The sequence below is a fragment of the Haemorhous mexicanus genome, chromosome 12, assembly GCF_027477595.1.
Source record: "Haemorhous mexicanus isolate bHaeMex1 chromosome 12, bHaeMex1.pri, whole genome shotgun sequence".
In the NCBI taxonomy this organism is placed as follows: domain Eukaryota; kingdom Metazoa; phylum Chordata; class Aves; order Passeriformes; family Fringillidae; genus Haemorhous; species Haemorhous mexicanus.
The window spans coordinates 11,520,738-11,664,916 of NC_082352.1; the positions used below are offsets into that span (position 1 = coordinate 11,520,738).

A 144,179-nucleotide genomic window follows, 5' to 3' on the forward strand; every position below is an offset into this window, starting at 1 on the left:
CTAGGCCTGCCTTAATAATTATTCTGAGGAAAGGTTTTGCTGAAGGAAGGAAAAGAGATTTCTCTAGTGAAAGAGCACTGGAGTAATTTGGTGATATTGTAGCTCAGTTTTGTGACTGTCATTTTCAGGTGCTATTGAACCAAGCCCTTCTACCCTTTGTTTTGGGATTCTTGGTTTTTTGTTTTGTTTTGGGACTCTTATGTTTTGTTCTGTTTTCTGGCGGGGTTTGGGCTATTTGTTGTTTTTATTTTAATTTCTTTTACAGTTTAGGCTTATCTCTTGCTCCTTATCCTGAAGGGAGATGTTTACTATAAATTAGCAATGATATCACAGAATGGGATGGAGGCTGAATGGACACATAAGATTTAAGAAAGCAAATACATGATAGAATTAATGAAGATGTTCCCTCCTGATGCTCTTCCTGTTGTGATACCCCCTTCACCCCACCATAGCCCTTCTATTGTCCACCTCCTCCTTCCTGCCCACTGTTCCTGCCCTTGCTGGGTAAGGCTTTGTTCCTGGAGAAGCACTTAAAGGATAAATCCTGAAGCCTTTGTGCTGCTTTTTATTGTTTTTTTATTTTTTCCCCCTTGCAGACATTGATTTTACCAAGAACATACTCAGCTCTCAGCACTTAATGCAATCAACATGAAAATAGTGTGGTACCACTTCTGAGGGTACCTTTCTTGTTTTGTCTCCTGTTACAAAAGACCATTTAAAGTGAATGATACAGCTGAAATCTGCTGCTTAACTCCTTGTGAAAATGTTCTCTTATTTTTCATCCTTAAATACTGAATTTAAAGTCACCTTTTAAGAGGCCTTTCTCCTGTCATGATGAAACAAAAAAACAGTGAGCTAAATATACTCCTGCTATGTCTTTCTAATGACAATTAAAAGTTACACAAAATGCATGCCTTATTTTAATTTTAAGGGTCATCAAATAAACCAATTGACCAACATAACTGAGAGAGCCAATCTTGAGACTGAAAATTCTGACCCACAAGATCCCGATTCCTAATTCTCCTCTGTGGTTAAATCTAAAGCTCTTAGCTAAAAAACAGCATGCATGCCTCAAAACCCCAACAGAGATACTGTCCAAGACACCAGAAACCTCAGTTGGAGCCACAATGTAAATCACAGTTTCTGACTTCTGCCTCCATTACTTTCTTGTACACCATTTTTTAAACACCATCACATTCACCAGGATATAATTTATTTATTAAGTAGATGAGTAAATTCTATACATCCCATGCTACACTGGATGTTTTTCTCATTTCTTACTTTTCCACTATAGAGAAACACTTCTGGAGTAAACTTAGCTCTGTGATGAGTTCCCCCCTATAACTTCAGCTGTATTTCAGTCTCTTATGCCTTCACTGAAATCCCCTGCTGACATGCAGATACAAAGGGAAGAGAAATATTCAGGCATGGCTTTTATAAAGGATTAAATTCTGCTGGATATGACACTGAAGGTGAAGTTTTCAAAAGATAAACTTTCCCACAGGACTGAAGGACATAATTCTAAAAATGCTTTCTTCAAATGGCAGTTTATTACCAATGGCTTTATGCAAACAGTTGCTCTGGAGCTTATTTTTGTGACACATCAGAACTAAAGCAAGCCTATAAAATCCAGAATGTTCTTTTCTATTGCTCTTTAATATTCACACTGAATAGATTTTACTTTTTTTTAAATTTTAGACCAGTGAGGTTATCTGATGAGTTGATTCCTGATATCTCACTCCAGAGCCATCTTCCTTTAACCTGCAGGGCAGGGCTTTGAGGATGCACTGGATATGTGACTCTGCAGCTCTGTGCTGAGCTACCAAAGTAAATGAGGAAAGCCAGTCTGAACCCTGCTTTCAGAGTCCAGTAAAATTAACCTAGGGTTTAATCAATTGAGTGTGTTATTTAAAGGGAGGTGTGAGCTGCTATCCTCAGGTTTAGGTCTTGTGGGTGCTACTTTAATGCACAAAAAGATCTCATCCACGGAAAAGGGTGAATTAACTAGAAATAAAATTCACTGAAATAAATTAATATGCATCACCGCTCCTTGTGTCACATTTTAGCACCAGAAAATACAGCCATGGGCCAGAAGTTAAAAACCTAGAGAAACTATAAATATAAGACACTTTGAATTCAAAATCCAGTTAATTAAATGCAAATATCAGAAGTTTTCAGGAAAAGCCAATTCTTGTAACTACAATGGCAAATCAATTCTAATTCCTACAAACCTCTTTTTGACTATTTCTACACCATGTTACTTTCCCCTGGTCCTTATACAAATAAGCCCCTGAAGACCCTTATTATTATTTGATCAGAATAATTAAAAATAAATAGAATTTACATGTGTTGAAGTTACTTTTAAAGGCAGATTTTTCCAGTACAATAATATGGACCTCAACACAGTAACTGAGCTCCCAAAATATTTAGCAGTGGTTGTTTTTAAGACCCATCTGAATTTCATGGACAGGTTTTATCATGTGTGATTTCCATTCCATTTTCTTCATCTCTGTTATAGCATAAAATTTCATCAACTGTAAATGTCAGATCTTTTCTTTATTATTTGCTAATGTCATAAAAAGCTGAATTGTTTGCTTTGTTAAAGGGCTTACTGAGCATTGACTTTTCTTTATTTGTATTTTACTACCAAAAATGTTTTAAAAAATAAAATAATAATAAAAAAATCCCATCTGAAATGGAATTTAAATAACAGAGCAAGGTTTGCCATTATCATAAGTGTATAAAGTGCTTTGTGAGTAATAAAATGGATCATGGATTCTGGATAATTCAAACTGAAATGTTATGTTCAGTATCAAGATTAGATTACATTAATGTGGTTCATTTTAAATGGTTTAAAGGCCATCAGATGCATGTGAAAAGAATCTGTATCATAACTTAGAATAAATAGACTGAGACATTTGTTTATAATGTCAGTGCTAAACAAATCTATTACTACATTTCTGCATGTAACATTATGTTTCCACTTTTATTAAACAGGCAGAGGATGAAGATAAATTATAGCTTTAATTATAAACATTACCTTTGCATATTTATTAATTTAAAATGAAACAATGTTCACTAACCTCAGATTATTTATATTTTCTAATATTTTAATTAACTTTGGTTTATTTATATAACTTTGCTGCTGGTCATACATAGCCACTTAACTTGTGTTAGCTAATTTATCACACTACATATTATCCAGGAAATCATACAATACTGTCATGGTTAGCTTTGCTGTAAGATGCACAGAGGAAAAGGAAGAGTTAAGGACTGATGGGAACCCCCATTTAAGCTCACTCTTAGATATAAACTCCAGTCTTGCCTTTTTTTTTTTTTTTTAATTACACCCATCTAAACAAGATTCAAAGAAAACTCTGCTTATCCTGAAATGATTCCATTTGACACTATGCCCTTGATTCAACATTGCTAGCATTCATTCTTAAAGAGATTTGGGGAGGAAAAAAAGTCCTTGAAGGACTCCATGTTTATTATAGCTCAATAATGAGCAGATAATGGGCAAAAAGGAGGAATTAAGGTCATAATGCAGCCTGAAAATTTTCTTTGCCTGGTTGAAGTATTTCAGAGGAAGAGAAACTGCTGAAGTTTCAAATCCCTGGATGAGTTTCAAATCCTTCCAACTTCCAGCAAGAAAATAGGAAAACAAGCTTAACAGTGAAATTCTTACTGCTGCTTTACAATGAATGTCTTTAGAACATCCAGTCAGCATAACTTAGCTAAAGTCAAAATAGGACTCAGATGACTTCCCCAGCAGCTCTGTCAGGCCCACCTGCAGAAACCCCATGGCAGGAGGGATGGGCAGGGTGGGTTTTGCCTGGTTCTGATCCCAGTGACCTGATTAAGGCTGTTACACAGCTTTTCTCTTAGGACAGATGTTTATGTATGGCTGGGGAAGTGGCCAAGTGATGAAGACATCCCCACAGAAATTCTTTTGAAATTCATGTTAAATACTATTAAATATTGGCTTGTTCTTATATGGGTTCTCTTTGTCCCAGATATCTGGGAGAAAATTTCTTTAATGTGGATTCCAGTTTAAATATTGGTTTTAAATATTTAGAATTTATCATATTTTTTGTAATTAAAATTCTATAAAATAAAATTTATCAATGCATTTGCTATCTTTAATATAAAAATCTCTGCATCAGAAATTTCCTTAAATTAAAGTAAATAACATATTTTTATTGTATTCCTGTCTCCAAAGACAGAGTTGCCTTAGTAACCACAAGTCAGAGACACTAAAGAGAACCAGCTAAAGAGGCCTTAGAGTGGAATGAAATACTAACACATTTTTAATATTAAATAGAAAGCTTGAATTAAGTTTTAGAAAGGCTTCAAAGTCTGTGATGCTTATCTTTTGTATGCTGCAGCATCACATATCCTGAAAAAATTAGGAACCTTAGTATGTTCCATTTTCTACATGTTACCCTGCCAAATGTTACCTGCAAAATGCTGAGTGTGACTGGAATCAGCACCAATCCTGTAGGGATGTAGCCAAATTCAAAGAGAGGCTATGGGTGTCCTCCTCCTCCTGCCATCCAGGTGCATCATCAGCACAACAGTGGGGTTCAGGGCTCTGGTCAAGGCCTGTCCCATCTGAAAGGAAATAAAGAGAAGTCCACCTCAATCCCTTTTAATAGTGGAGAAGCAGAAAAAAATTGAATGAGGTCGGCCAGGGGGAAGGGAGAAGGGGCTTGAATTATTTCTAAGGTTTCTATTTCTAAAGAGTTGGACTTTGTGGACACTTCCCCAAAAATTTCAGTTCTCCAGTCATAATCTAACTAATTGAGCATAAAGCCAAGATTCTCCTTCTACTTTAAGAAATTAAGTTGTTTTTTTTTTTTTTTAACTCTGACCCCCCAAAAAGGGGGTTATGCTTTTTTAATTGTTGTCTTAATTACAAGTAAATGAGCCCAAATGTTATTTTTCTGTTTGCACCCAAAGCCAAAATTATACCTCAGTCTTTATCTAGGACCATCTAAACTTCTGTGTCCTTAAAAAATATGCACCATACTGAGTTACAGTCCTAGCAATGACAAAAAATAACCTTATTAATTATAAACCACTCCTTTTCCAAAAGCTTATCGCTAATCCAATCTAAGAGCAGTTGAAACTTTTTAGGGAGATCACATGTTAATTTCAGATAATCATCACTAAAACTGTCTAATTATTCCAATTCATTATGGTGACTGAAACCTCCTTTGTCAGCTCTTTTGACCTCTATAGTTTTATTATTCTTTAAATCATTTATAGCATGTCTCTTACCATAGCTGAAATTGTAATTAACCTTAGCAATATCATCAAACATTTTATCAAGTTCTTCATCCAAAACTTTGGGAAAGGTTAAGAGTAGTAGGCAGAACTAAAAATAGAATGTCCTCAATGGTGGACCTTGTTCATCCAAGTTTGTTGTGAAACAATCATGTAAACCCAAGGTTACATATGAACAATGAAGTAAGAATCATCACTCTTCCTTTAAGAGAATATTGTCTTAGTTCCAGCATGAGACGACAGTATTTTTAATGATATCCAATTAAACTCAATAAACCAATTAGCATTAACTCTCAGGGTAATTACATCTCTGGGCTTGACAAAGATCATACTTCAACCAACATGCTAGCAGAGCTTAGAGACTGAATAAATGTGTGGTTTACCTCACAAGGTCATCTCCCTGATGTTATTATCCCTGACAAAGGAGTCAGCACTGCGAGAGCAGAGCAAGATGGCAAATGTGCACACTTGGCTGGTCAGGCTCTTGCCCAATTTTCTTGATAGGCAAGAAACATCTCCTGGAAAAGCTTAGCAAAACTCTGCACCATTCCAGCCCTTCTTAACAAAAATGGAGGAGAAAAGCAATCTAGCCATGCAGAAATTAAAATAGGAAGTGCCAAGATAATGCAATTTTACTTTGTATATGCTGGAAAGGCTGGCAGAGCAGAAACAAAAGCTATCCATGCGTGGTGTACCTGGGGAGAGGCTGCAACTGAGAGACTCTTGTATCTGCCTTAGAAATGGGGAGTTTTTCAACTCTCAGGCTGCATTTACCAGTAATTCTATTCCTGTGCCAATGACTTACAGGAGAGGAAAAGACCAAAACCTTTTGTGCTAATTCAAAAACAAATTCTGCCAAGTTTATGACACCATCTTAAAATACCTCAGAAAATGTCTGAAGATTGAACAGCTATCAACTTCACCGAGCTTAGCTCCAGTTTCAAGGAAAAAAATTTTCTTTAGATTTTTTTTAGCACTGATTTTGCAGAATCATTCTCCTACCAATCAAATGTGCAAAATGTTATTAGGAAAAGACAAGGAAAAAAGAATGATCTTATTTTGATCCATTTTCTGGGGTGGATGGAAACTCCACAAGAATGATTTATTACACAGCTCTATACCAGTTCCTGCTGGTGTTCACAGATGTCTTAAAATGCAAAATTGAAAAAGGTGATAGACATTTATTACTGCAATGTATACAATAAATTTATTTCTGATTTGAAATTAAACTGATCCCAAATTTAGTTGTATTTTCTTAACTACTTCACCTTTCTCTAATACTTTCACTTGTTCACATCAAGAAACCTTAGGAAAAGCATTTGAGAAAAGATAATACCAAATCTGCTCTGACACATTTAATATTATGCCACATTTGACAGCTGGAAAAGAATCCTATTTCCAGCATGAATTTTTTCATTGAATCTTAACCACAAGATTTGACTTTAAAAGATGTTAAAAGTGACCTTTGAACTTCTGTGGCCATGGCTTTATATTTGTGAAAACAGAAGAGATGGAGCAGTGCTTGTGCTTCTGAACCCCCCAACCTCCAGGGCTAAGTCCTGCTCTGAAATGCATCAAGCACCAATTCCAAAGGCTGTTGCCACTCCCCTGACTCCAGTGAGAGCCTTCCCAGTGGCACAGCCTTCTGATGAGGAAAGGGGAGAGTCACTGCTGCACCTAAGTGCCTTCCACCCAGGTCTCCTGCTGTCATAAATAAATCCAGCTGTCACAAATAAATGCAAGACGCACAGGGGCTTTGTTATGTAGGTGGGGGGACTTGCAGGACTCACTCAGGCCAGACTGTCCAAAGCTTTGGGGTTGGTATGCAACATGGGGGAGCAACATTTGCATGGCTGAGACTCCAACAAACTTCTTTTTCAATTTCACAGCACATATCAGAGATGTTGCTCCACGGATGCTGTGTATATAAACTTACTAAATCACCAATTTAATCAGGCCTGCCACAGTACCTTAGCTATCATTTAATTGAATGTGATTTATATCTTGCAGATTTAATAGCTATGTGATTTACCCACTTAACCAAAAAAAGACAAATATTAACAGATGTTCTACTGTGAACTCAAATTAAATATGATGGGTTTATTTCTCTGGACTTTTTATTGTACTAAATAAAGCTCACAAGCTGAATCTGTAGAGGAAAAAAAATGTTCCTAATTATACCATTCTAGTTTCTATCAAGAAAAATCAAAACATCATTGCTGATACAGCTAAAAAGATCTCATTAAGTCCTGCTCATCCTTAGCACCAGGTCTTTTTCTAGTAGCAGGTGATCCTTTATCTCTCCCTTTTCCCTTCAGGTTAACTGCGTTTAACATTTGTCCAAAAGACTGCAACACATCTTGTGACATTTCATAAGCTTTATAAATTCCATTTTTCCGTTTTACTTGTTTCCTCTGGTAGTTTTGGAGCAGTTTATCTCTCCCACAGAGCAGAGGTCCTGACCTGACACGGACCTTTGACCGCCGCAGCGCTAACACAAGAGCTCACTTATCAGATCCGAGTGCCTGGGAAACCCAAAGACAGCTGGCACTTACTGAGACTGGGAGCTTAGTAAAATTAATGATGTTGCACTGAAATGCACAAGGTAAATATTTTGATATGTTAGAAGAGCAGATATTCCCATAAACCTCATCCATATGGACAGCGCACAAGGAGGGCTGAGCCGGAAAGGGAGAAGCAACGTTCAGTGCCAAAAAGTGGCTGCTTCCTCTCCAAAACAAGTGTGACTTTTTCCTCCCAGATTTCTGTTTTCTGTAATTGAGCTTTAAAGTAAAAGGGAGGTCAGTCTATTCATCCTTGGCCTCATGGAAAATTATTGAAAGTCAGATATGTGGAAAGTACCATGACCTCTTTGCATACCCCACGAAGGGGCAGCCGGGGGAAATTTGTAACTCAATTTGTCATAAAACGTATGAAAAACACTTCAGTTATTTAAAATGTTTGAGGAATAATATATCTAAAATGAAACTTTGGTATGAAATGCTAAGCAGAGGCAGAAGTTATTTTACCTAGAAGACCAATTTGTTCATTTTCAAGAAAATTAGGAAGTGGCTGCATTTCTTGCATAGAAAAAAAAAAACCACCAACTTTCAGCAATTTAGAATTTAAGTTCTTATAAAACCCAGGAATACACAGCATGAATGTTTGGAAATTCCCTCAATTTTCACCGCTGGAGAAAAAAACCCCACAAACTAGAATACCCACAGAAAAAAAGAAAATCCATTTTAATTATAGCTCTATACAAGTTTGCTATTGCTACCACAGTGATCATGTTTGCTAAAATGCTTTCTGTCTATCTAAAGGAAATTCCTGGATAACTGCAACTTTGAGAAATTTAAGAGTGAATGTACGAAGCAAAGTGACACAGAGTCCCCAGGCAGGTGCAAAGGACTTCAAAAACCAGGCCTTTATTTCAAAAACCAGGCCTTTCTGAGCAGATAGCCACTTACCAATTTACAGAGTTTTAAGGCACAACAAGCCCAAGCCAACCAACCACCACACACAAATGTAAACTGGGATATTAATATTACTGGTGGTGTTAAGATTCCAAAGATTTCAATATGTTTTTAACAACATGATTTTTTTTACTACCAAGAGGGTCACATTTAGCAGGATCACTTTTCATTTACAAACAAGTTGTGATGTACCTTAGTGAGAAATTTCTTTTTTCCTGAGCACGGGGAACAGATCAGGCCCTGATATTAACAGGAAGCCTCCTGGCTTCATTAAACATAGTGGCAGCCTTGCCATGGGCTTCAGTAAAAATAAATACATAATCAAACTTTCAGTTCAGTGTTTATGTGTCCATTCTACTTTTCTTGTTAATAAGGCATGCTCTAGCTTGCTCTATGAAGTTCATATTCTTTCACAAATAAATACTTCTTTGGCACTATAGTGTGGAAATGGACTAATCACAGTTTAGAAAATCAATTATGGGAGCATAAATAAGAGAGCTTCTCTTCCCCCCCGCCCTTATTCCATCTTCAAGTTTGACTTGGATTGGAGTGAGATTGCTGGTAGAGCTGCACAGTTTACAAGCTGTCCCCAAAATCCTGAATGATGTGTCTCTTGCTGAGCCCATGCCCCACAGGATCCACCAAGCAGACATCACACTAATCCAGTATTGAACTATTCAAGCATGTGGGAGTTCTAGCTGTCAAGTACTGTAAGAATCATGTGCAAGAAACTCAGCTTCTTCTCTCTTTTTCTTGCCCATTTCATATATGTAACTACATTTATCAATGTGTTGTGTGTTCATCTCACCACTCACCTATTTTGATTTCTTGCTTTGAAGAAGCCACTATAATCAATCTCAACCAATCTAAACAAACCAATGAGTCTCATATGTTCACTTTAGAAAGAGCCTTTATGAAGAAAAGGCTTTTACAACTCAGGCACAGATGAATGCAGGGGGAGGCAGCTGAAATGGGACAACTCTCAGAGTGGTCACAGACTTCCACTGAGCCCTGAACAACAACTAAGCCTCTTTTCCCCTGAGCCTGCAAACATGCTCAATATGACATCAGAAAACTGGACAGTTTTAAAATCAAGAATTTATGCAAACCATTCAGGCCCTGATTTCCCACCCTGCCCAAGTTTAAGGACTGGGGAGGATAGGTGCCCATCTCATGCAGTGGGACCACCAGGCTGTGTCTGGCTCTCTCTGAGCTCCAGTGCTTGCAAACAAACCAGCATCATTCAGTTCCAATACAGGGCTGGGCATGGCTTTAAGGGTATACACAAAATTCTGAGAAACTCCTCAGAAAAGCCTTGACACAGATTTACTCCTGGGTGACACAGTGTAATCGACCCAGCACTTCTGAGAAAGATTTTCAAGAAGGAAGAAAAAAGCCTTGAGCTTTTGGCCACGCTCAGTGTGGAGATGCACTGTTGTGCACTGCCCAAAAAAAGGTTAAGGAAAGTAGATCAAGAAAGCAGACAGTTCCTAGAGTTATGGGACTCCATGAATGGAAAAATCCCAGCTTGAGCTCTCTGTAGAAAAGTGGGCAATATCTATTTCAGGAAAATGTTTTTATCATTTATTATGTCATAAGCAAAAGAGTAAAATAAACTGTTTATTATCATGTATAAAATGCTTCTGACCAGCCAACTGAAAAACTAATTTCATTTTCTCATTACACAGCCTCAGGCATCCTTTAGCGTCAATTTTTATTACAGACAAAGAAGGGAAATTAAAATGATCAGTTACAGCAGAAGAAAAAATATTTGTTTCAGAGTTTTAAAAAGTAAGACTAATAAGCACTGAACCTGCTACTCATTCTTGGTAATTACCATTCTTTTTGCAAGAAATGGAAGGGAAGTCCTAGGGATCTGTATTCTAATGCCCCAGAAGGAACTCTCCTGTGTGGAAGCATTAAGGTTTCCAAGAAAATTTGAAATAGTAAAACCAGGAGTCTCTGCAGAGACTGCCAGGTCTCATTGCACTGGAATAGGAAAGTTAGTTATAGACATTCTCCCTAAAGGAGAATTAGAGGCATTTTCTTGCTTCTAGGAGGAATTTATTGCTCTCCTTTGGGTACGATTAAGGCTCTCCACCAGCACAGTCACATGCCTCCACATCTCTTCTACTTCTGAACTGCACCAGATTGCAGCACTCCTATGGACGTGCCAAACACAACAACCACACAGCCACAAGGGAGGCTGCTCAAAGCCCCTCTTCTGCCCCCACCCCAGCTGGGTCATCTCAGCCCTTTTCCTCCACAAAGGGATCAGAGCAGTGCCAGACTGAAAGTGGGACCCATGGGGGTCTCTGAGAGACACAGGAGGATAAATAAATATCTAAATAAATATGCAGGTGCCAGTGTCCCAGTAACTAATTTTGGGCTGTGGCTTTTCACCAGGTGTGCAGCCTTTTTGGAGATAAATGTCTAGGAAATTGAGAAGCAGCAAGACTGAAACACCTGACATAAGTATCTACCATTTTGCAATTTTTTTTTTCTTTTAGTTAGTTTGGTTTTTTTTTTATTTGAAAGATTCAAACAGTGCTATTAAGCTCATCAGCACACAGAGCATGTAGCAGAAGATTTAATCATCTGGAGCCTGCAAGACCTTTCCAGTGCTTCAGCTACTGGGGGCTGGCAGCAGGGAGGACCTTCACAGGTATAGCATCAACTGTGCAGTGACACCCAGAGTGATGTGCTTCTTACAAGGATCTTCTGCCATAAACTCTACCAAATCAGCATGCTTCAGCAAGACAATAACACAGTAGGCCACTCCATAAGCAAAGAGAATGTCACATCTTTTTGGGTAGTAATTTCATAGGCATTTACAAGCTACTGACAGATATAGGAATTCAGGCTATTCATCTTCCTGAGACAGCTTTAGGAGCCACCGTGTTTCCTTCCCTTCCTTTTTTCCAATTTTCTTTTTTTCCAAAATCCTGGACTTCACCATGAATGATCAGTTCCAAATGATGACAGAATGTTACCTTCAATGACTATAAGTGACTATGAGGGAAGTATATTTATAAATATATGATGTGTGCTATGAATGTGGCCAGCTCTGTCACTTCCTGGATACAACTACAGGGAGTAGATCTTTACCCATCCACAAAAATCAATTTAGTGACCTCTAAACTCTGCTAAAATGGTAATTGTTAGGGGTCATCTACTTACAAAGAATCCTCCAGGACAGTCCTCCCTGGGATCAAGGTGAGAAAAATTGCTCTGGGCAATTCAGGCCTGATCCTCTGTTCTCAGATCGTGATGGAATTACTCTGATTTATTCAGTAATTAGCCCAGTTACTACCAGTTCATAATGCACTTTGCACAAGCCTGTTTGCAATGTCATTCGTGGGACAAAAGTGTCCTCATGTAGGTCTGAACCATAGACAGGTGTTTTTCTCTTTTGTTTCCAGAAGCTTTCATAAATATTTTAGGCCAGGGCTTGAATGATCACCAATGGAAACTAACTTACCATCTCCTTTCCAAATGTTGATTTAGGACTGCATGGTACATCAGTTATAATATGACTAAGCCCACCTAAATTATTCTTTTACTTAACTTTACATATTATCTGTAGGTGTTTCTGTCAGGCTAACACTGTCACTGTGGCAAGCTCCCTTCACTTTAAAGTTCTTCTGGCTTTTACTAGGCAAAATTAATGTTATTATTAAGCTGTTGAATCCTAATGCAATTCACCTTAAAAACAGGCAGCTGCAAACAGTGCATATAAGGATGAGGAGCAAAGCTTGCTCTTACTGCACTCTCAGGAACCCACTAGCTAATGGCACCACAATAGGGTTTGCTTGGGTCTGTAAAGCAATCTAGGCAATCTAGGACATAAAACTAATATAAAATTGGATTAAGGGTATAAGAGGTGCTAAAATAACATTTCCAGAAAGCAAGACAGTTAAACCAGAATGCACTCACTATGCAGAGGTAAATACAGAATGTGAATATTCTCAGGAGGATAAGGAGGCTTTATATCACAGATAATTAAATGCAGGCTCTTTACTATTATATCTGTTGTATTCAAGAGAGCAGTAGGTTATAGGGCAATAGACTGAAATTAGATTTTAGCAGAACATGTGTCCTGACCTTTCTTTAAAGCAGATCTATTTACTTTATAATGCAGTTCATCTTGTAGGTACTGATGTACTCATAGCCAGTGTAAAGGTTAAGACATATGCGACTCTTAAACCTTCTTGCTTCTAACTCTGACATAATTCTCTTTGTTTATATTGTGCAAAGAGATATTTTAAATAGCCAGCATGGAAAATAATCTTTCTTTGTGGCTATGTTAATTTTGGCTATTGCAACATTTACACATCCAGTGGAGCAAATGCATTTCTGAATTGCAAATCTAATGGGCCTGATCTTTCCAGTGTAAATCAGAGCAGCTCTGCTGAAGTCAATGAAATTTCACTGATTTATATCTAGGTACCTAACTTGGAGCTTAAATGGATTAAAGCCAGATCTACATGATTGTAAGCGATAAGATCCTGGCCTTGTGTATTTTGATACATTCTGGGCCAGATTGTGAACCCCTTATGTCAGTGGCACAACTTGCATGAGAAATGCCCATCGATGTGGCTGTGGGCTGCACAATCTGGCTCTGTATTACACAGATGTAAACTAGTTACCAAGAGAAAGTTATTAAGTGACTGTGATGATCTCATAAATAAACATGTCATGACACTTAAGTAGCTTTAATAGTATCAGAACCACAAGAAATATGAACAGTCCTATGTTACAGATGTCCTGTGTTGTAGTGCTTAAACAAAACTGATGAGAGTTGATTCAACTATATCATGCCATGAATCTGGATATCATTTGATTTGCAGAGAAAAAACAGCATAAAACAGGACAGTGTCACACTATACAATGCAAATAGGAGGTTTCTCCCATTGCTCTTACTCCTCTTACTATTCTTGTCTATTTATCTCCAAAAATCTTGTTTCCTTCACAGATGATTTTATTTTTCCTCTTGATCTTATCTGCCTCAATGTAATTCATCTTTCTAGCAAGACCTTCACATTTTGAGCACTACTTTTTCCTTTTTTGCATTAGGTAAAATTCTCTATTAATTCTGCTATTAATTTAACATCAAGTCATATAACAGACACTATAAGTGCGTGTGCATGCATATTTCACTGACATGAATACACATATATTAACAAATCCTGATTCTATGTATATCACATTGACAAATCCACAAGAAACATGTTCATAAATTTAAGCAGTGACAGCCTCCAAAGTCATCAGAGGTACACCCCAAAATGCATGGCCACCTGTGGAGCCACTACAATGTCTTAGCAGGAGAAGGCTTTGGGATAGGATGTTCTGCATCCACTCAGGCCCTGTGCAGGCACAGTGCCATAACACATCCCTTACTCAGCAGAAGGTGACAGCTTGTTGAATCAGCTCATTTTCTATGTCTGTAGCTGCTAACCACTAAACACTGCATAACACTCCCATCCAAATGTGTGGGTCTCTCTAGTAGCAGCATGAACAATAAATACAAAAGAAATGGAGCTAAAGAGCAATTTTCTTTCAGAAAAGTAGCATTCATTTTAGGGAAGTTTCCACTGAACCTACTCTGTTTGACCATTTGGGTAATGATCAAAATTTGCAGCATGCAGGGATACTACTTGAACCTTCCATTGGTTGGGAGAGGAAAGCACAGGACAGCACCTCAGCAACTTCTCAAACATTGCTGCAAGCAAAGCGAAAGACTTCTACAAAATAAGCATTTAGAAACAAAAGAGCAACTATCAGATTGGCTTACAGGGCCTCCTGGAGATGCTGTGCACTTCAAACTCATCCTACCCAAAGCTGTTTGTCCTGGACCAGGAATCAGCCACTTCCCAAGTACTCAGCTCAGAGCACATTCACCAGCACTGGCACCTCATGGGGTTGGAAATAAACTCCCAAGGAGCATTCTGCTTGTCTCAACAATTACTCTGAAAAATCTGTTTCCATTTAAGTCAAAGGACATTCCAAACAAAGCTAAAGTAACTGGAACAAACAAAATAAAAAAGCAGAGGTGTAATATGTTGTATATCTACACAGCAACACAAAACTTTACCTTAATCTTTTTTAGAAATATAAACAATTACGTCTTAGAGAAATATTTAGCTTTAAAAAAAATTCCTTATCTTAGTTTTTGTACCTAATATTGTCATTTCCCTCATTCATAGTATGGAATGCATACGAATTACAGATTCTAGTCTTTTAAACCAAAGTAAAAAGCAATAAGCAGTAAAACTAGGAGGTTTCAAGGGGAGAATGTGGACCAATAGCTCTGCTCTGACATAATATGATAAATATCGATTCACTGGGCTGTTAGGCCTTTCTACTGGATTATCCCAAGTCAGTTTTTATTACTGTGTGCAGAGACACACAGAGCTGTGCCACAGGGCTCCCACAGTTAGCAAAGAGCAGCAGCACTGTGCAGTCCCAGCCTGGTGAGCACTGGAGCCTCCTGCACAACCTGCCCCCTCCCAGCAGAGCTGGGGATTGCCACTGAAGGCTTATGGCAAGACCAGAACATTCTCCTCCTAGAAAACGCAAGCCCATCTAGCACCTGAGATCCTGTAATTATCAGGGACTGAGCCCTACATGCAGGCACACAGAGAAAAGGGCCAGGGAAGGGTCTTTGGCAGGAATATTTGCTCACTGCACATTTTTTTCTAACCAGGGGAAGTAAAAGATGATTTTAAAAGATGACCCAGGGTGCGAGTTGCATTACTGCCTGCTCAGCTCAGTGGGTAACTGGGCTCTCAGCAGTTCCTCTGATAGTCCCATCTTTGTCACACTTTCCTCATTTTATGGCTACTCAAGTGAAGAAGTGTGCCTTGCTAATGCCCTTCAAGAAAGAGGAAAACAATTCCAGGTTTCTATGGAAGAGCCAGACTTCAGAGAAAGCTCTTAAATATTTTGATGGAGCAGTGCCTTTTACCAGCAACACAACCAGGATAAAAGTTTCTGATGGTTAATAAATACAGCAGCAGAACCATTATCACCCCTGCCACAGAAATGGAAATTTGGAGGTTTGAAACTGTTAATGTTTCTTTTGATACCACCAAGCACTGAAGAGAGGGGCTCTAACAGCAACACACAGGGCTTTCCTGCAGCATCTTCTCTGGGTACCTAGAGACACCAAGGCTCCTGGCATGACCTTAAACTCTGCCCCTGCCACAGACAACAGGAGGTAAAACAGCAGAGAAAGAAACTCCATCTCTTCCCTCAGAACAAAGCTTTACTGCAAGAGGGATGATCTGTCCTGGAGTGAGAGCACAGCTCTGAGAGGAGCCAGCCCGTGCCACGGCTGCTCCATGAGTGCCTTGCAGGAGTGAGAAGCAGCAGTAGCAGCACAGATGGCACAGGGTGCTCTCTGCTTCCCCACGCTGCTGCTGCTGTGCAGGCACCAGGGAGATTGTCCTGGGAGCACCCAGGAGCACAGCCTGCCCGGGGAAAGCTCTTGCAGCCCCTGGCACGGGCGCCTCTCCTTTCCCTCCTCTCTCCTTTCCTGACATTCCCCTGAAGTTTCTAAACTCACCCATTCTCCTTCCTCAGAGGAAGGCACACAAGGGCTGCATTGTGCACGGGGAGATAAGGGAAATGGTGAATCATGAAAAACAGTAATTAATGCTGAAATACCATATGTGGTGGTGTTTTTAAATGCATTGCATAAGATTAGTATTTTCTATTGATATCTTTTTCCAATAAAAGACTAGGCTTCCTCTTAAAGCTAAAATAAAAAGCAAACTCTGAAACAGCAGCAAAACCCACAAGCTTTATAATCATTCTCAGTAATGCAATTTTGAGTTCCACAAAAATTTACTTATTCTGGCAAACTCCAAAACTGAGGAGCTATTACCACTGGCATAAGGGATATCTGCACTGATTTTAATGTGAGCAAAATGGCTTCTGCAGTGTTCTAAGAGGAAAAGTAGATATATTGTGGAAGAAGCTTTACATAATAACCTTTTTGTAAAGCTTGGATGGCAAGATGATTCTGTAAGACACTGAAGTCACATGTCATTAATCAGAAATGACAGTCTTTATTCACGTATATTTGACTGAAACTGCATAATTTTAGCCTCCAATAGCCTTGAATAAATGACCTTAAGTATAGCACTTTTTCAAATTGACAGTGATTGATGATGGACCAAAAAATTATGAACACTGAAGAAGTAAACATGAAAAATAGACAAACCCCTTAGTATCACACAGATTTCTTGTTTGCACTTTTCCAATTCTTTCACTCATTTTTATCTCTATAACCTTGCTCATCATGCTTTAATCATTTTTATACTGCTGCATTTGTTACATTTTGCCTGCAGTGCCCCCACACTAAACCCTGAGCTCGCTGAAAGATTCATTCAGATAAATGGAATTGATTTCATATTTTCCCATTCATGAAAAGAGTCTTTAAAGTTAGAAACTCTTTATGCAGAATGAAACTAAAGAAACTGATTACTTCTAGGCAGCATTTATCTACATCTCTTGACAAAACTACAGAGCACTTATTCACGTGAGCAGCATTCCTTACACAATGAGAGGTTAACCAGCCTCAGCAGAGCTGCTGCAGCAGCCCTTTAGCTTCCAACTCCCTTTTACAAACAAAAACCACCTGACTGACCATGGGATAAATAATGTAAACAATGTTCTCTGAGTAATTAAAACCCCACCCTATTGATCCTTTTACAAACCACTTTATGCTCACACTAATTGATGAAACAGTAAAGAGAAACCAGAACCTAATTAAATTCACTGTGCACAAACTAGTCCAATCTGTAGCAGCATCCACTGCTGGAATTAATTAGTGACCCCACCTCAGACCCAGCGCTGTGCCTCAGCACCAGCTGATGTTCCCCACATGGAGAGGACACAGGGCTGAGCCTGGAATTAAGCACAGTTTTTGTACCTTCCCCAGAGGGTCTGCTTGTGTTGGAGCCTGAGTTTATGGCCTGACCTCTCTACTGGGGACAGCATGAACAGGAACACTGCAGCAGAGGGGGCTCACCCATTGCTGACAGGACTGCTCTGTCTCTCTGACCCACCAGGATGGGACCAGCTGGGAGATGGGAGAAGGACAAGTGCTGCCCTGCACCTATTCCCTCTGCAACCAGCCACTCAGCAAGACACGGCTTCTGATTTCAGATGGGCTGTAGATGGTTAGTCTACAAAACAGATTTCACAGTATGAGATTACTGGCTGAGCAAGAGGAAAGCCAGTGGCTTGCAAAATGTAAAAACATTTGGACGCATATTGTAATTCACCTCCTTACAAGAAACTTTAATATCTAAAGATTAAATTAGAAATAGGTGTGGCCCTATACCTTTCCCTCAGATCAAGTATTGGCCAAGTAGGAGCATCACCCAGAAGTCACCATAGCCCTGCTGTCTGTCACTGGGGCTGGTGGTTAGGCTGATCCATCACAGGGGGTTTCATCTCCCTCACAGTCCTCATGGCTGAGTGTGTGGCAGTGGTTTGTCGTCCTGGCAACTGAAACAGAGCTCTAGATGCTGCTTTTATCTGGTGCTGTACAACAACACAAATCCCTTCTGTCTATCAGGCTTAAATGAAAATTTTTGGGGTTTTGTTCAGTTTTCTGGGGGGTTTTTAAGTAAAAAAAATTCCTGGTTTTACTAAGAGCTGGCAGTCGTTGTGAAGGTAGAGATGAACTTTGAAACTTTCAATTGGTATTAATTCACTGTATGCCAAAGCTTTGAACTGATTCTGGGAGATTAAAATTCTGCAGTGTTTTATTAAGAGCACACTGATGCATGTGCTGCTAGACTGTATAAAATGAAAGGCTTTTATTAGCACTTTTCCCTAGCATGGGAGTGACTTTCATATTGGATTAATACAGCTAATATTGCCACTGCATTATCACTTTATGAAAATTCGCTAATGAGATTGGAAATTGCTTAATGAAAACATCCCAGTTCTTCCAAACACCTACCCTGCTGACCACCTGCTGGAAGCTGGACTGCAGGGCCACTGCAGAGGTGGGGAGCGAGCACCTGATGCCAGGAGAGGCAAACTTTGATTTTCTCACACCCTGCAGCACGTAATAACATGGCACATCAGGATCCCCTGAGTTCCACCCCGTCGGCCTCGCTCAGGGCTTCACGCAGTGTGACAGAAGGTGACACGGTGCAATCCAAGGCAGTGAGCTCTGAGGAGCCTCTTGCCTCATTAAAGCACTCGTGCAACAGGGCTGCCCTCACACCTCTCTCCAAACTGGGCTGGCCAGACCATGGTGCCACCGTGTGCCCCCAACAGCCATGGGCCACCAGAGCGTGGGGGGGACGTGCCCTGCCAACAGGTCCTGTATTGCAAAATAAAAATTAAAAAATAAACAAGCCAGAACCCACAGCAGCAAAAGTTGCTCCCTGCTGTTTTCTTGGAACAGTTTCCACTTGGGGGTCTGTTTTCAGTTTTAAGCTTGGCTTGTCCCTCTTTGCTATTCCTTGTCCAGAGAAGGCATAACAATGGCTTGGGCACTTGCAGGAGTAGCTGCACTCCTGCATTTGCAACAGGGAAGATCTTGGAGACACTTTCCAGTGCTCAGGTGTATTTTGGGACTAAAAAGTCATCCCTACAGATATGCAGCCCAGGTCCACAGATTTGCAACAGATCCATTAAAAAGGAACCCTTCTCACTTCTCACAGTAATTACTGAGGGCTATCTGACTCCTCTGGTAAGCAATAAAGCTCTATTTTCTCCCCTCATTTCTAGCTGTCACAGTTTTCTACCGGGCCATGAAGACAATGAGAAGGAAAGCTGGAAAAGGCTTGGTCATGATTCTGCACTCCCTGGCACATTTCTCAGCTGTGGAATTATGCAACAGAGGAATCTGTCCTGCGGTGTGTGCTTTTCTCCTGCCATGTGTCAGGGCTTGTATCACTGCATCCAGTGCCCAGTGAAACAAAAGGAGCCCTCACTGTAGGAGGCATTTGGGCTGCTGGTAGCAGAGTGAGGAGCTCTGTGCAGGCAGCAGTGCTGTGCTCCACGAAGTGCTGAGTGCCAGAGTTTATCTGGCAGGAATCTGGAGCACCTGAATTTCTCTTTTGGTTTCTGAGTCTTTTATTTTTTTATTGATTGATTTATTGATCTATTACTAGCTTTTCATCCAAGTGAAAAGCTTACAGGAAAGAGCCACTATGCAGTTTAAAAACAGATTAGTGAGCAGATGTTCATCTAATCCAAGAACCCACCAGGAATTTTTGTTTATTATTGGATTACATTTAGGCCACAAGAAAGATAAAGCTGCTACTGGAGTATGCATGAATAATGCAAATCAGGGCCATCCTACTGCAGGTTTTAATGGAGAAACCCCAATTTTAGACACATAACCACAATAATAATAGGCAACCCTGGAGTCAAGTAGCTCTACTTTAAACTCAGCTCCTGGTGCCACTCAGATTCTCACCAGCAGAGATTCACCAACACCCCAGAAACATCTGATTTCTGGCTGAGAGCCATTAGGACTTGTTTCCAAGATTATAGTCCAGACCATTTTAGATTTACTCATTAGTTTCTTTTCACACCTCCACAGGTTGGTATGATGTCACAGAACATGTTGGAAAAAAACACACCTTGATTTTAGCTCTGTGCCAGAGGCAGGTGGTTAATTGGTTATGTCATTAAGTAGCCAGTCCCCCGCACAAAAGGCATAAACAAAGTTACATGAATCAATGTTAATGAAATACTAAAACAAGCACTCCCAAACAGTCTACATGTATTGATCAGACATGGAAAACCACAGAACCAAGCAAAACCCCAGCCCCCTGAGCCAACTTCCAGCGTGGCAACTGAGGGACTCAGAGCTCCTTATTCTCATTTACACAAAGGTTTCTGAGGCGTCACTCTGGCAACAGAAAAATACCTCAAAGGGGATATAAATATTCAATCCTTAAGGTACATTTACATTGCTGGAGGGGTGTAAAATGGCCTTAGGGTAAAAGAGAATCAAGATAATAGATTTTAGGGGCAGAAGGGATCCCTGTGATTACTTAGTCTGACCATAGAGTTTTACTCAATAATTCATTTGAGTTGATGCCTTCTGGTAGCAGGAGTGCATCTCAGTACCACAGGTACTTCCTGCCCAGTGAGCCATGAGGAAATTTTGCAATGAATATGCCTAGGCTGCACAGTGCAGTGAAGTGCTCTCGTGGCATCCAGACATCCCATTTGTAAGAGCTGGGTCCCTCCTGTTTGGGCTAGAGCCCACCAGGCTGATAGTGCCATTTGGGCTGGGGTACAACATCAGAAAGGAACATCAGGACAGACGTGCAAGGGAAGTTTATAAGAGGAAAGGGAAGTTTATAAGAGGAATTCTTTCCTCAATAGTTAAGGCAACTGACTTCCCACGTATGCAGAAGTCACTGAAACCAGAGACTGCAGTTATATAAATCCCACTGTTCTGCTGCTGCTGGTCATGGCCATTGGAGCTGAGAAATACAGTGCTGAGACACAGCTCCAGCAAAAAGTGGGAAGGTGGGAGGACCAGCACCAAGGTGGATGCAGTAGTTCTACTCTGAAATGCAGGAGGATGCAGTCCCTGACACTGGGGCTCATCTCCCATCCTTCTGGGTAGAGAAGTTCACATGCACTGTGCTGGATCAAGATGCTCTAGATGACCTAATTTTTAAAAAATTGGGTTCAACATGCAGGCTCTTGCTAAAAAAGCAGATGCTGCGAGTGAGCTGAACAATCTCGGGTAATTAAATTGTAATAAAAAAATTGCTCCATTCATTAACTATGGTAATTGACCAAAAAGCAATAGGACACCTGCTATTTTCATTATAACTGCCCTGATATAATTCAGGGTGCAATCTCCATGTGGAACAGGTCATTTAGGTTTAACATGTCTTCAGATTGTTGTATTAAACAGCTCATAAATATGCTCACTTTTTATTTCCAATCACTACATTCAACAGAGTTTGACCAAAGCTGAATCCTTAGCCCAGGATTTATAACAAACAGCACTTCATCAGATTTCTAAGAGTCTTCTCATGTCCTTTTGCCCATTTCTCTAGAGCCCATCCAGCATGAAATGTGGTCTCTGTATATATTTCAAAGGTCAGTGGGTGTTGCCTCATATTTTGCTTATTTGTTATTTAAATGTGATAATAAATAAGAATAACAATAAGGCAATACCTTATTTCCAATATGTCAATAGATGGAAGTGTCTCCCCTGAAGAGTGCTGTCTGACAAACAGATGCACTGGAGATGCAAAAGAACACTTTATTTTTCCAGTACAGGGCTTTTTTTTTGTTTGTTTTCACATCCTGCAAAAGAAGGATTTATTGTCCAACTGTAGGGATGCCAATGCTGAGCCAATTCTGCAGCCCAGTCAGACAGGGTTCTTACTGCAGTAATATATTTACCCAAATAACAAGCATTGTGGCAACTGGTAGCAATGATCCAAACACATTTCTCACAGTTTTAATTTAAGTAGTAATGGAGTATGAATAAATAACAAGAGCAGAAAATAAGATGGATTCATATAAAGCAATAATTTCAGTGAGTTTTTTACTGTAAAAATTTCCCCAGAGTTCCCAAGTCGTATCTTGAGAATTATAGCTAAGCTGCTTCTTGGCTGAGTTTTGTAAGGGCTCTGCTTATTTTCAATTTCAGCTGTACAACTTGTACAGCACATTGAATGATTTAACCAAGCAGATTTAAAGTTCAGTAGACAGTGTTCTTTGTTAGATTTTAGTCACATACCAAATTCAATAGACTCTGCTGCAGGCGTACGTCAAAATGCCAGGAAGGCATGAGACATTGTTGAGTATGTTGGAGTTTATTGTTTAGAAAAAATTAAACTTGGTCTCTCATTCAATCTTTTTAATTAAATAGTCATACTCTAAACCTCAAGGGACAAAGGAAAAGAGAGAATAAAGGCAGTTGTTCTGTAAAACACAACAGATATTTCTTTATATCTGGACTGAAGAAGTCAGTATATGTCATCTTCCCTAAAAATAAATACAAGTATTTTGGGTAAATGTGTTCCAAGCAATGAATTACCATCACTACTACTAGCTATTACCTGCATAAGATCATTCACAAACAAACAGCTTTCCTGCATGAATAGAGCTTTGTTTCTGCATAAGAACTTCTATCATATTCTCTGCTGGTGAGTTTTGGAAAACAAGTCTAAGATCTCACAGAAAAACTGAACAGCCATATGTGGTAGCTAGCTAGGAACCAAGTCATTTTTCTGTTCCCTGTCTGCAAATTTGTCCTTAAATATGAGCACTGAACAGACTGCATGCTAAATCCCAGGCATGAGCATTAAATTGCTTAAGCCCAGAGAACTGCCAGAATTCTGCCAAGCCTCTCGTTTCAAGGAATCCACTCAAAGGCCACTATTAATAGTCTGACCACAAACCCAACCACTGGATTCAGAGTGGGAACACTTGAAAACTGCTCCCAGTGTGGAAAACCACAGCACAGAGAACCAGCAGCCTTTACTCTGCTGCCCCTGCAATGCTGGAAGGATGTTCCCTCTGCAGGGGTCACAGTAGGAAGCAGGCTGCTGGCCAGCACAGGTATGGCTCTGCTTTGCTAGGCCATCAAAGCAAGATTTTAATTTCAGACCATCCACAGGGTATGGGCCTTTCCACTCCCTGCCATATTTGCCCAGACAGTAATGCATGGCAGCAACCAACATTAAAAATAATGATGGTTCTGGCTGCTCTCTGCCTTTGGGTGTATGATCATGAAAATAACAACAGAAACAATAAATCTCTTTTATCCTAGTTAATGCTAAATTGTGTGACAGAAGTGCTTAATTCCTGCAAATGTAATGAGAATGAGAAGTGGTACAAATTCTAAGCCATTGAATTACAATCTTTAAATTGTAATCCTGTTTTCTTCCTTGCAGACTAATTCACAGTAACTTGCAGCAAACCAATCAGTAACTCTTTAGATTTGGCTTCTTAATTTTCATATTCTCAATTATCTATTTAACATGAGTGGAGATAGTTCATTATTTCTCTTACAAAACATTTCCAAATGCAAAATGAGGTTTTACAAGGTTATAACTAAAATATGCCCTATTTTCTTATGCTCCAAACTGCCCTGTGAGTAAAATCACCTGATTAGTGGTGATCAAGCAGCAGCCATGGACTTACAGGCAGGAGCCTCCATCTGCTCCCTCTGAGAGTTCCTAGGCCTGTGTGGCACAGCAGGTCAATGCTGAGTGTACACATCTTTAGTAGCATTCAAACAATAAAATAAGGAAATACTTCTAATGTATCTACAGTTTGAGAAAGAACAAAAATTATCAATTACTGCTCAGTGTTTGGCAGTTGGGCCTAGGGCTTGGAAAAGACTGAGTTAACCCAATATAGCAAATTCTCCCACTTACTTGCCTTCCTACTCTTGCAAATTTTGCCTCTAGAGTCTGTTCATGAAACTAAGCTTTACCTTCCCTATACTGAAACTTTCTAAAGCCAGAGTAACCTTTGCAGTGGTTTTAAAATTCCATTTAAAAACTCCATTTAACATAACACTTAAAAATAGGAGCTGCAAAGGTTTACCCAGCCTAGTCTCCAGCATCCAAAATGAGCTACTCCAGGATGAGAGTGAGCACAAGATGAACACAAGATGGTGTTTTCCCAGATTACCTTCCAGTCTCCAACCTGTTTTATCAGGGGGCTGCCCAAACCTGAAATGATGTCTGTGTTGAAGAAACCTGAATGGGTGTTCCTTGGTGATTTTGACTAGTCCTGTAGCAGCACACACCACAGTTGAGACAGCCATGATATACAGAGTACCAGCATACAATTTCAGAAAGCTCCAACCCATACAGAGCAACACCTTACCTCATCAGAAGGCTGCAAGTATCTGCTTTTCTTGTTCTTTAGCCCAACCTTTTATACCCTCAGGTTGATGCACTGCACCTGTGTGCCCCTCACTGCTCATGCACTGCACCTGTGTGCCCCTCACTGCTAATGCACTGCACCTGTGTGCCCCTCACTGCTAATGCACTGCACCTGTGTGCCCTGTGTTCCCTTTGGGGGTTGGTCAGTGCCCCTGGGCACTCCATGGCTCATTGCTGTCAGTGCTGCTCACCTGCTCCTCACAGCTGGAGCTCATTGGGGATGAGGCTCAGCCCAGCCCCATCCCAATCACCACAAACTGTGCACCTACACAGTCCATACTTTGAACCATCATCAACTTTTAGCATCCTGCCAGGAGGAGTCTGACAGGTTGAGTATTCTGCAGGAGGGGATGGGATGGCTGATACAGGTGCTGTAGAGAGAAGGAGGGAAGGATTTAACCTTTTGCATGAATACATCAAAGCAGATATTTAGCTGAGAGAACAGTAGCTATGTGGCAGTTTTATTTTTTTTTTTTTTAAGCAGAAGTTAACTTTTTTATTTAGTTGAACAGGCTTGAAGTAAATTCTACCAACTTTGATTTTCAAACTACAATAGCCAATAATCACTTACAATCCAGGTGCTGGGGAGGTGTGCAAGAACCTTTTAAAATGTAAAATAACATGATTCTCTGACAAATAGAAAGGAAATCATTTTCAATCTAAAAGCAGTTGGAAAATTCATGATGTGTACTCATTAAAAGTGCCTTCAAGATATCAAGGCAGGCTTTCTCTGTAAACGCCAGATGAATGAGAATGGTAAGCAGCAGCTATGATGTGCAACGCTTCAATGAACACAGTTGGTTTTGGTTTATGCTGCTGGGTTGGCTTTTTTTAATCAAATCTGTATTGCTTAAAAGAGTTGTATATGTACTAAAAGTAGGAAGGGAGTAGGGTAGAAAATCTAATCCCACCTCTCTGTAAAGATGGAAAATATTGACGTTGCATTGTGAGCAAAAATTGGAAGAGTGGAGGCAGCACTTTTTTTAAAAATTACTAGCTGCTTAAGTGCCTAAGTGTGGAAAGCAAGGCACTTCACTCTGTCTATAAGGAGAAACAGTACCAATTCTTTCAGCACCAGCTGAAGCCCCAAATTTTGCCCAAGCTCAGTACTGCTCACAATCATTCATACAGGGCTGCAAAGGTGATCAGGACTGTGTTGGGCTCTCAGTCAAACAGCCTTCAGCTTGCTGCCACCAGGCAGATAAGCACAGCTCTGTGGTATAATAATTCCTTTACATTATAAAAGTACCAAAGCTGCTCTGTCAAGATTTGGTCCAGTAGCTCCACAGCCACCATGAGCTTAACAATGGATTTCAAGAGGTGATGGCTAAAATCCCAGTGATCCTAAACAAAAAGTGTGGGATGGAAATTCTACATATGATACTGTAAGGGTTTAATTACTTTTTATTCAAGTGCCATTAAATTCACAAAAGGATGATCTATCTGCTTTGTTCCAAGGGCTCAGTTTCTTACAGCCCCTGACCAGCAATCTCAGTCACAGCAGTATTTGTCTTGAGCTGCAGGTGATCAGCCTCACACCCTCTGCTTTTCCACACAGGAAACCCAGGAGGATGCTTTAAAGAAACAGGTGCAGCTATCAACAATTAAACACCACAGATGTTAATTAATCACCAAGAATAATAGTGACCTGCTTCAGCTTTTCATGAAGCCACCTATTTATTCTGCTGCTTCAGTTTTAACAAAAACCTGTGTAACAAACTTTTCTTCTTACTCCACTTTTATAGAGTGAAACCCTTAAAAGAACCAAAACACAAAATAAAATTAAAGCATCAAACCTTTGGGAAGCCTCGTTATTTCTATTTCCAAGGTCTGGAGAAAGAAGAGATGGATTATGAGCAGTTACAGGCTCTTCTACTGTTTCTAAATCTTAATTATATTTTACACTATGCAACATACTTCATAAGGAGCTTAACTTTAAGCAAGAGCTTAAGAGCCATTGAATCCAAGGAGAAGAAGGCAAAGTGTAAGAATGCTGGTAACCAGAAATGGTCTCTTGGCAAGCCACAGGTATCCTGAGCTCATCTCCAGGCTGACAGAGGCCATTGACACCTGTGGGAGATTTAGAATGGTTTGATTTACCTGGACTTTTACTGGTGTTTATCTTTCTGCTGTTTAATTTTTCTGTAATTAAAATGCATGAAATTTAGGCAGATTTTTACACCTGAGCATGTGCTGAATCGGTGCAGTCCAATGTCAGTGGGCCTGAGGATGTATTTTTGCAGTGCACAGGGAGGGCTGGAATACAGTCAGGCCAGCCCACAGGGACTTGTGTCCACACCCAGTCCCAATCCCAGTGCCCATCACAAGATCAGCCGGGTGAATGTCTCTGTGGTGGTGCTGCACTTCTCACCCCCCAAACCACCCCAGCAGGGAGGATGGCAGGGAGCTCCTGGAACTGCTGTCTTCCTGTGGCATTTCCAATCCATAGCACCAGGCCCACCTTTCTCCTCAGTGCTTTGATTCCAGTCATTTCTCAGTGGTGTCAGAGACAGATCAGTGCCCTGTCACAACATCTGCCATCCCAAGAGCAGTAGGGATTTTGTAACTCTATCCTTGACCCCAAGGTGCTGCAACTTAAACAGCCTCGTGTCAGCAACAGAAAAACATTAAACAATCAAACATGCAGAATCACAGGCTGGAAATCATCTTTCCAGCCCTTTCCTTCTCCCCAGACTTTTAATCTTACATGGAATTTTTTGCATGTGCATTAAAATAATTCCCTAAATTAGTATTGACTGTAGCTCTGGATCTTCCAGTGAAGATGTTTGAAGGCAAAAGAATCACAGCATCATAGAATGGTATGGGTTGGAAGGGACCTTAAAGATCATCCCATCTAGTTCCAGCCTTACTGCCACAGGCAGGGACACCTTCCACAACGACCACCCTGGTCAAAGCCACATCCAGCCTGGCCTCGAAACACTCCCAGGGATGGGGGACCCATAATTCTGATTTCCTCATGCCTGGTACAGCCAGCAAAGTGCCCTTGATCCTCAGCAGGGCCTGCACGAGCCCACAGAGCCCCATATCCCAGGGATGGTTCCCTCCTATCTCAGGGATTTTCTGTGAGGATCCTGAAAGTCACTTTTCCATTTGCACTGCCAGGCTGGGACTGGCTGGCTGTTGAGCACCAGCAGCAGAGACTGATGACAGGCCTGGAGTCTGCACAGGAATGACAGTCCTGAACCAGTGGCAACAAGCAGAAAGCAACATTTGCCCTCCAGAACAAGGCTAGGACAGTGCCTGTGTGTGCACTGCGCCCTGCAGGGACTCTGCAAACCTGCCGTGTTATTCCCAGTTGCCTGTTATGAGCAACAAATACAATTCTGGAGGAATTTTTTGCTACACATGAAAGCTCATACAGTTTGTAATTTTGAGAGTGTTGTCTTTGGGGTTTTTTGTGGTTTTGTGTTTTGTTTTTATGGGGGTTTTGTTTTTGTTTTTTGGAGGTGTTTTTTGTTTTGTTTTGTTTTTTGTTTTGTCCTGTTTTTTTTTCTGATACTCCCAACCTGAATGCTATTTTATTTCTTCACTGTAAGGCTTTTTGACTTATTCAACTTTAATTTTCCTGTGCTGTCTATGAAATGCTTCTTGTTGGCTGAACCAGATTATGCTAATACAGAGTGCTCATGTACCCTTGCATTTCCTTGGCTCCCAGGTATTGACTGGAGATCTGTGTAATGAAAATCATGCTTCCCCACATGAATGCCTATTTGGAGACTCTGTTCTGGGCAGGCCAGCAACTGCTCCTTGTTAGGGTTTCTTAAGGGTGCAGATTGTCCCAGAATACATAGTATATGTAGTTTGTCTCAATTTATATACATGACCAATTCTCTTGTCATCTCCTTTTCTTTATTCTATTTCATGCCTTCAGCAGCAGAGGGCAGGGCTTGGGCAGTGCCCACCTCCCACCTGGAAGCACCTGAAACCACCCAGCTTGGAGCCAGGCTCCCACAAGGATTGTGTAACTTTCCAAGGAGGTGACCTTCTTCCACTGGTCAGGTTTCTGGCTCTCAGTCCATCTGTTTGTTTGGTTTTCTTGTGCTCCTGGCTCCCTTGAAATGGCCCTGGAGAACTGAGTTAGTACCCAAGATAAGAAAGATAAGGCCAACAGTCTCACCTATGTAGATGGAAAGGATTTGAAATCATCTTTACCACTTCTGTATGTTAACCAAAACTCCTGTCCAGTTGGGAACACTACAAGCATTTTGCATTTTTTACAAACAAGGTACCTCATACTGGCAATAGCTTTTACAAGTATAATTGCACTGTAGTACTATAAAATACAATGTAATGCAAAACTTACACTTTCCAATTACACAATAGTAATTGTGAATCATTTCAAAAAATCGATGGCCTTTTATATGGCTATTTCTAACCCTGAGCTTGTGCACACTATGTAAACACCATCTGTAGAGAGTGTAAGAAAGACAACTTCTGTTGGAGCACAGATATACAAAAGTGTATCATCAACTTTTCAGTGAGTGTCCAGGTAAACAACTATTGTCTGTACCTTCTAAACAACATCGATTCAGCAACTTACCTTTTGGACTCACACTCCTGCTTTATTGCATCCAAGCTTACAGACCTTCTGCTCTTTCTGTTTATTGCCAGAACATTCATGCACACGCCCCAAATCCCTTCAGCTCCTCCATCCCATCCTGCCTGGGCACGTGCACCTCACATCCTGCCCCAGCCCCTCCATGTGCAGCCTGATTATGCACCAGCAGTTGACACAGGGCAGTGGTTTCCAAATTCTTGCTGTGAAAAGCTTTTGAGGTGTTTCAGTAGAAGGCTGCTGGTTGTGAATACGAAAGCAGGGGCCCCTTCTTAAGTATAAAGTACAAACAATGAAAATGAAAAGCAATAAAAAAGAAAGATCTGGGCTGTGAATGCTTCTTAGGGTCAAGCACTAAACCCTCTTTTGACAGCTACACAACCCACACTTGTTCTCCTCAAGAGAATTTGACCTCAAGTAAGGAATTGAACAAAGTGCATATTTTGTCTACAGTGGACAAATACGTTGTTCTAAAGCAACAAACTGCAGATAAAATATACAGATAACGATAGGGGAAAAAACCCACACTCCCTAAAATGAAACCCCACTATAATTTATGCACATTTTTTAAAAAAAACCAAAGTGTTTTTTATTTCACTGACTTTGTATTGTATGGCAGATGCTTGTTAAAGCATTATATTTCTCCTCTGTTATTGATTAACCAAAGTCAAATAACATTATCATTTTGCTTAATGCATTTAAAGCACAAATATTTTCCCAGATGCTCTGCACAGGCACTTTGCAGATTTCAGTGGAAGTTGTTTACATGCTGAAACACTGAGCCTGGATAGAAACACTTTGCTGTGATAGCAACACACACCCAACAGTTTTCATTTTCTCAATTCAGAAGGAAAATTGCTGTTCCTCCCTCTCCTTCAAATTCTCTTTCTCCAAGAAATATTCCTACGTCATTGGAAAAAATTACAAGCATGCTCATAATGGCTGCATTTCTCTGCCCATTTTCAGCTAAGCCCCGCTCCAAAGTATCCTGAAATCATTGGGATTATTTTTGCAGGCTTCATGGGCTCTTATTTAGCCCTGAGTGCACCACAAAGCTCGTGTTAATTTCCATAGTGTGGAGCTCAGGGGTGCTGCTGGGAGCGGGCACTGGGAGATCTCCTGCCCCAGCAGAGGCTGCAGCTGCACACCCCATGGCCACGGGGACCAGGGGATGCAGTGAGCCATGGGGGGCTGCTCTGATCCCTTTGAAATTACCAGTTATACCTTGCTTTGCCACCGAACACCAAAGTGACATGAAATGAGATGAGCACGGAGCCCGTGCTGCACCCACGTCCCGCTGTGCCTGGTGGCACTGGGACCAGCTCCCATTCCCAGAGGGAGCTGCCTCTTGTGCAGCTGAATGGGCAGGGATGCAGAACTGTCCATCTTTTTTTTTTTTTTTTTTTTTTTTGCTGATCAGCAGCTTTGAAAATGGAAAAAAAATAATTAGAACAAACTCCACCTTCAGTTTAAAGCCAAGTACAGCTACAGGAAACATCAACAAATGACTGTGAAAGTATCACGATTTTTGTTCAAGGATGTTTAATTTGTCCAAGCCTGCTAGCAAGTTCTGGTCATTTTCTGAAGTGAAGGAAAACTTCATTTGCCTTGGGTTACAGTAACAAAGGAAGAAAAAAAGAGATTGCCCAGCTTTTACAGAAACACAAGTATCTAAACTGACACTCAGAATTACATGTATTTCACCACGGGCTCAAGATTTGCTGTAAAATACTTGTCTGCTGTAATTGACCAAAACTCTTATGGATTTATCTGCCACCATTCTATAAGGGAGAAAGTCTGTTTACACAAGGATGATAATTATCACTAGGTTCATCTATATTCTGTCAATGCCAAGGCATGCTAAGCAGTAACCAAATCCTTTGACAGTCCGTGCAGCAAAGCACCTAACATGTTAACCCCAAAATCCCCAAATGCATGCCTAAATTTATGTATATTTTAGACATTTGCCACATACAATTAAGTGCACCCATCTGGACATCTCTTTAGTAAAACAAATATGTATTGTGTATGTGCACAATCTATTAATCTCCTTGTGACCCACAGGAACAGGAGGAACATGAAGGGGCTGAAAGAGGAGAAGTTCTTCAGGACAAGCTTTCCACAGGTGGTGAGCAGACAGGAGCAGGGTGCAAGATTTTACTTATTTTATATATATATATATATATATATATATATGTAAGCATGCACATCAGGGCAGCAGTGATAATGCCCTGATCAACAGTCCATACAGAAGAATTTTCCAAAGAGAGTTCTGATTACCAGACACTGAATATTCTTGACTTTCAAAATTAGGAAGAGAAAAGTAAGAAATGGTACAGCTACTTACTATTTTTTAAAATTTAATGGTCAATTCTTAGATTCCTAGAATATCAAAACCAATTCCAAGATTCAGTACCTTTAACTACCAGCAAGAAAACTGTGACACAAGGGGTTTATTAGGTATGTAGTTAACTTACTGTTTATTATGTTATTTATTAATGCAATGGATATGTTTGTTATCAGTACAGTATGGGCTGTAGCACTAAAATAAACCAGGCTGCAGTAAATACATCCTTTAGGTTTCACAAATATTGCCAGCAGGTACCCTGGCACTTTGTTTGCCTGCATTTACTTCTCTGTTTTGTAAACACAAATATTAGGTTAAGGCATCTGCTCAGTCAAGAGCTGTGACTGCTGATCCAGGTAGAAGTTTTCAGACCTGTGTACAGTAGAATCCCTTCTAAATGACTGCAGATGCAATTCATCATCAGGTGGGTAATTCTTTACACATTTATGATGATTCAGTCATTGAACCAGCACTAAGGTTAGAGTACCTGAACTTGAAAATGAGACCCATGACTTGTTTTGAATAGAATTTAATAAAAGAAAATGCAGAAAATGTAAGATTACTTTTAGGTTCTGATTATTATTATAAATACTTGGATCTGTTTGGAAAACAAATGCAATGTTTTGCAATTAGACTCCTGACCTAGAAAAGCACTTGAGCAACTGTGTAACAGAGCATATGAGTAGTCACTTCAATGAAATTACTACCTTTATACATGAATTAGCAGCTGATTTTAAATTATTTTCTGGATCAAAGCCTCTCTTTTACAATTAGAGCAGCAGAGTTACAATGATGTAGCAACTCCATTTTGGAGAAAAATAACAGACCAAAGATCATAAAAATGTTCCTGGAGAGGAAGGAGAACAAATGATACCTGCAAAGACATGTCCATATAACGGCAAGACAAGTATAATTTTCTGTTCAACTTTTTTTTACCTAGAAGATTAAAATAAATTTAGTTTCAAACCTTCTAAGAAAACTCTCCATTGCTTTGGCTTGTTTAGGGCCTGAAGATGTTAATGCTCCAAGAACTTGGACAAAACCCACTATTTAAAATACCACTTCTGGTTTTTAACTGAGGTAAACAGAATGCATTCTAAATCTCCAGTGTAGGCTATTGAAGTGTCACAGCAGCTCGTTCAAAGCAATACATTCACTCCTCAAAGATTTTCGTATTATAATCGAAAATTCTCTCCCTCTGATGCACCTGAGAAGCATTAACTTCTTGGTGACTTTAAGAACCAAATCCTTTAATACAAACCTAGCTTTTCCCACAGGCACTTGAAAATATTTAGCATTTTTTCAGTTGGATGCAATTTTCATAATAAAGTAGCTCACTTGGCTACCTGACACCACAGACAAAGACGCCGAGTGAGCAGCTCCTGCCAACTCAGAGCATGATCGCAGCCTCAGTCACATATTAAGTAGGCTTTGAGACATCCAATTGCTGTAACAATGCAAGCAATTTATGCATTATATATTATTGTTATGTATTTTTTCATTACTCATAGCATATGTATTTTCTTCTGTAAGGTCCAGGCACAAGTCTTTCACACCCCACGTCTTTCAGTCAGCCTTAACAGAGCGTACAATAGTTGTTGTATTTCTGTAACATTTAAATTCCACCTCTCTGACCAGTTTTAGATTACCAAAGCAGCCCTTTGGTATTATTCTGAATGGCACTGGCCCATCCCTATGGATGCTGCTCCTTATATTTATTTAAATTTCACTGGCAATCCTCACAGAAATGTGTGGGAATGACAAATATTTTTTTCTGTGACAAAATACTCAGCCCCCATCTATCAAATCAGAAATGTTCATAGTTAACTGCATTTCTGGCAGTTTCAAGGGTACAATTGTAAAACTACAGTATATTTTGTCAAATCAAACCCTACAATGATCCTGGTTTACTTCCATCCACTTAGCCTATTAATGCAGGCTAATACTGCATGTTCTTGTGGCAGCAAACCCTAAAGTGTACCAGGAGACTCCAGTGATAGATTACATGTACATGCTGTGTCATATCCAATTAACTCAAATTGACTGTGTACTGCATTATGCTGTTAGTGCATGGAAGATCAATAAATATGGAGAAAATCCAACGAGGCGCTCTCCATTCCCATCCAATTCTAGTAGGTCTGAGACAGATCATGCTCCTATGATGTGTGTGCTGCTGCTGAAGAGGGCAGGTGGTGCATAGACACCATTCAAACTTGGCCTATTCAATCTAAACTCCTCTAACTCGCCATTCATGCATAGCAAAACACCATCTGGTCCTATTTTGCCTCCAGCAATCACAGCTGACCAAAAACGATAATAACAGCTGTTGCAAAACAAAAGCCAAACAAAGGGGGGAGGGAGAGGTTAGAATGCAGTCCAGTGCTGCAAAATACTCCATGAAGTGAGAAATGAAAAAGGAGCCATTCAAATCCCCATTGAAAAGAGTCAGTGCAAGACTTGTGGTTAAACTTGAGATATTTAATCCATCTGTCCTGCAAACCACAATGGTCAGGTGATAATATAAAATTGAGATTATGTTGCACAGAGGTATTTAAAGGCTTTGTTCTCCACGTTAGAAACTAATGACCCTGTGTCAGCTAAAAATTAAACCTCCTTATGTTCTTTCATCATGTGTCAACCTGGGTTAATGTGAAAGTAGAATGTGGTTAACCGAGGTGATAAAGCATCTGAAACCTTGGGAAAAGAAGGGAGCAGTTAAGTGCTTGTAAATGCTACGAAGGAAAACATTCTTAAAAACCATGCACGACACTGAAACCATACAGATTATTGCATTTTTCTTGTATAAATTGCATATCAAGCGATTTAAACTAACAGTTTTATTTATGACCTATGATAGCACAGTTATTCACTTAGATTTAGGGAACATGAACACAAACTTGCACAGTTTGAAACACAAGATGTTCTGCAATATGCTATTGTGGGTAATGCAAAATATAATTTTGTAGCAAGCAGGGAGATGCTCCAGTTTTTCAAGATTCAAATTTTGATATTTAAAATGTACAGTCCTGCTTGATGATTAATTTTCTTTTTTTTTTTTTTCTTTTTTTTTTTTTTAGCTGCAGTAATTAAAACTATTTTTCCTGGAATTGAACATCAGTAGTTCAGCAGCTCTTAATCAAATGTGATAAAACCCAGGATTTATGAAACCATTTAATGAGTGTAATAACACCTGCTTCTCGCTGCAAATAGTTGAAAACAGACTTCAGTTGTAATTAACTCTTATCACTTGTGACATTTTTCCAACGATACTTCATAGGTCTTCAAAATGACAATTATAGAACTAATACACAATTACTGTCACATGCAGTTTAGCAATTATTTCTGAAGACATTTGTCTAAAGGTTTCAAAAGTGACTATAAAATGGTTTCCTTTGTTATGTAACATTGGTTAAAACTGACACACACGAAATCTCTCCCAACCAGCCTCTGTTGTGCCATTTCTGATGCAGACAGGCTTCCTTGCATTTGGAATAAACACCCCCCATCCCAGGCATTATTAGATATCATGCTAAGGCTATTAGGAGCATGGGTAGCTGTCAACTAACACCTACTATGAAAAACTTCAATTTATATATGATTTTTTCTGCTCCAAGAAATCTATAAATTTATAATTAGAATCTCTTGCTGTTCAATATTTGTACATAATAAGCAGAGTACCTGAGGATGATGAAATACTGAAAGACGAATTCATTATGAAGGAAATCACATGGTGTAGTACCTCTTCCCTCAAGTCTGGCTGCAACTTTTTGGGGATCTCTATTCCATTATTTTTGGGTTGTGCTCTGAGCACGGTAGCCATGCCTCAAACAGGATTAGGATTCTGCTCAGGCTTGACACTTGCTGTTTTTAATTTTCATTTTATCATAAGCAGTTTAAGATTGTTGCCAGTGGTAATTTGCAATTTTTATCAAGACCTCTTCATTATAGCTTCTGACAGGACAGATGCTGTAATTAATCATGCCAGACAACTGGGGATAGTGGTCAGACTGCACTCACAGCACAGATACTGCAGGAGAAGAAGGGAAACAAGAAAATAGAGGCTCTCTCCTTTCTGTTCAGAGCAAAAATACAGGAACAGCACTAATAACCTGACAACACACTGGATGTTAATGTTTCCAAAGCCTTCATATGAAAGACCTGCCCCATCCATCCCTCCCCACTCCATCACATTCTACCTTAACAAGAAAATAAAAGTTGGACAGCTCGGGAGCAGCCCAAGTCAGGAGCTGGAGGCTTACAGAGGGAAGCAAGCCCACGGCAGTAGCTGCATTTACATCTGGAACTCTCGGATACAAAGAAGGAATTTGTGCTGATTTCCATCTCTGAACATCACAGCTGAGAGACAGGTTCACTGCCCTGTTCCTGCAGCTCATCAGCACGGGGCACCATGACTGCTCTGTGACCCCAGCACTTGCTTTCTCTCTCTGGAGTCACAGACACCTCAGAGAAGTTGCCCACAACTCTGCAGCAGAGCATCTTGGAGGATACAAGAGCCAAGTGCTTGCTCTGTTCCCACTGGTACCTGTTCACCCAGAATGTCTGAAATCCAAAGGAGTTTAAAAATGTCCAAGAAAGCATTTGCAGAAGGAAACATTTCTGGTTTCTCTACCAAAGACTTACAGCTCATCAGTTTTACCGAAATGTGTTTATTCTATAGCAAGATAAAAGCATTTATTTTAGATAAGCAAAATACAAACAACTTAATTGCTGCTATCATAACTCATAAAAAAGTATAAAACAGCATAAAAACACAATAAGCAATGTAGCAATTAATAATTCATGTTACCAGTGTTTACATTAAAGCCTCATTTATGAAAACTTTACAACACATGATATGAAAACTTACAACTTTTAAAGAAAATATTTACATTGATTATTCAGTTGTGGAGTTTCATTTAAATATTCTACTGGTTTTACAGCGTATTAATAACTTGCATTTCTCATCTTAGCTTTCTGTAATAACAGTTTTATTTAAGTGCATTTCCCTTTTAAAAATACAGTGTATTAAATCTGAAACTCATCACTTGGACACAGAATATAATATTCACATTTGTTCTGTAATTGGAATTAACGTAAGAGGGTAAATGTCAATATATATTTTCTTATGAACTATGGCAGGTTTATTTGAAGAAATGAAGTGAAAACTTGGGTCAGACATTTACGTCCAGTTACTTGCATTTGTTTTTCTGAAGACATTTAGGAAAGAAAAAGAAAAAAAAAAAAGAGCTTTGGCAAAAATCTGTGATTTACTCTTTTTTTTCATGACAAAAAATGCCATCAACTAACTCATGTCATACAAGTATGATTGTATGAAATCCAATCATAATTTTACAGGTAGTTACAACTGTGCTTTAAGGGCTCCATGAGTTCATACTGCCTTGAAGTGCATTACTCACTTTTAGAGAAAGAAGGGCTATAGCATATAACTCTGAAAGGCCATTTTGCAGTCATAAGGTCCAGGTATTTTTTAGGCCAGTTGATTCACATATTGTAGGTAAAGCTTAAATAAATTAAAAAGGCATCACATGAAAGAGAGAAGAGCATTTTTTCTTTTAAACAAAATGATTTATAGTCAGCTAAAAGATGATACACAGCTACATTGTAGTTCTTTATTGCCTATCTAATAGACACTTTAGAGGATCATTTGATCTGTTATGCATCCCTGCATAACTACCATCAACAATTTACAGTTTTCAGCCAAATATGGTTTACCCCTACCCCTCCATCCACACAAAGCCATGTTGCAAGATCGTTTATCTTCAGAAAATACTGACCTGTGATAATACTTGAGTCTGTGTCTGAGATTGTATTTGTGACTGGTGCTGCTGAGGTGCTGGCTGAGGGCTCCCAATGGCAGGGATGGGAGAAGTGATCTGCGGGGCTCCCGGGGAGTGCTGCTGAGGAGAAGGCTGGGACTGGTGTTGCATATGCTGCATTTGCTGCTGCTGCATCTGCTGAAGCTGTATGTGCTGCAGTTGCTGTTGCATCTGCTGCTGATTAATCTGCTGCTGGAGATGCTGCTGCTGCTGCTGCTGCTGCTGCAAATGTTGCTGCATGTGGTGCTGAAAATGCTGCTGCTGCATTTGCTGTTGTATTTGCTGATGCATTTGATGCTGATGTAGCTGCTGCTGTTGCATCTGCTGCATCTGTTGCTGCTGGAGCTGCTGCATCTGGTGCTGCTGGCTTTGCATGGAGGGGCTGAGCTGAGACGAAGACGGCGCTGCCACCATGTTTGAGCCCATGGAGCTTATCAATGGAGCTGCAATGTTTGTTGGCATGTTTGGGGCAATGGTAACAGAAGCTACAATCTGATTCATTGGCAGTCTCATGGTCAAGGGTTTTGGAGCAATGGCTCTGGAAAGGGGCTGTTGAAGAGTTTGGGGAGATGCCGACACCGTCGCGTGTTGAGAAAGAGAACTATTCAGAATGAGGGAGGAAGACAAATTTGTGGATGCCAGTGTTTGCTGAACAGAACGAATTGTCTGGGCCTCAGCAGATTCTGCAGCAGCCTGTGTTTGGAAGAGAAATTAATTGTCTTTTCAACAGAAAAAACATTGTTACTGTTTACACGGTAATAAAAGTAACAGCTACTCAGAGACCTTTGCCATCTTTTGTTTTCTATCAGAAAAGATCAATCTGCAGTCTGAAAACAATCACTGATCAGCAGTACATTGCATCACCTCTTTATCTGCCTCCCTATATGGTACCTCCTGGTCTTCCTTGGACAAAAAGTAACTTGTGCCCTTGATCAACAGCAGAAAACCACAGATGCCACATCCATTTTGTTGCTGAGAGAGCTAGAACAGGCCCAATATATTTAAGTGTTTTTAAAAAAACCCCTGCTCTTTGGGAGTCAGCAGCATACACACTCCCCACCCCATCAGTTACCAACCAATGAGCAATTAACTGACACTCTTTAGACATTTACCTGAGAATGTAATAAATTGTGCTGCACAAGTCTCTCTCCCATCCCTACCGTGAGCAACCATCTCATGTGAAACAGCTACAGCAAGGATGTCTTAATTTAGAGGAGAAGAGATACAATGACTTTGAGTGTCATTTCCACCTGCAATCTGCCCAGAAGTTACTTGGTTGTCCTGGTCCCATAGATTTGGGGAAAGAAAATATGATTTCTGATCATTCTGAAAAGGGAACTTGAGATTCACAAAATCATATCTCTCAAATGTATTTAGAATCCTGTCGATCTTGAACTTAGCATTGTGATACAAAAGCCTTTTAGAATATTACCTAAGTCCCAGAGGCAACAGAAATACACAGCTACTTAACATAAGAAGAAGAAATCTTCCATCTTTCAAAAACACATGTATAATTTCTGATGTTGTATTTTTAATCAATAATTAAAATACACAGCGACTTTCCATATGATTTACTAATGTTCTGCAGTTGTACATTCAAATAAATATCCTCAGGAGTTAAGACATCATCACCCAATGTTTTACCCATATTTTAGATGTCTATAAGCACATTTCCCTTTCTGATATTCAGATGCAACAGAACCACAACCTGCAAAGTGCTGCTGTCTAGAAAGGTAAATTCTCAAGTAAGACAGCAGAGCTTTGTCTTCTTCACAGGTTTTATTTTAACTCAGGATCCACTGAAATACTCCTTGTGGCTCAATGCCAGCTAGTCCATTTTTTAGTACTCTCCAAATCCAGAGCCACCACACATTTCTTTCCCCTCACCTGCAAAAATACTTAAGCTTTGTCACACAACAACTGCTCTCCAACGCCACGCAAAGCAAGCCTGTCCTTTGAGAAGCAGCACTTGAGGAAAAACAAACCTCTGCAAACAGCTTGCAAATATTAATGTCAAAAGGTCAGTGTATTTCTCATGACTGAATTTTATTTTAGTGAAGTGCATTACTTTGCCTCCACAGCTCAAGGAAGATGTACAATTACAAAGATGGTTTCTGGTAATCATTAGTATGCCAGCAGAGAGATGAAATTATTTTTGCAGAGACTAAGCAGGGTTCAAGCAGCAGCACAACATCTTGTAGAGCTGTAGTACAGAAATGCCATGATTCTACTTCTGTTGTGCATAACATCCCCCCCTTGTCCCAAATATTTCAATATCATTGGTAAAAGCTCACTTGCATTATATCAAAGGCAATATTAGGCTTACCTTAGAAACAAGGCTTGCTCTGTAGGCAGCAAGTGCCTTTAGGTATTCTTTTTTGGCAGCTTCAGTTTTTCTTTTATATACCTATTAAAAGAGACCACAATTTCAACAACTTCAACTGCTGAGATTTTTTTTTTTTTTTTTTTGCCAGAATGATCTCAAAATCACCTGCACAGAAAAGAAAAAACATAAACCAAAACCCCTGAAAACACTCTACTGTTAGATGTGCTTTTTCTTCCTTGAAAGTCCTAAATATTCTTGCAGGTGCTTACAGGCTTTCAGGGCTACTTGCTGGACTTGCAGTACAATTTATGCTGATTATCAGGAATAACAAAAGGCTGCTATTTGACATCAGTCTGAGCAGCAAACTGATTGACAAGACTATGCACTCTTTCCTTCCCCAGAAAACAGTTTTATTGACTCCAAGTAGCAGGATTATTAGAAAATTGGGTATTACAAATGCCAAAATTTATCAGCAGAAGGCCAGAATAGCAGAATACACCTGTGCATTTTTTTCTTTTTTCAAAGGAAATATTTGAACTACATATTAAAAAAAAATCTGTACACCTTTAAAAAAGGTGGATCAAAGAGCTTGGACTTGCCCCAAAGCCAGCATGAGAGAATTTCACTGAGTTAAACAAGAACTGTTAGGCAAAAATTACTAAATCTGTATTTTTAATCATGGTGAAATTTAAAGTTCACTTTTAAATCATGTTCATTATCACCTGTTAGATGAGACTAAAAGTTCCCAAATGTATTTCAGAAAAAAGTACCATTCATCTCTTGCCAAAAGGTGTCCCATCTGGGAATCTGTCCTCCCATACAAGCTTCTATTTACTGTTACTGGGAACAAACAAAGGGTGTTTTTAACACACTTTAATCCATGTGCAGCACTTCCATCTGTATAGGAAGAAGAATAACCCTCAAGGAAGTACAAAACTCATCACTCTGTACCCAGTTGGAGTTGGAGATAGCATTTCCCACACAACATTGTAATGAGACTCAGAGGATTGGCTTCAAAGGTTAGAAATCAACACGCTTTGTAACAAATTCATAAGGCAGATCAAAGGAAATGGTAAATATGCTGTACCTTCCTCTTTTCTAACTTATTAATAGGAAACAAGGGCTTTGAAATAGGAATCATCAAAAGGTGGTTTTAAGAGGACTCTAGGACACTATAACCTGAGCTCTTTTACAAACTGCCCTTTAAAATTTAAAGACAAATACAGTCATTTAACACTACCTGTTGGCTCTTACAAAAAGATAATTTTTAGATGCCAGGTCTTCAGCAAGCTCAAAACTCAGTTTAGCTCTAGAGAGGTAGATTTCTACATCAGAAGGTAGCGTGGTCCACTCAGAGCAGAGGTAGGAGGATTTTTTAACAAGGATTACTATATTCTTGTGAGACAACCCTGCATCGATTTACCTGTTTTTGTTCTTCTCCTAAACTGTCCCACATAGATGCCACTATTTTTGAAACATCTCCAAATGTAGCATTTGGGTTCTGTCCTTTAATTGCAGCTTGTGTGTCCCTGAAGAAAAGGGCATATGCTGACACTGGCTTTTGTGGCTCATTGGGGTCTTTCTTTTTCTTCTTCTTTGGGGTCTTGGGCTTCTTGCCAGAATCTGGGGCAGCTCTTTTTTCTCCAGTAGCCTGAGGAACAGTAAGAACAAGAACAGTCACTAAATGCATTAAATAAGTCAGATAAATTGCAAAACAATTATTTACAGTCAGTGGTAATATTATATGGATAAAGCTGTTATGTAGGCAGCACTTGGGAGAGTCCTTTTGTGCAGCCCTTCTCTCTAGCAAAGAGTACTTAGTGTCAGCATTATCTCACTGGATCTCCTGGAACTAAATGCATGAGTAGTTACTACTCACTCTAAGCATGGCTCTGAGAGTCACATCTTACAAGTCTGACCTAAAAAAGGACACCCCAATGCTAATTTGTATTTAAAAATATTAAGATTTAGTTCATAGCATATTTTGAAGAGGCCATCTATGTTTTTCCTTTATGATCCAATCTCAGCAGTTGAGACTCAGAAGGCAAAAGCTTGGAGGCATTTCCCAGTTCCCAGGCTTAGACTGGCAACTGAGACATGGGCCAGGGGTTAAAAATCCCACCCTTCAGGCAAAAAGCAGCAGCAGCCACGGGGCAGTGTGTGCCCACCTGCAGGAGCACTGGCTGTGCTCCCCCAGGCCCCCAGGGCAGGGCAGGTGCCCGTGGGGGAGCTCTGGGAGCTCTGTGCTCTGGCCAGGCACCAGCCCCTCTCTTCCCTCTGGGACGGGAATCCCAGCAGCTCTGCTCCCTGTGTGTGCCTCGTGCCCTCTGTTGTTGAGCTATGCAGAGATGATTGCAACAAGGGGATCAAGTGGCTCTAAATATGATATGTAATATGAAACGTAGCTCTGTGACTGTGATTTACTTTGATATTTTGAGGATCCTGTACAATGAGCTTTCCACATGTATAACTTCCATCAGCTTAATGAGAAAACCTTTCATGGAACAGTCTAAAATTAGGCTTTTGCATATACTGCTATAACAACATTTGTTCTTCATTTGGTCAATATTTTTTCCTTTTATTAGAGATTTATTTAAAGGAAGATATAAGTTAACTAAACTTTCAGTTAGAAGAAAGCTTATCTTACTTCTCTCTAAACACATCCATGTTTTACATGACTCTAGAGAATACTAAAATGACAAAACTGTCCATGACTGATGCCTGAAGAGATTCAACAGATCTGAAAATCTGAGTCACATTACACCAAAAGAAACATGTATCTCTCTATTCTTAGGTTCATTATTATGACAATAGGATGGATACTGCTTAAGTAAAGAAGGAAATCAGCAAATTGCTCATATTCCACTTGACTGTAACATTTGTGTTTTAAAACATTTGTGTTTTAAATGACCCCAGTGCAGCTGAGCTGATACTGCCACATCCACGAAAACCCAGCATGTGGATGTGTGAGCCTTGCTGCACATGGAATAACTTACTCTGTTTGATTCATCTGCATCTTCCTCATTGATAGAGCTAGATGGGGAAGGAGTGGCTGATTTACTTGCAGGAGGGGAGGGAGAAGTGTGTGGCAAATTAGTGCCTCCTAAATTTAGCCCCAGCTGCGCACTCAGCTGAGACTGGTTGATGGTGGTGAGCTGGGAGGGAGCCATAATTCCCGAGTGAGCAGCATCAGTCATGTGGACAATGGATCTCATAATCAGAGAGTGGTCCTGCCGGTACTGGGAGACTTGGCTGTGACTCTGATCCTAAAAGAGATGGAAATGGTGGTTAGATATCAGCAGTTACCATACAGCACTAGCAGGTGAATTTATTTTCACAGGCTTACAGAAGCAGCACTGTCAACGTGCAGTTTGCTTCCTTCCTTTTTAATGAGTTAAACATATTTTTAAGAAATTAGGTGCAGCAACAGTTACTATAATTGCTCCAGGCTTCACTTTTCCCCCAACTGGGGCTTCTTGTTTTGTTCTTTGACTAAGAAATGCATTTCTCTGTTTTTAAACATTTTTTCTCTTGATAAAGTGAGAAATAGCCACATAAACAATAGGGAAACAGGATGACTGAAGATTCAGGAAAACATGGCAAATGAGGAGACACAAACTGTTGTCAGAAAGTAAACAAAATTGAGGTGGGATGAGGGGATATATATATAGAGAGAAAAGCATCTTCCTTTACTGAGTTTCAGTTATTCTTGGCCATTACAAGTAACAGCAGTAGGTATAAAGCAGTCCTGTCTGGGTAGATTTTAAATCTGTTCTAAACACAGAACACTGCCCTGCATGTCTGGAGTGCATTCACTGCAGCAGGCTGGAGAGCCAGCCCAGTAATCCTAAACACTCCTAAAGAGCCCTGTTGGCAAGCAGCACATAAAACTGCACATTTTTATCTTTAATCCAACAATCAAACATGTGGAAGTAGCAAAATTTGTAGCAAAATCGATGTACAAATCACCAACTTTATTTTTCTTGTACTCAACATCTCAGACACACAAGCACTTGCATGGTTTTGCTTCCACTGTTTCTTGAGGGCACAAACTGTGTCTCCTGCATCTGCACAACATTTACCACATTTGTAAATAAAAAGAAGCAAAACCCTGAAGGTAAAGTCAGCTGCAATCTGCCTATGAAAACTATTTTTTTTTTTTTGGACCACACACAGATCAATACACAATGAAGGAACATGTAAACAGAAAAGAAGATTTTTTAAAAAGTTAATAAGAGAATAAATAGCTCACAAATTGATTCAGCAACCTGATTAATCTACAGTCATTGTTTGAACAGCCAGAAACATGAGAAATAAATTAGATTTTGAAAACTCTTTCATTATTAATAAGCCACATTGCAATTAGCAGCAGCTGCAATGATCCTTAATGAAATGACACAGAACAAAACAGCAATTGTGGGAGCCCACTGGACTTCCACAACAGAGTATGACCTTCCTGGTGCTCTCTTATTCAGTATGGATAAGTACAAACCAGTTTTCAAAAATCTGTGTCAGCATGGAGGTAAAAGTTTAGCCCAAATGACTTTCCCTTACTTTTTATAACTTTTCCCTCAACAGAGGCAGTGGTTCTGTGCTCCTGGAAGCCTTTCCTTGGCTGGGACAAGGGTGGCCATGCAAAGAAGCAACACGTGTTAGAGAAGAAGCACACCCTGCCTCATGTGCCTTTACACACAAATACTGCAGCTCACTGTTTCCCCACAGCAGTACATCATATTAATTCTGAATGTGACAGCTGTGTCTCTCTCATACAGTAGGAACAAGTCCTTCTTTAGCATAAAAATGCAGCTGGGTCCAGTAGAGATCAAGTTAACCTCACAAGCTCATGATCCAGATCCTGTGCCCCAAGGCTCACCCTCATTTTCCCCTTGCTTGCCCAGCCCTTGCCAGCTTGGCTCACCATCCACACCACACCACACTGCTTTTCCTACTTCTTAATATTTTCAGTGAAGGACTGAAGTTCCTTCGAGATGAGTGTGTGTGCCAAAAGTGGAGCACTTGATACAGAAAGATCAAAACATCAGACTTATTGGCTGAAATACCCATTTGCTTCAGGGCACCTTTCTGTGAAAATTTCCTGCTGTTAACTACAGGGTCATTTTGATTGTGACTTGTATTGGCAGTGGCATCTGGAAGTCATTCAAAGTCTTTTGTGAAACGATATCACTCTGCCTATTACTCCAATCATTTCAGCTTACAGACTTTATTGCATGAAGAAAAAACTCTGCTGGCTTTCTCCAGCAAAGCTGAAGATGATCAGAATAACCTTCCCTCAGAAAAACTAACTTTCTTTGTTATTGTGCAGACAGGACTTTCTTGGAGGTGTTCTACCCCTGAAAGCCTTGCTTTTGTTCTCCCTTTATTGCTACACAATGCAGGCCTTTCTGGCCTTTACACTGAGGCAACAAAATGTGGTGACAAGGGTTACAAACCATTTACTCCAAGTCTTGTCATTTTGGTTGCATCTATGATTTTATTGAGACTAAATTCTCTTGACTTGCACTGACCCAGAATCTAATTTTATACACAAGCCCATGAATTCTTAACTGTCCCTTTTTCTGATACTATCTGATGCTTGTGTGGGTTTTCTGCATCCACTTACTTAATTTCAGTTTTTCTTTTCTGCATCTTTTCCTGATTTCTTTAGCCTTTTTTTTTCAGTCTTAACAGCTTCAGTAAAATCTAGGAATGGCAATAATATTTTGTAACTGGCCATTTAGAAATAAGCTGATAAAACATATTATATGAAACAAAATGTTTCATATAATATCCAGTCCCTTATTATTCATATGTCCATATGAAAACAAAAAAACAATGTATTTTCTGCACTTTCAGTTTACCTTATATGGCTGATCAATATTTAAAAAAAGAAAGGAACAGGGTTTTCATTTTTTGCCTTGTGGTACAGTGCTGTGGCCCTGAACAACCTATGGTACCTATACCAGAGCTTCCAGACAAAGAAGTATAAGCCATTTTTATGTGTGTACAGTGGTTTGAAAGAAGGCAGGCGGTCTAGTTCATAGCAATATTAAAGTCCATGGCATTTTCCTATAGCTCCTGAGCAAACAAAAGTCTTCCAAGAAGGGAGCTAAAATCTAGAAAACAAAATTTCCATCAATTATCTTTACTCTTATTTTTTCCTGATACCACCAAAGGTCAATACCAAACTGAAAGGATCAGTAGCATTTCATTGTGCTTGAGATGTTTATCAAAGAAATGTTTAACAATGAAAATCATCCTATATCAGAAGCACTCGTGGAAATACAGGTGCACTGAAGCACCCACATGACATCCTAATTACATTACTGTATGAAAACTGAAAGCCTCACATACCCAATAATAATCACATACCCAATAATAACCCACTGAGAATACTGGGAGAATTTTAGAGAATATCACAAGCTCTTCTACATAAATTTACCCAAAGTAAATGTGATACACGAGGATTAAAAGCATTCAAGACTTTTGTAACATTAAGCAAAAGCAAGAGATCAGTTCTGACAAAAATTCATGAACTCCTCAAGCAGACAGTATCAAGTTTTGATTGAACCTGATCTGCTTTACAGCCTTAGATTGAAATTGGGTGAAACCTGGTGATCCTAAAGCAAGTCAGGCAAAGCTCAACCACTGGTTTACTGAGCATGATAATCAGACAAGGACATGATGTGTGGAACCAAACCAAAAGAGAAATAACTTGTCTAATTCCTCTGCAGGCTGAAATGGCTTTGACTCAGATCAATCTGTTGTCATCCTACATGAGGGCTACAAACCCCTCAGGTACAGAGACATTTATTGAGGGCAGCACTGGGCACCTCTCTGGGCTCTGCAGTGACAGGGCTCTAAACAGAGGTCAGGGGGGTTTGGATAAGGTGTTAGGGAGCAATTCTGTAATGTGAGGGGGATGAAGCCTTGCACAGACATGCTCAAGGCCAGGCAGGATGGGCCCTGAGCTCCTGGTCTGGGGGAAGGTTTCCTGCCCATGGCGGGGGGTTGGAAGGAGATGATCTTTAAGGTCCCTTCCAAGCAAAATAATTTTTACCCTTCTACGATTCTAATCATATACCTGGATTTAAAAAAAGCAAAATATAGTCCAAAATGTTTTCCCCTTCTCAAAACAGCTGTATGGTGACTGTGTAGGCAAAATCTCTTACACAGCTGTCACCACCCTGTTGCACACATTATAATGACATTCAGCACTTGGTTCATAGAAGGCTTCATCAAAGGAACCATAAAGATATCTGCCCATCAAACTGTCCTACTCTCAACAATTCTAATCACTTTAGACAGTCATGCCATAAAAGTCATATTTAGTCCTATTGCTAAAGGACACATCTCACAGCCTATGACAAATATACAGCTTATTTTACATGGATTTGTAAAAGAACAAGTTCTCAAAACTACATAAAATATCAATGCATCAACAGACACTGGAAAGCAAATAATGGAGTAAGGAGATTTTAAAAAAAAGAAAAGAAAAAGAAAGGAATGTGTAAACTCCTATGCTTTAATTTATACAGTTTTATCAAAGGTGTTTTCCAAAGTACCATGTAGTACTGAGTGAAAAAATTATATTAATAAAAGACAGTTTGCTCTTCTGTTAGCATCTCATTAAGCATCCAGTACTTAGTATAGCTTGTAATAGAGTTAGTATTTATTTTGACAGATAAATGCATCCAGCCATTACATTGAGAGATGTCCTAATTTCCACTTACTTACCCTGCATTTTAAGAATCATTTCCATACAGTAATTCTATCCTGAATTCCTACCCTGATATAATTTTAATCTCTGGGAACATTCAACAAGACATTTAAAAATATAACTAGGAAATTACTTTTCAGAACATTTTGGAGCAATACTGAAGTCTTGATTAAAATCAATGTCTACAACCTTCCATCATTTAAATATGCAATACCTCCAGTGAGACTCTGGTCACGTGAGGACTGATGGAAGTGCCCCATGGAAGTGCCTCCAGGAGGATGTAGGGCTGGGATCTCACCCCACACTGCATGAGATAGTTTAAGGAAATTGAGAAATCTGCCAACCAAAATAACTAAGGAATTACTAAGCAAAACCCAACATTTATGGTTATGCTCACTGTGCCCTGGTTTCAGAAGTTGACTTAGACTATTATATATGCTATTGCCTGAGGAATTCATCACTGTCAATGTAACATAAGCTGATGCAATATTTTAAAGGATGTATTTAAGTTGAAGCAAATGCACTGCAATGTAAAGAGTGAAATCCTCAGTTGTCCCTGACTGTAAATTACTCCCTTTACTTTTAGTCATGTCAGCATATCTCTAGAAGAAATCCTCAATATTCTTTTTCTCCACAAGTAAAGCAGAGATAAAAGAATCCATTAATCTAAATTTTTACAGGATTGGACTTCACTGCCAATCAAAACAAATCAAACTAACAGGATGCTTTTCTCTGTCAGAGATTAAATCCTTACTTAATAGAATACAAAACAGTTGCACTTGGTACTGCCACCACTGAAGAAGTGTCCTTCCTCTCCCCTGCACACACACCATCATCACTAATAGAGCTGTCAAACTGCAGTTATCAGGAGATCCTACAAGCAGCAGCTTCTTTTCTCTGGCAGTGAAAAAACTCCCATGTTCCACTTCATGTCTCTGTAGAAAAGTTAATTTGATTCCCAAAAAAAGTGTACAAGAAACAGTACATGACAATTTGTAAAATAAAAATATGTCTTCATCTGGATCTAAGAGATGGGTTGGTGACAAGAGGTTCACATTTTATTGCCTGAAAAACATGAAGAACATGCCATTTTTTGGTGTGTGTGCCCATCCAGTCCCTCTACTCTCTTCTGTTTACACATAAACCATAGAAGAGACGTGAAAAGAAAAAAAATAAAAACAAAAAACCAAACCAAATGAACTTGAGGGCCCACTGATTTGTTCCTTAAAACTGAGCAACTTATTTTGGGGGTCATTGGGGGCTACTATGGGGGCCATACAAGATAGGTATTCTCAAAATCAACTCACTCATTTGTGGTACCACTTCTTGCACTTAGACAGACTTGTTATATAACCTACTGCTGCATCTACTGCATATCTACACTGCATAGATAATGGAACCTGGCAATGCAAAGTATCCCTTCTGTTCCTGCCTACCCCAGGCCTGAAATTTTGCCCCTTTCTGGTTTGTGCATGGGCACCTGGGATGTTCCTGCAACCATTCTCACCACTGAGCACTTGTTTAAGGCACACACTGCAAATGTCATTGGTGCTTTCCTTGCACCACTGACAGGGGTGGGAGGGGCAGTGTGAGACCAGCAGAGCACAAGTGAAGAACTCTCTGTGGAAGCACACTCAGGGTCAGGCAGTAGGAGCACAGTGACACCAGGCAGTGCAGCACCACCTGCATCACCAGGGAGGTGGTTCCAAACAGGAGGGTGCCAGGGACAGGGCCCACCAGCCAGGCACCTGCCAGACCAACACCACTCCAGGTCCCAGGACTCACTGCCTCTGCAAGGTGGTGCTGTGGCCTCTGCTGGACCCAGTGACTGACAGCATGCTCAGCTGTGAGTCTCTACCAAAACCCTGTGTTATGTGGTGAAGAAATACACAAAGCTCACAGCAAGGGTAAAATCACACAACTACCAAACTAAGGACTTGTCTCTGAAATTCTTAAAATTCTTTATTCAAATTCTTACTGCAGATGCCACACCACGCTATCCTGGAGTTTTCTCTTTGGGAACTTTATTCTTACCCAGTTACTTTCCTGTGAGCCTGCAGATTCCTCACATGATCCCCCAACCCAGGCCAGAGAGGTCATGCGTCTTGGTTGCCTCATTTGCCATCAAGTCCTTCTGCTCTTGCAGACAAGGACAGGCTGGTCACAGACCTCCACCCACCCACAGTGGCTGCTGCTGCTGTTTTAGCCCCACCTAATTCACAACTTCTTTATAATTTAATTTTGACACCATTTTGTAAGGCATTTTAGAACAGACTCCCCACTCTCTTCCTCCCAAGCTTCTACCATACTTTAAAGCATATTGAATCACACTCCTCTTGGACAAGGCACCCAACAGCATGATCACAATACATGTGTGACTCAGATCACAGATCTGGGCTCTGATCTGATGAGTCTCTTGGCACGAGGAGCTTCCCTCCAAATTAGCAGTACAAGCTTAGGTCTGCTGTGTGCAAACAGTGACGACACATTGCAAACAAATCCTGCAGAGTTGAAATTAAGTCCCAGAACGTCAGATAAATGCTGTTAGCAGTTTTGTTACAGCCTCCACAACTCAGGTGCTTCAGCTCCCAAATCAAAGGCAGACTTCAAAGGTCCTTATTATGCAGCAAGGAACGTGGGGAGAGAGTGTGAGGGAGCATGACAACTAACAAACATTATCAAAGGTAACAAGAATTGTGCAAGGAATTACAGAGGGACAGACTCAGGGGTTACATGGCATTTTTATGTTTAAAAATTGCTACAAGTGTTGGTAGCTATGTTCAGGGATATGTTTTCTTTAGGTTTTGGGGAATTTTTCTTTTCTGTGAGGTTTGTTCATTTAGTTGTTGGTTTCTGAAGTAAATCAGAAAAGTAGGTCTCATTATCTTTTGTATTACCAGACCCAGGTATGTTTTTCTTCCAGCTACCTGACAACATGGAGTAATTAAACACTCTAATGAGACTTCACATTTCTTCAACTCTTGCAAGCCTGAAGTGGAAGCTGAGTATTGGGCAAGCTATCCAGGGGGAAACATGAGTGGCAACAGCAGAGATTGCAGGAATTTCAAAGGAAGTTTTCAAATTACCCAAGAGCGAGGGTGGCTGGACCCAACAAAGCCTTTGGCCAGGTACAGCACTTGCAGACCAGCTGCAGCATCTGCCTCATTCAGCTGGCTTATGGGAACAGCACCTGATTTTAGAGTTTAAACTCAGGAGCTAGAATAGCTTACAGCCATGGCCTAGGCTTAATGCACAGTTGGTGTCCACAGCCATACACACCTGAGTTCCTTCTGAGCTCAGCTCTTAGGAACATCAGACACTCAGCTTCTGTTCCAGTTCCTGACAGCTTTCCCAGTGAGCCATATCCTTTCCCCCCAGATTGATGTGGCACCTCACAATATTTTCTGAGATCTGATGGATCTTGCTTTAGATACTTTTATTATAAAATAGTCACATTCTCTTTTCCCAGACTCTTCCAATGTTACTGTGCTTCTTTTCTTTTATGCAGGAGTCCCTCATGACCTCAACAGGCAATAACCTACCTGTTTCAATTTTTATTATTTTTTAGTTTAGTTTAGTGCCTGCTATCCAGTCTTTGGTAACTGCTGCCACTTTGTTTCCTATGGACAGGTCCTCTCTAGCAGTTACTATGAGTGGCCTATTTTTAAGAACAGCAGAAGACATTTCCATCTCTCATTAACAGGGGACCCATTCATTACTCAATGAGAAGAGAGCATGTCTCAGAAAAATGACTCTACATTATCCACACTGAGAATTACAATGTCACTGAGGATATGAAAATCTTCACACTATTGTTTAGCAGGACAGCACCATCTTCCCATCAGGCCAAAGCCACAGCATGGCCCTGTGCCAGAGCCTCTGCTGCCTCCAGGGCTCCCAGCCTGTCACCCAGCTGCCCCCAGGGCCCTGCTGCTGGGCACCCAGGTGCTCTGGAAGGTAACTGCAAAACACCCAGCTACCTCATCAGGTGTAGAATAAAATGTTCAATTCCACACCAAACAAAAAGGAAGTACTCTGTGAAGACTCTGAGGTTCATCCACAAAGCCCCCAGCCCTGAGCTGAGTCCCAGCCCAGCTGGGAGCAGCCACCAGAGCTGCCAACTGAGACCTAAAGGTCTCAATTTCCAGAGCATCCCTCTTGTTCTGTACATGGCCAAATGTCACTGCTCAGAGCCGCCCAAGCATCCTTTAATTCAGGGTTGCTTGAGATTAATTTTTCCTGGTACCACAAATTCTGCAAACCAGTGGCAGCAACAGCTGCCATTTCTGCTGGGAAAGGCCAATACAAGCCAGACTAACACTGCTGATTTAAAGCTTGAGCTTGGCAACTCAGCACAGAAATACAAGACAAAATAGAAGGGAATCTCTTTTTCTAGTAAAAGTAATTGCTACTTCTATAAACTAATACCCAGAAACTTGTGAAATTTGTTGTACATTTTGCATCACAGATGACAATAAACACATCCATAACAATAACAAGGGCTTGTTTTAATAAACCATTCCAGGCGTTAAACACATTAATGACCCATGAAATAACTGTTTCATCTGCAACACATTAAACAATGTTGTTATAACATTTTATTAATTGAAAACCTACTCCATTCTCTCCAGATAGGAGATTACTGACTGGGTATTAAAAGAGAGATGTGGAAATAAGTTTCTTTGTAAAGGAAAATGAAACCTATAAATGAGAGGTACCCAGTCAGGTGAGTAGTGAAATAACTCTCTTTTGCCAATTTCAAAGCAACATTTTTAGCTTTTAGTTTTCCAATCTTATGTTAATCTATTCACTTAAAATGCATTAGTAATTTGGGAATTTAAACTACTAAAAAAGATTTTGAGCTGTAAGTAAAAGGCACCACTGTTCTGAAACATTAATAATATTTCTATTGTATGCAGCCTTTAATAAGCTCAAATTTGCACCTCATCTCTTTAATACAACATTCTTGAGATGTTTATTTTAAAAGTCTCTTCTTCAAATAAAAGCAATAGTCACAATTCTGTCTTTGATTTGAGCACAGTGCCACTCCTAAGGAGTAATATAATTAAAGATGAGCATATTCCACTACGAATTAGCCTTATCTGTGCAGAATCCTGACTGCACTGGCAGCACTGCAACAATTATAAAATATAAACAGGCTCAAATCTTCATCAAAAAGGAAACACATTTTCTCTAACAGCATAAAGTAATGTAGTGAGCAATATATATAAAACTATCAGTCTGTTTCTCTAACAATTGTACGTTTTTGAATAAAAGAAAAAATCAGACTGAAAAAAGACAATTATTTTACTGTCTGTTTCTTAGATATCAGAAAGAGAATTTTGAAATTCATCAAAGCTAACCTTCTGTTATGTACAACAGGCTAAGCTGAAAAGAATGTTAACAAGTTCAATTTTCATTCAATCAGCACTACTGCTCTCTGAAATGTTTCATTGCAGGAAAGAAATAAAAATAATCTATATGGTAATTATGAGGATGAATCCCCCAGTAACTTTCAGCTACATGAAAGGTCAGTTCTATTCAAGATATTTTATCAGTCCCCTGCACATACTCCTGTCCTGTCATTTTAAATCTGAACAGCATTTTATTTTCCCATTTACAGCTACCTGCAGAATTAAGTACTTAAGCCAAATAAGAAAAAAAAAAAAAAAAAAAAAAAGAAATGTTGAATGCTGGCAAAGGCTATAATAGCATGGAGATAAATCGTTCAGCTGCTCTCTCTCAAGCCTCTGGGGCTGCAGATTTTTCTTCTCCTGGTGCACTGTGGGTATTCAAAACTTGTTCAACATGATTTCATTTCATTTCAGGCACTGCCTGAGAAAACTAAATTACAGAATCAATCATACAGAAGGTCAGAGTGAGACTTCATTACAAGTATTGCATGCTTGCATGAATATCTTTCATTTATGACTGACCCAATATGTCACAATAGCTGTCTAGTAAAAATAATCCACTTTCTGAAATTGATGTACTACTGATGTCAATGCTACTCAGCAGGCTGGGCAGATTAGAGAGAGGTGTTAAAAAAAGGAACCCTCAGGAGCAAAACTTGTAGTTTTATAGAATTGCCACAGTTTGCAGATTAAAATAATTTTTTATGGGCAGCTCAACAGAAAACAGAGCATTAATATAAAATATTGGGGGTTGATTTTTAACGAGGATATTGCTGTTGATTTCTGCTTATTTATATTCAAGTATTTATAGGGATAACATTTGCATCATGTAAATCCGTGCATTCTTTGAAGTCAAATGTACATCAACACTCCATTTTTCAGTGACTCCTTTTTGAACATCAGAATTTTATTTGCATGTTATTAAATATTAAAATTAATCAAACTGCCTCCGTTTTATCTCTTCTTTTTGTTGCTGTTGACTGTTTTTAAACGTTGAAAAATGCTGTAAAGATAAATGTGTTGTGTTTGTTGCCAGCAATAATGAAGTTAATCAGCATTGTGACAAATTGTCACTCTTTCCATAGTACATATATCATAATAGCATAAACAATGGTTAACTCACCAATATAATCTTTAGTAATTGCTAGGTCACATTTATGCTGAGAATAAATATATAGATATCTTTCTTGCATCATGAATACTATTTTGAATATAATAGTACATAAAGAATATGTTAAACCTTTTTTCTTTCTCTTTTTTGCTTTCCATGTGTGTCTTCCTGTGAGTAATATGTGAGATACTTGCAGAAGCATTACGTGGTACCTAGCCAACTCCATACCCTAAGGGAGACATAGGAAAACCTTGACATAACCTATTTTTAACCATGCCTCTGGCGATTCTGCATTCAAGTTTATAGGTGAACATGTCAGGTAGTACATAGAAAAAAGCCAAAGACACACAGTATTAATCATAATTCTGTCCAAGCCCATTTCATTTTTTCAACATTTGTGATTTAAAATCTCATGACATTTCTCAAGGTGAAATTCTTCTAGCAGGCTTTGCAACAGGGTAGGACTACATTTACCTAAATTAAATATTGCTTACAGTAAAGCCCTCTAATGCTTCACGAGATAAGCAATAAATTCAATGCAGTTAATATTAAAATTATTTAAGTTTGTATTCAGCTCAAGAAGCTTTAGTGATTAGCAGTACACCATTAATACAGTGTTTAAATAAGACTATCCCAGTATCGCTGGATAAGAACATTGTTCTGTAAGTGTATACGAACATCATAATTATTTTACAACCCCATCTTTAGTTCTTTCAGATATAGTAAATTCAATTGACCATGAAATGAAATTTCATAGTCAAAATGCCTCCTTTACATTTTTTTTTATTGCTGCAATAAAGTTTTTATAGCTCCGAGGCAAGGTAATTCATGAAATGTCTAATTTAAGGATGAATTCTAATATTATTAATAAATATTTACCAGTTTAATAAAGTGCACATTTTCTACATAAAATATGATATAATGTTTTCATTTTTTATTTTTGAAATACAGATTAACTGCTGGAAAATTTGACTGCTAAAGAGAGCTATGTGAGTTCAGGGGAAAGCTATGTAAGGACCCTCTGTTAATGTTTTAAACTTCCCAAAGCTACCTAGCATTTGTGAGCAGAAAAGAGAGTCTACTGAGTAGAATACAATGGCAGGAGCCACTCCATCTCACAGCATGAAACAAATCAAGCAGTTGTGAGGAATGTCTGACATACAAACCTCCCTATGTGGCTCCTCCATATCAAATCACACAATTCCTTGTCAATTCTCTGCTGCAAGGCTGTAGCACACAAGCTCCCAATCCATAGCTTGGAACTGGAAATCACCCTAAAAATACCACTGGGCTACTGGGGTAAGAAGGCAGGAGCTTCTCTACGTCTTCTCACTGACCTTTATGGGAACAAATCTTACCAATGCAGTCAGTGTAAACTGTGCCATTAATTTCTACACTGCACAGTCGAGGGAAAAGGCAAGTATGTGAAGCCTCCCATTCAGCACCAGGAGAGGTGAGTGAAGGAATACATAATCTAGAGGCCTCTTCTGTGTTAAGGTGACAGCATTAACTCATGGAAGAATCACATTCAGTGAAAGGTTGCAAAATTAAAGGGCCAAGCTGGGTCAGGTTACAAACCACTCGATAACATTGAGGGGATACTGGGACACGTAACACCAATCCAGCCCACAATATTTTCTGACCAAGTTCCATTGTATTCAGTGCACACACACTCCATTACTTTTGTTTTCAGGCACAACATTCCTAACTCTCAGGTTTTATTAATCTGATCCTCCTTCAGAAGTTACCTAACAGGTGCAGTGCAAAATGAGGTCTAAAACAAACACCACATCCTTCAAGGCCTGTTTTAGGCAGTGCCCGTTTTGGATCCACAGAGTGCCTGAACTCTGTATTTCCTAAGTAATGAGCAGCCTGTGCTTCACTCTGCCTTAGTGCTAGCAACTCTTCATGACCTCCAAAGAAATATTGAAATTTGCAATGAAGTCAGCAGCCTGTAGAATTACAGAGAAATATTTACTGCCTGTTGGTTTATAAATCTTTAATTAATTTTCACTTGCCAGAATAATAAAAAAAGAAATCACAACATAACAACACAACCTTTATTACAGTCCAGCAGTAAATATGTATTTTCACTATGCCAAGTTCAGCAAAAGGTCCTATATAAAAGAGCTAATCAGAAAAAAATACAGTTGATGTAAAATATCTTTTCAAGCTAAACATTCACTCGCTCTTCAATATGCAACACAGAAACTAATTCTAATTGTAAGCACTGAGTTTAAAATGCTGAGTAGGATGAACTGGCTCACAGCTGTGTCTCATGGCTGGCAGTGTGGATGTTACTGCAGAAAGCTCTCAGAAACCTGCACTGGGAGACCCCCTGAGCCCACAGGGAAACACTGCAACAACATGGGAACTGCCCCACACACCTCCCCTGGAGACTGCAGCCCTGCAGAGTCTGTGGGCTCCGGAGGAAACTCCACACAGCCCTGCTTTTGATTCATCTAATTAACTCTGGAATTAGCCTCACAGTCCCCATCACTCAGCTCTTGCATGGCCAGATCATGCCTCCCTGTTCTTGAGGGCTCAGACACAGCCCAGGAAGAGAAGACCACCCTGCCTCAGCCTCTGTGGCCAGCAAGGGCACTGGACACAACAAAGCCTTTTATGGCCCTATATTTCTGAGTATTGTCATCCCTGCCACTTCTATTTTGAGTTTAAAAAAAAATGAAGTAATTCTCCTTTATATTCAGCCCATGGAATACACAGGATATAGGGAAACACATTGCTTTTTTCCTGCTGCCATACTGTGTCTGGCTCTCCTTCTGAGCTACTCTCAATACTGCACTCTCAAAATATCCTGAAGGATGTCAGATGTGGGTCCTACACTTCAAATACAGACAAGCAATTCATTCTAAATGTTGTAGTTCACCCTGGCCAGCACTATGGTCTTTCAATTCTTGATGTCAGTGCCAACTGTATAACACATTTCTGAACTTTAGGAGCACTTGGGATGCACATGATGCCAATGGATATGGGCTTCCAAGTCCATTCCAAAAATGAAAATTCTGTTTCTAAAGCCTGACTGCTTCTTCACAAGAGATCTGTTCACAAACCAGCACTGCACTGTACAGTAACAAAGATGTTTATCTTGCTGAAACCACCAGTATTTAACCCTTAACCGTTTGGCAACTGCCTTAGGGAGCTGAGTAATAGCTGAGTAATCATTGTTTGCTGTGTAACAGCACGTGTGTCATGGTTCATCCAGAACACGCCTGTAACATGATACAGAACACTGGCAAAACCTTGGTCAGGCACCCAGAAAACACACAGATCTTCTGAGGGGTCAGTGAAAACTGAGAGGTGGCACAGACCTACATGTGACAGACACCATCAGGCAACGGGAGCACACAAAGAACCAGACCTACCAAATGCAGTCCATTGCTGTGGATGACGCCGTCCTGCTCCACCAGATTCCGGGATATTGTGATGGAGGGAAGATCCAAGCTCTGGGGGGGAAACTGAGGCGTAAATTCATTTCCCTGTGCAGGCAGCTGGTCACCAAGGCCCTGAAAGGGGAGCAGTATATCTGCCATGCCCAGTGAGGGGTCTGACTCGGGCGGGGGGGTTATGGGTGGGATTTCAAACTCCTCGTCCCCAAGGCTCGGCGTATGGAAGGTCTGCTGGAAAAGCACAGGACAAGGCAAACAGTGTTAGGGCACACAGGGCTCAGCAGTCACCTCCACACCTCCACATCCAAATCTTAATTTTTTCTCAAAAGCAAAATCTATAATAATCAACAAAATTTTAAAGTTTCTTATGCTGAATGGCTCTGTGGATCATTCTGATTAAAGATTTAAGTCTCATTATCATATGGCTTAAGTGGAGTATCAGTATTAACAGTTTTTTAATGTGTACTTAATTAGCAACATCTGTCTGTTGTTAGTCCGAATATCAGCTCCATTGGATTTGGCTGAATAACAAACTGCCCCTTTATTGATATGTTAGTAAAATAGCACAAACAGCTTACATTACTCTCACGCTTCATAAAACACTGACAATTTCGTAGCACACACACAACAGGAATCCAGCACTGACCATTTTACATCTTTTGTTTGCTTTTATCCGCTAACAAACATGAAATATGACCATTCTTTGTTTCTTTTCCATCCCCAAAATACAGGGAAGCCTTTTAAACACAGGTTGCAATTTGGAGGAGAGACGTATGAAAGCGTGAGGGTGATTACAGCAGCTTCCAGTGCTTTCTGAAGCAAGCCAGCTTTGTTTGAACAGTAGGTTTGTTATGAACTAAACACCTGTTAAGATGCCTTGAGCAAAACATTTACTGCCAGTTATCTTCAGGGTTTGTGCATGTTTGTACGTGTGCATGCGTCTGTCAAAGATAATCTTTATTCAGAGTCTGTATCTGGCTTCAACGTTGCTGACTTTTATTTGGGAGACAAATGAGTTACGCTTATTCAAATTTTTTGAGAGTTAAATGAACTTCCATGTATTATTTCAGGTCCACTGCTACTCAATAATAGAAATTCAGTGCTTGAAATTAGGCCATTTTAAATGTACCCAAATCAGGACCGCCTTGATCAAATTGGGCAGTTGGCAATCCTAAAATAGGCACTCTTGTCTTGTTCTGGACATGCAAGGCTGCTCTGGGATTTGTTTGTTTGCATTAGTTCAGGATTCAGGTTGGGGCAGAAGGGAGAATTGTTTTATGTATTAATTACATTGTTTCAAAGAGTGACTTAATGCCAGTTAATTTAAAAATGATAAGTTCAGTGAAAGATCTCATTAACTGCTGCAAATTGTCATCCTTCAAACTGTTAATGATGATATAAATTAATAACCGCTTGAGAGAAGATGGAAACTGAAACACAAGAAAAACCTTTGCTTGCATATAGAACCTGTCAGCTGTCATTATTGGTCTCACACCAGAAATGATGGGGTCCCAGATTGCTGCAGTCTGCAGCACCATCAGAGTCTGCTGAGACTGTGCCCATCTCCTCCAACTGCAAGGCTGTAACTCAGTTCTGGATGTGAAGGCTGGGCCTGGATCAGGGAGATGTTTGACTTCCCCACTGCTATATTACAAAAGGTGTGAATTTTTCTTCTCAAGGACCCCGTGGTTCACAAACACAAAGGATGGATTGGCCAGGAGAAGTGGTTGGCTAATGAACATAACCCTATGGCTGCATTTGCAGTTATTTTGGCACTAATGTGGTCTAGTAACAGATGCAACTGTAATTTGTGACTCATTTGCTACCCCATTACTGCTTAATGAAATCTAACATATCACATTAACAATACGGATAAACACTCAGTCTTGATATGTGGCATTTGGCTGTTTTCATTACCACTGTAATTAACACTTGAAATATTATTTCAATAAATATTTAAGGTGCTTTAAAATGAGTCTTAGTAATCGTGACATAGAGACAGAAAGCATAAAGCAAATGTGTGGCTTCTAAGCCTGAATGTGCTCTAAGATTACACTCTTAAGGCATTATTTACAGAAATAAAATGGGATTCTAGCTCAGCAGTGCTCAGGCCCAAAATAATACTGAGAAAGCTACATTCATGTTAATGCAAAACCACTATAATTAAATACATTGTAATGCAGTAATTGCAAAGTAAGGTTCACGCTTTAATACGAACAGTAACACTTAATCATATTTTTATTCCTTGTTCAAGCAAAAGGGTTCAGTGAAATCAGTATTATTATGGTACATTTGAACCTCTCTTTACTTGACATATTTATGTGATATTAGTTATTATAAGAACTGAATCTTTTTTCCCCATCTAAAAGAATAATTCCAGGACAGCTGCAGAACTATATAACACAGCTAGATAATAATACATTCTTTTACTTAGAAAGGTAGCATTCATCTTAATACTTATAGCTACAAATGGGAGAGTAAATTGATAAATGTCTTAACATTTTAAAATCTGAATTTAATTCTGAGTGTGTAATTTATCCAAATATGTATATATCTTAAAAAAACCAAAAAAAACCCAAAAAAAACCCCATATAACAGGCATAAAACTGAGAATAAAATAGATGTAATCTAAGAAGAAAGCAAGCCCCTTAGTGAAGTAGCCTTAAATTGAAATCACTGGGCTATTCAGTCTGTAAAAAGAGCCTGAATAGTATGCAGTTTGGGACTGCAGAAAGGTGATGTTATGACCAAAAGATGGTATAACATTTGTGAGATTTATCTTACCAATCACATTTTTTAAAGTTATTAACTTTTCAAATATTTATATCTTACACATATATTAAAATAAAAAACCAAACAAAAACCTGTGTGCATGGTTAAATGCCATCTGTACTGAAATGTTCAAAACATTTGTTCCTTTTGATAAAAATGCAAATCTGGAGAACTGTTGTATCAACATATAACAGCCAATGTCTGACACGGTGAATTATCACAGCTGGAATTAAATTGTCTCTGAACAGCTGCTGGCAGCAGAGCTTTCATCAATGTTTGATTCAAATGTAGGAAAGAAATTCTACAGAAAGAAACATCATGTTGTCATTACAGATGGGGTTTGTGTTCATTATCACAAATAACACTGGAGCTAGTGCCAAATAATATTCCCTTATCTAAGCAGTCTTGCTGGGTAAAAAGAAATGGTGACCATTGTATAAATGATTCATAAAATCCTACCCTTAATTCTAACCTTCATATTTACTGTTACCCCTTTCTGCCTGTTTTCTCTGAGGTCACTGTTTTAGAAGTGCACAGGAATACCTGTGACTGAGCCCCACTGACAACACAAAAATCAGGGCTGCCTGGTTTTCTACCCTTTCCTCATGTTGGGAGATCCTTTTTGACACACACCCTCTAAACACTTCTTGTTCTCCATATAGCTGTGCACATGCTAGACAGTGCACAGAGTAAGAGCTTGGGTTTTGAGGATGAGCAAAGGCAGTTCCTGTCTGGGCTTGGGGTCAGGATTAGTGTGTTGATGTCTTTTCACTGGTTATAGGGTGGCCCCACCTAGCAGGTACATGGAGCCTGGAGCTCCCACACTTCCTCCTGTTCCCATTCTCAAAGGCAGTGATCAAATACATCATCTCCACAACCCAGCCAGCCTCCACCAGCCCAGCCTCAGGCTTTGTTGTGGACCCTGGATTCAAAAGATTCCTTGATGTAGCACACACACTTCAGGCAACGGGGCTGGCTTTGCATTTCTATCTCGTAGGAGTATTGAGAACCCAAATTAAACCATTTGTATCTATAACAAAAATTAGAACATTAGCTAGTAATGACTATTACTAAGCTTGCTTTCAAAGTGTACACCTACTGTGCCTTTTATTTGTTTCCTTCTGTTCATAATTTTTTTCCATACATAAAGCAGATTTGTTTCTATTGACATGCTATGTAAGTAACAGCCTTATGGACAGCTAAATTGACTAGTAATGGAGAGCTGTCAGGTTATTTTCTTTCTCATTAAAGTCTTTATTTTGTGCTCCATAAAACACACAGAAATTCAGCACTTCACTCTTCATCCATTCAAAGTCTGTTAAATTATCACCACAAACAGCAGAATATGAGCATAGATAAAAAATAAAAACATCTACCTCATTTGCAGCAAGAAATGCATTATTTGCCTCTGCCATGTTCATGTAGTTGTTATTGTTTCCAAACTGAAAGAAAAATAAATATTTTGATTTACTGTATGCCATGATAAATTTTTCTTAACCCCATCACTGGCATAGAAAAGGCTGGAGGAAGAAAACAAGAACAACAAAACCAAAACAACAAACAGATAAAAAGTATTTGCAGATGTTCTTTGAAGTCAGAATTCAATTGGATTCAACAACATCATTATTATTATTATTATTATTATTATTATTATTATTATTATTATTATTGTTATTTTTATACATTCTCTGCATCCCCCAGTCTTTACAAGGAAGATATTCATGTGTATCTCTCCAACTTTTTTTGCCCATGCAGTAAAGCCACCTCAGAGACCTAAAGGTGGCTTTGGAAATTAAGAATCTGTTAGGAAGAGACCCCCCAGGACAGACATTCTACTCTACTGCACACTTTCTGATGCACATTATAACATTTCTGGCAGTGATCCTGACCCAGAGGATTGCTGCAGCCAGAAGGAGCTGCTGTATTCCTACTCCAGGTAGACCTGGCTCCAAAGAGCTGAAGGCCAGTAAGGGGAAGAATGAGAATCTGCAATGCTGTTCCTCAAGTCCCATTCTTTCCACAAAACTGAAAAGCCAAACAATCCCCCTTTGTTTATCTTTCACTGCAGTGGAGCCCCCACTCTCCCAGTGAACATTAACACCAGAACATTTTGCAGATCAGAGAAACTGCCTGACACTGAGACCCCAAGATGTGCCCAGTGCCCCTTGCTCCCACTGAGGAGCAGCTCTCATTGTGCCAGTGATCACAAGGGATTTCCTCTGATGCCAGTCATTCCCTCCAAGCTCTCCAGTATGAACATTTGTTGAGGAAGACAGGTACTTTTACTTCTACAGACTGAACACAGACAAGAAAGAGAATTATCAGCACAATACTGTGCCTTATGCCCCTGAACAGCACTTCCAAAGGCATCTAGGCTGGTAACCAGTCCTGCACATGTTCCCAGAGGAGGGAGGCATCCAGAGTCCTTGCTTCAAGGGACAGACACCAGGCATGTCAGGCACCCACAGTAAAACATTTCACATGAGCACCTTGCCCCTGCCAGGCACAGAGCACAGGGCAGGGCAGAGTGCTGAGGGAAGGAAAAGCCCCCGTGCTGTCCCTGCCACATCACTGCTCAAGCCACACTGACAATTCCTCCCCTAACTCCCATTTTCTAGTTTAATACAACAAATATTTTTAGGAAGGCTTTGTTTTATCTTATCTTGCCTGAACTTGGTGGACCTGCACGCCCGTCCTCAGCCCCACAACAGCAAACACTCCCAACAGCAGCACAAGCTCTGCAACCAGTGTGTGGGGATGGGGACCATGCACTTGCACAGCTTGTTCTTTCCAAGCAAGAAACTCTGCTGTGCTTCCAGAGCAGCTGAACCTGTCCTGAAAGGAAAACCACTTTGCTTCAGCTCAGTTTGCTACAGCTGCACTTGGTGCCTGACTGCTTTTAGCAGTGAAATGTTTCAGACTCTCCAGTTTCTCACTGGAAGGACCAGTGATCCTTTCAAGAAAGGCTCTTTCCCTGAAAATTCAAACATTCACTTCTGGCAATAAGATGAAGTTAAAAGGAGATTTAAAAAGAAAAAAAAAAGGAAAAGATTTGGAGCCTTGTGTACCTGATGAATTGACAGATTGACTAAACAGGACATCAACCAAATTAGGAGACACTCATAGGGAGGGAAGGAATACAAGATGAGATCCCTCATTCTCGAGTAACAAATTCCATTTGTGTACTTATCATTCTGAATCTTTCAACCTATAACACATGTTAAGCAACAGAGGCCTTAGCACAATATGTAGGCTGCCTCATAGCTATTAGAACTCTGTTATCCCCAGCTATGCAGATACTCAAATAATGTCATCCATTTTTTAAAAGCCCAGATGTCACCCATGTTTGGAGATTAAAAAATTCAAGTAAAATTGCACATTCAAATGACTGTTTTGGCACATAGGGATGTGTGTGTGGATTTGCTGCACAAAGACACTGCCTCAGCTCAACAGTGCTGAATTCCTCATGTCACTTCGTGGCAAACTAAGAATGATTTACAGGAAAAACTCAAATGGCTCAAATAGAGCTGTTCTTTCTACAGTAACAAAAAAAAAAAAAAAAAAAGAAAAGAAAAAAAAGAAATCAAGTTTTCAAAGGATACCTAAGGGCAAAGGTACATTAGCAAGCATTACTCTAACACTGGATGAATAAGTGGGGGCAAACCCTACCCTATTTTAATGGCCTTAGCATCCTAAGGGCTCCAGTGCCTCAAAACAGAAAAGTGGCTGATTTTTTCCTTGAAGAGTAAAATTCTACATTGTTTTGATGGACATATATTGCTCACAGCACAAGTACTGCTTTCTGATTGCCAGGGTGGTTTTTCTTCTTTTTTGTTTTATTAAAGTAAAACAAAGGGGGAGAGTGACAATTTAATTTTCCATTTTATTCAGGCCGTGGAAGCAAATGATGTAACAAAAAATGTCAAAGCTAAAAGTTGCAGGTACATATCCTTCAAGTTATTCTGTTCTTAGGCTATAATATTTAAGACTCCATTGTGTATGACTCAGGCAATGATGTCAGAAACTGGAATATTTCAGCTTTTGTTAGTATGGATCACAACTAGTATTCTTCACATTTATTTTTTGTCTCTGAACTAGAAATCCATTGAAGGCACATAACAATTATCAGTGAGTATTTCTAAGATTAAACTTCCATATTATCAAATGGTACCTATAACAACAAAAGAAAATAAAATGGTTATTATCTTAAGGACCTAAACAATTCAAAAAACAAATTAAGCTTAGAGTGAAATAAGAACTGGGTTAGAAATCCTCTTCTGAACAGTTAGTCTGCGAATGTAATTACTGAAGAAACTACAGCTAATCAGCTGTGAATTGTATCCATTAATTAGTATTTGCCCTGGAGAAATAAGAAAAATCAGTAACAATGTTAACACTGCAATGCACTGATGAGTACTGAAACACAGGGCCCTCAGCATTTAGTCAAGCAGGTGGCTCCAATGGTCCAAGTAATTTAAAAAGCTCTCACCTGAAGTGCAGAGCTGGAATTACAAAGCACTTCTTGCATATCTTTGTATCTATATAAGGCTATAATTAATGGCTTTTAATTTAGAAACACTTTGTGATCAGCTGGGAACAGTTATAAATCATTCTAAATAGAACAACGGGTTCTTGCCTATTTTAGTAAAATATTTTTTTTGGGAAAACACTCTTATTGCAGACAATATTTTTCTCTGTTTATTTTCTTAGGGATCCCTTGCTCTGAGCCCTCATGAACACTCAGAGAATTGCTATGGTTGCCAGCAGGGATCCAAATGAAAGGGGAGATCCAGCAATTTGGGTCTCCCCTTTAATTTGCCCAGGCAGACTCCAGAGGCTCCCACCTGTTGGGTGTCCCTGGGACAGATGAGGAGTAAGATGCAGCACCCAGTCCAGCTGTCTCTGGTTTGGGATGGAGCTGGGATGCTTTGCAAAGAACTTTGCCAGAGCCATTAGCAAGGTTTTTGTTAAACTTTTTTATCTGAAGAACTCAGAGCTCCCTTGCTCTGTAACTAGAAAAGAGTAAAATGTCTCCAGCTTCCTTTGGCAATTCCCACCATTGCATTACCATTTTTTTCATTTGATTTCAGTTCAGACTCTCTCTTCAGTTTTGACGAACACATTAAGTGGGAGTACCCAGCTGACTGCCACCACCAACCCATGGAAACCACAGGCAGCTGCCCATTTCAGGAAATGAACTGCACACAAACAAAGCCTCTTCTGAACTTGCTGTGAATCACAGCTTCCATACTTCATGCAAATCACTGCATTAAAACTACAACAGTTCAGTCCCCTGCTCTTGTATTTTGGAAGGGCACCTGAATCTTGGCACTGCTGAAATCCCTCTGGACAGACAGGAGGACTGGAATGAGACTGGATGCCTGGTTTACTTTCACTTTGTATAAAGCACGTCCAGAAAACTCATTCATTCTAAAATAGCTGGTTGAGGCTCTTCCCCTCTCTTTGACTGCCAGACCTGAAGCCAAACACCTGGTCTTACTCAGCTTCTCCAGCAAGGCTCTATGTTTGTAATGCAAGGGGGAAATTCACACCTCTCCTTCCTCACCACATGCCCTAATGAAGCCCAAATCAACTCCTGCCCAGCACTGGGATATAAAAACTGTATCACTGCCACTCTTCTACCAAGTGGTGTTCTTAGACCAAACCTCTGGAGCCAAATGTCAGGCTATTTGTTTGTAATCAAGGGACAAGGCACTTGGAACTGGCACAGCACAATGGTATCTGGGTTTTCAAACTACCCTTTGTACTCACCAGAGCTTAAAAATTGGTTGGTTATGAAACTGAGACTAATGAGCAGTTGTTTTAAGGCAGAATTCTGATACGATGAATGCCACAGAAAACCCTTGGCAGCCTGGGATAAAAATCAGTGACTAAATGTCCCCTGAGTCTGAATTCCAACTAAAAAAGTCTTCAGAAAATCTCAAATGTTGAATTGTGGCCACTCTCTGGGCTCCTTGGCAACTGTGATTGACTCATCATAGCAAGAGATAAAACAGACAAAAGTGAACTTCACACCACAAAACTATAATAATTTTCAACAGATTCAATAACATTGGAAGCTGTTACTATTATGGACACAAAGAGTAAAATTTTGAACTTATAAAAGTTAATCAGAATTTTGCTACTGATTTTCATGGAGAAATCATTTTACTTACACTGTTCAGTCATTAGTATTTTTAAGAACCTGTCTTTAAATCAACTGACTTGTGGTGCAATTCTAATCTGAAAAATGTTAGAACTCATATCCAACTATTCATTTGCTCAAGAAGTCAAATACAGAAATGCACAAGCTATGTAAAACCACACATAAAGGACAGACTTTTATGTGAGCATCTCAACAGAACAAAATTGAATATTTAAATAATAATACTTTTACACTCAAAAAAGAAAATTTAATTCAGCAGGCAATTTTGTTAAATATGCCAAATAATTATTTTAACAATACTGATGTTTAATAGTGCAACCTCAAGGAAGAACCACCATTGGAAAGATTATTATTCCAGCACAGGATAACAACAAAACCATGAAACATGAATAAAGTCCCAAATGAAAAACTTAAAATATATCCAGAACAGGAATAAAACACATTTCATCATCTACTCATAGTTAATCCATCAACTTAAATTTTGCTTAAAGGGAATGACTGCAATTCTATACCCGAAGAAAGACTACATATCATATATCTGAGAATAAATTAAAAAATGTATAGTTATGACAGAACCCACTCCCTACTGCCATTTTTTTTTTAAATAAAGAAAACCTTATCCCAACTCTTACTGGAAAACCTAATTCGGACTTAATTATCATGACACCAGCAGTCCTTTCATCATTATTAGTTAATAACTAGTCAAAATAGACATTTAAAGTTTGTCAGGATAGTATTTCTATTAAAAATTCTCACTGTCAGTAGAACAAGCTCTAAACCAGCTCTGTCACAGCACTACATGTCCTCTTGTGTATGTATTTTAGGCAGTTACACATCCAAATTCTATTATTTCTGATGCCAATTTACTGCTTATGGAAAATGGCACCCTCAAATGATCACATTTACAGTATTTCTGCAGTAAAATTAAAACCCATATTTTTTAAAATATAGCCATTAATGAAATGATTCTTTTATGGTGTGAGCATACTTGTGATTTTCAAATATCAACTAGGACAAATATATATTATGGCAAGAATCTCAGTTTTATCTTCATATTTGGCAAATTTATTCCTCTGAGGTTACACTACCCTTATGAGTAAAATGAAAGATAACAATCCCAAAAGATGTAATTACAGACCAAAACTAAATTACTTTGCAGGTCTAAGTACTGTATCTTAATAATTTCACTGGAGAACATCTTCACTGCATTTGGGCAGATTTGATTTTGCTGCCTGACCAATAATTACAGCTCTGGCAAATACAATGTCTGATAAGGACATCAATTAAGAATGAGCATTGTGTTATTTAAAAAAAAAAAATTCATCATGTTCACAGCCTGTCTGATTGAATGAAATGCCAAATTAAATTAATGGAGATTGCTAAGTCTAGCTGGCTGGTGGGGAACCATGCAGAAAGTGGGACAGCATAGACAATAAACTGTCTGTAATTAAAAGATGAGAAGCTGGACTAATGCTACTTCAGCCTGATTATTCCAAACAAAACAATATACACTAAAATTATTCTGGCAGAAGTAGGAGGAGTGGGAGGAGGGCTGGGACAGGGGACTTTTTCTTTTTATTTTTTTTTTAATAGTATTAACTATCACCATCTACAAACAGCAGTGTCCTCACCAGATGTATTAAATTAAATACTGGGGGTGTTTTCATCAGACAACACAATTTATTTTCTCAATGGACATAAAAAAAACCCTACAAGAATTCTCCAATCCTTTCTGTTCTAGATGGATATCCAGCTAATCTCTGTAGAGGCTTTACTCCCAAGTTATTATGTGCTCATAGGAGAGCAGGGAGTTCTTTTCAGCAAGTTGTTCATAGAAGTTTCAATACTTCAGAAGCAGTAGATGGTATCCATATTATTTAATAAAATACAAGTATTCCATTTTGATTTTGCTGCTAGAAAAAATGAGGCAGAATGTTGAGAGGTGCCACACCAGCAACGTTGTTAGGTATTCTTATCATTGTAAGTGAATGAAGCATTGCTTTAACCCTTGCAAATGAAGAAGAAATTTTACCTCAGGATGAATGCAAAATGGTAGCCTGGATTTTGACACTACATCAGTACCCAGAGAAATTTTGGGACTCACTCCTCTGGCAGGATGCCAGCGATTCACCACAGACAACAGGCAGCTCTAGGAGGTTATGGGTAGAGACACTGAGCATGAAGGAGATGGAGAATTGGACCAGATGCAGGCAGAAGACATTTGGGACAGCCTCTGAGCACGTCAGCAAGCACAAAAGGTATCCCAGCTCATCTAAGAGCAAACTGGGGTAGGGACAGTGCTTCTGTCAGCAAGAGACACCATTCTGGAGCACTTTCATGACATACTGGACCACTAGGTAACATGTACTAGAGATGCCAAGTTTATACCTGGGACTTTCTGTTCATAATTTTAGAACAAATTTAAGTTTAGTTATTTTTATAGAATAGTACAGTAGCAATCTGCTTTCTGAGACAGATTAGAGTGTTTTCAGTAGTTCATGTCTTCTGGAAGAGGGTTAATTTCCTGCTGGGTTCTGCCTAGAAATCTGCTAGTTCATGTCTCCATGGACTTGTGAAGAGCCACCCAGGAAGTGTCATCCTTGGTGACTTTGGCCACCAGAACCTGCTGCACAGCAGTTATTTCTCTCCATTTCTTCCCCATCAGGATTCTCCACACACCATATCAGGATCCTGCAATGACCTGGAGGGGATGCAGGCTCTGTAGAGAACCACAGGAGCTCCTATAGGGGATTTCATGCCAGAAAGCTGCATTTGCTTACAACCACATCACTGACGATCAACAAGCCAACAGAAAGGAGCACAAAAGTTTAAAGTAAGAAATACCCATCTTTGCTGTCACATTCTCCAGAATTTTAGGCAAATGAGTAATCTCATTAGTGTTTCATTAATTATTAAATCTGTTCATAAATATGTGTAGAATCATACATGTGATGGTCTTTTGATATTTAAAATCTTAAAGCTTTTAATTCAGGGGACCATTTAGATTCCCATTTTTGAGTCTCAAACATCTGCCACACTAATTATTATATATATCCTTATATAAGTGAGGCTATGCCTTTATATATATGTACACATATACATTCTCTAACTGTGCTTAGAGCCAAAAAAATTCTCAGTGGGATAAAATACTTGAGTAAGATCAGAAAGAAAAACAGACATTTATATTTTTTTATATAGTCTCAATATCCATCAGACACACTGTTTGCAGATAGTACACATTTAAAATTTTTGGAAAGCAATTAGAATGGAAACATTTGAAGTTACTTTAAAAGATTTCAGCCAGCAAATAAAAACTTTGACAATAAGAATAAAAAGCACTGACTTAATCTCTGTGATTCCAGCCAAACGCTTTAATATGAACTCCTTCAGTGAATTCCACAGCCAAAAGCTGCAACTGAATAATATTTTGCAAAGTGTGATACTGAAGGAGTCTTAGGAACAGTAGAGAAAGGAATATTGAATGGTCTCACATTAGACATTTTCAGATCTCTTAAGAAGGACACATTCTATAAATGTTTTTATATGCAAGAAGTAACTTTGTATGAATATGCACAGTATTATTCTGCTGGCTGACAGTCAAGGCAATTCAATATATGCCAGACTTTTAATGCTACTTATTCCATATTTCAATGGATGCATATTTCAAAAAGGTTTAAAGACCAGTCCTGGTCCTGATACTTATATAAGATTTAGGTGTTATAAAATTAGTCTGAATCTTGATAGTGTTCTCCAAGACAAACATACCAACAATTCTGCTGTTCAAAGAGTTTCAATTTCCTATTTTGACTCTCTGTAGACAAGAAAGTCTGTCCACAGTCTGTGCAGCTGTGCATTCAAAGGTAATGGAATGGAGACTCAAACAGATTCTGGGTATACCTCTGTGTCTTCCTACATATGCTGAGACTACTTCTCCTCTGTACAAGGGTAATACAAATATCAAACTGAGACCAACCCACTGGGTTTCACATTAAAAAGACCTTACAAGATCTACAGATGTTAATTCCCATAGTCCTGATGTACATTCCCTGTTATCACACCCTGTTGTTGCCTGAAGCTTGAAACACAGAAAGATACCAGATGTTAGGATATTCAGTTATAAAGCCAAAGAGAGGCCACTGTAGTTTAAATCTTTGTTTAAAAATATATTAATATTTAAAGAATTTAAAGAATGTGTTTTCTTGCTTGGCTTTCTAACCTAGATGTGTTTGCAGTGATGAACTACAAAATTATTTTCCCAACCACTTTCATGAGCACATACTTGTTGCTACAATAAACCAGATTAGGCACAAATGTCATGGAAGGGAAATATTGCTAAAATGCAAAAAGAACTGACTTATATTGCTCCTGTTTGTATGTATTTTTCTACAACTTTGTGGCAATTTTGATTCCACATGAGCAAAAGACTTCTCACACATGCAGTTTCCACGTCACCCATGTGATGTATGTATTTTACATCACTGTGAACAGCTGAAATTCTACAGAAGATTTCATTTCTGATGACATCTGAGGACATATGGCAGTTACAATATGCTCTTTTTACACAGCTGCTCTGAAGAGTGACACAAGGCTAAAGCACAACTGAGCTTTTCCATGGTCCTGGGAGAAGATGGAAATGGCTCTTTGCTCCATGACATTTACCAAAGCAAGATGGACAGCTCCTCAGAATGGCCTCCAACACACCCACAAAATAATTTTAAAAAAGGACCCACACCAAGTCTGTGGACCTCATGCTGGGGCTGCCCCACCTATGTGGTCCCACAGAGGATGGGACAGGAGCACATGTGATGTGGAACCCTGGTGCTGTGGAGCCCTGGTGCCATGGCTGCAGCCACTGCCTCACGCCCAGCTCAGGGACAGGAGTCCCCCATCCTCCCCAGGACCTGAGAGCCAGCAAGGTCCTGAGGGAGCAGCCCCAAGGCACCAAGGACATCATCAAGAGCCCTTCTTCAACTCCCCTCCCACACCTCTGAGCACAGCTTCACCCCCAGCAGTTCAACTGCTGCAAGGGACATTCTTACAGGGAGCTTTGTTTGGCTGGGCCTCTTTCAGGAGGTAAAAGCATAAACACAGGACTGCTTTTGCCATATGAACATTTCTGTTTCACTTCCCTCTTTGAGGCATTAAATTCATACAATCAAGCTGTTAATCATTCCTATTATTTTATATAAACTGTCTAAGCATTGAACCTAAGCATTTCTTAGCATAATGACAGCATTTTATACTTAGGATCCCAAGAAATACTTTTACATCACTACATTCAAGATTACTGTAACATTTTTGCACACAAATTTAAAGTGATGTGATTATACTGCAATTGGGGCTGTAAGTAGCTTTTCTTACAATCTTATATCAAATTTCACTCACTTCAGTGAAAATTTTAAATTCCATTCTAGACTGTGAATCAGCTCTACTACACTAGCAAATCATATCAAGTTTTAAATGTAAAATTGATAGAGAAAGGGTGAAGCAGATGTAGACATTTTATAATAATCATAACGGAGGATCAGTCAAGATACTTTCAGTCTAAAATCAGTACATGCATAAAATCCTAAATATCTCAACTCTCAGACACGTTGATACCATGAGTTCCTGCATTTTTTAATGAAATTAAATACTTTCCACTTTAGAAGCACTAATCATAACCAAATAGATAAATAACATTTTTTTAAGGTCTCCATTAACTCTACTTCACCACGTGCAAGGCTGTACAAAGCAAGCCTTGCAAAGCCAGGCTGTGGGATGTACCTGCTCTTATTAACACATACTCCAAGGAGAAACTGAGGAGAGCCACTCAGAAATGCCCCAACCCCAGCACAAGGTCTGGTGCCAGTCACCCTCAAATGTTCCTCAGGTGATGACATTTTACATGTGTTAGTGCAACACAGATCTCAGATTTTGTAAACAGGCACATGACATATCACTTCCTCCTGTTCCTTTATTTCACATCAACCTGAAACCTGAAGGATTTCTCCACTATTTTTAGCTGGGCATCATTACAAGTCCCACAGCAGGGAGGCCTCTGGAGAGTCTTCAGCAGCACCTGATTTTATTTAAACATTCAAGATGGAATTGGATGCAATGCTCTGAAATAACAGTACAGGAGAATTAAATTTAAGAGTGGAAAAATCCCTCATGGTGGTTTGTATTCCTAATTTATGCCACAGAGACTAATCAGGCTTAATTTATCTATCTTTAGCTTCCCACTGTTTCATTCCAACCTAAAGGCAACATTTTGGGCAGCAGAAACTTTATTTTGTAGGTGAGTAACCTACTTTAATTGCATTTTCATCCATTACTACAGTGTAGAATTTCCTTCACTTAATTGGGTCACTGTGTTTCTTCTTGAAAGTGGGCACAGAAATTACTTCTGATATTGATTGCACCCCCCTGGGGTTCAGCTGAGAGTTAAGGACACACAAAGGGTACACAGCAAATTTCATTTATGACAAATGAAATGAATAAAGTTTCAGTCAAACCTTTACATTAGTAAAATCCAGATGTTAAAATATGGAGATTCTCTATAAAGCATCTCACACATGCAGGGCTGGACACACCTGGCACCACCACAAAACCAAGCTCTCAAGTCTTCAGGTGATCTTCAGCATTGGTGTGTCAAAATACTAATGAGGAATTAGTGTTAGAATTTGGTGCATATTAAAAAGCACACCAGTAATTCCTTCCCATAATTTTCAGATGCCATAGAAAACCCAAAATCTTTAAATATAAAACTAAAATTGGTAATAAAAGCTCGCTTGAACAGTCAAGTCCTACCCTTCATGTCTTGATGTAAGCAAGCACAAGCTTTGATACATGCAAATTCTTGCATTTCTTTTCTTGAAGTATGAGAGACACCAGATCCTAGTGGCATTTCTGCTGCCAAGCTGTTCCACAGCTCACAACTCATACTCTGAATATATTCTCCTACTTTAGTGGACTGAGATAATTCAGTCTTATGCTATTCATATCAAAGATGTGCAAGAAGTTGAACACTTCTTAGTTGAATTTAAAATGATCAGATGTAGCTTTAGCATGAATTCAGAGTAGATGTATGAATTGTAATCACAATCAGGAGATGTATAAAAGCTGTAATCTCTTCATGAACTTTCTTTGTCTAAATGTTAGAAACTATGCAACATATTCCTAGGGATACCTGTTAATTCCAAGCCAGGCTGATAACTGGATGTCAAATCAGACAAGTCACAAGCCTATATACTTGTAGCACTCTTTTATCCTTGTCAGCTGATGCCATGACCTGAGCTCTACCAAAAACATTTCTTTGGGTGTCTCTAAGATAGTATTTTTGATACAGAAACCACTCTGACAGAACCAAATAATACTTTTCACCTTAACCACATGCTTCGGGCAGGCAGATGCCTGCTACAGCTAACTGCAAACTCCTGGCAGTTCTCTCAATTTTATTTTATATCTTGGACCCTACCATTCCATCCCACTTCTAGAATGGAAAATTCCCCAGAGATCAGAAATCTCTGGGCACTAGAAGTGAGTCCTGGAGTCAGGGCACTCTCACAAAATCCTGTAAATTCAGGGTTTTCTTCCCCAAACACTCAGGGCTACAGCTGTTTCATTACTAGATTACATTCTGGATCACACAATAACTTCAGCCATGTTTTACAACACAGACATTGTGGTGCTTCTGGGTTATCAGAGCTGTGTGAAGGTTCAGAACTGCAATCCCACGTCCATTTCATTTCTAGTGAGCCAATGAAATGACACAAAGCCATGCGAGGGAGCACAAAACATGCAAATGGCTCTGCCTGTTCACAGAGAGAACAAATCACAGGACATCCATTCAGCTGGTTGCTCACCACCTGCCAGACTGGGCTGATTTTGCTCTACCATGAAGTTTCTCAGTCACTTTTTCTACCTGGAGTGGGAAATGCTGCACAGTGTCAGTGTTAATGCAAAGCAGGAACAGGGTAAAAGCACGTGATGTTCTGGCAGATTTTTGCTACCAAAAGAAGAAAATACTGACAAAGGGTGGGAAAAATAACTAATGTGTCAGTTAAAAATAAAAGGTATCATAAATAATTGCTTTCTCTTCATTTGCATAAGCATCTAGAACAGTTTCTGATAATAATTGTCCAGTGATTTTAGATTTAGAAAATCCCAAAACAAAGCCATCCTCACACTAATGGTTTTGCCTGTAATTGCTTGCCTGATCTGCCTTGGAATTATAGCAGTTTTCCAGTGAAAGAGATTTCCTTTGGTAATCAAAACAAAGTTGCTCAACTGTATTTTCAAAACTGGTGAAGAACAATAAATGTATTTTAATGAAAGAAGTGAGTTGTCAAATACAATATACATAGTATGGTTTGAAGAGGAATAAAAAGATATACAAGTGGTGTGAATGCAAGTGCTGGGTACTAGGAGGCAGAGAAAGTGTGGAATAAAGACCCATGGAAAAGCAGAGTAAGACAATGATTATCAGAGCAGGATAATAAAAATCAGCTTATCAGACAGATAAGGAAAAGATAAACTGAAACTGAAAAGATAAACTGAAACTGAAACAAGAGATTAAAGTGAGATTAAAATAACTTTTGAATAAAGATTAACACAGAAAGAAAAAAGTTCAAAATCTAATGAATAATATTTATATTTTGTAATACCTTGTAAAGTATGACTTTGAGAGCATCTAGTAACAATTCAAAGGATGCATTTTTACACACACTTTCATATAAACACCATTTTTTCGTATTTTGAAAAAATGGACAGTTTATAACAGCAAATATGAAATTTAAATTAATCTCATCATTCCAGACCTCCAGTAAAGAGGTCTGGACCAAAGAGGTCTCTTTCCTTTGTCTCCCAGCAATCTCAGTTTTTCCTTCTCCAGCTCATGAGCAGTTCCCCACATCTAAGTTCACAGACAGCCATGGGAAGTTCTGGGTGACACACTGGGATGACCCTTCCCACATTTCCACATGGGACCTTCCTTAGCACCACCCAAACCACCAAGGACAGATTCCAAGGGAACTCTTCAGGGCTGTAACCTCACCTTTATCCAGCCTCACAGACAAAGCACTGATTGTAAGAAACCCCTCTGCTTCTATGTCCATACCACACCCCAAACGCTCACACCTCTCATCAAATCAAAATTCAAACAATAATTTGTGTAAGAATTACCTAGGAAAAACCAGAAACCTGCTGTGGTATTTCCCAAGGAGAAAAACACTGAAGGGTTATTTGCCAGCATAAATCAGGCTGTGCCATTTGATTCAGATGGTGATGCTGGTTTTGTGCCATATTCCAGTAAATGGAGTATCAGCTGTAGCTAAAATAAGTACCATAAAAAAATAAAAGGGTTATCAATTTTCATGTCAACATATATTTATATGTTGACATATATCATCTTCTGAGACAAGGAGAAAGTTTTTGCATATTGTTACACCATGCCTGTGTGAAAAGGGGCTAAGGAGTATAAACCCTTCACCATTCTCAATTGTAAATTCTATTTCTACAATGCTCACTCTTCCTATGTTTTCCTTCATGAACATAAATTTAGGGAAATTCAGGCCTGTTTCCAGTCTGTTCCTCCCCTCAGAAGCACAGCCCATGCCACTGGCCCAGTAATCCCTGTCTGCTTCAAAGACATGGAATTGTGTTCAGCTTGAGAATATCACAGCCCTTCAACTTCATTACTAGATTTTTTTAGTATCAAAATCTTAAAGTGACAATTTCACACACTCCCCACGCCAGGAGTTCCTGGGTCATCTGAGCAGAATCATCAACATTTAGAATGGTCATCATCAACAAAGGAGGAGATTCATAGCATTTCCTTCTTCAAAAAAAAGGTTATATGCCATGTAACAATAAAATGGTTATATCAGCAGCAGTGGGAACCAAACTAAAAGACATTCCAGAGACTCAAACTCCTGATGCCAGCACTGCCACCAGCAGAAATGATGCTAAGTGACCTCAAGTGCCAGAGAATATCTCAGCGTGCATCGTGCTTCAAACCTCCACCCACTTGCTTATTCAGTTATTTGCTCTGCAACTCGGTACACCTCTGCTTATGCTGACACAACTTATTTCAGGCCCCACTGCAAAAAATGAAACACAGAATTTGGGGAGGTAAATGCAATTAAAGATTCTTTTTCACCTGGGGCAGAAATGAAGAATAGATGAAGGAAAGCATTGAACTAACAGCAGTGACAAACACGGCCCACTGTGAAACCACACATTTATTCACCAATAGAAATGGTAAAATTTTAAGTATTCATCTAACTGCCATCAGGGGACTCTTTTAAAAAGTCAGCTTTTACACCAAGGCTGAATCATTCGAGAGATGGCCCAGAAGGGACATGCTGGATGTGCAAATCTGACCTACTGAAGTACATCAAAAATTCTGTGTACAACCGAGCACTGAGTAAGGAAAAAGAAATGCACATGACCAAATGGAAGTAGTGATTATTTAGATTTATATAACCTCTAGATAAATTATACTTTGCTGCCATGCACGAGCAAGAAGCTTACAGGACAGAAGCAGAATTAGTTCAGGACAAGGGAAATTATTCATGTAACAGTTAAAGCTTAAGAAAAGAGATCTGGCTTATATCAAGTTGAGGTTTCAGATAAGAGACTGCATTATAACAGGTTATAGCTGCAAAAATAATTTTGATTGGCATATCATTTGTACTGACTACTGCTTGGAACCCACCCAGAATACGCAGCATATTATAAACTGTTAAGGAAATATCTGTCTATTGTTCAATATTTACAATGTGCTTTGTTTTGTAAATATAAGACCTGGCAGAAAAATTGGAGAGTATTAAAAATAGTTCTGATTAAAAAGAATGTCCCTTTTTCCTATAAAAAGAAGCATTTCACTAACAGTAGTTCATAATTTTGTTCAAAAACGTTCACAGAGGAGCTAAACAAACTTTCAATGAGGAAAATTTGATTGCTTTGTTCAGCTGCTCACACAGATTTCTATCTGTACTTATTTGCATATTTCTGAATATTCTCTTGCAAGCCCACACCACTTTTGTTAGCAAAATCAATTTTCTGTTGGACAAAAAGTGAGATTTGCTCTAAAGATTTTAAGCTTTTAAATAAACATGAACTGAATGGTGTAAAGAGCTCTCCTTTAAAGAAAAGATTCTTGCTGTTTGGAAAGAAAAGAATTCTTTGCATTCACAGGTATCAATTGACAGCAACAGATTTTTACATGAAGAGAGAAAAAAAATATACAAGGGCAAACCAAAAAGAGCTGCAATGTAATTATGTAGCTGTAACAGACTGATGCTAAGTTTCATTTTTAAGGAATGCATGTCCATATATGAAATAATAAAAATATTTAACTCTGATATAAAAGGTTTATTATTAGCTTTATTATTGATTTTCCAAAGCTCAAAGAATACTTATGATTATGAAATTGTATCCTCTGCATCGGAAGAGAAGGATTGTTCTAAAATCCAACAGTTCTGCAGAATCCTCAGCAAGCACCAAGCAAACACAATTTTTCTAGGTCCCTTCAGCTCTGCTAATAGTTATTGTTTGCACAACTGTAACTAAGTACATTACCAACTAGTTGTTCAATCTATATAAATTTAAGAAACACACATTGCCAAGGAGTGACTCATATATCAGTCTATTATATGCTACAGAGCTGACTGTATTAAACAAATCACTTTCCCTACAGCTGAAGAATAGAAGCTATATACAGAGCAGAGGTTATTGTCTAATTTAAATCTTGGCTCCTTTCCCAGAGCTGTACAAGATTCCAATTTGTGGAAATGTTACTCTCTGCTACTGCCAGAAAGGCTACAGAAAATGGTATTGGGTGCCTTCCAGAAATATGTCTGCAAAATGCCAATCAACAAGTCACTAAAGATTAACAGTATGACTGTACCAAATTAATTTAAATTATAGAAACATATGGCTAGGATGTTTGCACTGCACTTAACACAACACCTGCTTCACAAACAGCTAAGTTTTCTTCCACAGTATAAAATAATGTATGTCAAACACCTTGAACCTGATTCCAGTAAATGGAAAAAAAAATAAGTTCATAAGCAGTAACCACAGTGCACCACTATCAGGTACAAGCCACCATTTTGTCGTGGTTAAATCCCTTATTTATTTTAAATTCTACACCAACCCAGACTAGGTAGTCTTTTCCCATCATAGAGAAAGTAATTAGCAACAACAGAAATAAACACCTTTATATTCCCTTTTAGAAATCAAATATTTTAAGTTGATTTTGCTAGAATAATTCCATACTTATAACAGTCCTTCAAATACTGTGTTATTGTGCCTTCTCTCTCCCCCTCATTGACATTCTTAAGCAAAAGCCTCTCCTGAAAGGCTCTATAAGCTCACAGAAAGTTAAAAGATTAACAATCACAACCAAAAGTTAAAGATTTGTATTTCCTCATTGTTTTTTTCCATTGTTTTTTAAAAAGTCCTCAATATATATGATCATGTCATCAAATAAATAAAAAATTTTTAAAAATCTGTGGCAGCCTCAGAAATATTTACACATTAGGGTATGCCATATTTCAGCTGAAGAGGAAGGGAGCTGTTTTATGTTTCTCTCCACTGCTTTTCTATTATTGCCTAGCTAATGGAAATACATCAAACAAATGTTCTACAAGAGCAATAAATATTAAAGTTGACCTATCCATCTGGAAGAAATGAGAACAATACTGCTCACTTTTAGCCCAAATATGACACTGATAAATGAAGCTGTGAGATTCCATCACACTTTCAGCAACCTGGGCTAAGCGCCCACCACGTGATTCTTGTACCAGCAATTTTCTCCATTCATCTTCATTAGGCAGTCACTTGACCTGCCTCCTAACATCCCTGTCAGATCTGAACCTTTAGGGGGCTGCTTGGAGTTTTTAACAACACACTCTAAAAGCTTTACTCCCTTTTGGAAAAAAAAAAAAAACCCTCAGATGAACATAAAAGAATATATGAGCCATTATTCTGGAGAGAGAACCTTGAGCTGCTCGTCGCAAGTAAAGCAGGAGGACACAGCACGGAATGTGTGATGGCAGGGACACATTGGCTGTGGTGTCCCTACAGCCCAGAACCAAACCACAGCTTGGCAGGAAGCACAAGTGGGCAAACCATCACCCTTTCAGCCATCAGAACACAACTGCACGTTGAAATCCATGTGTGTAAGCTCGCGCCACAAACAGAACACCCTCCACTTCCTCCCCCAGTCACTGCTTGAAGAAAGCTGGAACAGGCAGCCAGAACATGTTTTACCCAGCAGAGTAAGAATGCTTCATCACATTAGCAGTGTTACATTACATCCTCATTATTTCCTTTTTCAACTGTAACAGCACAAATTTGATTATTCTGTAATAGTGAAAATGAATCCCAATTCAACATGAATTTGACAGCGTAATAAAAAGCTTCTAACAGGATTTTTAGCAACTTCCTTAAAAAACTTTGTAACTTTATGATCACTTAGGGAAATCAGAAAGGCTAAAAGCACCAAAAGGCATTAAGCTTTTGACATTAAAACTATCTCAGACATTCATGCAATTGCAATACCTTCATTAGGGCAGCTCTGCAATGTTTATCTGACACGCATCTGATGTATTGACTCTTTTCTATTGCATACAAGTAGCTTTTCTTGTTTCAGAGAAGTCTTTAGAATTATAAATATTGTAGACTGTCATGGTAATGTAGCAATTAAAATATACCCACATAGATTTCTTTTAGGCAGTAAGTTCTTCAACCCTTTTTCATGTTGATCAGGTCTTACATGAGTGATTCCATGCAGCTGCTAAGCACACCAGGGACTTACTCATCCAGGAACACATTGCTGAATTCAAGTAAAGACTGCAGAGTCAAACAGAAGATAGGTACTCCTGATACAGGGCTGAGATTTCACTGGGATCACCAAAACAAGAACAGACATGACTTTTATACAAACCAAGCAGAGTACATTCATGGACAGGAACTTCAGTCATGCTAGGCTGGATTAAAACCACTACAATTTTTACTTTTCTTTCTAAAAGCAATCAAGTATCTTATCCTCTGTCATAAGTTCAATGGGTTCTGCAAGTATCAGAAATGTTGCTGAGAACCTGAAAATATTGCCAAAAGTGTGGACAAGAAAAACTACTGAGAGAGGTGCCATTGAAAATCAAGGCCTCATACAGGTGTGTTTGTGGTAGGTACATTTGACTTCCTGACCACAGAAGACATTACAGGCAATAAGTAATTGCTGACAAGGTGTTGTGCTTCCATGCACAACACAAGGAATGCTTGAATCTAAGTTGGAATGCTGATCTCAGCTTCTTTTTAATCACTATTACATGTTCCTACATCAGCATTAGAGCAATTGCACAACAATCCCTGGCAAGACTCACCAGGCTTTTTTGAGACACAGACAATTCACAAGAAAGCCATCAGTGGCATGAGGTTTCACCTGAGCCAGTCTTACATTGTACTGGTATTACCTGCCTTATCATCTGTACCTGCAAATGCCTTTATCAACACACACTGAGCCTCTCTTTGGAAAGAAAACAATGGGATGGGCTCTGTCTTGCTTGTCTGAGACACTGAAGATTTCAGTTGCTCTGCATCAATTCCAAGCTCAAAGTTTGTCACGTTTCCCTCACTGATGACATGGCCTCTGTCATTTCCTCTGAATGAACAGATTATTCTCAAGAATGAACAAATGTCTCTGTGATGACAGAGATCTTCACAGGGGGGTTTTCACAAGTGGGTCAGTCTATGACTGCTGCAGAGAGCTGATTCTCAGCACAAAGCAGCTTGGAAAGATGAGCTTGTACATCTAATGGTCTTCAAAATCACCCACAAGTCCATTATCCGCCAATTCTCTTTGTCTGAGGTGACTTCCTCCAAAAGATTAACATCAATAATGAAAACTGCTCTAAATGGAGTCTCAGTTTACAGGATGACAATGATTTTACAATATTTTACTGTAATCAGTTCCTGAAGGGGGCCTGATAGTGACATAATTGAAAAAAATTGTTTTGCCAAGGTTGGGAGCTATAAAAATCAAAACACAATACAAGGAAAAAGAGAGGACTGAGGCAGTTTTCAAAGAACTTGCTAACAAAAACAAAAGTGAGAGAGATCTCAACACAGCTTTAAAGATGATCCTATGTGTAGCAAGAGATACAATGAACATGGAAGTCTAAGGTATGCCAGGGACACTATCCTTAGGTCTCTGAAGACCTAAGAAAAAATAGCAATCAAATGATCTGTTATCAAGAAGACAGACAGGTATACACACACACACACACACACACACACACACACACACATATATATATATATATATATATATATATATATATATATATATAGGAAGAATTCCTATCTGTTGGAGTTGAGAGGAAAAAAAAACCCAAGCAAACAACAGATATTCCAAGAAGGAGAGTCAAGGAAGTGAAGCATATTTTCATCTATAGCTGATGTGTGCTGGGGAAGGTCTCATCCAAAGTGATGACGATGTGCTGCGATAATGTCAGCTTTACCAACACCATCATCTGTCATGCCAGAATTATTCCCTGGCTCTTGGTGATGAAGAGGCTCTTCAATTCTTCAAGACTGAGTGACACTGAAGCAAGCTGCAAAAGTATTTGCTGAAGACCTTTAGAAAATGAAGTAAAAGTATTCTACATTGCGTTAAGCTATGCACGCATTAGCACAGAATTCTAGTTGGAATTAGTCTTTCTCTGAGTAGAAACTTCAGTAAGCAGTTGTGCTTGAGCACAGGCAACTCATCTTAAATTTCATTAACTTTTTTCTAAGCTACTTTCTTAACTTTATTCAGAATGCCCCTCCCAATGCAGTACAGTCATGAACTCCATCATTCACAGTGCAGCATTGTTTGTGTCGAGTCTTTGCAGCAGGGTTATCACTACAGGTTAATGGATTTGTGTTCTGAGAAGCCATGATTAGAATAGGTGACCTGTGTTCTGCATTATACAGTGAAAAACATATCTAGCAGCATGATTGCTATCAAGTGTCAAAAGAGATACTGAGAGCTGTGTGTGCAGACAGCACTAAGCTCAGATGGTTTTCTTACTCCTAGGTATTTTGCAGTGGTTACATTTGACATGTACAAATTGCTGAAGAGAAGATTTGCAAAGTAACAGTATATATATCAAGGCTAATGGCTCAGTTAAGAAAATGATGTGCAGGATTTCAAGCACAGCATGAATATGCATTTTAAATATTTTTGACACTTTAATGGACATTTTTATTAGCTGAGGTTATAACAATGGCAAAAATCTGAAATTTTAGACAAGGAGTGATGTTATTAAAATAATTCCACAAAATTCAAAGAGATAAATCTTCCTGTTGGAGAAGACATTAAAATTAAGACCCTTGAAGTCCCCTTCTAACACAGATATTCCAATAGAAAAATCAAGTACAAATAAAGGAATAAGTTTTCTTGTCCCTTCTGTACAATGTTTCGAGCACTATTCAGTAGAAAGTAGTAGAAAACTTAAGCTGTCATGGCTTTTCTCTTCCTCTTTATCATTATAATATATGAGCTGACATCAAGGAGAAAAACCACAGAAAACTCATTTATACCTAAAGTGGACTACAGAGCTGCTTGCTATGCTAGCAGGGCATCAGCAGTGGCCATTAGGAGAGCATTTAACAGTAACTATAACATTAGAAAGAAAAAGTAGCACATTCCAGGGAGAAGGCAAACTAATCACCCAGAGAATTCTAACTTCTGTCAGAACAAACTGCACATATGATGCAGTCTTAGACCTTCAAACCATTAAGTATGCACAGCAACAGCCTTTCCTTCCTCAAAGCTGGCCTTTCACACATGACTCTTTCAGCAAATACTGTGATACTGCATTATGACCCTGAACCCAATCGGTTATGAAATGTGCATCAATAAAAAAAGCTGCAAGGAAAGACTTCAATGGACACATTCAAAATTTAAGCACTTTCATAGCATTGTGCTTAGAAAGTCATTGACTTTCATGAAAGCTATAGCTAGCATGTTTCCAGTTCCTGCAAAGGTAAGAATTCTTTCCAAGTTATGTTCAGTATGCTTGGAACAACATGGGCTACAAGGAAGAGTGAATTCAGCCTGTCTGCATCAGTCTCATTCACAGATATGGCTTGGAGAAGCCCAGATCTGGACAATTGTTTGTCCACTATTTCAACTGCTTGCAGGCAGGCATTGCTGCACTCCCCAAGAGCAGCAAGGATGTTGTGTTCCACGTGCACACCTTCTGTCTACACAGCTCAGTTCTAACAATGACACTTCAAAATTCAGGTTCCTTTTTTCCTCCCCAATAATCAGCCCTGAATCACCAAACCAGTTAGTTAAGCCAAATGTTTATTGCACCTGAACAAAATTTTAAAAATATAAGAACACACTGCTTCCCTTTAGAGGCAGTAATGTATTAGCATCTGAACCAAGCTGTCCTCAGGATACAATTTTATTGAGCATCTCTTTCTCATTTATTGTAGTAGCTTAATCTGCCTTAGCTCTTGTTACAGCTTGTTTAAACTGTTCTCAGATTTTTTTCCTACCTAACACTTTCTACACTGGCTGTAGAATACTTTTGACACGACATGCTGTGCTAGGAGTTGCTGGTGATCATTTCCAGGGCTGTCACTGACATCGTGTTTTCAGTAATTCTCATAACAGCACTTTAGAGGGGGCTGATCAAAAACTGCAGGAAAAGTTCCTTTGTCCCCTGCATATTTTGTTAGCAGGGAATTGGACAGGTGTCTGCATGAAGCACAATTGCCAGCTTTGAGCCAAAACACCTGTTTATGACTTGCCAAGACAGTAACTCCTTGAAGCCTCATCTCCCAGACTTTGCAATGCGAACCTCTTCTACAATGAAATAATGATCTCTGGGATAATGACTCCAAAATAATAACCTCTGTGAAATACTGAAAGACTGAGCCATTAAGTAACTGTCTCAACTTCTGCTGTTACCACAATCAAGAGAACGGCCCTAAAGGCTCTATTTTCAAAGCCTGGAATTTGTCACACCACAATTGGTGACAATGTGTTCACCATCACTTGCTCAATGGGATAGGACAATTCAACCCATTCCACTCAAATAAGCACTTTCAGCATTCTGTTCAAAAGTCATTACACTCATTTCTGAAGCAGAGATGGTAAGTACTGTCTACAGAAGAGCATCTTTCTTACTGGGAACCACTCTGTTTAAAGAAAAAATAAAAATCAATGTCAGTGATGGAAAATTAAGGCATTTGGCAAACTGAAGCACCAGCCACATAAAACTTTTATTATCCAGATATTTCCAGCCTGAAAAAGCCCAAGATGTCATTGAGTATGAAATATAGATTATTTTTAAAAATCCAGATTCTACAAATAAGCTGCTTTGAAAAAAAGTGGTATTTTCAATGCCAAGAAATCAATTTAATGCAATGTGGCGTAGAACACACACTTCAGTATTTTTTCAAGAAAACATTCATGAACATTACCTTTTCTAATAGGGCTTAGTGTATTTTGAAGTCTACATAAGAAAAAAAACCACAGACTAAAATTTTGATTTTGAAAGGGTCATGTATTTGCCTGTATTTGTCTTCTACTGCTTCAACAAAAAATCTGGTAGTTCAGCTCTTTTTATTTTGGAGGAAATTAATTTGCAACTTATTAGACACTAAGATCTTTTCTTGAAAGCAGATGGAATAGAGAATATTAAGAGCACCTAAACAATATCCAGTTCAAGTAAATGCACTTTACTAAAAGTACAAAAACCCAATGAGAGACCCTACATAACTTCTCTAATTTGAATCTGTATGTCTACATATGCTCATTTTGAGCTTTTTTTCTTTAAACAATGGTAAGTGCCATTTAAGTTAAAATCATATCTGAAAGTGTTTTTATCCCTGAGCAATAACCAAAAGGAACATATTCCTGTGCATTTTTAATTTTTCTGGCACAAGAAGTACTCTCACATCTGTGAGGACTGATTTGGAATCACTACTCTTGGAAGACAGATTATTTTATTTATTTCTTCAACATGATTCCCTGTAGAGTTAGAGAGGCTGCAGAGCCTCAGATGGGGTAACCCAGCAAAACCCCAACCTGTGCCAAGGGACTGGGGGAAATAGTTTTAACACCACAGTGCAATCTCCTGAGCCCAGGGAACTGAAACCAGCCCGGGGACTTTACTGATTACAGTCCAAGGCAGCTTTTTAATTTCTTCTCTGGAAGCCACTGATACACATTTAACAATCTCAGTGGAGTTACCTGGAGATTTCTACATCTTGCTAAGAAACACTCACTAGGAGAGGAAGGATGGAATTACAGCTAAGAAAATACAAGTACAATTCCTGGTTCTGCCACCTGAGTCTGAATGACCTTGATCAAGTTACTTAAGTTCTCTGTGACTCTTGGCCCTGAGCAATTAATGAAAACAGTAACATTTCTAACATCACAGGGTACAGATTTTAGGTAATGCTAAAATGTTAAGGAGGAAAACTTAAAGGACCGTAGTTCCAAAGGAAGGGGGAATAAGCCAAAAGAACCAAAATCTCTAAGGATAAGGGTAAATGGGGGCATTGCTGGCTATCTGTAGAACACAGGAACTTTTCCTAAATATAAAGACTTTTGAGAAAAATTACAAGTTCCTATTCCTATGGACTGAAGGGAAAAGAAAACTGATGCAAGAGAATTTTAAAGCTCATACTTCTGGATTTAGACAATTTCTCTCTAGACCTCAGTCCAACACACTAGTATGCAAACTTTTAAACCATTTAGGTTTCTAGATGGTAGAAAAATTACTTGGTTAATTAGTTCTTGTCCTACAGAATCAGCACTCATAAGAAGCAACTGATGGATTTTATTGTGGTAACTGACCTGTCTGCCTCAATTAAGTTAAGACTTTTTTTTTTCCTTAGTACAAGGATGATTGTGCAATGCAGGATATAAGGGAATATGAAGCTATCTGAGCTATACATGCAGTATTCATGTGCAATTCAGTATCTCCCCATATATATATGTGTGTGTGTATGTGTATATATACATATATATAGATATAGATACACACATACATACATACATACATACATACATACATATATATATATATATATATATATATATATATATGTGTGTGTGCACCGAGCAGCAACTGCTGCTGCTGCCCATGGTAGCCCTGGAGAAAGCCAAGACTGAAGATTTATGTTCTTTAAATATTTGCTTAATTCTCTTGAACAGAGACTTTTTTCCATTATTCAACTTGATGATTTAAAATAAAAGTGATACTACCTCTGCACTTTGAGTTAGTGAATGTAATAAATAGTTTATAGAGCTTAAGAATGGCTGCTCCCTTCGAGCCAACAAAGAATGAATGTTAACACTGGTGTGAGACCACAGTCAATGTCCACAGCCATTACTTCGTGCAGGTAACAATTCCAAACTCACTTCACTACCACTTAGTTTTATTTCTGTGTGAAGCTGCTGGCAGTATGTTAATCTAGGCAGAACAAAAATGTCTATTTGCACTGCACAGCCCTGCAAGGAGAACACGTTAGAAGTCATGCACGTTCAGGGTGGGATGATGTTTGACTCTAAAGCCAAGCCACTCACATGACATGTGCTATCTATTGACATGGGTATGTAAATGCTGGACAGGGGCTCTCCTCGGGCCAGGACCAGCTCCAACATGCCACGTTCTGCAGATGAAGCCAAAGCTTGCCAGGGCCAGGAGCTCTCCTCTCACTCCTGTCAGCTGGGTAAGGTGATGCTGAAACCTCCAAAAGGTTGGCGAGGACAGAGGAAGGAACAGTAGAAACTGCTGTGCTGGAAAACTGCACTGCAACAGAATAAATCATAGGAGAGCCAGAGGAGTTGCATTTTTCTCCTTCCCTTTTTTGCTGAGAGAATGAGGCAGAGCTTGGCCCAGGAGACAGACACCAGGCACACTCCTTTAGCTAAACATGAAGACTCCAACACTTAAAAACAACTCCCTTGTTTTAAGGTGTGAGAGAGAAGTTGGTGTTTTCTCCTCAAAACTGACTTTATTTGTTTGGAGACAATCTTCCCAACTGCACTGGGAACTAATACTCAACACAGAACTATTTACACTGCTCTAAATCCTTGGCTTACAATGCCTGTTTCCTTTCTGAACCACCTTCACTGCAAAAGGAATGTTGCACAAAGAGTTCTTCCCCAGGAAAAGCAAATCAGAAAGCACAAAAGATGCTACCTTTGCAAAAAATGCAGCATTCACATAGGAGACTATAATTAGATTTCTATTCCAAGTATTTCAATGCAGAGTTAACCTTAGATGACTGTGCATAAACCTTTTAATTAGCATGTTATCTTTGGAGCAATTAATATCTTGTACCTCATATGTTATCTTCAAATTAAAACTTTCACTTGCTCAGCATTATTAATTAATCATTGTGAATCTGAGATGAAATAGACATCACTCAAGAGAATGTCAGTGTTTTTGGAATGCCACAGCCACTGACATTTCAGAACAATTATTTAGCTGTCTTCCATCAGCACAAGGCTATTGCCTTTAGCTTACACTGTCTTCATAGCATATACACAAACCCCTGACATAAATTACATAAATTGTTTTACATCTCCAAACAAATTTTATCATTGCTTTACACAAAACATCTAACTATTGCAGTCAAGAGAAATCATAGTCAAAAATGCAGAAGTACATTTTTTGATATCCTTAATAATCCCCTCAGTACAATCACAAATCTTCCCCTCTATCAGGGCCTGCAGTAGAGCCTCGAGCCAGTAGCAACAATTCAAAGTAAGAAGCAACATGACTATTTGACCCTGAAGATATCAATAGAGATGAAGATCTTTTATAAGCCACCGTGCCAACCTGATTTACTGTGATGAATGAAGAAACTCATAGCCTGATAGTTTGTCTCTATATGTTTGATTTGAGACATTAAAAGAGGAAATAATTTCAATAAATGGGTGTCCTTATAAAAGTGTTTTAACTCTGGAATATTGAATTTTTTTTGTATCACATATCACATTTAATAAAAGTAAATACAAACCAGTGTAATGTGGCTGCTCTCTATTAACAAATAAAGCAATCTTTTATAACAATAAATTTCCTGTGCTTAAGCTAGAAACTGTCTTATGTCTGTTTACAAGCCAATAAATCTTCATCTATATTGCACCAAAGGAAATTAGTATATTTCAAAGAAAACACAACAGGAATCAGTTGCAAAACACTGTGTTTTCTTGAACTGGCTTAGACAATGGAGAGCATGACCTATAAATATTTAACAGACGAGATGAACATTTTCTTAGGGCTGCAGCTCAACTGATTCCCAGTTTTCTTCCACAATCACTTGACTCCACACAGACCTAAATATGAAAATTTTCCACAGAAATAAACATTCTGAGTCAAAACACCTGGGGATTTAAGAAAAGAATTTTCTCCTACTCCTTACACCTTTGTTCTGCTATAGTCACTAACAAAAACAAAAATTTCAGTAGTGACAAAAGATGCCTCATTGGTGAGCTACAAATATACAGGATTGTGGTGAAACCTGCTGATATAACACAGCACCCATACATATATACCTCATCTATGCCAAAATATATTATGCACAGTTATAATATGCATGAAAGTGTAGAAATGCCTGCAGAGCCCAACACAACAGCCAGGAACTGAGCTTCAGAGCACTACCAGGAGGTCCCTATATATCATCATCATCATCATCATCATCATCATCATCATCTCTACTTTCACAGAACAAGTCAGTGAGGGGCAGGCACCACAAACAGTGCCCAAGGTCACACAGCCATGGGATAACTGAAATGTGACTGGAACCCAAATGCCCTTTTATTTTAACAAGTACACAGTGTTTCTTCACCTATAGTAAAGGACAGATACAGAACATGGATTGTTTTAAGAGAATACACTTCATAGCTTAAAGTAATCAGGTTTCCTAAGTTTACTTAGAAAACCTTAAACTCCACTTGGAAATGTAAGATGAAAGAAGAACAGGACAAAAGACTAATAAAAGAACCACCATGAATTTGATAAGGAGTGAGCTAGATTTATATCACATCCACATCAATGTAAGTGAATTTTTTTAAAAAAAAGATACAATTGTTCAAGGATAAAGACTTACAAAAATTTTTACCAAAATTAATATATTTTAAATTTTCTACCAAGAAACTAGATGGCTTCCACTAGATGTTCATAATAAAATGCAGAGGAATTCTGATGGTAATAGTTTTAAATCAAATATAATCTCTATTTAAATGCATTTTCTTTTAAAGAGTCACTCTCTTCACACAATAAAACCTCAGAAATACATTTCCTGCTGAAATTACTCCACATCTTTCATGCCACAGGGAGAAATAGAAGTAGAACAGTACAAATGTAGTTCTATTCACTTAAACCACAACTAGCAAAGCCCAGAGCCTGAAGGTCACTGTAGTGCTGCCTCACACCCATGCACACCCAGAACTGTCTGTTTGGGTACTGCTGCCTTTCAAACACCCCTAACCCAAAAAAATGAGGATAATGGCTTATTACTAATTACTACAGCACAAAATCTAGATTTTCAACTTTTGCTTCAAAAGCAAATTTATTTTCCATTGACTTAATCAGTACAGGTAGCAAATTCCACATGTGACTGGAGGAACCAGGAGGGCATCAAAGAAATGTCTTCTGTGGCCTTCCAAAGGAAATTTGTTTGGGAGAACCAAACCATGAAAGACCTGAGTCCCTGCCTCTGTGTTTTGGAGCACAACTTCCCCATGACCCCCACTAGAACACATTCCACCAAATTCTCCTCTCTTTAACCCTAGTCAGGAATCTTCTGCACAGCAGCAGTGAAGATGGATAGAATACTTGGGTTTGCCATCACACCTTTGGTTGGTTTGGCTATTTTCAGTGTTTAGTGAGAAAAATCACTAATTTTACATGTCTCCAGCTTTGAAATTCCAAAGAACTGGACCACAAAATAAGAGGAGCTTCATCAAACCCTAAGCTATGCCAGAAGTTACTCCTTTTTCTGACAGCCTATAAACTTTTCAATTTCTAGTGAAGTTATCACATCCAGTAATTGAAAGCTAATCTTAAACAAACCAATGCCAAACTCTGAATGAATGGTAGACATGATATAAAATATTTTAACTTTATTTTTTCTTTATTTAATCTGCAACCATTATTCTGTATTTTCCTTTCCAGGGACATGATGACTCAGATTAAAAAAAGAAATTTACAGAACTTTGTAACAAACAGTTTTCAATTACCCTTAATAAATCTTTGGTATAAGTGTGAATAGCTTCTTATGCAGATGAAGAGCATTAAATAATGAATTTAATGCTACTGAGCAAATGTCATTAACATTTTTAGAAGACTGGATGAACATTAGCTTTGTTGTAAATGACATTTTGAATATTTAGGGTTTTAGAAAGGTGGTTCACTTCTTTATACAGCAACAAATCTTCAGACAGCACTTGTGTCTGGTTGTAGAAAACTACAATTGATATCTTTTCCATATATACTTAACCTCCTACAGATTTATTTGATTCTCAATAATTACTATTCTCTGGTAAGAGGCATATGTTATTACAGCACACTGCACTCCCACAAGCTGTCCACTCAGTGTATTTTAATAAATCTCTGCCAAAGCTGTATAAATTTGATCCTGTTTAAATTTAATAAGGATCAGAATATATCAAAGCACAGATTCCCAAGAGAGAAATAGATATTTTGCATAGTTATTGAGTGCCCTATTCATAAATACAATGTGTAAGACCTAGACCATCAACCCTGAATTAAAAAGAAAAAGAGATTAATGTGTACAAAGCCAGCTACTTCTTAAATAACTAGTGAAATTAGTGTTTAATAAAACATTTTCCCCATACAACTGTTAAAGGCAGCAGCAGTGCCACAGTTTTACTGTTATGACTCTAATACATAACTATTGAATTTCAGTACAGAAACTTAAGAGTTCCTTCTCAAGCACCTTTTACAAATCTTCCATTGAAGATTTACCTACATAAATACACAGATTCCTAAACATGCCACCAAAGGTTCCTCTGTGGGGCTGTGCTTCACCCTTTTCTATTCCCTGGGAGCACTGCCTAGGGCAGGAAGCAGATCAGCCACCCAAAGCCTCAGCTGCTGCAGAACCTGAACTACCTTAAGACAATGAAGAGCATAAACATGTATTTGACATCCATTTCCTTCCATTTTCTGGAAGGATGTCTAGAGGAGGAAGAAATTCTCAATGCTCTATTAATTCTAGGTAAATTTCACTGATATTATGTAATAGCCTACAAAATTTTATGTTCTATTAAGAAGCTCATGTTTCAGAGCCTGCTGTGCCAAAATACCAGGACACATAACTGTGCTATTACATGCTGATGTAGCAGTTTATGAAGAATTTTGAAGATCACTGTCATAAACACAAATACAGCATGTATTCCAAATACAAATACATTTATATAACTTCAGATTCCAGTGTTTTCTTTGTTTTTGCTTTAAGGAAAAAACTGTTTGCATGTAAGGAGAAAAAAAAACCCCAAACACCTAAACCAGATTTCCACTAACACGTGCAGAGACCACACCTGATAGCTGCTAGTCACAGAAAGAATTCAACAGTCTTCTGCTAGAAAATTGCCTTCCTCATCATCAGTTTCAATTAGCAGTTGTGTATACAACTATACATAAAACCTACCACTTTCAAAATAGCTCCACTTTCTTTTATCACCTTTGATGTTTACATGCTCACAGGTATGGGAAAGAAATCAGATTGTATTTATCCTGAATTAAAATTCATATTTTCAGAGTAAGAGCATGAAAGTCAAAAGACAAATCATTTTACATAGAGTAAAGCTCTTTCCCAAGGGGAAAAAAAATGTACTAAATCAATTTGCCATTGTTTTATAAGTCAGCTACTGAGAATGAAATTACAGACGGCTGAAATTAATGTGAGTTTTGCCACTGACTTCAACAAGCCGAAGATGTCATCCTCAGTGTTTTACCACACACAGAAGCCTGATGTCAGAATGGGTACAGCTTTATGAAGTACAATACAACATAATTCAATCCATCAAAGTGAAGACAATCATACCATCACTCAATCATTGGTCCCATTCACATCTGTGCTAAGGTTCATTCTTGTTTTCTTTTTCCCTCACCATCATCTAAGTGCTGGAGCTGGGAACCACCTCAGCCACACTTGCCAGCAATATTCCTTTAGTCACCATAATGGTGAAAGTGCAGGTATAAACATTCAGTTAAAATTCAAACTACACCAACTGAAGAGTGTGGAAGCCACAACACAGGAAATGCAGCTTGGCCAGAATACTGCCACCAAAATCACAGCACTAAGGCAGGATTAGTTCATACTGTGATCCTGTTTGATCTCCATTCAGCTACTGATCCTGGGGGAGCACATGTCTAGGCCTTCCATGTACCACCTGTAGCACAGGTCTTTGTTTCCAAGAATTTGTGAAAATTTTAGAAAATCCTGTTGGTTCCACTCCTTTAAACATTCAGTGTTTAAGTGCAAAAATGCCGAGTTAAGAGTATGGTGACTTGATTTCTTTACTTTTACAGGTTTGGGTCTTTCAACTTTAATGCTATTTCCACAAAGGGCCTCGTGTTTATTATGGAAATATTTTGTTGTATTTCCCTGTTCTCAGTTCATGAAATTTTCAATATAACAAGAAAAAACAGCTCAAGTTCTTATTTTAAAAACCATATTGTCATTTTTATTCAGCCTGTATTTTAATATAGCATCAATATTTAACTACTTCATTAAATGAAGTGTGACTTTTATAGTGAAAATGTCAGTCTTTGCAGTTCATTAAATTCATTTAAAGTATAGCTGCTTGATTTTTTTTTTTTTCTGAAGGAATAAAAGACATTAACTGAAGGCATAAACTTAGCATTAGCATGTACTTTTTTCTTCAAATTAACATTCAGGATTTGCAACAGTCTTTACAAATTTAAGAGATTGTTTGTATCCTTTTGCATTATCCTTGTTTTTATAATAGATGTCACTTTTATAGCACATACAACTGTTTATCCCAGTTGGATATGACCAGTAGGATGTCACAGAGGATATTAACACGTCACGTGCCATTATGAATCTGCAGACTCCTTCAAGTAATATTAAAAATACATTACTTTTAACTGTGGCATCTGGAAAAATAAACTGCATGTGATATAAAATGTAATAATTCTTGGAATCCAACAGGGTTTATGAGTTCCCTTTTTCTGTTTCATAAAACACTCTTTGATGAGTATCCTTTTTCTTTCAAGGAGGTTTTCTATTAACTAACACAAAAGAACACAGGGAAGGCACCATTTCCACAAAGGCAGCACCATGTTTTTGCCATATGTGAGAAGTCCTGGCCCATGTTCTCTAGGATATGTGATTTCTGTGACTAATGTCTTTAAAACTGCAAAAGCTAATTACATCTGATTAATAAATTGATGTGATCAGAACTTATTTTCAAAAGAATAAAAAAGTTTCTTTGAAATGTACTAAGATATAAAGGTGGTGATACTTTCTCTTCAACCTACTACTCCTTTCCATGTTTGGAGGAGGTCTTAATGACAGTGCAGTAGTGCAGTCTTGAGTTTTGGAAGACTACAATGAGTTATTTTCCATTTCAGGGTTTAGGTTCTGTCCTTTCCTGCCCAACAAAGCAATTTCATTAGGCCACTCTCTTGTAGTAATGACCTGAATCCCTACCACTATGGTTTCAGACTGCACTAACTAGTCAAGGCTTAATTTACTACAATACAGGTGGTGGCTGGGGGAGGGGTTTGGGCATGTGGCATTTTAAAGGACTTCACTGCCATAACCATAACATCCAACCTCTGAAAATCAGATCCTTTTCTAGTGTCTTAAATGGAAAACCCAAAACAGCCTCCAATGAACATTCTGGGTACCATGACATACCACAGAGATTTAGGTTGGAACCAGGACTTTGAAAAACACCAAATTATCCAATGTATGATTTTAAAGTTCAGCACATTCCCTATTCCTCTCACACATGGGCACTTCTGTCAGTTCATGCAAACAGCACCTGGCACCAACTACAGAGGAAGAAGAAATGTAGAATGCAGTAATTAACATCTACTAAAGTTAAAAGTTTCCTCCAAAAACCTTCTTCCCAGAACGCTGTGCACAATAAAGTTTTATTTTCTAGGAAAACTACTTTACATCTCCACATTTGTGCTGCTACTGTGATTTGTTTTTCTGTGTATCAAAAGCAACAGGGTTTCTAGGAAATTCTGATGTTTCAACTACCTTCCTTTAGATGAATTTCTCTAAAGAGTACTATAGAGAATAAAAACTGAATTATCATGTGGATGGAATTCTGAAGAAGGAAAGAAGAAACTCTAAAACTTTATTACAGAAGCAACAGCCAAGTCACATATATGAAAAGCTAACGGGTACCAGCGACACCTATTCCAGATTGGAGTTTCAAATAAAGTCTTTAGACACTTTTTTCCTACACTGTAACAACTGCCAAACCAAACTGATGGGTTCCATTTTAGAAATCCCTTTCAGCAAGGTTACAAGGAGCTAAACAAAAATTGCTTGGTTTAGGATGTCATGAGTCAATATGCATCTACAAAGGCAGGGGGATCCAGGCAGCTGCATCCAATGACCATGGTGTGACAGGTCACAGTGACCAGCTCACTCCCCCTGGAGAGCCAACTCCTCCCCAGCAGAGCAGAGATGGTTGTCCTGGATGTGGAACAAGTGCTTCATTCTCCCACTGCAGGGCCCTGCCAAGCAGAGGCTGAGGCAATCCCACCTTTCCAGAGCTGTTTTTCTACAACAGTCCAAGGAGCATCAAACTGATCTTGGCTGCCTGTTCACCTTGTGCAGCCCTAGGAAGGAACATCAGGAGATCTCCAATCTGACCTCTGCTCAAAGTACAGCCACACCAAAGTGAGAAACTTCTTGCTTGGGGCTTTTCTTCAGTCTGGTCTTAAGAACCATCGAGGATTTTGGGTAACCTCTTCCAGTACTCTGTTATCCTCAAAGTGATTTTCTTCTCTTTTCACCCAGCCTGAAACTCTCATTCCAGCTTGTGCCTGTTACCACTCAGCCTCCAACCATGAACCCTTGTGCAGAGCCTGCCCCATCTCCTCACAGGTACAGGGGATGCTGCCAAGTCCCCTGAAGTCTCTCCTTCTCCAGGCTAGTCAAGCCCTGGTCCCTGAGCCCCTGCTCACACAGCTGCTGACCACTGTGCAGGCTCTCACTCCAGGTTTTTCTGTTTCTGTCCACCACTGGTCCTTGCTGAGATGTGCTTCCCTGCCAGCCAGACCCCAGCCTGTATCTCTCAAACCAATACCCCAAAATCAGTGTTTGATGCTTTAGGCCAAGGATAAATGTTTTGTCATTGAGCTTCAGGGGTCTGGGATGCCACAAAAGCCCCATGTATTCCCTTTTCTAAAGTTCACTTAAGAAAAAAAACAATCTTTCTTCCAAGCAGATAAAACACTTCATTACCCATTCTGATGCCCAAGCATAAACAAATAAGATCCCACTGTTAGTACTTAGCAGCCAAAGTAGGAAGAATGATTACTTTGGACAATTGAGGTTTTGAAGAAAACTTTTACATCAGCTACAGTCACCTGCTTTAAAGTTTACCTTTGAACTATTTCAACCTACTCCTCAAAAAAAGACAAAGTTAGAATCTTATTGAAAAAAAATCTACACTGGTTTTTAATCACATTTTAATAGCACAGAATTAATATAATTGTCTTGGGACATATTAAGAAATAGCAGCAATGAAATTTGGCAATAAGACTTTTGCAATTAAACTGCTTTATAACCAAGCAGCACATCTTCACGCTACATTTCAGAGCTCAGTAATTCCCACAAAATCATGCTGCAAATGCAAATAAGCAGCTACCTAAACATGAGGCTACCCCTGTTCAGAAGGAGCCATCTAATTCTTAAAACCTCAGAACCAGCAGATATTTACTATTGTTAAATTATTCTGAACTTCTGAGATTAATTACAGGTTTTTTGAGTCTGAAACACAAAACCATTTCAGCCAAATGATCACTTCCAAAAACATCAGTGTGTCACATACCCAGTGCTATGAATGGGAGCTTTCAAAGAGATCTGACATCTACCAGGTCTTTGTGCCACACACTTGGGCTCTCTCTCTTGGAAACAATAACTAAACTGATTCCACTCCAGCTGAAGAATTCTCAAGATACTGCTTGTTGGCATCCAACTTCTGCAGCTTTACCCTTATTTCATGTGATTTTTCAAAGAAAATTACTTGGATGAAGTTTCAATTTTATATACTCTAACCAGAGGACCATTTCAAGAAGCCAAAAGATAATCTTTGTTTAAAATGAAAAAACAGCACTGCCCACATTTTTCTATTATTTACCAGGCCTGGAAAAGGACATGCAGAGAAAAAAATCATTACATCAATTAGAAAGATATGATGTTTATAATAATGATGGCAATAGAGGACAGTAGAAATTTCCCTAAAAGAGCAGATAAATAAGTATGCTGGTTTTATGGTTTTTTTTTTTTTTTGTACATTGAACTAAAAATATAATCCAAATGAACACCACAGGATACAGTACAAAGCATATTTCCTGGGAATGCTGTGATCTCAAAAACTGAGGCAGCTACCAGCTAGCAGAGCATGGAGGTGAGGAAGCAGATGATTACCTGATGTGCACTTGCAAAACACCCACATCAAGACAAACTATCTAACGATTTAATACCACACTTCTAGAGATTGTCAAGGCTCCAGATGTGGATTGTTCCACCAGCTCAGATGCTTAAAGGCATTTCCCTCCTTCCTCATCACCACCAAGGAAAAGGTCACCACTTCTGAAGGAAGAACTGAATAGTCTCTCCACATTCACTAAGAGATACAAGATAACTACCCACCATCTATAAATCTCATTCCTAATTGTTTTCTATTATATAATTAGACTGCAGACATGAATTTTCTTTACTAGCTGTTATGCAATACTCCAAAGTGTGTAAGTAACTATCACATCTGTGGTGGCCTTGTCCACTCTCAGAGACTCCCTCTAAGACTCACAGAGTGCATTAACACAAATTTAGTATCACATATTTAGGAATGTAAAGATGAAACCTAAAAGAACAACAAGATTTAAGAATTAAACAAGATTAAAAGTACAGCCAACCCCACAGCCTGTGTTTCACCCAACCAGATGACATTTAGCACCAACCCTGAGCCTTAAAAGTGATTACTGCTCCTTCCCTGTGCAAAGGCTGCCTCAGCAGCTCAGCCCTCTGGAGAGAAAGGCTTTCCTCTCCTTCTCAGTCTAGGCTCATGGCCAGGGTTTATACAGCCATGCTTGGAACAACACTCTTTTCTTTCTCACCCTGCATTTTCCACTATTACTGTTAGGCCATAGGTATTGTCTCTTCTATTTTCTTCTTGTAAAAAAAATTAATTCTCCAATATAAGGCAATTATTAAAAAAAAAAAAAAAAAAAAAAAGAAAACCAAAAAACTAAACTTTTTTGCCAGACCTGAAATTTTGTATGTCAGTTCTTTCATGCTTCAGACATGAACATCATCTACACCTTCTGAGCTGAATGTAGCATCTTCCTTCATTTTTGTTAGGTAGCTAAGCCAGAGAAAACATAATAATCTTTCATTTATTTAGCAAAAGTACAGACAAAACCAGTGAGAGCAATGTGTTGCTTCTGGTAAGGATGAGAGGCCCAGCAGAAGAGGTGCTTCCCACCAGGCAGAGTCAACACTGACCAACACTGCAGCCTGTCCTCACACAACGCAGCAGCAGCAGCTCTCATTCCTTTGCCTTGCCAGCAGGTACAAAGAATGCCTTTATCCTTTTAGGAAATGAGTGGTTCAGTGCCCAAAAACTACTATTTCAAAATACACCCTCTGAGCTGAATTTTTCCCAGCAAGTTTATGAAGTTCAATTCAAAAGCAGATACAACTCTTGTTTAAAGAGAGTATATTCCTATGTGCAAGAGCAGGATTGCACCCTTTCCTTTTGAATCCACAGAAGATTTTCTTACAAAGTAAGGATGAGAAAGAAAAAGCTGATTATGTTTTAAATCAGTTCTTACATGAAGTTCAGTTTGTCTCACTGATTGATTATTTTTTTTAAGATAAACATAAATCAGCTTCACAGGGAAAACTTCAGTAGCTGGGATCAATAAGCAACTGGCCTTGCTCTAGCATACATACTGAGATTCATCATCTAAAATCTTCTTATTTCTTACTTCTGCATTCAAAGACCCCTGGATACTTGAATTTTGGGAAAAAAAGCTGCACATACAAGCTCCTTTGCTTGGATGCCATAAACAAACTGTACCAAGAAGCAAAGATGAACTTGCCTCTTTCTTTTGATCAAACAAGAAGCAAAGATCAGTTCTTTGAAATCTAGGGAAAAATTTTTAATGGGAATAAGAAGTATTTTCAGCCCCTTCTATTCTTGCCAACAAAAGAAAAAAGTTTAAGAACTCAGAGAGACTGAAAACACTTGATCCTCCAATTGTAAATATTTAGCAGTGTTCCCAAGGCACTATTCCCTCTTTGTCCCCAAGGTGTTTCACATCCCTTTTTCTATCCTTTTAAAACAACAAATGGCCATTTCCTTTGGCAACAGATAATGCAAAGACTGCTTCCTACCACAGAAGTGTGGAAGATAAAGCTAAACTCTAAGAATGAGCAAAATAAGAAGAATTGGAAAAAAATCATTAAAATTAAGAAGATCAAAGATTTCTCACTGTTAAAATTCTGTGTCAGATTGGGGGGTGCACTGGTTGTACTCATTGCAGCTGAAAAATATCAATCTGATTTCATGAGCCTAAAGGTACAGAATAACTTTCCTCCATGGATATTGTCCCTTCTACTTTCACGTTTATTTTAAAAGAAAAAAGGTTACATCTGGGGTAGCAGAAAGCAAAATGTCTCCTTTGTATCAGGCCTCACCCACACAGAGAATAAATGAAACTCCAAAAATCTACAAATGCTTTATTTAGTCTAAAAGGATTTGGATAGATACTTTTACTATTATGATTTCTAGAGTTTATCCTTTCATATGCATTTAAAATACTCCATTGACGTCATGGTATTTTAATGCAGTCCTTCTTGAGTCACAGAAACACTCAGAATGAGGCATAACAACAGTGTTCACCTGCAGTTAGTCATAATAAATCTAGCTTTTTATCACTGTCTCTCACTTATGCCTCATGATGGAATAACCTTAAAAGCTTCTATTTAGAAATAATTCTGCATAAGCACACAAATGACATGGAATATGATGCAGAGTGCACTGTAATGGAACTCAGTTAGTTAGCAATCCAAATGTTACAAGCCATCATAAGGAGCCCCATGATCCCCAGAGAAGATGTGTGTATCCTAATGTAGGTATTCTGTGCAGGAGCAAAGTGCCCCTCCCCACGATTCCCAAGCAGTGGAACTGTGTTAGAACTGGTGCAAACCAATACACATTGTCTGAGCTTTAAAAATGTGTGACTGTCCAAGAGTCACGTTTTCAATTTCACATTTATTAGTTGCATGTATTACAAGCAATAGCTGCCAATTTTCTTTACAAAACCCAACACAAACCTCAAAAAAAAAAAAAAAAAACCCAAAAAAACAAACAAACAAAAAAACCCCACAACAAAAACCAAAAAACCAAGCCCTTTAATATGTTATCAAGTGAAGAATCAGGATTCTTTTCTGGTATGTAAACTCTCCACCAGACTATTAACAGAAGGGCAAATTCTGAGACCTCCCTTGAAAAATTGCTATTTACTAGAGACAAGAATACAGGAGATAGGCAGCACACTCCTATGATATGTTATCACCAGCAATATATTTGTGCTGATAGAAGTCAAAGCCAATCTTCACCATCCCTACTCAAACACTTTCTAGCAGAGAAGACAGAAAAAGGCTGCTATCCTATCACAAGTTGTTTGCCAACTTAATTTAGAAAAACAGTTTTCTACTCAAACTGGGCAAGCTATAGCTTCAGATTGAGGCAAAATAAACACAGAAGCTCCCACTACCATTCTGTAGCTGTTGTGAAGAATTACAGGTAGAAGAGCAAGATTGATCTCTAAGCTGCACACTGGGCACACCGCACACCTGGGTGTGCACAACACTGAAGTGCTGTTTGTTTGCCTGCTTGAGTAGGTGTTTCATGAACATATTTTCTTTTCATATGATCTCTGATTAATCACTCTGAATCATATTCAGGCCTGTCTTTCACCTAATTCAGCCTGAGCTGCACGGACACTGAGGCTCTGTCCCAGCTGTGGTGGCTCCAGGGATGTCAGGCGTTTGGTATGTGCCATCAGCCAGCCCAAGGCAGAGCAGGCAGCAGAGCCACGGGGAGATGAGAAAGCCACCCCAGGAATGTGCTGAGGCAGAGCACTCTCCAAGAGCCCTCTCACAGCAAAGGCACCCACAAAGCTGATTCCAGGAAGGGAAAATCTCAGAACAAACCATTGTTTCCATCAGCAGGCCAGGGAGAGCAGGGGGCACTGAACCACTGCACTGCAGCCACCGACACACAGGGACGGCTGACTCAGGGTGCTGGAGGCAGACCCAGGTGAGACAAGCCTGAGAACTGAGACTGCACACACTGAGGCCTTGTCACATCCTTGAAACAACAACTACAGAAGCCATACAATACCCAATGCACCTTCCAAGCATCATCCAAGACCCCAGCACAGAGCTATTACGTTAAAAGAGGCTTAGATGAAAGTATGAGAATGAAACAAAGGCACTTCTGCTCTGTCATAAACAGCAGGTAGATCTCTATCATGGAAGCAGTGATGCAAGCCACTGTTTGGGAAGCCTGGCTGCCCTGTGTGACATAACATCTGATTTACCACTCCACATGCTCTCCTTGGGTCTCAGCTGCACCACCACGGGAGCATAAAGATAGCTCTAAGTAGGATTTAAAAACGTCAGGAGGAAAGGACAGCAGAAGCATCTGTTAGATCCCTTTATTTAACAATATCCTGAAATTGCAAATTATTTGGAAGGACAAAATAAATTGATACAAATGACTTCATCTTATCATTTGCAACACAGCAAATTGGACACTCTCATAAAACCACAAAGAGAAGGTCACATAGGCATAAACATATTATTTACTCTCATGATTGCTTTGTAGTGCAAATCTATACTAAGCTCTTGTGTTTGCACCTCACAGTGTATTTACATCTATAGTCCAGTGTAGTTTTGAGATCAGTCTTGTTTTCACTTAAAGTTCTGCTGTGAAAAAGAGCAGAGAATGCATCGTAAAATTCTGGGGGTTTACCACATGTACAGAATAGGCTTCTTTAAAATGTAAAGTATACTACATATTTCAAACTGTATCAAGCAAAGCAACAAGAGAAAAAAGAACCATGTTGGGTTGTGGTAGGAAACCACAACTACCAAGTTTTTGCTACAAAAGATCAATAGCACAGCAGCCCCATATTTACATGGGCACCACCGATTATCGTCACCATCATTTCAGCTTTTCAGGAAACCACAAAAGTAACAGCATTAACCTATTAAAGCAAACAAAATGATTATTTTTCCTTGCCTAATAAAATTCTTCTTTATTTAAAGAATGTAAATAGAGGACTGTTAATCCCCTGTCAGGTAAACAGTTTACTGATAAAAGTACAGTTTAACAAAAGCATTTTATTAATAACAAGTACTGAAATACAGTATCTCAAACCATTGAATACACAAATTCAACTATTTGTGTAAGCCTTACAACCATAAAGAGAGTAGCATAAAAAGAACGGCAGATAAATATGATCTGCTCTGAAATAAGCTACTCCAACATTCAGCAATTGATTTTTGCATGGTTTTAACACCATTTTCTTATCAAAATTAGACAGTTAATCAATACTGAGGTGTTTAAATATGTCCTGAACCTACAAACCTTTATATAATTCAGTGACTTTGAATACAGGCATTGTCCCATTGGGATAGAAAGGATGATTCATAAAGCTCATGTTGTTTCCTTGCAAAAAAACACACAAAAACCCCACAACAACAACAAACAATCAAAGCCCCACCCCAAAACAAAAAAAAAAACCTACATTATTGACTTGGATGTCTAAAACTATTTAGATTTTAGTTCCCATCTAATTTCTCTCATATTAACTGCTTAGAGAATTACAATACTAACTATAACCACTTGGAATGCCAAACACAGCAGAGCTTCTCTTGACAAAATTTCTTAAGGAAATCAAAGGGAGAGATGGCCACACCTTGCCTCAAGTGATCTCAGCCATCTGCACACAGACTTCATTTTCCACAAACCCTACCATGCTGGTAATTTTATGTATTTCCAACCTTTGGTTAGGTTGCCCAGTTGATCAGAACTCTTCAGAATATTCACTGTAGAGAAGGAAAGTCCAAATGCAAATGTATCTGTCTGAGAAATGTGCTGCTTTACCATAATGATTTAACATAGCCACCACTTACATCCATGGTAAAGCAGCTCAGAGAAGGAAAGAGATCCCTGTGCTGCTGCCTCTGTAGCTCTCACCCCAGCCAGTAGCTGAGACCTCTGATCCCTAATTTCAGAGGTTACCAGCCCAAGTCCTGCCATTTCACTCCAAAACACCCTTTGTTTTTAACCTAAGTCACAACCCACTGTTCCATGCTAGTCTCAGCTCTCACAAGTCTCTGGCCAGGAACAATAACATGTGGCTCAGTGACCCAGACAGTAAGAAGGGCTGTTACTTTAAAGCAGCGAAAATCAAACATTGACTGGATAAAAATTTCTCCCATGAAATACCAAGGTCAGGCCTGATCTAATGCACATGTAAGTAAGTGAAAGATGCCACTGTTGAATGGGTCTTCTATGAACGTAAAAACCACTTTGATACAAGGAATACTTTCAACTTACATTTTTTGAGAATGGATTGCTTTTCTTTTCCCTCTTGATACGGAGCTTTTCAACCAAATGTGGCTGCTGGGCAAACTGGTTGTGCAAGAATAAACAGCAAACACTGATGCCAAGAGCTGGAACATGAACTATGCAAACAAACTGAAAACTAGATGAACAGTTTGCTTAAAACAGTTTTCAATTATAAACTAACATTGTCTAGTTTCAGGAGCACACCTTTTCCAACACAACTCAGTCTGCAGCACTGGTCAATCATTCTTGCAGCACTCTGCTCATAAGACTCAGTTATTTTTAATGTGATGAAAATAGTATTTTCAGCTAATCTGCCCATTACCATGGAGTGAATGAAGAAGCTCATGAAAACATCTGTTTGGATATTCAAGGTTACCCATGGCAGAAGCAGCACTGTAATGACAGTCTCCCCTTTTGGTTTTAATATTTCAGCTGCCCTGTAATGCCTGTGATTTTGAATACATTGTTTCAGGTATAAAGAGAGAGAATACATTCAAAACAGGATTTGGACTGTTCTGACACACGCTAACATCAGTGGAAAAGATGTGAAATAGAAATCTTGTTACAAAAATAAAAAATGAATAACGTGGCAGCAAGCATGATCTCATCTAAGTCTTCATCTGAACAGAGCACAGAGGCAAAGACCAGAAGGCTCTTGTGTGACATTGTTATCTAAAGTCCTGATTAGATTTTCACCTCAGAGTTCTCAATTTTGGTAGCAATCATCACAAAGATACTGTGGTGACTGGCACTCTATAAATACATCACAGAGACAGGTAACAGTACAGAACACAGCTATCAGATAAGAGTGTGAAGCATTTGAAAATTCAACCCTGCCATTAGGTCTGTATAACAGTACTCAATTTTACAGCAGTAGAAAAGTGATTACAGATAAAGAGGTAGGATTAGTGCTGTACAAATTCTTCTCCTCTTAAATTTGATCAGCATCGTTCAGTAGCATTACTTAGGTATTTAAGGAGTATCAGAATTCAACAAATATATAGGCATGTATTAACTGTAAATTTAATAAAAGCTGCAGCACAAACCACAGGTCACAGTTTGACTGGCCTCACTTTGTCAGACACTGCACAGAACTGCAGCAAATGAATCACACAACTGAGAGCCTCTCTTGAGTATCTGCCAAAGAATAGAGGCTGTTATTTCCTGTGTTCTATTTTAGATTTTATTATAAATTAATATTTTATTATAAATTAATGTTCATTATAAATTTGAATTTATATCATAAGGTTAGGCTGGACTGGGTGCCTGTCTGTGAAGTACAGCGTGGTGTACTATGGGTGGTACCATGGGAATGAGGCTCTTCTCATCCCAGTGGATTTGGTCAATGTTTCCTCCCTCCACAGACAGAGGTGTAAAGTGGAGCTCCATGTCCATGGCACACACCCCCCCGGAGTTATGGTTGCTACAAAATATCACTGTTTTAAAAACTTCACCCACTAATGCTTTCCTTACATAAAGTACTCAAAATATCTCCTAAGCATTACATTCAAACTCTTCATGGATTACTGTATTCTTGCAAGCATCTTACTGATTTGGTTGTAACCCACTGCAATGAAAATAACTAAAAAAATACTTCTAAAAACTGACTTCTACAAAGTATATTTTTTAATACAATCAACTCTCAACCAACAAGTGGTACATTCAGTATCCCCATTACAGGTGTTCATTCTGAGCACCACATGTTCTTGCCCAGTTGTGGCATACAGGGGTTTCCTGTTTCACAGCCAGCTCTTAGCTATGGCAGAAAACCTCAGGGGTGACTCTGCCTGCAAAACAGCATAATGCAAGGCAGGGTGAAGATACAAATTGTAATTTCCATTCTGGCGGACATATTCATGTGATCATTTTACTTCCTCTTCCAGGGACTAGGAATTATATATCCAACAATTTTCGTGCTGGACTGGAGAGACAAATATTTTGGGAATTTTTTTGCTCCCTAGCAGTAGTTGCCTACATAGTCCTAAGGTTTTGAGATATCCAAGGCAGGAGTTGGCTGTTCTGGGAAAGAAGCAGTTGAGCACACTTGCCACATGTGCCACATGATCAGTGGAAAATACTGGTGATAAAATATCATTTACTGAGTTGAGAAAGTTCCCAATCCCCTAGCTAAGCTGTCTCCAACAAGACCTGTATTTGTGTCTCAGCTACACACCTCTACTTTTTGGGAGCTGCCTGGTACTTTGTGGCCCTCTCCCATCAGCTGGGGCCACCTCTGTCATGGTCAGGCTGTGGACACACACAGGAGCTCAGCACAGAGCAGCAGACACTGCCCCTTCTGCACCAGAGCAGAGCCCAGATGTAAACAAGCACATTTGCAGGGCAGCTGATGAGTGTGCATGGAGCTTTCTATCTTAGCAACATACATGCAGCCATTGTCTCCCACCATCTGCTGCAGGAAAGGAAAACCTATGCATATAGAGCCACACTAAATTTACAAGAAGAGTAGTTTTAAATTATTTGCATAACTGTAATCCACTTTTTCCTAACAACACGCTCTAATAGGAATGACTTAGAGCCCCAGTTTAGCTGCTACTAAACTACTGCTGTCTTTGCTTTACCTCTGGAAGAACAAGATAAACTTCCTGAGCTTCCTTTGTAAAATGAAAAATATTTCAGCCAAAAACATCAAGCACTGACAATCTCATATGTATGGTAGTACCTAAATTAAGGTATGTGTGTTTGAAATTTGTATCCTTCAAGGACAATCTGTGTAGCAGAGATAAACGTTATAAAATGCAGGCAGCTAAATAATGAAGTAAGGATTCTGGAATTTAATATGATAACTCAAGCAATGAGCTGTATGTATTTAGGTTTTGGAGTTTTCACTCTTTCAAATGGCATTATAAGAAGTACAGCTCCTTTAAAAAAAAAACAACAAAAAAACCCAAAAACACATGTATATGCCAGGATGAATACTAGTTCCCCAAATATTTTTAGTACAAGACATATAATTTACTCAATAAGTGAAAAAGTTTGTTTAGAAAAAGCTACTCAACTGTACTGAATGTCCAAAATCATTCTCCATCTGCAGAACCATAAAAGGGCTCAAAACAGAAGCAGAATGTTTTTACAACAGCTGGTCTCTTTCAACTTTCTGTAATTTTTATAGCTCCTTTTTGGTGATTTTTTTTTTTTTTTTAGTATACTGCAGCAGGATTCTTCTAGAAGAAGGCAAACCATGGTTTCAGTTGTGCAATTCCATGAAGCAGAAGTGGATCCCTGTTATCCCGAACCAGGCACACACATGCAGGGTCAAGTAATGTACTCTCACATCAGGGCTGAAAACTTATCAAATATGGCCCTGATCCAGCAAAGCACTTAAGCACATGCTTTACTTTAAACATGTAAGTAATCCTATTAGAGCAAATGAGATTCAGCATAAACCACTGGACTGAATCTCAGAATACCTTGGTTGTGGCCCTGATTATGTCAGTGACCGACTGTGTAACCTTGGACAAATCACTGCATTTCTGTGCCCCTGTTTCCTCTTCTGCCCTCTCCGTGTGCATGCCACATTGCACCAGCTCACCTAAAGCAGCCCCAGTGAATCTCCCAGAAACTGCTGCACTGCCAGTGGTGGCAGGGATGTGCATGTACATCAGTCCATTTCAAACACCTGCCATGAACTCAACACTAACTCTTCTCCAGAGCACCCCAAGATGACATCCCTCACCCTCAGGTCTTCTCATCCAGTACTGAGCACCAATTTCAAAAGCACAACGTCGCATTTCGAAAGCAGCTGAGATGGAAGCCAGCCAAAGGCTACCTGCAGGTCAGGGCCAGCACAGCTCCTCAGCATGCCTAGCTCCAAACCCAGGGCTCAGGATGCAGCTCTCCTCCCACCTCTGACCCTTCCTCACAGGCACCCTGAGATGCCAAGTCCTGCCTGGGGGTTCGCGGGTCAGTCTGCCACACTCCTGCCAGTGCTGCATCCACTGAAGGGCAAAAACCCTGCAGTCCTGGGAAATTCTGGTTAAAGCACACAGGTGGAAGGCAGCATTGTCTCACACAGTGCAATGTATTTGCACTAAAAGGCTTTAAATTTGATATTTTTAGACACTGTGATGCAAGATACAATTTTCCACAGGCAGGCCATATGCCACCAACTTTGTGTCTTAATGATCTTGAGAATACTTTCACATAAATAATTCTGCTTTTGCACGTATATACAACCCCCTAGTCTGTTTACTCTTGCCATCATGCTGCTTCCCAGCAGTTGTCACAGGCAATGTCACTGTCACAAGGAGAATACGGATTCAGCTCCTAACAATGAAGCAGGCATGGATGAGTGGGCAGGACACTCAAATGAGTTTCAGAAAGACTTGAGGTGAAATACTGTCCCTAGTGAAATCAATAACAGTTCTCACATTTACTTCAGCAGAGTAAATATTTCAGCCCTTTTTTTCAGTGCCTTATGGTCATCTCAGTACCTAACAGGACAATCATTTATCTTCCTTAGAAACACAGGGAAAAGGACAGAAGACAAGGAAAGCAAAGCAGGGAGGCAAGATATCAAAACAGATGTACTCTCTTTATGAGAATAATTAAAACCCCCACAAATTTACAATGACTCCTATAACTACACATTATAAACAATGCAGAAAATGAGATTAGATTAACACAGTTAGGCCTATCCTTTCTAGGAATTCATTCACAAATTCTTCTTCTGTCCTTGAAACACCTGTACACCACGTTGCTGTTTTGCCAGCTGAGCCAATGAAGAGCTCACAGCAACAGCAACACAATTCTGCGTGTGTCAGCCTGCTCTGGATCAGGCCTTCTGCATACAAAGATATCTATTATAAGACACAAGCATCATGAGCTGTACTCTGGTAATTAAAGTATTTTCTGCTGCAGACTGGAAGCCTGGCCTACGAGGTACTTGCCAAAATCATGTTCAGGAGTACAGCAACTGAAATGTGTTTCTGAATAGGCCAAAAGTTAGTTACTTTTGACTTTTTCTGAATGCACACCCTGTTCTCTTTGTACAACGATGGGAAATACAGTTAAATGTTATATTTAACTGCGCACTAGCAGCAAGTTAATGGACACGAGAAACTACCGATATTCAGAAGATATTAAAATGTTGAAGGTACAAAAAAATTTAGAGAGAGCCCATATAGTAACCTGCACCTGAGCCTGAATTAAGCGCACGCCCCGCACAACACAGGAAAGTCACAGAACAAGTGAAATTTACAGTAAACACGTCGGCTGCCAGTAAGCGCTGCAAGTTTCCAAAATTAGCCGGCTTATCAGCCAGCAGCGGACATTTACGAGACATTTCAGAGCTCCCGGAGCCCTTAGCAGCACTCCAAGTTGGGGCTGACATTTCATCTCCAGCTCACGCCCCTGCGCGCTCCGCTCCGCGCTAACAAAGCCGCACAGCGCCGGCCCCGCGCGGGCGCATGCGCGGCCCGTGCGCGCTCCGCGGCCGGCCGGACACGGCCCGGACAGACGGACACGGCCCGGACCGACGGACACGGCCCGGACCCCGCGCCCCGCCCGCCCAACTCCAGCAGCAGCGGCCCCGATGGACATCAGCCTGCAGAGCGACACCGGCGTCCACCCACGACATCTAGCCAGGCGCGATTGCTCTAGGAGAAAGTTTTCTGCAGCTACTGAATCTATTTGAACGCACGTTACTTCTCTCTCTGAAAGTGAGCATTGTGTTTCAGCAAAGTTTATCTCTTCGTTTTGAAAAAAGACAGGATTTACCTTGAGTTCAGGCTTCATGCAGCACCCTTCTTTTCCCCAGCATCTCATACAGTGCCTCACAAAAGGCCCCAGAGGTTGGACAAACATAGCACCAAGAAAAACACAGCGTGAAAGGGATCTTTATGTGCATGTGTGAGGGCCCAGTGCTAATAGCTCAATGTGCTATTGACACATCACAGTGCAAACAGCTAAGTCTTTTTCAAAATAGCGTGAGTCACAGTGTCATTCTCAACTTTGGGTAATTTGTGGTAAATCGTCCCCGTATTATTAAAACATATTTCTGTAAATGAAGGTGAAACACTGGGAAATTACTACGGCTTCTGACTGTAAGGTTTACTCCAAACACTGCAGAGGTGTGAATAGACAGAAGTGGTACTGCAACTTCTGTGACAGCCCTCGCCAAAGCGGAGCGTTAGTTACCCTTCTGAACCAGCAGCTGATGCACTTTTAGCTAATCCTCCCGTTTGGATAATCCTCTAGTTATGAACTGGCCATAACAGAGCCGCTCTGAGCCGAGAGAACAGAGCAGAGGGAGGCTCCATCCTCTCCTCTCAGGGCCGTCCGAGCCCACCGCGCTCTGCCGGACGCGCCGGGAGGCGCCGCGGCTCCGCCCGGGGAAAGTTCGGCAAGTCCCGACCCCAGCGCGAACGCTGTGCGCTCGGGACGCGCCTTTGTTCGCCGGCCAGGGGGAGCAGGATCTCCTCCCAGAGCTCCTCCCGGCTGTCTGCCGCTCGCACCCCTCTGAACCGCCCGAGCACCGGCCCGAGGGCAGGTTCCCCGGGGCGAGCCCCACGGCGGCCGCAGCAGGAGGAGCCGCCCGGCCCCCCCGACCACAACTTTCCGGAGCCGGGCATCCCCCGGCCCCGCGGAGAGCGGCGGCCGCACCGCCCCGGGCTCCGCGCATCCCCAGCCCCGAGCCTCCCCGCCCCGACGGAGCCCCAGCTCCGGCCCGCGGGCAACCGGCCCGGGTAGCAGCACGAGGAATTAACACCCGCGGGAATAATCACCTTGTTGTAGTTGTAGTAACCCAAACACTGGGCAAAGTCCAGGTTGGAGGGGTCTCCGGGGAGCGCGCTGCCCGCCGCAGCCGGGTAAAATCTTACATCCATGCTGGAGATTTGGTCCACTTGGAGAGACCGCCGGGAGGTTTAATAGATCCACCTTCAAGTGCCTTCCCCGGGCTAGGGGCACGGGCGAAGCGCCGAGGGAGCGGAGCTGCGGGGCGCCGAGCCTGCCCGAGAGCGGGGACGAGCGAGGGCCGGGGGGCGGCGGGGACAGCGGGGGAAGAGGCGGCGGAAAAGTGCAGGTAAACAAGGAGGAGAAGAGAGGAGGATGAGAGGAGAGGTGGGCAGCGGACCCCAGGTGGATGCCCGTCCACCTCGGCGGGAGGAGGGGAGGGGAGGGGAGGAGGGAGGGCAGGGGAGAGGGAAGGAGGGAGGGAGCGCTGTTGTTTTTTAAAAGCTCAGTGCCAAGCCACAGGCTTTGCCTCCGCATTCAGAAGCAGCTGCTGTACACAAAGGAGCCACGCGCCCGGCGCGGACGGACTGACGGACGGACCGGCCGCCGCTGCCGCCCGCCCGACAAAGGCGGGGGGACCGTCACCGCCGGCGGAACGGGGCACGGCGGGGCCGCGGCCGCCCCGCGCTGCCGGGGAGGGGGCGGCTAGCCCGGACTCGGTGCAACAGGGCTGCGCTGGCCGGGCGCGCTGCGGGGCGAAGTGCCGAGCGAGCGGCGCCGCGCTGGCAGCGCTCCCGGGCGGAGCGGCCGGGCCCGCGCCCCTCCCCGCCCCGCCGCGCCCCTCCCGCCGCTCCCCCCGCCCGGTGCGCGCCCGCGCCGCCGCTCGCCCGCCCGGGCCGGAGCGGGGCCGGCAGCGGCACTGCCCATGGCTGTCCTCGCTCCCGGAACGTTCCAGGTGAGTAACTTTCACCGCTTCCACCAGTTTTCCGCCCTTTTTTTTTTTTTTTTTTTTTTTTTGGATAATGCACTTTTTATCGATTCACACCGCTGCCTTGCTGCGTCAGGTTGGTAGCAGAAGAAACGAGATTTTTCTAACGTGCTGTCAGGAGCAAGACTTTAAACCACAGTAGCCTGCCTCGCTTACAGAAACCTCCTCACACTCTCAAAGTCTCCGGGTGATGAGTCAAAGCGACCCGCTAATAACCCAAATTTGTTTTGTTAGTCGTAGGCACAACCCAGCCGTATCTGCTCCCTTGCACGGAGCTTTGCTGACCCGAAAATCTGCTCCAGAACTTTTGGAGAAAACACTGAAGCAGCACGAGGCCAGATATCCTCACGACTTGAGCCCTGCAGACAAGGTGCAAGGAAGGATGGAAACACGCCCTGGACGCAAGGCTCAGGTGACAGGGAGAGGATTGCCTTTTGGGTCTAGGGCGGATTCTTGGGCAGTTCTCATGCAGCTGAAAGTACCCCCCAGGTGGAGATTCCTCCATTCAGCTGCAAAATAGCAATGGTAACATAAGTATACAAGGCTTAACTGTACAACAGCAGTAAGACCTTCTCTGAAGGACAGACATCCTCGGGCCCATGCTCAGTCCCCCTTCTGATGCCTACCTCAGGAGCTTAGTGGCCCATACTTTGTCTCCAGGCATGATTCTTCACTGTCTAAAAACATTGGGAGCCAATTGTAAAACAGTCAGTAGCTACATCACGTAGAAAGGAACATCTTCCCAGTTACATTCCTAGAAATCTTATGTTCAATATTTCTGGTGGCACAAGTAGCTCCTGGTTGCATAGGACATGCCAGATCATGCTTATTCAAAATATTGATTCTGAATTACCACACTTTGAAGCAAACATCTCTAGCATGGTATTTTGGACTAAGAGCAGAATTAAACATAGCACAGATGCATATTTGTATTTCCATAGAGTATTCAGAATTTAACTTTCTAGAAGACTGTGTATGAATGGGTAAATGCCTCGATAGCAAAGATAACAGGCATACACTGTCACATACCTAATCCAATTTCATATTCATTATGGCACTGTTTTTAACCAAAGGCAAAAGACTGCAAAATGTACTCTGTTACCAGGAGAGGAATGGTTAAGGCACATACAGCACAGAATATTCACACAGGCACACCCCATATCAGTGGCAAAAAATTACTTATGCTCCTGAGAGAAACAAATTGTTCAGAAAAAGACAACAAAACTGTTTCAGAATGCACCATCACATTAGAGCATTTCTCCAACACAGTGATGGAAAAGTGGTGGTGTACAGGCACAGCAAACACCTTTCAATTGAGGCTGAAAGTAAAAGTAGAATTCTACCCAAGTGCACGTTACATTAAACAGATTGTTGGGTATAGGAACAGATCGTTGCCCTCAAGTTCTGGACAGCTCTGCTATATGAACACAGCCATTTCCCACTGCCTAGCTCTGGGTCTCTGCACTTCTCTTGAAATCTGAAAGCATAGCTCCACTGAACTCAGAGGAAGCCTACACGAGTGAGGAGTGAACAGCAAATGATTCCAAGCCTGGCTTTGGTCCTGCTGCCACTCTGCAAGCAGGCACTGCAGGGCTGCAGAGCTGTGATCCATGGCCATGGGCAGGGCATGGGCACTGCCTGGCAGCCCAGCACAGCCCACCTCTCCTGTCCCCTGCTCGAGCAGCAGCCTCTGCTGCAGGCTGGCTGCAGGTGGGAGGCACAGCAGGTGCTCCATGGGAGCAGCAGCTACTGCACTGGTTAGGGGGCTTGGGGTCAGGACACGAGCAAATAGTGGTGATGTAAATAGCAATGATTTTAAGTACTCTGCTGTTTCCAACACAGTTCCTTCTGAAAGTAATACCCACAACAGTAATACCTCAAAATACTCCATTTTGACGTCACTGGCTCAGAAAGTTAATGTAAATCAGAACAGACTCAGTCAGCATTAAAAAAAAAAAAAAAAAGTAATTACATTCAAGCTAGGCAAAACACCCCCAAAGTATTATTTGGTGAAAAGTTGGGAAATACTCTCTGTTTATACTATCATGAAAACTATCATAAAGAAGAACTTCAATATTTTCAACAATAAAAGAATTACAGTTCCTAGCTACAATCTACTTTTGTCACCTCTACCTAATGCCCAAAGTAAGTTTTTTGCAGAACTAGTATGACTGCATTGAAATGAATTAGTGATTTAAAATGATCTAAAGAAAAGCAGAAGAGAAACTGGCATATATATGCTAATTTATTTTTCTTTTTAAATAAAATACTATGGTTTATGTGATATTATACCAGAGAGAATTGTACGAACTAAAGAATTAGGCAAGTGGTGTTTTTCTTTCTCAACACCTCTTCCATGTAGTATATTAAATAAGTAAACTTGGGTAATCTCTGCTATACTTTTGATGCACACACATGACATCATGACATGTTTTTTATTACAGTGCATTTAGATGCATTTATCTCAGGAGTACCTTAAAGATGAAAAATGAGCCAAAGTATTTATAACCTTCTGTTCACGATGCTTGAGAGGAGTCCAACAAATTCTTCTCTCAAGCCATTCTCTTAAGGTCCTCCAGTAAAACTATGGCTTTGGAAGTCTACTACTGTCTTTTTTTTCTTTCAGAGTAGATGGAGTATGAAGTATTTGCAATTTTGAGTAAGTATTCTTTTTTTCCCTGCTGGTTTAATAAAAGCAAGTATCTATCTACAGTAAGTGGAGTACGCCAGTAATTTCCCTGGTCCTGGGTAGCCTCAATTTCAAAGAAACATTTCAAAAAGCCTTGTTTCATAAAGGTTTGAATGTATGCCTACTGATGCCAACAATTATGATTCAGGAAGCAACACACAAATGGTGACTCTGTTCCATCTTCTGCTATACTTTCTTCTGACTCATCATCACAATTCAATTTTAAAAGCCATTAAGAACACTCAAACTGCTTTTCTGATGTAAGAACAGAAATTGTATTGAGTGAATCAGTCATATACAGACTTGAAAGTGTGCCTGCACAAATTCTCACTGCTGCCCAGAAACCTTTCAACTTGCACAGGTAAATATGAATGTTCCAAGCCTGGCTGATTCCCACACAAGCCTTGCAAACTTTTTTTTTTTTTTTTCCCATGCCAGACCAAACTTTGCATCCTTAGAGCCTTTGCAAATCCTGTGTCAGTTCGGTAACATGGAAATAGTGTCTGAGGCTCAGTAACAAAGGCACTGGAAGATTTACTCCAGCAAACCACAGGGTCAGCAAGGGACCTCAGAGGTAAGAGCAAACAGCCAGATCTATTAACACCCAAATTCTCAGGTAGGCAGCCAAGTCCTCCACAAGCACCACTCCTCAGCAACCCCCTTGTCCCTGACCACACAGTGCCCTCCCACTGGCAAAGACAGCAAGCACGGGAGGGGCAGGAAAGTGAAGGAGAAGGGATGGAAGGAGCCAAGGCTGGACTGGAGCTCTCTGCTCCAGTTTTACAATGCAGAGCCAACATTGCAAACAGCTGACATTCACTTGCACAGTGCAGGGTCTCTTGCCCCAGCCCTCTCCACAGGCTTAGGGGAAGGAAGATGGATTTATCCTGGGCAGTGCACGGGAGAAACACCCACATTCAACAACAACTTTCCCCCACAAACTTTAGAACTCTTAAGTAGAATAAATTTTAAATTTGGCAAATTTTAAAACATCCAGATGAAGTAAGGCACTTTGCAAACTTTTAACTTGGCAAACTTTAAGCTATCCAGACTCACCAAGGTACTCCCTGGAAATTTTTGGTTCAGCTTTAAGAAGAGGAAGGTAGAAGAAAGAGGGAGAAAGAGACAGAAAAGGGAGAGAGAAAGGTAAATATCCTATGACCCACTATTCCTCCAGTCTCCTACTCTGTGTCTTGGCTTCTGTAAGAACTGTGAGGAACAAGAGGAAAGGGAGGAACAGGACATCTCTGCTGTCACCTGTAGGGACTGTCTTAGCCCCTTCCTCCCGGAGCACGTGGAGGATGGAAGGGCACAAAACAAAGAGCCTGGAATACAGAAGGAGAAAAGAAAGAGCACCAAGCAGGTCTGGTTTAGAAAAGAGTCTAAAGCCTCCTCTAATCAGTACAAAGTCCCTTTAATTGACTGCAATGAGTTTTGAATGAGACCTATATTCTGCTTATCAAGTAGAGCTGCTGAGAGTCAATAATATTTTGACTAACCCTTCAAAGCAATAACTACACTACTAACTTCTAGCTAAGAAAAAGTACAATTAATAGCATATTAATTCATTAGAATGAAGTCCCCTTCTCATCAGGTGGTAGAGTCAGCTGGCATTTAGAAGTGATCACACATGCATGAATATCCCATATTAGTGAGGCAATAAAGAAAATACTTTTGTTCTTAACATTAAGTCAGATCAAATATTCATTGATATCTACATCTCTTAGCAAGTATCTCAAGCAGAGATCAATAAACACTTGTTAGTCACTGACTATATTTCCTGCAGTAAAGAAGGGAATTTCAGCCAACAGATCAGAGAAGCCAAACAACTGGGGGAGCTGGAGTTTAGTGCTTGCCTGCCAGATGATCATTTACCTTCTCATTGTCCCAGCTGCTACATCTAGAGAACTGCAGATCAAAGGATTATTTAAAAACTATAGTCATTCCTGTAAAATACAAATCATTATTTCAAAATACAAGTATGGATTGTTGCAAGGGGGGAAAAAAAAATCACAACTGCAAGATTTTGGTTTGTGAAAATTCTTTCAGGCCAAATCAGGAAATACATTACTTTGTGAAACTGGGAACAAAATAAAATTATTAAACTTTTCAAAGATTTACATGTGCCTCTTTGATGCTTCTGTGGGTTGCTGAGGTCTCTTACCTTACCTGAAGTATTTTACCACCTCAAATCACATACAATATTTCAAATAATATTCTACCAGAAAAACAGAGCTTTGAGTTGTTTAGAGAGCAGAGGCAACCATTAATACTGTTGAACTATGTTACAGGAAAAAGGTTTCTGCTGCTTTAAGGTATTCCATAACCTTCCAAAATAACCTGTGTGTAATGGACAATATAGGATTACTTTTTGGCAGAGGGAATATCCTGTTGCTATTGACTGCAGTGTTACAGTATCCTCACCTACTAGTACACAGTTGTTGTGGGATAAAGAGCACGTTGAAAAACAAACTGATTGCAGCACTGAAAACAGCAAAGGAACTGTCCAGTAATAGGAAAATTCTCTTCTTTAGGAGAACAATGACTGGAACAGTGTCACTTCTAGGTTAGCATTGAAGAATAAAAGTTTTAACTGAAACTAAGCAATTAATGCAGTGTATTCCTTTCTTCCAAGGATGTTATTTTAAAGCAAGCCAGGAAAACATGGTTAGAGATGGTGCTGTATATGGTTATATATATACATATATATATATACACACACACACACACAGAGATATATATATAATTACATGTACATATATATAATTTGTATCATCTGTTGATATAAAGCTGTGTGGTATGTTTCTGGTTTTCTCCTCCAGCTCTCTCCACATTCATACATTTGTTGAATTTAAACTGCTGGAACTATTATGAGGGGAAAAAAAGCCACTGGCATCTGCATTTTACAGGGAATTTACAAGGACAATGTCTACAGAAAGAAAAATATGCTCACCACAAGCAATCCAAATTCTTCTCTAAATTTCTCTGTTAGTCTAGAGGAATGTGATAGGCAGAAACTTTCATTTTACAGTAGAACCAAATCTAATTATTGAAAGAATTATTTTAATAAAAAGTCTTAGTGAATTATACTGAAGAGTTTTTCCAGGTGAGAAAGGTTACATTTAATCATTGTATCATGCATGTTTTTCAGTTTTAATTTCATCCAGTCTTCTTTAGCAGTGGTTTGAAATATCCACATATGACCTCTGATATATTTCAGTGCACACATTGCAATACAGAGCACCCACAGAAGGATGTGGGGATGTTTCTGGAGTGATCAATGAAAGGTCTTCCTGAGATTCTGTGAGTTTAATTCAACAATGCCCATCTCAAGGGCATCCTCACCCTTGAGAGCTGCCTGGGGGGAAGGTGAGCAGCAGGGGCTGTCCCCAGGGCTGGGGAGGTGGCTCTGCCCACCCTCAGTGACCACAATGAACATCCTTTGTTGGTGGCTATGGAAGGGATGGGCTTTTGGTCATCTCCTGGAAGCCAATGAAGGACTTGACACTGCCAAGGTACAAGGCAAAAGCAGTGTATGGTGTCACAGTCATGCCTTAAAAACAAAATGAATCATTCAAAAATGCTGCTGTCATCATGTCCCTCTCAAATGTTACAGTGACTTACCATGGTATTAATGTCACACCATCTACCAGCACGGGTTATAAGATTAAATAATTAGTGACCAGTGCTGGGGATGGTGAAGATATTAAAAAAAAAAATAATAGTGCTGTAGACATACTGCTTTATTTGAATAGATCAGATCCATGCAATAACTGGGAGTAGTCTTCCAAAGGACCCATTAGTTATCCTTTAGGTCTTCTAATTAATGATGTAGTCTTCTGAGAGCATATTAATAACTCTGATATTAATAGCAGCATAATTCTAGCAGAGGATTAAAAAAATGAAGCACTATTTTATAAGTACTTGTACAATAGAGTTTGGGACTTGGTAATAGACACATACATAAATTCATCGGATTGAAAATTAAGGAGCAGATTTCTGAAGGTGTGATTAGGGACTGCAATAACATTTCTAAATGAACAGCTATACTTTCATTCAGGACTTATGTTCAGTTATAGAGTTGAGGGGTTTTATTTTTTTATTATTTTTTTTGGTTTTTGGTGGTGGTGGTTTTTTGTTCTGTTTTTTTGTATGCCTCAGTGGGCCAGGTTTTCAGTGTTGGAAGGACAGATTCCAGTTCTCAAGACTATTTCCTGAAGCTCATGAACAGTATCTGCCAGGCTGGTCTTAAAGAATCAGTCCACATTACCATGAATGGCTAATATTTAATAAAACATCTGATCACAAAACCAAATGTAAAAACAAAAAAATCAGTAGTAAAATAACACTCCGACTTGCTGCTAAATGCAATGTTCTTTGATATAAGTCTATTTCAACTTCATTTATTCCAGGGTTCTACAGCAGTCAAAATAATCAATGCAGAATTTTCCATGTGATTTACACATTGCTTTTAAAAATGAATTGTCTGAAACAAAAAATGCTTTTTTCTGCTGCCTGGCTTGTTTTCTAAAATGTATTCTCTTTCTTTTAAAGTGAGAGAACGACCTCTGCTTCAGGAACAATTTTCTGAGACAGTGTGTTTATCAAATGGCTTCTCTGCTTTCATGAAAACAATTTATTTTCACTGAACTCCTCAAGATAAGCATTGAAGTCAGGAGGAATGTACAATGACATTTATAATTACATTCAAGAAACAAATATTTTGCTAAAGAAAGGATTTGGATTTTTATCGATTTTAGAGATAAAAAATATTTTCTTTCTTCCAACATACCATTTAATGACATTGTCTCCCTGAAATTACAAAGTATGTTTTTATATGCATGGAAAGAAAAGCCCAGGACAGTAATCTTCTCATAGAAATGCTACAGTATGCATCCCAAACAATGAAAGCTGTAGTGTAGTCCTTACAACCAAATTGCCTTCCCTGCCCCACTCTTTGGGAATAATCTGCAGAAAAGGACAGTTTAAGCAGGAGGATACAGGATCCTTGCAGAGCCTCCTCCAAACAGCCCCTCTATGCCCAGTGTTAGAAAAGAGACAAAGCAGTTGTCTCTTGGGATGCACACCCTTCTCTCCAGCTTTCCTCCCACGCTTTCCCCTTGCTCAGAGACATTTGTGAAGCTCCAAAGCTCAGAGCAGAGCCTGTGGACACGGGGCGTGGTGCCTCCCATTCTCTGGGGAACTGGAAAACCTTGCTGAGAAATCTCCCTCTGCTTCCCTTATGGATTCAGCCCTGGACTTGTTCTCAACCACCAACAACAGAGGCTCAGTCATGCCAGACAATCACTGCTTCCTGCTATATTCTCAAATACCCCTAAAATCAAGGTAGTCCACAGTGTATCTCATCTTTCAGGACAAAGCAGGCACAGATTTAGCCCTACAGTGCCAGTATTTTGAAATGCAAATTCAATAACTACCTATGCAAAAGCTGCCCATGAATATATTTAGGAGTTCCATTTGGGCTGCCTGGAAACGTGGGGTTTACAGGATTAAAAAGACATACTGTTATCACTCCAATGAATGCCCTTTAATTTGTGGGAATTCATTTTAGTATAAAAAAATTTAAGATCTGGTTTATTCCTTGTCAGTCAAACATCCTAGCTTTTCATTATCCCATTTTTTTTCAGTGCATGTAGGTAGTTCTCATCAGAAAGATCCACTGATAAAGTTCTCCTCCAGAGACATACTCTTTTTGTAGGCTCAGCTAGTGAAGAAATATCATTCATTTGTAATACTCAAAGAGAAGTTGAAAAAAAAAAATCAAAAGCAGCTGAAAAGAGATTGTATTTCACTAATATATACCAAGGCTTTATTTAAAAGGCTTTATTTAAAATATACAGTGCTAAATTTGATCAAATATCAACCCACCATTCAGAGTGAAATAATCTCTTTTAATTTGCATGTATCTGTGTGTGCCAAAGAGAAGTGTGTTTGCTTTCAAGCAGGTGCACATCCTGCTATGACTAAATCTCTAACTCATCAAATTGCTTTACCAGTGTGGGACATGCCCTTTTTCTGGAACAGCTTCAAGTATTTTCCCCAGCATTTCAGCCACCTGTTTACCGAGTTCATACTCCAAAGGAGATGCATGCAATTAGAAACAAGGAAATGAAAATAAATGACCTTGTTTGTTATAAATAACAAAGAGACTCAGCAAAATTAATGCAGTGAAGCCTGACCTTCTGACCTGAAAGAAAGAATCACCTCATTCCTTTGTAGCAGGCTCACAATGCTCCAGCACCAGGCATTGTTGTGCAGCTTTGCCTCTTTTGATGGATCTTAAAGGAGTATATTCTAAATATTAAATGTTTTACAAGTTAGATTAGGAAATTTGCATTAAAAAGAATGTTGAAACAAAGTCAAGAGAGCAATGATAAAGATTATCACTGCTTTATTTAGAGAATCCAGGTAAGCTGGGGGTATGGCAGTTCACTGTAATACAGTTTTTCAGCTGAAAAATAAATATGGCATTCCAGGTGCTAAAAAGCCACGAAATGTCTCCTTTGGTGTTCAGTGAATTGATGAGGGAGAAAGTTTTTAATTAGCCAACTCCAGGAAAAAGAAACATTTTTCTTTTGTTAATTGTTTGTGCTATGATGGTCTGACTTTTGAAAAAAAGAAAGCAAAGTACTTCCACAACTACTGCCAAAAATATATACTTTTTTTCCTCATCCCTTAATTAGGCAAGTAGAAATGATTTCTTTTGTATGAAGCTTGCTGAATAATGTTTCTATGGGTTACATTATTGCTTTTAATTGATTCATGTCAGTCTGGAGCTATGTCCAGCTGCAACAGAGGGCAAGGTGTTAGAAATTTGTTTCCCTGCTTGTCTTTGGAGAAAATGAGAACACAGCATTGTTTTCATGGCAGTCCTCACAAAAAGAGCAGTGTGTAATTACAGTGCTGGTTCCCATCTTGTCAGCCTCCCAAACAAGTCTGTTATTAATGAAGCAGCTCAGAACCGTTGCAGAAATAAAAGGAAAACGCGTTTGCATCTCACTGAAAGCAGTTCCCACAACAGGTATTGTTTGATAAAGATTTTTCCAAAACTTGTTTTGTGGGTTTTCTTCCCCCTCTCTCACTTTCAATGACATCCGTCCAGCTGCTGAGGTACAGCAACACCCTTCCCAGCAATCACAGCCTCAACTCTGCAAGTTCCTCTTTTGCCCAGAGGGCATTGATGGGATGGGGCAGCTCTCCCTGCAGTGCCCAGGGTGATGGGCACAGCCCAGGGACACAGACAGCCACCAGTGCAGGGCCACAGGAGGCATGGCAGTCACAGAGAGGCACTGGGAAAGCACTCACACACAGGAGAGCAGCAGCCAGAACAGCTAAAAAGTCACCTCATGCAGGACCAGGACCAGGAGCATGAGGGGCAATGGCCCTCCTCCTCCCACCCTCTCACCCTTCTTCCATCATTCTGCATCCAATGGAGCCACTCCAGCTCCCTAAGCTCTTGGCATGACTCACTCCTGCTCCCAAACTTTTACAGTAAAAGGGTGACCTGAATGAATCATTTCCAGCAGAAACAGAGCTGATCAACACAGCCTCTCCTTCTGCTCATGGAGTCTCATGAGCAGCTTGTGCTTTTGTCCAAATGTGTGTATCATTAAGAACTAAATACTCCACATGGCTGAAGATAGGGATGTGTTGAAGAGTTTGGTTGAATCAGATACCTTTGGGGTACTACCTTCTTAATCAATCTTTATTTGTCTGCTCAGATTGAAACCAGAGCACTCACTTGTCTAAACACTGAGCTGTGAGGCCCTGTATAATAAACCCCATGTGAACAAACCTGAATGACAAACAGGTGCTGAGAGCTGAGCCCATCCAGAAGAAATTCTGCATTTGTGGAGCATGAAGTCACAATCTCTGTCCTGCTCTGGGGCTCCACACGTGGTCCAACAAATATCCAGGCTGGAGAGAGGCTGGATCTGTGCTGATCCACCATGGTATGGTGTGCAAGGGCTGGAAAAGGGAGAGCAGAGCTGGGGATCCATTAACAGGGCTCATCCTTAGAGTATAACTTACAGACTAACATTGCCTTCTTCAGCTGATCACCTCTATTTTAGAGCAATGACTTCTACCCTACAGTTCCAGCCAAGCTTACTGCAAACTGTGCAAGCACCAAAACCATGCTCATGTGCAGTTCTAACTGCAAGCAGAACCAGTTGCTCTGCACCACATCTTTGAATGTCTTTGCAATACCTGGTGAGACAGACCTCACTGCTGGGAGGAGTGGTCTAAACCAAATACTAAGAAAGACAAAGAACACAGCAGTGTGACATCCAAATATCAATGCTAGAGATATGCAAATAAAAACAGCACTTCAAAAGGCTTGAAATGAGTAGCACCCAAAATGAGTGATATTATTTGGTTTAAAAAGCAGCAATTTTCAGGAGCATTAGTTTACATGAAGCACACGCGTAACTGGCTTTGAAATTCAGCTGAAGTCAAGCCTCCCTGGAAAGCAAATGGGGTAGTTTTACTCCTTGGCTGTTTCACCAATTCAGGAAGGGCAGCTACCCACACTGGAGCAGGAGACCATATATTTTTTTCCCAAGAATACAGGAGACACATGCTGACCAAGAAATTAGTTGTGAAGAGCAGAGTTCCTGCACAAAAACCAGGGCTCACCCAACTGCATCTCTTGCAATTTGCTAATTAAAAGTGCCACGTGGTTAAAGTTATTGTCACTGGCATTGGGGAAAAACTCAGAATTAAAAAAAAGTTTCCTTCTTTCTTCCTCTGGTACCCTTCCAAGGAGAGAGCAAGCAACACCACAAAGAGCTTGAGGGGACAAAGAGAGTGTCAGGGCCAGTGTCCCTGTGTCAGCACAACAGCCCTTACTGGCCATGGCTCTGTGAGCTGCTGTTGAGCACATAATGATTCTGCACTGAAAGGCTAAACCAGCCATTGCTCTGGACTGAACAACCACAACTCTAACTCATTCCTTCATTAAATGCTTTGCCATTCCTTGAGAATGAGAGGGTCTATAGAAAAATCACATTGTCCTGTAGTCTACTGGTAAACAATATCTTATATATATTAAACTGTTCTGTAGCAGTCATCTGTTCTTCCCAAGCTGTGACAGGACTTTGAGTTATTTGCTCTATCAGCAAGTGCTGCAGTCAATTCCCAGTTATGCCATGCATGGCAGGCTCACGGAAACACCCGTGACAATGGAGCGAGCAGAGAACTCATACATGACAGAATCCACTCAGCACACTGGGTTTGGGGGACAGTTGGGCCTCAACAAACAATCCTTTCTTCTCAGTCTATAGAGGAGCTGCACTGGGGCCTACTTTGGCCATTAGTCTAAGGAAAGCCTTTGTTGAACATATAGCTGCTTCTCACATTGAAAGAATAAATCACATTCTTATTCTGGGTATGTCTCCACTGCATTCACTGATGTGAATGTTGTTCCATGGCTGAGAAACTGGGTAAACAGCGTGCCCTGTGCAGCTCTGAGCTGCTGTGGCTACATTACTGCCTGAACAACCTCATTTACAGCCAGCCAGGATGTGCCTGTAAGAGCAGCAGCCCTGGCAGAGATCTGTTCTTCAGACAGCATTCCCCCTCTTTTCAGGAATATTTCATTCTTCAGGCTGGATTACCAGGATTTGAACCACTTTGGAACTCACTTTGCCTGAGAAGGAGAAGGGAAAATCCTATCTTTTCTATGTGCCTAGCAAAGCAAAACACAAATTAGGAAAATTTCAGGAATGGTTCCGAATCTAGAGAGGTTTTTTTGGGTTATGCAGATATATGTTAATTTCTCAGGCACACATCCTAGAAGAATATGTATAGTGCATTTTCCCCTTCTAATACTTAAAATCCAGAGTAATTAATGTTCCTAACTGCTTCAGTGTACAGCAATTCAATATTCACAAGCATACACCACTCTCCACCCTTTAATGTGCTTCATCTTTTACTCTTAACTTACATCTGTGTCCATCCCCATATCCTGGGAAGAAAAGGGAAGCTCCAGGTTTCAGCAGACCATAGGGACCTCTGCTGACAGCTTCTGTAGAGGCGGTCATTGCTGGTGAGTAGAAGTGGTCTGGCCTCACACCTGAGCCTCAGTTACTGCAGAGTAAGTTTTCTCTTTGACAGAGTGAGTCTGATGGTCCATCAGCTCTCTGGTGGAAAGGCCCCCTTTTCCAGGCAGGATGTTACAACTTCATCTCAGCCTTTGATGGACTCCTAATATAACAAAATACAGCACTTGTTAGTCCATGTACAGACAGAATTCTGCATTTTCATATTTGAACAGTTTATTTGTCTCTGGCAAAAAAAAAAATCCCGTGTCCCTTCTACCCCCCATTTCAGTTGGCACATTTCCATAAATTGTGTTACAGGAGGGGGGAACTCCTGGTTAAACAGGAAGGCTCTTGGGAAGCACCAGTCCCTGAAGGGCTCTCACAATTTTACTTCAGAGCTACAGCAAGCAAATATCTGGGTTATACCATATAAATATATATACAATTATATAAATATATATACAAAAATATATATGTGTATGTGTATGTGGTGTGTGCATTTGTGTACTCTTCTGCACAGATGTAAATTTAAATTAGTTAAAAAAAAAAAAAAACAAAACCAAACACACAAACCCAGCCAAACCCAAAACTCAAGTAATTCCTCTGTTGACAAAATCCCTTCTGCTATACTTGTTTTCAAACAGGATAAATGGTAGACACAGAAGTATATATAGTAAAGTAGTGTTTACTCCCTCTTTCAACACACCATTTACTTGTGTTGTTGGGGAATCACTGTAGGAAAAATTCCAATAACCAGAGTTATACCCACCTCTGAATTAAAATTTCTATTTTGAAGGTTTTCTGCCTTTTATTATTTATTGCAATAGAGCTGCCTTGCAAAAAGATGATGTATAATTATTGCAAAGAAAAGAGCTCATTGCAAATGCTAATATTAAATGTCTATGTTTTTAAAATCTTAGATTTGCTAACCCTTTAAATTATTGTTTCAATTGTTTCTTCCTCTGGCTGCCATTAGTGAAATATTTTATATATGCAATTGCTCCCAGTTTGTGTAAGGAATTCCAAATAAATACAGTGGCCATTGATTTCTCTCAGTTCATGTCCTTTGTTCTTGCATCTCAAAAGAGTTCAACTAACCTGGTAGCATTTATCCTGCCTGTTCCCTTCAGAATTATCTCTGACTCAATGAGATGACCTCCTAATTTCCTCTGTTCTATAGACCTGCTTTCTCTAACTTAAACAAATAACTAAGGTCTCTCTGCCCTTGTACCACACTAGCAGTGGTTTTGAACCTTTTCTGATCGTACAATAACATTTTTAAAGATAATTAAAACTGGTCTTTCGAGCATTACAAAGTTACTCTCATGCCTCACCAGTATCAGCCTACATGAAGCCTCTGCTTTTGCACTTCACACCTTGATGAACTGATTCTTTTTGGTGGTTTTTTTTTTTTTTACTTATTTTTTTGGATGGATGGTTTTTGTTTTTTGGTTTTTTGTTTTGCTGCTGAGAACTGTTCAGTCTCACTGCTCTCCATTGGTCTGAGCTGTCTTGGAAAGCATGTTATACATTTTTTACCTGATTGCAAACTCATGGTATTTCCTATCCTCCTAAGTACAGTTCACTGTGTTTAAATACCCTGACTCAAACAGAGTGAGGGTGTGGCCTCTCACCACTGCTCCTGCACATCAGCCTCACCTTGCTCTCTTTTTGGTTCCCTTCTCTCTGTTGTGAACTTGAAAGAAGGCCATAGTACACAAGGATAATGGAACCTGCTTTGTACAGAACTATCCTCTTGTAACCACAGACTATCCAAACTGCATGGCATGACTTAAAGTCTGCCAAGAACTCCCCATCCAGGACTACACTTGAAGCCTTCAGGCATTTCCAGCCAGGCACTATTTCCAATAACATGGTCAGCACATTTATGTCTCCTCATGAGTGTTTCAGTTTCTCCCAGAATTCTGGGTTGATTTTTAAAGTGCTAATTTTTGTCAGTATTCAGAGTCTATATTAATTCCTTTTTCTGTTTCAGTGTCTCTTCTTTGTATTATCCTTATATTCATTGGGAAAACCGACTCAAAGAATTTAACATCTGAAAAATATATTTCTTTCAACCAAAGGTAGGCTACCTTTGCAATGTCTCAAACTCAGCTGCATTCTCCAGTGACCTCATTTCTTGTGTATTCAGAAAATCTCTTATTTATCTTAGCCTTCACACAGACTTCTTTTATTTTCTTCCTTTTACTTACACTTTCCCCTTTGTTCTGTAATCTTTCAATCTTCCCCACCTGCTTTATCTTACAGATGATTGATATATGCATTTCAACAGTCTCAACTGCTATTTTATTTATCCCAAATAAATATCCACACTGGATGGCAGGTAGAATTCTCTAGCTACAAAACTTCAGCTTTGAAAATCTCCTATTTTATTTTCCATCCATACCCTTCCATGATCCCCTCATGCTTTTCAGAGCTTTTCTTTCTTCTTGCGCTTTTCTATTTCACTCTAAACCTAGCTCAGTTAAAACATCTCATATCAAAATATTCTCCCATCCTTACATCTCTAGTCATGCTATATTTATTATGCACACCTATGAAAAGGGTTGTTCTCTTTTTAGTCCAAGCTTTTAAATTGTGCAAAGAAGCAATATTACAGCATTCAATCTGTGATTTGAGTTACACACCCAGCCTGATTTAAAGCTAGATGGAGGGGCAGTTCAGGCATGTTGTGTGTTTAAAGGTCTCTGTGTGAAATAAAAAGAAATCTATAATGTTACCCTCAGGATTTCAGGCAATGATATCCCAAGTCTGAAAGAGAGGGAATAAAGAAACTGAAAAAGGATACACACCACTGACCAGTCAATTGAAAAGTACAGTAAATGGAAAACAGAAGCCTCCCTGGATTTGCCTTATGGGCTGACAGCAGTGGCTTTGTATAAAAAGACAGAGCACTTATGATCCACTTTCTACTTGAGACATTATAAATTAGTTTTTCTGAAGGCATAATCCACCGTAACAGATTCTAAGGTGCTGTGGAAAAATCCCACCATTCCTTGATATGAACACTAAATGATGCCCTGTCTGTCATGGATCCCCTGTCTCCTTGCTCAGGCAAAGCCTGTCTCTGGGAAACTCAAAAGTTATTGAAATGCACCAACCTTTATTGCAAAACTGAACACACTGAGGACGACTGCAACCTTTATTAAGACTCAGGGGACTTTGGTTAGGCCTCGTGGTAGACAAGTTACAAAAGGCTTCTGTCTTTGTGCTAAGTGCAGGCAAGAAGCCTCCTGCAGGCTCTGAGTGAAGGGGAGAGGAGCTCCCTTCACCCTGACTTCCAGCAGGGATGCTGCAGCCCCAGCTCCTTCCAGCACAGTGCCTCACCACGGGCAGCAGCTCCATCTCCTTTCATGCACACAAATCCATCTCAGTACTGCTGGACCCCAAACAGATCTTGGGGACCTATTTAGTGAAAACTCATATGTAAGAGAGGAACTATCTGGGGCTGGATTCCCCAAGGTCCTGTTACATGGCTGGAAAGGCACAGAAATCCCAAAACAATAACAGTGGAAGCACTAGTGTCTGACCACAGTGACAGAGAGAGAACCTCTCAGAGGATCAGTGGTTTCAGGGCTGGGTGGTGATGCAGGGAACACTCTCTGACACCTTTTTAAATATCTGTAACACCATTCATTTCTCCTGTAGCTCTAATTTTCTCTCAGCTCCAGGAGTATTATAGTGGCCTCTCTCCTAATATATTAAGCTTTATAATGATGTTAAAGAATTGTCAGCAAAAAGAAATGGAATTACACACTAGAAGAGAAAAAAAGGAAAGTCAAGCCTGCCAGTCAGGCTTCCTATCTCCTTCAAAAACTTCCTTTGGAAACATGGTGGAGAACAAAAGTCTGTGCAGGCAACCTGGGCCTCTCCACACTCATTAGCACTGCTCTCCAGTGAGCAGCACAGTCAAGCTCATCGTGACTTCTCTAAAATAATAATCATGATTATTTTCAGTAGGGTTCCTTGCATAAGGAAGACCACAGGAGACTTTGCAAGCTCAGTTCTAAAAGACAGTAGGTGAAATATTCTCCTCTACAACACTTTTCTCAAACAAGTTGAACTTATTTTACAAACCCACAACTCACCTTTCTAGTACAGGGACACTTCAGGCAAATATTAAATGAGGTGACTCAAATATTTATGCAAGCAAAACCACTCTTATTTTGTCAGAAAACAAATCAAGTTCAAGTTGGCAGAGTTTTATAAGCCATCACACTTCACTTTCTTTTTCTACTTCTTTTTCATGGCCCAAACTTAAAAGGCAAGGTAACCTTGGTGACTGCTGAGGTGGCACACAAGTGCTCAGGACTGTCCCACCACCCTCAGGACTTCATCAGGTCAGGAGATGCAGCCACCAGCTCCTCTAAAGGGACTGTGGGCAACAGGAAGCAATGCATTAAAATTGCATGGTGGGCTTGTGATTGGGATAAAGAAAAGATCAAACAGAACCTCAGTCTTTTCTCTCATTCTTGCAAAACATGAAAAAAAGAAGCTTTGTTTCCTAATTTCAATATATATAAAAATGTAATGAGGCAGCTTTTGTTTATATTACAGGCATTGAAAAGCCCTACCTCAGCTTCTCAGTCACATCATTGCTTTGCTAGTGAGGTTCTCAGAAGGTGGAAAGAGACAATGGAAAGATAAAATCTAATGGACAGGATAAATACCTACCTTGGAAACAATGCAAAAATTATACAGGGACTATAAAAAACCTACTTAGTTTTAATGAAAGATTTATTTCAGAACAAATCAGCCTTCATTGAAATGCTTAGCTTAGCTATTTTAGCTCTTTTTGTGTACAACTTCAGTGATATAACTTGATAGGGAAGACATTGACTGGAGAGCAGAAGAGGAGAGCTCTGTTCCAAAGTGAGGCATGGAAAGGTTGTATGCATGTTTGGTGGATAGTGCCCTAATTCATTACAGAATGGGATTCATATACTTACACAGTAAAAAGCTTGGATTAGGCACACAACATAATTTCCATTATGTTAATGTTGCTTTAAAATATATTGCACAGAGTGCTGCAACAATCAAATTATCAATTATAATGTCTACTCAGAGTAGAAAAGTGTTGCAAACAGAGGGCTGATTACTGCTTCAGTACTTCCAATCTGCATACTCATTGTTTAGTACAGGGAAAACAAATTATCTTGTGTTGGCCCTAGTTCAAATTTAATTAAATGAGTGCAAAGCAATTATAATAAAGTACAATAGTATAGTAATGAAAGGAAAATAACTCATTAACCTATTAATCTTTATTTATGTTCCTCTCAAATAAGTATGTAATTTCTTTATCACTGCATCCCATAAGAAATAGCAGCTCTCACTGCTCATGGCCTGCTTTAGAGGGGCTTATTTTGCTAAAGATCATTGTATGACTTCACTGTTACTATTTATATAGATTTTATTTAATGTGTCTGATTTTTCTCCTCTTCCTTACACAGTGTATTTTAAAACCCTTTCCCACATATCTGTGATGTAGATTATAAACCTGTTCGCACCCCCCGTTTTCTTTTAACACTTGTCAGCTCTGAAAGGTAAACCTCTCTAGGAGCATTGCTGTGCTTCTGTCACTGCAGAAGGGAGGGAGCACTCCCAGAACATCTGCTCCAAAAGAAGCTCTTACATTAAGACATAAGATGAAAGCGCATTATTTTTAAGAGGACCTGACACAGCTATTGCTTTACAATCTTTATGGGCATAACAACACACCCCATACTTTCAAATGTGGTTTTTTGATTCCTCATTCTGACTTTTATCTAGGCTGCTGGGTTGTTTTGTGATTCTGACAAACCTCAAGTTTAAGGAAAACCAATGTTTTTAGATGATTAGTCAAATATTACACTGTGGTGTACTTTAATTGTGCTTTCTGTATGCTAGCTCTCACTATTACCTTATCTCTCCAGAACTGGTTTTGTTTTCAATGACATCTTACATTCTGGTGTGTACATTTAATGTCACACACCAGTGCTTAGCTTATTGCAGCCAGTCAGGGCTGACTCTGTCCTTTCACTAAGCTGTGCCACTAACAAAAAAAAAGAGAGAAAAAAAGACAAAGCACAAAAACTGCACCAAACCATCACCAAAACTATGCCATAGAGAAGATTATGAGCAAAACTACATTCCACAATTTTTTACTAAATAGCAGTGTTCTGGTTTTAGACTGAGGAAACTAATAGCATTGATATTTGTGTTTCTACTAAATGAAATGAAGCAGAGGTGATACTGTATCATAGCAGTGACTGAATACTATTCTGGAGAGTGGGACAATTGGTAACTGCTCTATAAACTATAAGAAAAATCAAATTAGAAGGACCACAGATTTAAAATACAGCTTCCACTCCTGCATAGACCGGTTTAATCACTGGAACTTGCTGAAGAGGTACCTGTGGGAAATGTTTATTCAACAGAAAAACAAATCTGAATATACATAAAGGATGAATGAAGGCTGCTTTTGAAACTGGGAAACAAAACTTTCACAACAGAGTTTACAGTGTCAGATGTCCTGAGGCTTCTTCCTTTCCATGCATGGACCCTGTGCAGGCAGGATCCAGTCTTACTGCCTTATAGGATTCAAGCAGAATAGCTTCCAAAAAGTTATTAACAGATTCTCTGAGAGGATTGTAGAGGTGCAAATTTACAGCTCAGATGGCTGAGAAACATACAAGTTCACCATATCTTTCCTCTTCACACATAGCAAAAAACTTCTGCCTTGCAGAGTGTATTTCTGGTTTCACAATCTGCTGCTGAGAACTCTGTTAGCAAGAAATGGAACTCTTTAATCATAATGACACTTAATGAGTCACTCTATTCTTTGCACATTTTTAACACTCAGTTCTTTATTTCACACTTACTGCTCAATTCTTGCTTTTATATTACTGCAGCACTGGTACTGCATTAATACAAGCAGGCACAGAGCTGTGTGTAGCCCTGTTGTGTGGTTTGGGACAACTGGCATTGTTCGTGGTGACCTTGCCACTGACCTGCTGGAGAGCAGTCAGGAAGTGCAGAGGCATCACCAATAGGTGGCACATTCGCATTTTGCAGAGCTTAATGCCATCGTTCTTTTTGTTTGTTTTTGTTTGTTTGTTTGCTTTGACAATGAATCATGTTTTAATTACAGTATTTCAACATGTGAAGTAACTAAATCATTAAAGGAGGAAGAAAGACAAATAAATGAATTTCACTATGTATAACCAACAGAATCTCGTATGAATTGTCATTTTTTTTTGTCCAGAGTTAAATACTTGTCATCAAGCTAAATCAATGTTTATTCTCTGTGTACCAACCACTAGAGGGGAGTTTGACACTCACATTGCAAGTTCACAACAATATGCTAAACTGCAGGGAAATGTAGATCAGAAATCTGCAGTAATTAAAAAAGACCATCCTGCCAAACTCACGACTTCTCACCATCTTTCCAGATTACTGAGTGAGATGATTTCTATCTGACTTAATAAAAGTCTAAATCCTGCTGCCAGCTGAGCTTTGTCCGGCTTCCTGATACATAAAATGAAGCAATGGAGCTGCAGCGAGCCGAGGAAGGGAATATGAAGCGTGCTCAATAATGAAGACAAATATAAAATAGAATTGTCTGAGATGAGACTAGACTTCACAGTCACTGGACTTTTTGAGCCCTAGGACAGTTACACAAGGAAAGACTCTTCCTGTCTTACTCCTGTCTGCAGATCACCGGCTAAATGTGATATTTGGTGAAAATATACAACTTGAAAATATACAATGATGCCTTCTGTGTGCACCTAGACTTCCATCTGCTCTTGATGTTTCCTCCTGTGTGTTTCTTGCTTTTATTTAAGAGAACTGGGACTGTGCTCAGTCTGTCTCCCTTTGCTGTGGGTGCAGTGCACACCACCCATGACATTTTCCCTTAATGCAAACACACAGTTTCACTCAAGTCAACTGACAGCTGTAAGAGGTTTGGCCATACCCAAAGAACCATAAAGATACCTGCCAGGGCATCAGACATGTTTCACAATGCTGGTGGGGGTGGGAATTGGGACACAACTCCTCAAGTGCCAGGGCATGGGGAGCTACAACAGATGCATGATGACCTGCCCAGTCTGATCCTTTGTACACCCCCCTCTATAGCCAGAGGGAATACTTTAAACCTAATTGATTTAACCTATGAATCATGCACAATCCCATCATAGCACAAGCTCTTGTACCACAGCATCATACACAACTCCTGTAGAAAATAAAACCAATGTCATGGATTCTGCAACTTAAAACTGTAGTTTGTATGAGTGTGGATATTTTCAGGTGCAAGCACACATCTGCCACAAGCAGAAAATATATATATCTAACATCATTTTTCCATAACTGAGTTTAAATGTACTTCTACTGATCTTCAGAGTGCTGGAAGAGTGCAGATTCAAAATAATGAAAAAGATAATCTATCTTCTAGAAGAAAGAAGTGAATGCACTGCACATTGCTTGTCACAAAGAATGTATTTAATCCATGCTCTTATTTATAGCATCGAAATGTTTTTGACATAGCAAGGAGAGTAAAAAGTCAACAAACATGAAACAAAGACTAAACAAAACTGCACTCAAATTAACTCAAACAGTACTTAAAGGGACATGAATCATGTAAGAATAAATAAAGCATACATTTAAAAGTTAAAGATGTTATTTATTACAATGACACTCCTATTGTGCACCATAACATCTCATTTACCTGATTTACTCTAACACCTACCAGTGTAAATCAGGAGGTTTTTCCATTGACAAAAATGACATTTCTGTGGCATACCACAGATGCAAGTGGAGAATTTGACCCTATATCTGAAAACCTTCCATTAAATAAGTAATTAGTGTACACAGGTGTTGTTTTTCCCTAGTAATTGATGTGTAAGTCTAACCATTTCTAAAGCCTGGCTGTTTGCTTGACAGACAAGAATTTATTTTCCTCAGTAATGAGCACAATTTCATACGGATGGGCTTTTCTTCCTCCCCAAAGTAGAAAAGCCATCTAGATTTCAGCATTTAATCTTCCTCATGACAAAATCTCAAATGGCCCTTAAAGATCTTCTGCAGCTGCAGTGAGTTTATGCTGGATCCTGTAACCAGTCCAACTGGAAGGCATCACCTTGGGCACTGCAATACACACGTGCCTGAAGATCTGGAAGTGTACTGAGAATAGCTGGAGACTGCTGCCCTCACCACTCACACTGGAAAGCTTCCAGGAACCCATAGGTAGTTCAAGGCAAAATGACCAAAAGGTATTTCTTCATGCTTACAACTTCATGACAATATTTTGCACAACAGCTCTCCCTCCACGGGGAATGGGACCAGCCTTATAGAAGTGATCAAACTCTGGCCACACTCTGGCAGCAGAGAATCAGAACTTCTGTCCATCATAAGAATTATTCTTTGTAGATTAATTCCCAGCATGAAAATGAGACTTGTCTAGTTGAAAATGAGATTTCAAGATCAGTGAAAGGATTGTGAAAGGACTACAAGTGTCCATTGTAACACTTAAAATGATCCCAAAGAATTAAAATGATCCTAAACTACTTCATGAAAATAGTCAGAGCACCATGTCAATGCTTTCATAAATACACAGCAAACCCTGCATCTGGAATAGTCCATAGGCTTTATTCTGTTCAGTATTCTACATATCAAAGATCATACACATGACAATTGGATGAACATGGACATCAAGACCTAAACTTACAAGAACTGGTTAGAATTTGCCAGCCTCACCAAATAAGTAGCTCTGGGAAAAAAAACTCCCTGAAGTCACTATTTACAAAGTGTGATTCCTCTGTTTAATGGTGACAGAGAATTCAGTATGTAGTGCAGATGGTTGGTCACAGAGATAACAAATCCAGCATGGCTTTTTGGTGCTATGGGCAGGCTGTCTGACTGGCTCACACTGTGATAGACAGATAGATTGATAGACAGACAAACAATGACATTCTCTTCTTCAGAGTGTTTTGTTGACAATACACATAATTTTAAAAAAATCCAGCTATGCATAGACCTCCCTCAGTCACAGAGCTACTAGAGAAGAGATGGGAAAACATCAGCAGAGTTTCATTTTAAGTTTACAAGTTCAGATGTTTCTGTTGTCCCCTTAGGAAAGAAAAGGGCAAGGACTGAGTTTGAAAACCTATTCAATAATAGATCTTAAGCTCTTAGCTAGAGCAGGACAATTCTGGGCCAGCACAGTGATTCCCCAACAGCTGGTATACACACTTTGTAGTACTACAAGCTTTTGGCAGAGAAACTCAACTAACACTGGATTCTATTCCCAGTGCTGCCTTTCCCCAACTTTTAACCCAGGGCAATTTAGCTAACTTCTGTCTGTTCCTGGTTAGCCATCTGGTAAATAGATAATATAATTGCATCCTTTATAGGCTTATTGTGGGGCTTAATTATTGAAAGTCTTTAAGATAAGTCAAAGTTCTTGGTGAGGAGTTGTGCAAAGCATTAATAAATAATAATGGGGGCAGCACTAAGAGGAGGGGAAGCTTAAAGCTGAATTGTTGCATAAGAGAAATGTGCCCAGCTGAGGCAAGAGAAATATAGACAAGTGATTAGTTGACATGATGTGAAAAGGAAAGCAGCAAAGTCAGTGAACTAACTGCACTAGAAAATGTAGAGAAGGAAAATGGGCTAAGTTGAAATGACAAAAAAAGTCAAAAACACTTGGACAAATGGGAAAGGACAGACCTGGCAAAACAGAGCAAGTGACGTGTCGCTGGAGAGGTGTCAAGGTTGGACTGAGCCAGGAAGCTCAAACTGACTGGAAGGAGAACTTCTCTGTGCTTTGCAATTCAGGTTTCATTTCTCTCATTTCTTTAGAGTGTGGCTTACACAGACTGTGCCAGTGGATGGCACTGCCAGGGGGCATTTGCCCTGCTGTGCCTCAGCTGAGGTGGGTGGTTCCTCAGGGAGCTGACAGCTTCTCCTGAACGTGTGGCATTTCCAGGACAGACATCTGCACAGGCATCTCCATAACAGCCTAAGGGGAGCAGTGTTGACTCCCTTCACCAGCCTGATCATGTGCAAATTACATCATCTGCACTACCTTCATTTCCTAAGCATAATTGCCCTAAGTGATCCATTGATTGCTATCTGACACTCAGCTTTTCTGCTCTCATTTCCCAGATGTTCCTGCTTTTGTCATGACTCTCAACTCCATTTTATCAGAGATGTGACAACTCCTATTGGAAGGACATGGTCGTTTGCAAAGAAAGAATTATATCAGATAAGTATAGCAGAGAACCACAGTGTTTAAATAGCATTATCACAAATTTAACAGTTTTCAAATTAAACACAATACTATTTATTCAGCTTTCATTGGAAAAGTTCTTTTATGTACTGGATTTCTTTATTGCAAAGGCCATGCACTTTAGACAGCATGGCAGCAGACAAAACCTTGTCCTTTCTTTTTTTGAAGTACCCTAATTTTTGGGGGGGAGAATAATAGGTATTGACTTAAATGGTGGGGGTTTTTCTGCAAGTCCTTCGCTGAACTGGAGATTTTTGGATAAAATTATATTTATAAAACCACTAACTATATCTTCTGCTTGTTTCACATAGCTTTAAGGGGCAGTCCAATGGGTGTGGGAGGGAGGCATATGGACAAAAGATTGTGCCTACCAATAACAATGGGCTCTTCTCCCCTAAGGTACAAAGATAACCTTTGGCTTTCCAGAATATTTTAACTATTGATGAACCCCTCTCAAAAAAACAGGAGTCATAAGGTGCATCATAAAGAAAAATACCAACCAGCAAGAAGGAGAAAAGATGGTAGAAGGAGGACTTTCTGGTTATTTTCCATATTGCTGAGTCCACAGTGCACACTCTGAGGTATACTGAGCAGTTAAGGTCCTTTGTTGCACACAAGTTTTGAAAAACCATTTGGCCTCCTCACTTGTTGCTAGACATTGGGTCCTGCTCAATCTTGCTCTCAGAATTATAAATTACTCAGAAAAAATCCATGCCTTTTAGCAATAAAATATTAAATATGAACACTGAGCTTACCTTCTGTCACTCCAGCACTCACCTGCCTGTTACTGACAATGAAGGTGCATCACTTCCAATAAGACTTCATTCCAGATTTCATGTTTTTCTCTAAAAAGAAAGCAGGTGAATCCTTGATCTGTCAAAGACAAATGTTATTTTGTTTTAGTCTGTCTGACCAGTCCATCAATTACAGTCATTCATCTGCTGTGGAAAAGTGAAGAGAGCACCATGAATTTGCTAACACTGCATCTGCCATTACATTTTTCTTTGATAGTAAGTGAGGCATAATAAACCTTGATCTTTTCCTCTATGCTGCTTTTTGTTTGAAAAGTATGATTCACTGGGTAATACATGCTGTTCCTCTCCAGAACCACATTCTACAGTCAAAACAAATTTCTTCTTTGGATTCAACAAAAAACATTATTTGCTGTTCTTAAAAAATAATAATATAATGGAGAAAACTCCATGTGAAAATTTTAGGTCCATGTTTTCAGTGCTGACACCTGCTGAGTGAGGCAGCAGAGAAAGAGGGCCTATTATCACCATAAGGACTCAAGAAAATTCTTTCTGAATTCCAGTAAATATCTTCCTTTTCAACAGTTCATTCAAGGTATATGAATGTGATGAAATTCTGTGTTCTTTGTGAGTGAAAGTGTTTTCATTTTCATTCAGCAAATTATCTGTAACCCTCAATGACATTAGAAGGATTATTTGTCTTTTGAGTGCTCCGTGGAAGTCATTTTTACATCTATGTCACAACTTTTCAGCCTGAAAGCTAAACTGGTGATCATTTACACACACACAGTTGATCATTTGGGGGATGAAAAAGTATCCTACAATTTCAGTAAGCCAAACAGAATGTACTACTGAGCTGCATGTTTCCTGTAACTCACGACTCACCTTCTCCTATTATGCTTCTTCCAGAAGAACAAAAAAGCAAGGACAGCACCATTCAATTCCTGTCTTTCACTCAAAGACAAACAGCTATGAGCTGTATCACAGATTTCTTTCTTTCAGATGTTTATTTACATTGTATTTAGAAGCTTTGCCCTGTAATCTGGGTAAGATTTTTCACTTTTTTAAGAAAGAGAACACAAAAGAAAGAGGAGAGGGCCCAAACCAAGATAGATAGAAATAAGCCTACCCATGGATGTAACCCAGTTCAAAGAACAAGTTTCAGCTTGTGCTTATTGCTGTGTCTCACCTGAAGTTAATGGATTCACAGACACTAATGAACCCAACCCAGTATGTCATCTGTGCACAGATGAACTGACATTCATTAATTAAAATCACAACAGAAATTAGCAGTAATGTCCCTGTTAAATATCTTCTGCCTGTACACATGCAAGTCAGTATGAAGATTACTTGGACTCCACTGCTCTTTCCAATGCTGAAAGGAATGTGAAAAAGATTTTAAAATAATACAGGATAGGTTTCTCTCACCCCAACACTGAGATTCCTTTAAAAAATAAGTGAATGGAATCATTGTTGTATGATAAAACATGCATGTTTATATATATTATTATTATACTCCCTGTGTTGTTTTCTTATCTTGACCAGTAGAAAATTAGAATCTATTATACAGACACATAACTTACCATAAGGACATAAAACAAATAGGAACACGACAGGCTGAGTAATGCAATGTAAAATTACCATATATAATAAAAATGAATACATTTTCTCTGTTTCACGGAGGAAACACTTTTTCAACACTATGCTAGTAATTTCTTGCCCTCCAAAAATTGTCTCTTCTAATGTGTACACTCTCTAGAGAGAGACTCTAGCTGTATTTATAAGTACACAATGAAACACAATATTCTTAATTGATTTGAGTCAGGAAAAATATTTGGAACAGCTTAGCTCACACAGTAGGTACATTGTGAAGCAACTTCCAGTTATTAAAACCCTGAAACATAATGAGAATTCAAACAGTAACAGAAGATCATACATGCAAGCTTTGTTTGCTCAGTTAATATTAAAATTCTTTCATAGAATCACACTAAGATAGTTTAGTTTTCCTTTTATATATCAAAAACTGGTGAACTCTTTACCCCCTAATGTAACTTTGTATAGTCAGAGCAACAGCAAGAACAAGAGAGAAAATCATCTTTATGAGCTGAAGGCCCCATCTGCCTTATATTTCCAAATTACTATGAACATTGTTATGTAGCTTTCAGTTTATGGCAGCACCAAGGAAATCAAACTCTGAATCAGTAACTCCCTTCCACAATGACAAGTACAAACAACAGAGAAGCAATCCTTGCTCCAAAGCCATTACATCTAATCAAATTATTAAAAGTAGTAATACTGATCATTATGGTCTGTCTGTAAGGCTGCATTTAAATTCATCAGCAGATGCCACATCAAGCACATGCAGTCACAAATTGTTACCTAATCTGCTCAAGGACACGAGACCAACACTTTGATCCACAGCTAAGGGACTGTGACTGCAATGAACAGTACTTGAGAAAAATTAATTCACAGAATGCTTTGGGTTGGGCCTGACTCCTGTGGAGCAAATGCAAAATATAAATATATAAGTATCCTCTTGCAGGAGGCTGCAGCTAAGACAGTCTTTAATTTTAAGTTACACAAACCTGAACTACCTTAGACTGCTACCAAGTTCCTAGGAAGGGCTGGGTCTGTTTGGAATATTAACTGGAGCCTGTGCATTTTCTGAATTCCATCAGGTCTGAAGAGTTTTACTTTAATAGTACCATTATCATTAAATTTCACTAAAAAAAACAAGAAACAAAGGAGTATTGATATCCATTTATATCCTTAAAGTAAGTGCTGCTGCCTAACTTTCACAATTATGTGCACTTTTTTTGAGTCACCTCAACTGCATAACCAAAGAGTATGTGAACTAGGCAGACTCCACTATAATTCTGTAGAATTGCATATTCCATCTTGCTTGTGCAGTTCTAAGATTTTGATTCAGTTTCAAAATGTTGGTTTCTTTTTCTTTGTGTAGAAATTTATACTGATTTCTCACCACCAATAAGCAATATTTCCTTAAACACGTTTCCTTTATTTTCTAGACTTTTCACATATAAAGGGACAGCCATTAAACATCCTCACTTCAATAACTGCAAGGTACCTCTCATGGGTTAATATAATCAATGATCTAAGCTAGGAGAAATACTCTATAAAACATCCAGCATCCATCAGGTTTGAAAATGCAAAAAATTATACAAATGGTTTGCTGTCAATTTAAAAGCTAAGAATCTTTTTTAAGCTTAGGGGGAAATACAATCATAAAACTGAGCAAGGTTCATGGTTTTATTGACATCTGTAGTTATGTTCTTACCAAGACCAGGTCAAATAATCATTTCTTGGAATTAGACTGTGGTGAGTTCAGATAAAGAAACCAGACCATGGAGCTCAAAATGCTAACCAGTAACAATCATTCCCAGAATCTGTCTCCCTTGGAAGCAAGCACTGGTGTTTAAAGCCATGATTACTTTAGCTCTGAGTTCCTTGTACCACAGTGTGTATTGTTCTATTTCTGAGCAGCTCTGGGAAGCTGAGTCGGGCTATAAAACTGCACTCTGTGGATTTTGTGTGAGTCTAAATGTAAACAACAGAACTTACAGCTAATTGCCTTCAAGATAAAGCTGACTTAAGCAATTGAGATAACAGAATCCAACAATACTCTGGATGCAACATACTAAAAATGTGAATTAATAAGTTAGCTGATATTGAGCTCCAGATGTTTCTTACTCTGGCAATGTTCCTTAAGTGATGATAAGCAGATTTACATACTTAACTAATATGCTTATTTAAAGAAAATTTCCAGATCCAGACTAGCATCCAGATTTTTTACTTGGCTTCAGATCAAAATACATACTATCAAGAAGGATGGCATCCAGGAAAACCTTTTCAACATCTGCTTAGAACCAAACAACAGATATTTGATTTTCTGCAAATTTAATTTCAGGCAAAATTTTACTTCATCCAATAATTTTTATATCCTCAAGACAGCCTGACCTAGTCAATATTCAAATCTCAGAATGCAGTTCATACACTGGAAAGACAGCAGTTGCTACAGAGAAACTCTGTTAGCTCGTAGTTCACATTTAAGATTGCTATGAGCAATTTCACTTAGAGTGAGACAAAGGCTTTTTAGGAAGCAAAGCCCTTCCCTCACCAATAATATCAGTGAACTAAAGAAACAGGTTCACAAACATTTTATATCTTACTAGTAATCTAAACAAAAATTAAGTTCCAGCATGAAAACTTAAGCTCTACTTTTTCAAAAGGCTGAGGAATAGAAAATAACTTAATATTACTGAGTCAAAGGTGGTGTTCTTTGTAATTCTTATTGGAAGTGCTTATTGTCACATTTAAGGCATGATAAGACCAAATCCAAGCAAAAGCTTAAAAGATAATACTTGGAGGAATGCATACTATTCCAAATTTCTTCCCAGATTACAGAAAGTAAAACACAAATATACTGGAAGGATTGTGTAAATTCCAGGGCAGAGTAAAAGGAACCAGCCAGGAAACACAAAATATGGACTTCATTTTCAAAATAAATTATTTTAGAAGAAAAATGAAATGAAAAAAAAAAAGTTTCCAAATAAGCAGAGTACTGGCACAAACTTCCACTGAAAGCCAAGATCATGATTATATACCCACAAAAGAGGTAAATGTTAAACCATGCAGATGTGCAGACTGCTTGAGGAATGACACCAAGGATTAGGAGAGATGAGAGTAAAAACTACCCAGTTTTTCTTGTGGTTCCTTGGTGCACATGAGAGAACAGGACCTACCAGGGACTTGGCACAGAGGAAAGCCCTCTGGATATGGCTCACACATTACATGATTGGTCTCTAATACCTCACACCCACAGCTCTCAACCTGCTTTCCAAAGCATGTAAGTGCAGGAAAATGCTAATCTGAATCACCCTGCAGGGCCATGGTAGATTCAGAAACATAACAAGAACCTGCTGCACACACTGATCTTACTCTAATGAGAAAACATGCTTCTACACTTCTTTTGTTGTGGGGAAAAATGACAAAAACCATGACAGGAGTATTCCCTATACTGCACTCACGAAAAGAAAATAGAAGGAAAACAAGAACTTATTATTTCATTTAGTAAGTGTGATCTTAATTTTATTTTTGTTAACTGGCAATGAGACTTTGGAATTTCTGGGATTAACAGTACTGCTATCAGATGGAGTCAGACTTTCCCACTGATATTTGTTTTGCCACTGAGTCCCTTCATTCCATTCACTTCCACCCTGAAGACCATGGCTTTTCCCTTTTTAACATCTATACACAGCACTTCAACTTTTTTCTACTTATGATGTAGCCTAAGTCCCTTGTCTCCCTGCCTTATTACTTTAATTCCCCTTAGCTGAACTGCAGAATTAATGCTAGATGAACCCACCCACAGGGCATCCATCCCTGTGTGCCTGAGTGGAACAGCAAACAGAAACCAGTAGGGAAGTTTGCAAATGGTTCAATTATTACATGAATTTCAAAAAGCAGCTTCTGATAAGATTAGCTTCTCAAATGTGTTCCACGTGGTTTGACTGAGAAGGCATTGGGGCACACTGTCTAAATCTGACCACGGAGTGATTTGGGCTAAAGGCTGGGCAGAGCTCTAGGGCAGGCAGAAACAGGATGACAAAAATCTGTGCTCGTTCTCTTCCTCATTTTCTCCCGGATCTGTGTCCTAGATCCCTGTGAGGGTGCACAAATTTGTGGGATAACTGGCTCATGAGAACACCCTGCTCCAGCTCCTGCCCATCCCTTGTCCTTTTCCATCCAGTATGGCACCAGCCTCCAATCCTGGAGGAAAATTCTGCCTGAGGATTGATATTTCCTGGGAGAGAATTCTGCCTGAGGTTTGCTATTTTCTGGGAGAGCAGGCCTGTGTTAGTTTGTACTAACCCCTGGAATTAGCTGGGTAGTAATGCAATTATTTATATCAAGCCCCAAGGAAAAGTGAAGGTATCACACAATTGGAGAAGGGTCCTTTTGAGTGAAACTAGCCAGCTCTGCTTCTCTTGTTGCTCAAACTCCCCAAGGCAGGTAAAGGTGCTTCTTTCAAAAGGTTTCCTTATTTGAGGGCACCCCAAGACATTCTGCTGTTCTTTCCATTTTGCAGAGTCAGCCAGAGTTCAAAGATGTGCAAAGCCATGTATAATGAATCTGATCAGATGTGTTCTGGTTCCAGAGTCATTTATCTTCACATACCCAGGCCTCAGTCATGAAGGAAAACAGAGCTCTGCTCCTTGTAAACCATAAAACATTTCCCTCTAACTATCCTGACACCATTAGACACACTCAGTCACCCATCAATTAATGTAAATCATGTGAACATCATTTACCATAAAACAAACACCTGCAAAGCACAGTAAAACCCTCTTTTCCCCCTTCTCAGGCAATGACAAGCATTTCAGTCAGTCCAGAATAGCATTGGGCTAATATTTAATGATCCAACACTGTGCTAGTCTGCTCTATGACAGACATCTGTGCATCAAGTATTCAGCATAAAATAGATTCAAGGGAAGAAACAAGAACTGGTACACAACATTTCCCAAACTATTTAAGTGATGGAGGAGCTGCATTCCCAAGTTTCACAAGTGAATTAAGATACATATGAGATTTTGAAAATTGTAATAAACTGACAATAATTAGGCATTTGTGTGAATGATACTTTTTATCTCCATTTAATTATTTGCTTTTACTCACTTCTGTGATTAATTAGGTTTTGTTTGGAAACATTATTCCTAACAGCCAACAGTAAAAGATATACTAACTACTTGCAGCATAAGGAGGTTTATAGAAGTCCCTTGACAGGGCTCAGAAGAAATGCAGCCTGAGGAGTCACAGCAGGAAAAGGTGCTTACAGGGGTGGTCTTCTACCCTGGAGGAAGAACAGCTGGGAATCAGGAAGGGGGAAACCCATTAAAAAACCCCAGCAAATAAGAATAAATACTTCTTTTTTAAGGTTTCAGGAGGGCTGCAGGTGCTGTTACTTCCAAGAGAAGCTATGCAGGATCTAGAAAGAAAAATAACTGTAAGAGATAGGAGGAGTTTTGTTAGCTAGCTGCTACAGGAAATGAGCACTGAAAAGGCACTTGGGCCATCTGATCAAAAAAGCAAATATTCTAAAGTGGCAGAGAAATTGAAACGAGAGCACTATTGTGGTGTCCTTAAAAGATACTGGAAAGGCTGTACTAGCAAAATTGGGCAGGAGGAATGCTTGTGGTGAATGAGGGAGGGGTGATCTTCCTGGGCAACACCTGGAGATCTCCTACAAGGTCATGAGCAGCTGTGGCAAACAGACACAAACCCAGCAGCACCCTGAGGTGTCTGTGCTCAGCTTGAGAGGCTGACCAGAGACACAGGTGGGCTCTGTTTCCCCTCTTGACCCAAATCAGGATTTCCCAAAGCCCCACAGGGAAGAACCCCCAATGACAGTGTGGCACCCCAGGGATGTCTCCCTTATCTCTGCATGGACTGAACAAGCCTCTCCTGCCTTGAACACAATTCCCTTGTTCTTTCCATCACTTTTATTGCTGACAAACACTGAAAATCTGAAGAGTTAAAATGGAAAGGAAAATAAGAATTTAATAAACCAAAGTGATTTCAGTATCAATCTAATTGTTTTACCAGCCTGACATGCAAATACATGATTGTTCCTTTAGTATTAAAAAAGTCATCAACCCATGATAAGGGAGACAAAATCACTCCCAGTCTCACCTGGGAACTTGCAGCTAACAGCCCAATTACACATGATACTACATCAGAATATAACATAGTAAAGCAAAACTTAGGAGGGTTTTTATTTATATGCATTCTGTCTGTGCAGCAGTGTCAGAGCTGACAGCTCAAAAGACTGCTTTTTCCCAAACTCCTACTTTTAATAATCTGCAAACATGATTGAAGGAAGCAGTAAGAAATCTAATAAAAATGAATGCAGAAAGGATTATGGAGACAGCTTCATGACAATTTACAGTTCTACATAGCATAGCAGTCTCTTGCCACGAGTTGTGATAAGACAAATCTTGTTTACAGTGTGTTAATCCCATGTCCCAATAATGCTGGTGTGCAGTGGATTCAACTCTTCTGCAGAATGGAGATGCTTCTGCATTAAATGAGCAGCTGCAGGTAGTGAGGGAGGGAGCAAAGGCCAAGGGTTAGTCTAGATTACATTTTCCAATGAGTCGCTCTCATCTCTCTCCCTCAGAAAATGTTTGGTGTAAGTTGTTTGGTTGTAAATTGTAAGTAAAGCTTTATTTGAGCTTTTCTGGGTCAATGATTGACTTTTATTATTCTCTAAAGAGGGAAACTTGGAAGCTGGCTTGCAGGTTTTTTCACACAATAGAGATTTCTGCATTTTCTATGACTAAAGAGGACTCTCACATTGTGAAATACCTTTGGCCATGAACAGTGTGTTTATATAACACCAGGTACACTCCTAAATCAATTCCCCCTAGGAA

The 144,179-nt window shown here is 39.6% G+C and overlaps 1 protein-coding gene across 1 annotated transcript; it reads right to left on the bottom strand.

The window, feature by feature from the left end:
• Positions 1–36,249: 36,249 nt before the first annotated feature.
• TOX3 (TOX high mobility group box family member 3) lies at positions 36,250–110,604 on the bottom strand. Its single transcript, XM_059857097.1, has 7 exons — positions 110,000–110,604; positions 61,566–61,631; positions 57,394–57,648; positions 42,762–43,031; positions 41,189–41,416; positions 39,766–39,846; positions 36,250–38,132 (listed from the first exon to the last, which is right to left on the bottom strand). Exons 1-7 carry the CDS (start codon positions 110,099–110,101, stop codon positions 37,383–37,385), a joined length of 1,752 nt encoding a protein of 583 aa, XP_059713080.1. The 5' UTR covers positions 110,102–110,604; the 3' UTR covers positions 36,250–37,382.
• Positions 110,605–144,179: the final 33,575 nt, after the last annotated feature.

Excerpts from the sequence above, each read along its gene's own strand:
- TOX3 (XM_059857097.1), bottom strand. The coding sequence starts at position 110,101 with ATGGATGTAAGATTTTACCCGGCTGCGGCGGGCAGCGCGCTCCCCGGA. Across the intron at positions 61,632-109,999 it reads GTTACTACAACTACAACAAG|TTTGGAAACAATAACAACTA; the intron begins GTGATTATTCCC and ends TTTTTCTTTCAG. Across the intron at positions 39,847-41,188 it reads TAGGAGAAGAACAAAAACAG|GTATATAAAAGAAAAACTGA; the intron begins GTAAATCGATGC and ends CTCTTTTAATAG.